Genomic DNA, 143,209 nt, shown 5'->3' on the forward strand with positions numbered 1-143,209 from the left:
TTTGAAGTCAAGGGTAAAACATCTCTGTTTCATTATGTGCAACGTTAGATTTTACTGCAGCAGCACAGTGGTATAATCAACTACTAACTTCCTTAGAGCTTTGAATACAAACATTTTCATAAATTTTATAGCAGCACATGTAATGTACAGTTACTTGGCTTATAAAATGTTTTGAGGTTTTTCGTGCATTCAAAGTGATTTTTTCAATATTATCCAGTACAGCTTGTTAAAATGAACAGTGAAACATTAAGCCTTAACTAGAACATTGTGAATGCATTGTAATTTTCTACCATTACAAAGATAGAAAAAGTAAGAATCTGGAGAATGTATTTTCAGCTACTTAATTGCTTGACTGTATGGATATGAACTATATTTAATATATCCTCCTGATTAGTGTTGGGAAAAAAGAAAAAAAGACAGAAAAAAAATCTACCAATTAGAATATCTCAAGACTGAACTTTAGCTATGCATTTTAATGATTTTACAACTGAGAACTAAGGACTAGTCTCTAGGGAAAACAACCAGAAAATATAAGTGCAGAACGTAGTTAGCATTGATTATTTAAATCAAGACATCCTGCTTGGTAATTTAAATCATGATTAAAATTGACTTGAGTGGATCGATTTCCTAAATTTTGTGCATTCCAAGTGCCACAATTAGGGCTGTCTTTTTGTCGCCTTGAATTTGGTACGAGTGTTGGTAAAATTAAAGGTAATTGCAAATGAATTGTGAGGGGGTGCTTATGCCCAGTAGTTGATGAACAGATGAGACAATTGAAGTGTGTGCACATGCACGGATGTATGCTTATCTTACACCAGTTTTCTGGTTTCTCTTGATCTCAAGTATCCTTTTGTTTGCCTCTTGTCTCGTACTAGTTTCTCCTGTACTGCGAAGGAACTCGTTTTACAGAGACCAAGCACCGTATCAGTATGGAAGTAGCTGAATCCAAGGGGTTGCCTAAACTGAAATACCACCTGTTGCCCAGAACCAAAGGTTTCACCACTGCTGTCCAGTGTCTCAGGGGAACAGGTACTGGCAAGCTGCTGCTTACCCTTTGCATCGCTTGTAACATGTTGTTTAGTACCCTCAGTGTAGTACAGGGTAGTATATTCTGGTTTTCATGATGTCCACGGCAATTAGTGAGCTGGCAGTAATAAGCACTCAGCGTGTCAGCTCTTAATTTGTAAATTGCCACAGAACTGTCAGATACCAGCCTTAAAAAAAATAATAAACCTTTCATATATGTCATTGTTGCTTAGTTCAGCATGTCAGCTGGTGTTTTGATAGCACACATGCCACAGAGCTGGGGATGTGGGGTGGCTGATGTGGATAAATATGATGCATAAACACAAAGTAGTGAGGGACTCTGCTGCCTGGCATCATTAATTCAAGACTTGCACAAGGCTCTGTTGCTGTCTCAGGCAAGGATGCCAGCAAGGTGGTTGCTAGAATTGCTACTGTAACAACCATGTTTTTTTTTTCTGCAACAGTTTCAGCAGTGTATGATGTAACACTAAATTTCAGAGGAAACAAGAACCCATCTTTATTAGGAATTCTTTATGGGAAGAAATATGAAGCAGATATGTGTGTAAGGTGAGCATATACTGATGGAGATGAGCCCTAAGATGCATACTTTGGCATGTTGAAGTGCATTCAGATTTTGTGGGGAAACTTCCTTTCCTATTCCCCTTTTCCTTGTCCTTCAAGTTTCTCTGCAGACCACAAAGATCTCCCTGTTCCCCCTCGTGCCTCAGTTCACTTTCCTGGTATCACCCAGCAAGTCAGAGAGTGTTGGACGGACTTTTTAAACCAGGGTGTGACCGCACTGTCGTTCCAGGGTTTCCCTGTTTTCTGCAGTTGAAGATCTGTCTGCCTGTTCTTTCTTCTCTGCTGGGAACAGAAAACCAACATGCTCACTGTCCCTGTGAGCATGTGTGTGGTGTAAATAGCCAGTCCAGCTTCAGTGGTCCCTTGCAGTAAACAGTGTAAAGCGCCCTCCTGGGCCAGTTTCTCTCCCTCTCACATGGTTTGATTAGCAGATTAGAAGTTAAGCAATGCTGAAATTCAGGCATCCTGTGAATGAGGTGGGACATTCCTCACATTCCTCACTGCTCTTTTGCCTAAAAGAGTAACTGCTAACACCTAACTCCATGAGCATGTACACACATGCATACACAAACACACATGCTGTTTCTTTCTTGCTTTCTCCTTGTTGCCTTCTCCTTTAAAGGCTTCCTTGTGCTCATAAGAAATACCAACCCTTTCCTGCTGAATTTCTTCTTTTTCCTTTTATGTTTGGACCTGACAAACGACCTGGTTGTTCCTTCCACAGTCCTTTTGCCAGTTTGCTTCTGCTTCTCTGGGGGCTTCAGCCACCCTTTGGAAAACATTGCTGTGTTCTGGTGATGAGGTCGATGCTTGGTTTTTAAAAAGAGAAAAGAAGAAAAAGCTTTGATTCCCCCCACACCTTTGCCCTCTGGCCTTAGGTCTGTGGTGCAGGTGAATGGCACTGGTTCTGTACACAGTCCATGTAATCAAAGCAGGTGTGTCTTGCCAGAGCCTTCAAGGGTGAGAATCTTTGTAGAAAATCACACTGATTACCTAGTGCATTGGGGTGGAGCAGCAACAGTTTTGAGGAAGAAATGCTGTCCCAAGGGAGGCAGAGTGCTTCAGGCTTAATGGGGAAAGGAGGGGCACAGTGCTCCAGTTCTGCCCTCAGAATAATGTCCAAAACATTTTAGTCTTTCAGGGGGAAAGGAGACTGTGGAGCTGCCTGTGGAGAGGTGAGGTTGCTCATTTGCAAGGGTTTTCATTTTGACTATTTACTCTTGCCAAACATATTCCTGATGAGGAAAGCGAACAGACAACTTGCCAGCCAGCAAAACAGGTGGTCAGGCAATTGCCACCTGTAATTCCATACTGATGGCAGATGCATGTAGGATATCTAGCTGGACCTGGGGTACCCATGCATGGATGCACTTCTGTACAATTATACACTGAAGAACAGCTACCTTCAGTGAAATATCCTATGGCTTGTTCACAGAGGTGCAAGTTGGTTTTTTTTCTTGGAGAGGCAGTGGGAGGAAAGAAGAGAAATGTATTTTTCAATAGTGTTAGAAGAGATTTGGGTTCATAAAATCCTGTTGAGAACGATGTTGCCAGGTAAAATTAGCAATTGTACCCTATGAAAGAAACTAATGGCTGTGTGTAAATAATTTCAGTTTAACATACGTTTGTGAACTGCATCAATATTCTCAAGGTGCTTTTCTACAGCTTAAAGCTTTTTCTCTGTTTTGGAGTGGAAGCTATGAGAATAAAGAAACTATTTTTATGGTTGGTTTTTTTTTTTCCCTGAAAATGGAACACGTCCTTATTGTGCCAGAAGACTTAATGTAGCTCAGAGAAAGGAAACACGTAAGCTCATGTTCTTGGTATACGTGTACACAGTTACCTGTGCAGAGGTAAGCAGCTTAGCTCCCCGAAGCAGATAACAGTCTTTATCCCAACTGGCTACAGAGAAAATAATCAGGAAGTTACCAAATGCTATTGCTGTGAGTCCCCTCTAGTGGTGGCACAGCAACACCGTGACAGCTTCACCAGAGAGCTTTCAGCAAATGACTTTTTACTGAGCATTATTTATATTAATTAAGCAGCTCCTCATGGTAGAGGTCATGAAGGTAAATCTGTCAGATCTGGCATTCGGTTCATTTGTGGGATGCAAAAATTATTAGAAATTAATTAGAATGCATTCACAGAATTATAGAATGGCTTGGGCTGGAAGGGACCTTAAAGATCATCTCATTCCAACCCTTCTCCCATGGGCAGGGACACCTTCCACTAGACCAGGTTGCTCAGAGCCCCATCCAACCTGTCCCATCCAGGGATGGGGCATCCACAACTTCTCTGGGCAACCTGTTCCAGGGCCTCACCGCCCTCTCAGCAAATACTTTTTTTCTAATACCTAATCTAAACCTACTCTCTGCCTCTCTGGGCATAATTTTCACAGGTACCCAGACCTGCATGCCTCAGTCTGCAGTGCTGGAGAGGCAGAAGGGACAAGTGCAGTCCCTGCAGAAGATGACATTTTCCTCAGAGTTGATCTGAAGCGAATTTTTAACCACCTCTCCCATTAATTCCAAAATGGGCTTTTCTCTGCCAAAATGTAACAGACAATTATCCTTGGGTTTCCCATTTGCTTGTGTTTTCCCAGCTCTGGGTGCCTCAGCCTGAGCTCACTGGGAATCAGCCAATGGTGGATGTGGTGAAGGAAGAACAGTGTTTGAGTGGGAAATGCTTATTTTACTGATGTGAGCTGAAACTGATAGGAGCTTGAACAGTTTATTTTGTCTTAAGAATATGACTTTTGTAATGAAGAATTGGTTGTTTTCTAAGTCCTGGTTCTTCTCTGTATTTAAGACCTCTGCCATCAGTGACAGTATTGCCTGTGATTTATGCCCTTTGCTGAATGGAAGATCTTCCCTAATAGAGGGCTAAAGTCAAATACCTGGATTTTCCCTTAATCCTTTTTTGTTTTTCTTCTTTCCTTTTTTAATCTCTCTACTAAACCAGGAGATTTCCTCTGGAAGATATCCCTCAAGATGAAAAGGAAGCTGCAAACTGGCTTCATAAGCTTTACCAGGAGAAGGTAAACAGCTTTGCTTTCTTTTCTGTCTTTTGGGACTTTTCACAGGGAGAGTGTATTAAAGCAGTGAGTAATGCACACTCTTCTGCTGGATGGAGGGAAGAGATAGGATGTTATGTATAATTAGGCAGCCATCCCTCAAACTGCTGGAAGGAGCAGGATAGAAGAGCCCCTTGGCAGTGGAGGGCTGGCCAGTGAGTAGGTCTCAAACTGCCAGGAAGCACAGAGGAATTCAGAGATATGCCTGAGCTGTGGAAGACTAATAGCAATCCACTGTCTTTTTGCATTCTTCAGCTCTTGGATCTCTGTCACAGATTTCCAAAAGCTCCATTTTCCCTGTGGGTGTTTTTAGGCACTCGAGAAGAGTGATAACTGTCTGTCAGGGACAGCCAGTCCTGGCTTTCAGCTGCAATTGTTCTTTGCTTTCATTTTTCTTCCACTGTCACTTTCCTTCTGCCTCCTGGTAATACTTCTGCAGTGGTGTGTGACATGGTGTGACAGTCCCTGGGATCTGATGCCAGGGACTGGTAGAGCACATCATGCCTTCACATGGCTCAAAGCTTTTCCTCGTGTCATTTCTTTTTTTTATTTTTTTTTTTTCTTTTTTAACCTCAGATGGTTATTTTCTTGACTGCAGATTTAACAGTTCTGTGGGGAGTAGGAGAGAACTGTAATTAATGTTGTCCAGCCCTAACTGGTGGATTTTTGAACTTCAGATGTATATCTTGATTTCTGTGTTGTTTTTCTTTGTGGAAAGAAAAGCAACAGAAGAGCAGAGAAACTTTAACTGTCTTGGGCTTTCTCCAACTAGGATGACCTGTGCTGCAGCATTTCCAAACTTGTGCTTAGTCTGTAGGTAGGCAGCAAATTGTTCTAAGTTTCAATTTTATTTAAATTTTTTTAAATTTAAAATTTAAATTTAAACTCTAATTCAGTTAATGAGAGAGAAGTTATTTTACAAAGAGCAGTAGCTATCATCATCTTTTCCCCCCTGTCTCCCATTAGCACCCTAGAATTGTTAAGGTTGGAAAACACCTCTGAGATCATCAAGTCCAACCATCAACCCAGCACCACCACCATATTTATGACTAAACCATGTCCTCAAGTGCCATATCCATGGTTTTTGAACACTTCCAGGGATGGTGACTCCACCAGTTCCCTGGGCAGCCTGTTCCACTGCTTTACAGCATTTTTCATGGAATTTTTTTTTTACCTAATATCAAAGCTAAACCTCCCCTGGTGCAACTTGGCACCATTTGTTCTCATCCCTCCTGATATTGGCTGTAGCTCCGTTCAGCTTTGGTGTGAGGTGTTGCCAGGGAGGTATTGCTCATATATGTGGGTATTATATATATTGGTCTCAGGGTGTTAGCACTACTTTGTAACTGGAATCCTCTTCCTGCACAGGGGGCTTATCCTCAAAAGGCTGTTACTGGCAAGGAACCCCTTGTGCTTCTCAGTCCTTTGCAAAGTAAACTTAAAGAAAAACAGTTTAAGCAGGGAAAAAAAAGAAATAGCCAGACTTGAGCCAACCTCAGTAGTGGCTTGGAAACCTTGGAGAACATTCTTACAGACTGAGGGAGGACTGTGGGCATCTCAGTGACACGTTTCAGGACTGCATCTCTCTGCAGGCTCTGCTCGGGATGCGGGAGCTGGGTTGGAGTCCCTGGGTTGTGGCTGGCATGGTGCTGTCCCTGCTCATTAGCTCATTCCTTGCCTTGCCCTCCTGGCCCTATACACAACATTTTCCTGCTAGGCTTTGCTAAATCATGCTGAACTTTTCGGAAGTAAAAACAGAAAGAAAGAGCACCCAGCTAAGAGTGCAAGTAGTGCCTGAACTGGCCTCTGACCTGATGCTGCCCTCAATTCCTAAACAATTAAGAGATGAGATGAAGGTATTTGGTAGTGGAGAGGACAAGGTTTCAGTTTCTGGTGATGGAAAAAATTGCCTTCAAAGGACTAATACAGTCACCTTGGCAATCAACAGAAATGCCCAGAAAAATGACAGCAGATGGAATTGGATGCTGTGCACTCTTGATGGGTATTTACCATGGATACTGTCCTTTGTGTTCTCCTGGAGTTGTCTAGTCTTGGCTTGCTTGGTGCAAATATTATGAACCTGTTTTCTTCTCTCTTTCACCCAGGATGCTTTGCAAGAGATGTATAATCAGGAAGGCATATTTCCTGGCACGCAGTTTAAACCTCCTAGGAGACCATGGACTCTCCTAAATTTTCTTTTTTGGGCCACAGTTCTCCTCTCTCCTCTCTTCACATTTGGCTTTGGAGTTTTTGCAAGTGGATCACCTCTCCTTATCCTTGCATTCCTAGGACTTGTTGGAGCAGGTAATAAAACAGAGAAGATGCCAAGCCCAGTGTGACACAGAACAAGATCTATTACCTCCAATAAGTTCTGTGTATTAATTAATATGAATGGGGCTTGCAGAAAAACACTTGGGAACTCACTCGGTAGTCTTTATATTGTACAGCATTTTAATTATTTCAAAAGCTTTAATTCAGGAAGATTTGCCTTCATATCTTAGGCAATAACTGTAGTAATCAATAGCAGGTGAGTCTTGTAGCCCATTATTATGGTGCCTGAAGGAAAAAATACTTTCACTGGACAACTTGTCTGTGTATTAAAAAACAAACAAATACATAAACCCCAACCCTCGCAACAAAAGAAAAACTTAACAAAAAAAAACAGGGGTGAGGAAGGGGATATGCTTCAGTGTTCATGCTACATGTCCTGTCAAACAACAGAAGCAGTAATTATATTTTTTAGTCTTGATTGTCCCACTCTTTTAGTGTCAGTTGGTCTGCAATCACTACTGACTTGGGGGTTGGGTGAACTCATGTGGGTTCTGCTTGTGTGTTCATATGTGGCTTCCTGAATCCTTGAACTGTTTTTAATATGCCTCTCATTTCTCTGTTATATTTTAAAGCTTCCTTTGGAGTTCGTAGACTGATAGGAGTAACTGAAATAGAAAAAGGCTCCAGCTATGGCAACCAGGAATTCAAGAAAAAGGAGTAACTGACAGCTGCAGTTCAGCACATATAACCAGACTGTGGTATCCCATTAACTTCAGTTAAAAAAAAAACAACAAACACTTAGAAACTATCTTTTTCTTAATAACTGATGACTAATATTAATGAATAAAACTTGAGCCAAGAATGAAGACGTTGGAGGCATCGACTGAAGAGAACACGTGAACCTTCTGCCTGTTTAAGGATTACTGTAATCAAGCTATGGGAGAAAATCTGGGGTGGGGTGGAAGAAGAAACTAATTTTTCTTGCTTTGTTGGGGGACTTGAGGTGGGGGAGAAAAGGCCACATGGCCACGTGTGTCTTCAGATGACTGAAAACACTGGTTTCTGTCAAGAGCACTACACTCACTTTTACAACAGGAGCCATTGAATGTTTCCTCTTGCTAAAGCCAACGTTTATTGATTTCCAACTTCTTTTACTAATGAGCCAGGAAAAAACACTCTTCTTAAATTAACTGACAGGTGTTCATGGGGTTAGAGTCATTTTGGCTGTGTTGTCATGGCTACAGATGAAATCCTATTTGTACGTTACACTGATGCTTTTTATTTTCAGGCAACGTCTTAAAACTTCCGTAATGAGGGAGAACAGATAGTGGAGTTTGGAAGCAGTGCATTATTCATCAGCAGTTCCCATAGAACAGATCCGTGCTGAGACAGTACAAAATTCCCATCACATCTCCTGCTTAACTGCTCAAGGCTGTTTAATTTCAAAATATTACTTTAGTCTTGAGTGCTGTTTGCCCTATTTCACATCATATATGATAATTTTGAATCTGTTTGGGCTTGTTTTGGTTTTTTTGAATCAATGGTTGACCATGGGAGTTGGAGCTGTGCAAAGAAGGAAATTTATTCAGTTGTCCTGAATGATTTCTCCTTTTATTTCTGCTTGCATCTCTCATTACCAAAGTCCAGTTCAGCCAACCTCTCGCAGTAAACTGGGAGGCAACAGCAGAAATCAGCACAATAGTTTTCAAAATGTCTTCTTTTGACAAAAATGCGAAAAGGAGAGGTCTGGAGCAGTCAGATTTCAAATGCTGCCATCTCTTGAACTTGTAATGAGAGTTTCAGCAGTGATTCAGACGGGGCCAGGATCTTACCCTGTGTGTGTAAGGATAGGGTGTGCTGCACTTTTGACTTGGCCATGCTTTAGATGTTCATGTGAAGTTATACTGCAAGGTAAGCTGTGCTGTTAAGCATTAGAAAGAGTATGAGGTCTCTTCAGGGATTTTAAGTATCTTTAGTTTTGCTTGTTGACATTTTTGGGGTTTTTTTCACTGAAAATTAGAGATCAGAATCATGTCTGTTATCTGTCTCTCTCCTTTTTTTTTCTTTCTTTTTTTCCTTTTTCTTTTTTTTACAAACGCACATTCAGAGATTTTTGTAGATTGCTGCTGTATGCAGAGCTGGAGAACTGTTTGCAAACAGATGGTAACTACCTGTATGTTCAAGTCTGAAGGTCACAATCTGCATTTGGCTGCACTGAGAAGTGGGTGAAATGAGTTGCAGATTTACAGCTGAGGGCAGAAGGTGACCCTCAGGGTCTGTATCTTTAACCCAGCTGCCACTAGAATATTTGTCTCACTTTTGTAAAGAACAGATCTTATCAAAGCACTGGTTGTTGTTTTCATCTTTGCTCCAGTAACCAAGAGAAGAGAGTAATAATTTACCTACTTTTCGTATTTACTCTTAACTGTTGGAATGTAACCTCTTCTCCCACAGGTTTTTCCGTTTCCAAACACTGGAAGAGCAATTTTATAACTTAGAAAAATATTTTACTTGGGCTCATTGATCACTGTTCTGTCATGCACTTGGTTTTTATTTGTGGTCTTCTCAACAAGAGCATTTGAAGGATGACCTGTGTTGTCTGTCTCCTGTTAGGCTCAACCTTGCTGAATCTTTGTACCCAGACCCCCAGCATTAGTATGTCATCTTTGTCCCCTCAATAAATCTTCCCTAAGCTAGGGGATGCAAAACTGTTGCTAATGTTAGTGGAATTTGGAATATGCCTTGGGAATTGAGGAGAACAGAGCCCAGCCATGACTCTGTTGTCCTTGCTGGATGTTTTCATACTTTGTGTCTCTAAATACAGTCAGACATCCCAGTGTTGATAAAGTTAACCCTGGCTTTTCCCTATTTTTAACAGGAGGACTAAGAACAGTGGGGGTTTCTTTCTTTCTTTTCTTTATTTTTTTTTTCTTAAGTAATTCAGTAATGGGTATAATTCTTGCTTCCTAGAAAGATGTTACAAATGCTGTATACTTGCTTCCTGAAGATGATATTGAGTATATATAAATTGTACTGGCTTAGCAGAAGAGGCTTGCAAAGCAGGCTGACCACTGACTATGTTTTATACTCTACGTTTTGAACAGTATATTAATGGGCATGACAAGAATTTCACAAAATAAATCCCTTCTTAATGCTGAGAAGAGGGGAGCTGCTTAGAGGAGAAGGGAATTAATAACCTTTCTCTTTACAGGATCCTTTTCTCCTCTTAGTGCATGTAACTCCCTATTCAGAATCATGGGATTAGTGCATGTACATCAAGGGGAGAATAATCAACATTTCATATTTTCTTATCATAATTTATTGGTCATGCTTTCTTTTTGAAAATATAATAAATACATCATCAGATACTTAAATTTTGCTCTTCTAAACAGACATATCAGTAACCTCTTGAAAAACTGAAACATACAGCAGTGCACAAACCAGTATGAAACCAACAAAAATCTCTTCATTTTGAATTTTATCTCCTCAAATAAGGGTTTTTATACACGCGCGCGCACACGTACACGGAGTATGTATAAATTAAAATGACTGAAAATAGCTGAAGTTAATGTCACTAATGAAGATTAGCAGCTGGATTGGGTTGAAAAAGTGAGCATAGGTTTTATATCTTATTTTCTTCTGGTTTAATAGAACATAGCTTGTATATTTGACTACCAAGCCCTTTAAGAGCAATAATAAACAAAAATATATCATGTTTTCCGTCTTTTTGCTTTTCAACCACGATAGGTTTAATAAAATTACAGCTATGGGAGCGTTTTCTCTCTCCACCTTTCAGAATTTTCATTTATTGCTTAATTGTTCAGAGAAATTCCGTGTTCTCCAGTGTGGACTTGCAAGCTGACTGCCATGGAGTGCAGCATTGACTCCGAAAAGGAATGGTTCTCAGACTTATGTGGACAGATGGTACATGTATGCCTTTGGCCTTGGCCATGAAGAACAGGGATGTTGCTCTCCAAGTGGGATTTATAGTTCCAAAGCAGCATCGTGTTGACCTGCGTCTAAGAACCCTCGGAAGCTGCTGGCATTGTGGCATCTTGGTTAGGAAGGCACAAAAAGCTGATGCTGAAGAGGGACCTGATACCCAGAGGTCTTGGCTCGGTGGGATTACAGTTCTCTCTTGCTCATTGTGGGCCGAATGTGCTCTTGCAATTGATGAAATACCTGTCTCCAGCACAAAGAGCATGGGCAGTGTTCCTTTGTTCTGCTTTAAATTACCTTGAAGGGCTCTACACTTAATTGCTGACCAATGAATCTGACTGCTGCCTGTGTCCTAATTGCCCGGAATTCACAGGAAAAGTGAGTGTGCCTGCTCACTTCCACCTAATACCACTTGTCTCCATCACCGATGTCTGTACTTTTGCTCGCCTGTATCTTCTGCAGATGGTTTGATTGCGACCTCTCAGCTGGAACTCTGAGCTCACCCGTTCAACCAGTCCCTCAGAAATCGTCTCACACAGCTGGGGTTTTGTCTTCCTGAATTTTGGCGCTGGCTGACGTGCTCTGCAGGTCTGAAGTGACACAGCCGTGTTGCTGTTATGCGATAGTGCAACTTTGCTACTTCAGAGCAAAACTTTTATCAGGGAAAAGAAGCCCTTCCCAGGCCTGCTCATACAGGCCATCCCTACCTGGCAACAGGTCCCTCTGGCACTGGTGAAACCAACAGAAAGGAGTTGGGGCAAGGTCTTTACCAAGAGTTAGAGTAACTCTCAAGCGGGAGTAACTGTGGCTAAAGGTACTGTTTCTGTCTTGGGGCTGCACAACAGATCTGGTTTTGCTTCATGTACGTTTTGATTAAAGAAGTGTGGAGTCCGAGGCTTTTTAGTAACACTGAGTTCACACTTCACAGGGTGTTTCGGATTGAAGACAGATAATCTCACGTCTTCTGGCATCTTGGAAAAGTGTGTATTAAGAAGTGTAAAGCCAAGCTTGGGCAGACCTCACCCATGTGTTTCATGCAGATGCTGGAGGCCAGTGCCGATAAAAGTGAAAAATCCATTCCTCGACCTCCTTTGCTGATCAGATGCAGTGCTGTAGCTCATTGTCTCCTGGGTGCCATGTGCTTGTGTCCCTTGGTGTGAAGGTTCTGTTTCACAGCAGATGATTGCTACGTGTTCTGGTTTGTGGCTGCATGAAGAAGCCCCATCCCTGTTACGGCAACGCTGAATTTGTGCTCTGTCCCAGCTACTTGTTTCTGTATTTCTGAACTTTTTGATCATAATGGGCAGCTCCAGGGCTGTTGGGGCTGAGTGAACCCGAGGGGACAGCCATGCTGAGAGCTGCAGGATGCATCACAGAAGGGAGGAGGAACACCACCAACAGGTCCAGCCAAATTCTTGCTCTGAGAAAACTGAGTGATTACCAGGAGCGCTGCAAACCAGAGATAAGTGTGTGTATGTGGGAGGCAATTCTGACTCAAATATGAGTGTGAGATCTCCCTGTGGCAACTTACAAGATAACCCTTGCCATGTTCACATGATTGGGGTCAGAATTCATCTTAAAGGCTTGTTAGAGATGGTAACTCTCGTTCTGCCACACTCCCTCCCTGTTTGTCTGGAAGGACAGTTTATCTGATTGACTCAGCAGTCTCTGCAGCAAGATCCTTGCAGATTGTTGGTTGTAGGGTTTTTTTACCTGCTGTGGTTTTGAGGGAAAACATTCTGGAAGTCAGGGTTACAGGGTCTATGCCACGTTTGTTAGCCACCAGAAAATGAGTTGAAGGTATTTCATACTTTGGAATTGGGAAGAGAGTGCATTGGCACCTGTAAGACAAACATGTCATGTTTCTCTTATCCTCAGCCTCTCTAGATTTATGGAAAGCTGCCTGTATTTCTTAAAATGTTAGACCTGTAGTTACCAGCTACTCTTCCGTTTTTGAAACTGTGAACAAAGTTAATCTGTGCACTTTCACTGTTGAAAGCACTTGAGTGTAGCTGATTGTCTACTTCTAAAAAGCTTTACATTAGCAGAAACAGCATTTTATCTTTTTAGGAGGAAATGTATTTTAAAAATAGACACTTGGGCAGAAACCAGAATATAATAGTACTTTTAAAATTTAAATATAAAATTTTAAAATATACGGCAAATTTAAATTAGAAGTATTCTTTAGTACAGGGGCTACCACTACCAATTGGCAGTCTTACACAAGTTTTATTTCTTTTTTTTTTTATTTTGGCCAACGTGCATTTTTAAGGAAAACGCACCAATTTACTAATCATGCTAAAATCTAATTTCCGGGGGAAGGAGAGTAGGTAGCAGAGCCTAATCAGGAATTAAATTAATTTTTATTTTTTTTTTTTAACCCGAGGCATGAACTGGTTCTGTGAACCTCCTTTATAACGTGCATGTGCATCCGTGCAGAGAGCCAAGCTGTGCCCCCTTTGGTTTTGTTTTGCTTCAGCTTTGTCCGAGCCGCACCTTGTGACAACCTGAATGCTGAACTCGCCTGAACGCCCGGCAGGCGCTGCCGGCGCGTCGCTCACTCCTCAGATCACCAGCAAGTACTGTAGCTTTAACGAGAACCTTCCCTCCGAGAGAGCTCGCCATCCTCAAGCTGATTGATTTGTTGCAAACTTGTCATTCGGAGGGAAGTGTGAGTACCAGATGATCGTTATATTAGCCAAATCTTAACGAGTAATAAAAAAAAAAACCTGTATACAGGGTATGCATTGAGTGTGCATGTGTATATATTTTTGTACATTTTTACGAGTTCTTTCCTACACTTGATTTTATGACGTTCAGAAGAGAGGTGTCTGAATCTCGTGAGAAACAAGAAGCTATTAAGAAAACCCAACCTACTGTAGTTTTTACTAAGAACTGTGCCCGAGCAAATACGCAGATTTACAGTGCTATGCAAATATTACTTTGTAAGTTGTCTCTTAAATTTTGCTTAACTAGTTCACGCTGTTTTTATTGGGCTTTCAGAAAAAGACAAACACAAAAGACTCATCTTGTAAAATAAAATAGCTTTGGCTGTGTGAAAGTACTGTATATTAGAACCTCATTCACACTTTCAGTTGCTTATTTAACTGTATGTGATTTTGTACATAATATGCTGGCATAGAGGAGTTTTAATTGTGCTCGAATGAAAAAGGGTGACTGCCCAGCATCTGGTTTTTTTGCAGTGTTTACTGAGTAGCCAATAATGTAACAGGGAGATATGCATCCTTTTCCTATTTGCCACTCTGGTTTTTGTAACTAAACATGCGCTAAGGGCTATTTTATTTTTGCTTTGGTTGGTTTTATTTCCAATTATGCCTTTTGGTCTCAGTCCTGCAAACTGATCCGTGTGAGGGGGTCAGGTCTGCAGCAATAACCTGGGTGGATCATTTTGTGGGGACTGGGAGGCAAGAACAAGCTGAACCCTGTGGGCATTCCCTGCACGAAGCCAGTCCTTGAGAACTGTGGAGGGACAGTGCATTGCCAGGGCATTTATGGCAGCAATATATAAAGTTTTGCATGGCTCCTCCAAATGATCAGAATGGGGGGGAGGGATCTTCCTTTCCTGAAGAATCCTCCAAAGCAAACCCAAAGCTGTATGATCTAAGAAGTTGAAACTGCAGTAGGGTATGGTGGCTGTATGGATAGATGCTGTTAATTAAACCAATTTGTCAAATCAGACATCTTTTAAGTTTCTGTTTTTCACTGGAAGATAAAGACCTTCCTCAGCAGTTCGCCAACATCATACACTCCCATCTGAGAGAAAACCAAGACCCCCTGGATGATCCCTTGGCATTTTTGCTTTCTTCACCATATTTTTATCAGAGAGCTGCTCAACAGTAGGTCATCTCTACAGTTTCTGCCTCTACTATAGCCCTGGCCTGGCTCTGTACCTGCTCAGGCCCCTGGGCCATCAGCTCTTCTTTAGCCTATGTAAACCTGTAACAAAAAAAAAACAAAAACCCCCAAACCAAACCAAAAACCCCAAACAAAGAAAAAGGCATGTGATAACATCACGTTCCTGGGTCACCTTTTTGTACACTGAGCTCAGTTTCTCCTGTTGATTTTCCCTTCCCTAATCCCTTCTCCTTTGAATAGTCTAGGTTGGGCTGAGCTGCCTTAAAATGACAGATCAGTTGCATCGTGTCACTGTGTGGGCAGACCTTTTTTTGTGGAGAGGCTGGGCTTCAATTCTAAAAGTATGCAAGCAGAAACTTTTTTTTCTATTACTTTTCAGCTTGCACAAATACAGCTTTTCTTACCTCTGTGCCTCTGTTGGATCTCCTTGGATTCATAATTCATTTTCGAAGGATGATGATTTTGATCTGGAACCAGCCAATGTCAGACACCACAACTGTAACTGAGGATGCAGAAGCAACCAGCAGTGGGGTGTGTGGGCAGGGGTAGGTCAATGGGGCAGTGTGTGACTGCAGTGTTTGACAGCCACCACTGTGTAAGGGAGATGTGGAAATGGAAGAACATCCAGGTTTGCTCCCTGGATGAAGGCACAGAGAATGTTTTTAGGTGGTTTGTTTCTGTACTAAGCAGTCCACACCACAGTGACCTTTAAGCTGTGGGAGCTTCTTACGCACCTTCTCCTGAAGTTGCAAACGCAGTAGGAAGCTGAACTGGTGCTGGTGGTAGCACTTTGTGTACGTAGCTTTTCTAGAATCCTTAATCTCACTAATTCCACTGTTTTTCTTCCCCTACTGCATTGATATATTTGGGAAAATAGTCTGAAATTCCATAAAAGTAATGCTGTGTTCTCAACACCAGATACAATCAGCTGCTGCACAGGGAATGAGTTCATGGTTCAGATGTGCCACCCTCCTGACTGCTGCTATGTTGGGCAGAGGGCTTTTAGTGGGGAGGAACAGGCTAATGCACTTTCTACATGCTTCTAAAACTGTAATCTGTTCCTGAGAGGCTTGACAGAGTGCCTCTAGGAGAGAAAAGTTTATGTAAGTACAACAGAATTTCATAGGTAGGTAAAAGGTTAATAGCTGTGGTATGGGTTAAGGGAATACTCTCCTGGATTTCATCACACCTGTGAACCTGTAATACTGTATGTCAGAGTCCAATAATCTGACCAGGTTCTTTCAGAAGGTGTAATGTTTAATTCCCCCCCTGCTAGTTTAACTCAGGGAGATATTTAAGCCACTAGTTGATCCACTCAGCTGTTGATCTAAACCAAAGGCCACCCTTCAGTCCCTGCTGTGTTGAGCTGAAGTCATCTTGCTCTGCCACAGCTCTGGTCAGTCACACCCTGCAGCGAGGGACCTTGACAGGCTGGAGAGGTGGGCTGATGCAAAGCTCTTGGAGTTCAACAGAGCAAAGTACAAGGTTCTGCACGTGGCTTGCAGCAATCCCAGACACACCTACAGGCTGGGCAGGGAAGGGATTGAGAGCAGCCCTGCGGAGAAGGACTTGGGGGTAGTGATTCACAAAAAAACTCACCATGTCTCAGCAGTGTGCACTTGCAGCCTAGAAAGCCAAATGTGTCCTGGGCTGCATCAAAAGGAGTGTGGCCAGCAGGTTGAAGGAGGGGATTTTCCTCCTCTACTTTGCTTTCCCATGTGGAATACTGTGTCCAGATGTGGTACCCCCAACACAAGAAGGACATGGGACTGTTGGAGCAAGTCCAGAGGAGGCCACAAGGTTGTTAAGAGGACTGGAGCACCTCAGGCTGAGAAAGTTGGGACTGTTCAGCCTGAATAAGGTTGTGTGGAGACATCAGAGCACCTCCCAGTATCTGAAGGGGCCTGCAAGGAAGACAGAGAGGGGCTGTTCATGAGGAACTATAGTGATAGGACAGGGGGGAATGGGTACAGATGGAAAGAGGGGACATTTAGGTTAGATGTTAGGAAGAAATTTTTTACTGTGAGGGTGGTGAGACACTGGAACAGGTTGCACAGAGAGGTTGTGGATGTCCCCACCTTGGCAGTGTTCAAAGCCAGGTTGAATAAGGCCTTGAGCAACCTGGTCTAATGGAAGGTGCCCCTGACTGGAGTGGGGGGGGGAGGTTGGAATTAGATGATCTTTAAGGTCCATTCCTCTCCCTTAATATTCTGTGATTCATTCCGTGGACTTCACAGGCACATCACCCTCACCCTTCTCCACTGAGTCTTCTTCCCTGCTAGGGGGTTATTGGCCACCCACAAAAATAACATATATGAGACCAGTATATCATATGATTTATGGTAGGATATCAACACATTATATTATATATATATACACACACACACATAAATAAGTCTCCTGTACTGCCAACATCATTATATTCTGCTGTGATCAAAGTTTGTGCCAATGGGGCAAGACTGCAGTGGGCTCTATGATGAGCCTGCTGAGGTTGGGGCTGGAGCTGGAGCTGTGCCACCAGAGGTGGCGTGGCTGGAGCAGGCGTTCCTGCTCCCTGCTGGAAAGGCAAAGCACGTTGTTTCCCGAGGCATTTGCTAGAAAGCAGAGTGCCAGAAGCAGGTGACACCGTACCATCTGTGGTAAATGCCTCTGCACAGGCTCTGCACGTGACTGGCGGGATATGGAGAGGAGGATTCCAGGGGATGGATTGTGAGGAACGCTGTGCAGAGCTCTGTTGACTCTGATGACAGGTTGTTTTACTTTGCTGTGACTTGTGGTGTGAACTGCCTTTGTTTTTCGTTTTGCTGACGCAGGGCAGCATTTGCAAAAGCCAAATTCAGCCGTGGCCTAATTATCTTGTGACATTTCTGGTTTTTTTCACTTCTCCGATGAAGTAACAAGTGGCTCTGGGCTAGTGGTTGCTCCATTTATGAGGAAAATCAGTAGAAGAATGAAACTAGGCAGGGTTTAGGAACATGTATAAATCTCCTCCTGCCTTGGCTGCAATGAAGTACAAATTCTACAAGTATTTTCAGAAAAATGCTATTTTTTTGTATGCTTCCTATCAGCTCAAAGCTCCTTGTCAAAGGTAGAGGAGTGCTACACTCCTGTTTTTTCCCATCTTTTAATTCAGCTGTAGCAAAGTGATCTAGTCAAGATTAGGGCTGGAAGCTGCATATTTTAACTGTAGATCTCCAGCAGGCAGATACACTTCAGGATGCTGTTACAGTCTGTGGAGGGAAGGCTCTTGTGGCACTGCTTCAGGCTCTCCCCTGGCATTCGTGTTTCCCCCATCATGCCAGGGAAGGGTGAGCCTTTTCATGGTGGTTTCCAGAAAGGAAGGCCATGCTGTGCCTTTGTCCATGTGGGACAAAACTCTCCACTTTATAACGTGGCCATGCAGGTCTTGTTCAGCAGAATGTGGGTCCTGCAGTTTGTTTGCCCACCAAGCATTTCCATTTATGAGGTGACACTTAAGATGAAGAGTTCATCTGAGCCAAATCCTGTCCAGCCCAATGTGGTGACTGGGGTGTGTAAGGTTGTCTCCTTAGGGATCAGCAGCCAGAAAACAGCCCCATACATTTGGTACAGTTACTCTTAGCAGGCAAGAGAGGACAGCAGATGGAGGACTGTAGACTGATGGCCACTGACTGCTTCCCCTTGCCTCCGTGCAGCAAAGCTGCTTTGTAGGTAAATTTAGTGGGGTCCCCTGTGCCACAGAGCCCTGAGGCTTCCTGGGGGAAAATCCTTCCCATTGTGGTTACTCCTTTCTTCAAAAAAACGTGGCAAGTGCCAACTTTGAGCAAACAAGGCTGACTTGTTTTATGCACAAGTGGGCTTTCTCCCAGCTGTGAGCCCTCACTTTAAGCAATTGCACAAAAATGAGGTATAAGGAAAATGCAATCACTGCTGAAAGCAGCTGTTCTGCTGCTTCCCATGTCCCACCCAGCACATGATCATGTAACTCCTATCATTTACAAAGCTTCATTCCAAAACTCAGATTTTCTTTAACCTTTGTTTCCCCTGTTATTTAAGAAGTTGAAGGTTTTCAGCATAGAGGATTTATTGGGGTTATAATGGCATAATCTACCAGGATGAAGAAGCATTGCTTCCTCTCCCTGCCAGCAGGTAGGTTCAGAGTGAGACTCACTAACTGAACATGATAAAAGTTTACCTGGCAAATCCCATAATTATTTTCTGATTAATTTAATGCTAATGGCTCACTTAAGGGTGGAGAAGACTTTCTCAAACTGCTAAGCAGTGCTTCCATGAAAGGGCTTTTGAATATTCTGCAGCTGTGAGGTGTGGACAAGACATAACCATGTGCTGCAGAGTGGAACCCTGTATTTTTGGGGAGGGAAACTGGCTCACACCGGGGTTAGTTCCCTGTCAGATGGGAACAAACCAACACCATCCCCCCAGCACCCCTGTAAGATTAGTAAGGCAGGCAAGGGAAACCTGCAAACTTGTTATTTCCTGAGACTGTGCACTCTTTTTGCTGGCAGCCAGACAAGAAGGCAGCTGGCCTGTCTAAATTAAGTACCACACATAATGGAACATAAATTATTGCTGTTGACTCCAGCACGATAACGTGGTTAGGGAGAAAAAATTGCACGGAAGCAATATGGGTTTGTTGGGTTTTTTTCTTATTCTCAAAGGGATCTCTCAGTGGAGCAACCTCTGGAGCTAATATTAGGTCTGGGAATTTTACAGGCACTAATAGGCTCAGGCACATGACTTCCTTTTCAGTCTGATGTGAGTCAAGTGTTTAATTCCCTTGGGCTTCTCAGGGATCTCAGCACAGATTCAGAAGCATCACCCAAAGCATGAGTACACCCAGACTTTCCTCTCTGGCTGCCCCCAGGCAGGGAGAGATTCATTAATCCACCCACCAGAAGGGTAAGTGGCCCTGCCCTTGCTGTGCAAACTGTGATGAAACAGTTCTTGCCCCCACTCAAGATACAAAACAAAACATCATAACCATATAGTACTTTGACAAAAATAAGGTAACAGAATTGTGCCATTCCACTTGGAAGAGGAAACCTGTTCTCATTTATCAACAACTTGTGGAGGGTTCAAGATGACTTTTACTCCACTTCAGTTTGGTGCTTAGGGCAAGGTTCATGGTGCCTTTCTGTCTTCAGACACAGCTGGAAGAAAAATAACGGGGTGTTAAAAGTAGTGGAGGTTTGTTTGCAGGGCTGCTACAGGACAATAAATCTAAGTAGCATCATCTGTTAGAAATATTTAGTACTTTATTATTTGGGGGGCAGTGGTGGTCAGAGCAAGAACTGATGAGAGATTTCGTTGTCCTTTCTGTCCTGTCAATAATATGTTTTATTTTACAGCTGCCTCAGTAGCTTTATTACTAAGAGCACTGAGGTCTAATAGGATCAAACCCTGAAATAGAAACCTGTGGCAGAAAAAGCCTGTGTGTCCTTGATGTCTTTGTGATCTCAAAAGTTACAGTGCTGTTGTGTCTCTGGCTGGTCAGTCCTCCTTCTCCATGAAATCACGTTTCCCTGCCAGTTTAACCCTCTGTGAGGGGTTCTGCTGTCATGGCATTGTGGATATCAGGCCTTTTCTTCAAAAATGAAGGCTAGTGCTCATTTACCATCTGATGGTGGTGTAAGAAAAAGGTGTCCTAATGGGACTCACTCCTGGAAACACTTCAGATGCCAAACCCCACACTCCATTGCTGCTCCTGCATGTGGAAACATTTGGTGTCTCTGTAACTCCAGTTCATGTATAAAAGCTGTCCTCTCTCCCTACAAATTCGAAATGCTGAGTTTGGTTATACCTGTCATGCCACTGCAGAACAGAGTTCTACTGATCCAGAGCAGGACAAAAAATAAGAACTCTGAAATGGAGGATTCTCATCGAAATATTTACTTCTAGGCAAAATGTGATGGCTTTCTGGGTCTCGTCTTCAGACTTCATTATTCTTGTAGTACTTCAGTTTTGCCACCCGGGGAGGACGTGCCTAATGTAAGCTTGCAAGGGAATCTAATTTCTAATTAATAATGCATTTTAATTTAACAACTAATAATTTTTTACATGTTAATTTGGAAATGAGCTTTCCCTTGATGAATACAGAGAAGAGTATTTAAATAATGGTGTAACTCACTATATAAAGATTTCTTTCTTCCTTCTTCCCACCAATTTTACATGTCCCACTTGGACACGTGAGCTCTTCCCTAGGCTGCCATGATAGATAAACAGAGATCACAGAGTCATCCTCAGATGATCCTTAGAATCCTTAGAATAGATCCTTACTGCCTAGAAAATTGAATTAGAAATTTTATGGTCTAGTTCTTACCAACTTCAGTGCTCTTCAGAAGCTAGTCTTAAGCAGGAAGATAAACGAAGTAGCAACCCAGAACTACTATTACAATATGTTTGTGCAAAAACATAATTAGTTGATAAAGATTTACTTCATTAATGTTTCCTGTAATCTGTTTTAAGTGACTTCTAGAAATGACCACACATCTATGTTTCTAATAGTGTATTAAGTGATAATGAATAGAGTCATGAATATGAGCTGGAGGAAACGGTTGTCTGATCTGTAGAGTCCCCAGATGAGGGTGTACAGGTGCAGACTGCACTGTATAGCTGAAAAAAACAACAGTGATTTACCTTGTGAGCTGTGAACAGGGAGCACAGGTTAAATACATCACGCTCTCTCTAAGCCCTCATAGCAGGCCATGACAGGTTTCCTGTATCTGGCAAGGCAGTCACCTTGCTGGTGGTGGTACCAGAGCCCCTGCACTTGAGTTGTGCATGGAAACATCCCGTGGGGGTGTCTCCCCCTTTTCCGAAATACAGCCAGTGTTCAAATTTGTATCTTTCTGTGCTTTTAACTCCTCTCAGGATACTATAACTTTCCAGGAAAACAAGAAATAAGCCCTAGGGTCTCCAGTCTCAAGAGGAAGTTGAAAACTACCCTGGAGTGTGAGTACCTTGGGACTCTTCCTTGGACCCTCTGCCACTCAGACTCTTGGTATAAATGAGAACAAAACTCCTCACACAAACCTTCTCTCTTGAGCGAGGAGAATTGCTTTTGATTTTCATGCATTAAGAGCTGCTGATACTGTGACAGCTGCTATGGCTGTGGGCTCAGCAGGACTGGATAGCAGGAAAAAGGGAGCTGCTCAGGGAGCAGGTTCAGAGCCCAGTGATTCAGAGAAGTAACATCCATGAAAAGCTGGGGAGACTGCTGGATGCTGTGGATTGGGATCTTGATGTTCCAGACCATCTAATTAGCCCTCCCTGCTGGCAGCTGAAGTGTTTCTGTTTTGCAGCTCGGGTCCATTCTGAAAATAGTCCAGAGCTGCAGGAACTCCTGGGGTTTGAGAGCCTGCTGGCACCTGACCTTGTTTCTGCCAGTGCTGATTGAAAAGTTGTTTGGATTTCAGCAGAGCTGTGAAAGGCTCCAAGGTCGCTGCACTACTGCTAAGTTGGTTTCTAAATGAGTTTGAGTGACTCGGGAAACAGATATAAATGACCTGCAAGGGGAGAAGAAAAGGAGACAAGTCAGCTGCAGACATCACCAGGTTGAATTCCTCTGGTGTTTGAAATTAGCTTGGAATAAGAGCTGTCACATCTGCTTTTTCCTCTTTTTTCTTTTATGCTGTTCATGTGGGATAGAGGGAGAAAGCCCAGTTGCTGGCACTGTTAGACACCTAATATAAACATACTGATAATGTTTATACTCTCACACTCAAAATTTCATGCTTTAAACTTTTTCTTCTTTACTGAGGTGGATCAGTGCACTTGTAACACACTCAGCAGTTGTTCTGTGAGTCCAAATGCTTTTCTCCTCGTGTCTGCAAGGTAAAGCTGCCTCTGATAACTTGAACATGCTGCCTTTTTGTAGCCTCTTCGCTGGATGAGCAGGATTTTTGAGAACTATTCAAAGCATTTCTATGATTTCTCATTTTTCTCTCCATTTCTTCAGGCTGTTAGCTTTTCCTCACCCTTCCTGAAGGTCTTTGATCCCACATTTGAGCTTTGTCCCCTCTGCTTTGTCTTGATGGTTGTTTAGGGGTTTCAGAACAAGGACACACGCAGCTCTTCCACAAGGTTCAAATCACTTCCTCTGCATTCCCATATTTTCCTAGCTCTGGTGATGAGGGGCAGTTCACACAAAACAGCATTTTCTGTTGCAGAAACAGAGACAGAAATCTTTGGCTGAAGTGAAAATACTCTAGAATAGAGCTGCTATGGAAATGGATTCCCCATGCTGATTTTGTTGCTATTAAATACACTTCAGTTGATGATTTTTTTTCCCAACAATATGAAATAAAAAGCCAGAATTCTGATTATTATGTACCATGAATGATCAGTGGCTGACATACTCATTTAAAAAGATAAGGTAGCTTTTAAAGGGTTCATTTTGAAAAAAGAATTCACTTTACAATATTATAAAATGATTTTCCCAAATGTAAAAATCTTGACTATTTTTTCTATGTTTCTGCAGGTGGCTGTGAATTCATTAGATAAGTTAATTAAAAGCAGAATTTCCTATGAAAAATTCATTCAGTTAAAAATAACCAACTGACTGCATGCAAAAGTGTTTTATTCATTACAACCCAGAGATGACAAAAAGTTAAGTAAGCATTAATTTTTACTTCCTTTCCTACAGAAATTAATTAATTGTAGAGCAAAACCAGCACATATTTTCTTTGTACAATAAGGTGAAATGCCATTTCTAAGCTGACATCAAATGCATAAATCAGTAACTTCTGGTTTCAATGTTCACCTTAAAATCTCGAAGTCTAGGCAAAGAAATGAAAGGACTTAAAGTGCAAAGGAATTCCTTCAGTTAACTATTTAATGGGGTAAACAGATAGTGTCTCATTTTCACAGGAGTTTGATTATCAGGAATTATGTGAACTATACATTTGCTTCTATCCTGATTCCTTGAATAGTTCTTTCTTTGGGATAAGATTTCCTTAAGTACATCTATAAAACTTAGTAACAGTTTGGGTTTTTTAATCCCAAACACCATACAGAGTGAAGGCCATCTCAGTGGAAGCCCATGGACTTCACTATCCATTTCTCCCCTAAATATGAATTACCAAAAGTATCAAAGGAAAAGGTGAGAAATCCCTGCAAGCAAGGATTTATCTTTGAACCTCACTGGAAAAATTCCTTTGAACTTTCCCTAAAGGTGGAAGTTGATGCTCAGTCAGGAGGCTTTCTATAGAAATTCCTTTAGAGTTTTTCATTCCAAACCTTGCTGCTGTCCAGATAAAGTTGAACATTCAGATATTCATTTTCCCATGCAGTTTCTCTTTGGTATTAATTTTCAGATCATACAGGATTTGAACTTTTGGTATAAAATCAGATATATAAGCTCTCTCCTACCATTTCAGCTAGAATTGTCTATCTGCCTATAGGCTCTGCCTACAGGCTCTAAGTGGCAGTGACAGGATGTCAAAGTTGGGATATTATTTCATTATTATCTCTGGCTTAAACCTACACCAAGTCATCTCAGGGAAACCAAGCCTATCTGTTAAATGAGATTTCTGTAAAAACAAGCAGAGCTGGGCACACTGTAACTGGTACTCATTTTTGTGCCTATGTTGAAAGCCCTGAGAAAACCTCTTCAAGACCCTCTAAGCAACTGAAAGTTGGCATTATGATGATCTAAATTGTTTAGACATTGCACTGGGTCTGGCTGGGATGGAGTTAATAGTGGCTCATACCACACTGTGGTGTGAATTTGGGGCAAAAGCGGTGTTGACAACAAACTAAAGTTTTGGCTGTTGCTGAACAGAGCCTGCACAGCATCAAAGATTTCTCTTTTTCCCACTCTTCTCCTCCAGGAAGTAGGTTAGGGTAGGCAAGACATTGTGAGGGGACACAGCTGGGACAACTGATCCCAATTGGCCAAAAGGCTTTTCCATACCATACAATACCATAAGGTCATGGTCATCAGTGAAAAATAAGGTAGAGGAAGGGAGATTTTTGGCTCCCAAGTGGCTTCTGTTTGGGTATTGGTCTGTGTGTGGGAGGTGGTGAGTGATTTCCTTTGCTTCATTTTTGTCTTTTCTTCACCTGTTAAACTGTTTTTATCTCAACCCATGTGCATTCTAACCTTTAATCTTCCTCTTTTCTCCCCCTGTCCCACTGGGGATAGGGAAGAAAGGGGTTGTGTGGCTGCTGGCCAGGGTCGACCCCCCCACATGACACAGAAATGTTACAGTGTGGTCAGACACGGAGACTATACAGACAAAACTTTTCATGGAAGATCTTTATTTGGATTTTATGTGAATTAAAGGATACAAGACATTTTACATTCATGACTGCTACTGCTAGCAAATCCTGGGATCCCAGGATCTCCCACAGTACCCCTGGGCCCCCCTTATCTTACAGGCCATCAGGCACACAACACTGGAGAGGGGGAATCAAATTGCACTGTGGACACTACTGCTGGTTTTGTCTTCATCCTGGCCAAAACCTGGCATAGGAGTTTTATTGTCCTCCTATCACACCCTTGCCTGCTGGTGATTATTTCCTTTCATCAACACCATTCTTTCTGTTTATATTCCTTTCTCTCTCTGCCTCCCCCAGATAGGATGGTTGATACAATTTTCAAGCTCAGCAGGAACATTTTCAAACGTGGAGTTCTCCCTGTAATGGACATTCCATCAAAACATAAGGCAATTAGGGATACACTTTAACTGCTTTCCTTCCTTTGTCCTGCTGCTTAAATATTTGAAAGAATTTCAATAAGGGTTGTCCCAGTAGGGACCCAAAGACTGACATCATGTTTTAGGATTTAATGTTATAACAACGAGCCAGGGTTTAATTAACCTTCTCACTCCTTGAGAGACCTGAGACACAGGATCCAATTCCTCACAAATCCACTGCTGCTTCTTTTGCAGTTACTGAGCTCATTAATCTCTGTGATACTGTATTTAGGGGTACAGCTATATTTTATTTTGGTCAAGTTGAAGTGCTAAGTATTTTACAGAGACAATGAAATTCCATGTCCTGCCTTGCAGAGAACATCATTTAAACAAACCAGTAACAGAAGAAGAGTAAGGGGGAAAAGAAGGAAATGGAAATTCAGGAGCAGAAAAAGGTGTGGGATATCTTGATTTCCCATTTGCTTGACACCTGTGCCATGTGGGTTTGTGCTTCAAAACATGTGAAATCTGATAGAAAGGGACGATGAGAAATTTAACCCCCTGTTTATATTAATCTCGGTACAATACACACAAACAGCACACTTGAAACCAGTTTCTTTCCCTGTAACAATCCCCACCTTTCAAGTCAAACTTCATTCCTTCTCCAGGAGAGAGAGTTCCCAAAAGCCACAGAAACTGCCCATGAAACTCGCCTAACCCAAAATGAGCCACACAACACTGATGGGAGTGCCTGCTGGCAGTGACCATTGGGTGTTTAAATCTCCTAACTCATCAATAAGAAGAAACACTACAGAAGAACAACTGCAACCATGTAAAATTTTGATGTAGAAAATCTTAAACTCTCTACAGTATCTTATAAATCCTATTGCAGAGAGAAGCTGTGAAATGAGGGAGGAGTGACGTGGTTGCATGATCAGAGTGCACATACAAAGTTGGGAGAGTAGACACCACCCACTGCTGTTGAGACACTTAATGAAGTGCAGTTCAACAAAGTTATTGTGACGTGCAGAGTCTGCATTTTCAAATGTAAGGAGTTTGTGTGCCTTGGTTTGGGGGAGAGAGTCTGTTTTTTTCTGAGGTTGCTTTTCCTGCTGGTGTGCTGCCATCCACCCAGAATCCTGTTCCTGTACATACCCACCCAAGGGAGTCAATGGTGTGTGCTACACCTCTGTTCAGCCAGCACACCTCTGATGCCTTTGCACAGAAGCCAGATTGTGGAGTAGGGGTGAGAAGGAACTCCTGGTGTGCACTTCTGTCCAAACCAACTTGAAATCCAGAGGAAGACAAGATGCATAGGCTTGGAAACCAAGAAACTCTTCCAGTAACATATATGCAGTCTTCTCATGCAGTCATACAGATGCCTCCTGGATTAACCTACTCCTTTATACTGTGCCTCCAAGTCAAAATCCATCCCAGCCGTGACCTACTTGGGCACTAAGCCTATGGCTGGAATAGAAATGATAATGCTGATACGTAGGAGAAGCACTTGTACAGGCTCTGTCTGGCCATAAACTACCTCAAGTTCAGCTCCTCCTCTCTGACTGACTCCTCATTCAAAGTGCAGCTATAATTCTGCTCTGCTAACGTGGCTACAAAAAAAGTTTCAGGTACCTGATACCCAACAATCTGAAATGGTGAAGAGAATTCGCCAATTGCTTGGCCAAAGAGACTGATTTGTAGGCAAGAATGAAATTGTATCTTGCCAAGCATGTAAGGTTGAAAAACTGGTGAGAACTGTAGCACCATGATGGCTTGGTGTCTATAATATCTTTGTGCATAAAAAACAAGTGTTCACTTAAGCCATGTATGATTTCTAGTAGAGACAGAGAGTATTTTAGACATTGTTGGTTTAAAGGCAAGAGGAAAAGGAAAAATTCGAATTGCCATTCAAGTGGTCCCTTTTTCCCTTTGCCACATTTTCCCCAAAAGAAAAATTTCATCCATTCATTTCAAAATGCAAGGTAAAAGCATAAAATTGCCCAAGTTCCAATTTCCAAATGCTTTATTTTTCTTTCCTCTGTCTAGTTTGTTATAAAAGATCTACTTTTTCCATCAGAGACCAGTCAATTTCACTGCCCTGTCAAATTGACTTTCAAGTATTTTTGGCAATTAAACACCCGAGAACACAGTGAAAAATTGTTTTCCTTAGTCTTTTACATCTCCTTGCCTATATTAATGTGTCTGTCTCCTTATTTTGGGAGGGGAGGTCAGGGGAGAAGATGAACAAGAGAGGAAATTCAATATATATCAAATTCTGTGGTGATTAAAACGTTAATCCCAATGAACTATGGACCTTAGCTCTAATCTCTGACAAAAAGAGATAAGCACATTTGACTTGGGTTTGCCTGTTTCCCTGCCTGTGATTTTTAGGACTGTGCAGGACCTTTTGACAGATGCATAAAATGAGTTACTTTGGAGTTACTGTGAGGAATTTATAAATTTTTGCATGTGCATATAACGATGTTTTTCTTTTCTGTTTTAGTAAATCATGTATTTGCCACAAATTTATTACCTCTACTGTAAAATTATGTATGTGCTAACATTTTTAAAACAAATTTGTGCCACGATATGTCTTGACTCCCACAGCACTAAAAAAAAAGTTAGTGTCCAGCTGCTCACCTAAAGCTGAAAATCAGATATAACATTTTATTGTTCTATATAAGATTCTTAAAGTTCTGGCCTTGTAAGGAATATTGTATTTAACTGTGCCAAGGAAACAAGTCTTGTTACAACCAAGGTGAAAGAGAAGTTCTGTGCAAATGTTGGTGAAAATACTCAAAGAATTAGAAACAACAATTAATCCCTAAAGTAAAACAGCAGAGACAAAACTGGGAATATTCAGCAGCAGTATGGGATGAAACATGTTACAAGGGTGCTGCAATTATACTTGAAACAACACTGTAAGCCTAGAAAACATGGTTAACGTTTTGCTGCAAGAAAATGCTAAACAAATTGACTTCTGTAAATACTTGAACACCCAAACCACCTGTGCACAATTTCACTGTGCAATAAAGAGTTATGATTAATATACAGACTATTTATAGTCCTACCTTAGATTTCATTTGGTTTTACACATGCATGCAGTGGGTTTTGTGTTTTTACCCCCTGTGGTAGACTACTTTCAATATGCTCTTCTATATGTTATTTATTCCTATTTAAGATACTAAGTGTAAATCCTCTAAGTTTGGGATTCTTGATTCTGAAGAAACTGCAGACGACCAAGGCAAACAGTAGATTTATTTAAAACAAAGGAGTAGCATCTCAGTCTACAGCAAAACAAGGGTCAATTTTATGAGTACAACTAATTAGACCCAACAGAAATGTAATATAATATTAGTTCTATGCATTAAAACCCCCAACATTATAAACCCTTAAACTTCAAGGGCCATATTCACTTATACGTTTTAACTGCTATGCATTGCTCTGGAAAGTAAATATACTTATGATTGTGCCTCCTTTGAACGAGCCAGTTTTGCACTTGCATCTCATTCACCTCCAATTACTCACCTGCCCATGCTGTGTGCTCTTTCCTCTTCCCTGTAATCCTCCCTCTGTGCTCACACTCCATACACTCAACTCCTCACCCTTTCTTCTTCATGGTTTCCATGCTCCAAGAATCTGACTAGTGAATTACATTAGTGAATTACAGGGCCTGATTTACTATGATCTCTAAAGCATATCTTCAAGGTGGCCTGCAACAAAAGTGCCTGAAGTATTTGAGGTCAGTGGAAAACATAATCCCTAATGCACTTCCACTGAACTACCAAGAACAGCCATGGGAATGTCACAGGCTCCAAAGGACGAAACATGTGCTGCAGAGTTCCTGTGAGGATGTTCCTTTTCCGTACCTGGGCAGAAAAGAAGAAAACAGTAACTCCACATTGCCACAGGGGAATTATTCAAAGGTGGTGAGCAGGGGCTTAAATCCACTTGTGGAAACTGGCGACGCACTTGTCACAGACACCCCTCCTTGCCCTGGGGCACAGGAGCAGCCCAGGGCTCTGCCTCTTTAAAAGCATCGGGCCACCAGAGCCTCAACAGAAGCCTTGCAACGAATTTAAATAAAGATCCATCTTTATTAAAGAGCATCTCTCGTACGAGGAGAGATTGTGGGAGCTGGGCCTGTTTAGTCTGGAGAAGAGAAGGCTGAGCGGGGATCTCACCTACACACATAAATTTCTCCAAGGCGGGTGTCAGAGGACGGTGCCACGCTCTTTTCGGTGGTGCCCAGCGACGGGACGAGGAGAAACGGCCGTAAATTAAAACATAAGAAGCTTCACCCTCAACATGAGGAAGAACCTCTTTGCGCCGAGGGCGCTGGAACAGGGCGGGCGCGGAGTCTCCCTCCCTGGAGACATCCCAAACCCACCTGGGCGCGTTCCCGTGCCACCTGCTCCAGGTCGCCCTGCCTCGGCACAGAGGGCTGGACTGGGTGATCTCCAGAGGTCCTTGCAGCCCTAAGAATACTGTGATTCTCCTGGTTCGTGCCGGCGGACCGGGGGGCTCTGCCCCTCAGCTGCCTCGGCGCACCCGGCGGTGTCAGGGCACCCTCCGTCCCCCGGGCCGCGCTTCCCCTCCAGCCCTGCGCTGCATTCCCCCCTTTTCCGGGTTCTCCCGGCGGCTGCGCTCCCCGGAAGCGGTAATGCCTGGCCGGTGATCCAGGAAGCGGATGAGTCTCTCCCGCCCGCCTTCCCCCTCCGGAGGCGGCGCTGCGGGGACGCGGGAAGGGGGTGGGGGAGGCGGGGAGGGGGGGCGGTGGCAGCGGCACCACCGTCATCATCATCAATCATCATCAATCATCATCCCCTTCATCCCTCCGTCCCGTCCCAGCGCCCCCCCGCGTTGTTTCCATGGCGCCGGGCGGGCGGGGGAGCCGGGGCTGACGACCCCCGCCCGCTCATGGACCCGCCGAGGAGGAGGAGGGCAGGGAGAAGCCCCGGTGATCTACCACCATGGAGAAACAAGGCCCATCGTGACCTGTGTGAGTGCTCGGGGGGGACGCGGGGGGGGTCCGGCCGGTGCCCGCCCCGGGCCCGGGGGCTGGGGGCGGCAATCCCCGGGGCTGGGGGTGTGTGGTGGCAGGGTTTGGGGGGCTCTCCTGCAGCTCCGGGTGCCGCGGCCGCCACCCCCCTACAAGGGGATCTGATGGCGGGTTTTGCCTCTTCTGTGATGTCGTGTCCTCCCCCCCTTTTAATGACAGTGGGCAAACTTGGGGTTGTTTCTGCAGTAAATAACAAACGGGGCGTCACGCTTACAGGTGCTTTAGGGGGAGAGGTTGGAATATAGCGATAAATCTTGAACCCCGAACTTCTTGCCGGCGAGGTTTGTGCGGCTTTGCTGGCGGTAAAGAGGAGTTACGAGCGGTGAGGCATCCTCTGGGGTGATCCCACTGATGGATTCCCGGTGACATTATAATTTAATCTTTGACTACTGTCCCTTGGGTTTCACCTCTGGGGCAGTTCAGTGAACAAACGGGATCGCGTGGTTCCAGCGATGGATTAGCTCTTTCAGATGTCGGAGGCAGGTCCTGGTGTAAAACGTGAGCCCCTGTGCTCTTACAGGTACAGAGGGACGCACACAAAGTTCACTTGAAACAAGCACGGGAACTAGGCTGGACATTAGGAGGCATTTCTTGTGGTCAAACACTGGAACAGGCTCCCAAGAGAGGTGGTTGATGTCCCGAGTCTGTCAGTGTCTAAAAGATATTTGGACAGTGCCCTTAACAACGTGCTGTAAGTTTTGGACAGTCTGAAGTGGTCAGGCACTTGGACAAGATGATCCCTGTAGGTCCCTTCCATTCTATTCTAACTACGTCTATAGTGCTGTTAATAAAAAAGTTACATGATCAGCACAGAAAATTCTGCTTTTTCTTTTTTAACAATAGGTAACCAGTGGCTGCTCTTAGTCAAAAGTCTCTCCATCCATAATGTAACAAGCTACGTATTTGCTTGTTATCACTGGAACACTGGGAATGCTTTATGTGCCTGTGAAATAGAAACTGTTTCACAGTTGTGTGTTGTCTTATTATGGAGTGAGCTTTTATTGGTGATTAAGGTCTTAGACCTTATTTAGAACTAGTATCCAACTGTAACCTTGTAACTGTTTAGTTGTGGAACTCTGTGTATGTATTTTCTCCAGACTATTTTATAAATGTGCTTTTTTTTTTCTTAAACTTTTTGCTTTTTTCCTTTTTCTCTTTCTTTTTGATGCAGTTTATACACTGAAGTGAACAATACCTGTATTGAACTTTTTCTGCTCACCTGTTTTTGAAATCCATTTTGCTTCAGATTTCAAGTCAGAAAAATGTACATATCAGAAACACCTGGAGGATATTGCTGTCTTCCTTGTTGGTCTTGTGCTGCTGTTCAGGCTATGAGGGAATTGCCTTTTAAATTTTCTGGCTTTATGCTGTATTCAGAATTGAGGAGTCTCTCTGAGTGTAGTAGGGGGAGATGATGGTGGTGCAGGTCAGTCCTTGCTGTTCCTCTATGATTTGAATAAGTAACATTTTAGTCTGTTGAAGTACAAGCAGTTAGTACGTTGAGACTGTAGTATTTCAAATTAATGCATTCAACAAAAATGACTTACTTGAAGAAAAGCTCCTCTAAGCATTATATTGCCAGTGATTTATGAAGAAGCTTGGCCTTTTAGGGGAAGAATTGAGTTGGCATTGGTTTGTTAGAAAACACATTAAAAGCCAGGATATTAGAAGCTGCTCAACAAATACAGTTTATCTTTTGTTTTGTGGTTCCAGGCAGTTGGAGCTCTCTGGAATAACTGCCCCATCCAGTAGGTGCATGTGAGGGGAAAACAGACCTGAGAGAAGATGGCTAGTTTTTCATTATATGAAGGGAGAATGAAGGTTAAGTGAGGTTGCTTTTCAGAACATAAGTATTTCCTTTTGCTACAAGATTTATATTAATATCTGTCAGATTAATGAAATACTGTTAATTTTTAGGGTTTGTTCTTAAGGAAGAACTGAAGGGGGAATTTTGTTTGGAATGAAACTTCTTTTCAGCGCTGTGCATACCAGAGTTGTTTTGTAAACAAATGTTTTTATCTACTTAAAATAAATTTAACAGTACTCTGAAAGGAATGTTCCTTTGGTAAAGAGAGTTATACTTTAAAATCTGTGAGTTAGGCTGTATTGTAACAGCAGTTAGTTGCTATATTGGTACAATCCTGAATTCAGCACTCTATATATGTACAGGCTTTGGCCTATGGAAAAAAAAATGGCAGGTTCCACGGGTCTGGGATATTTGATGCCAATTGCAAATGCAGTTTTTGTCACTACTTCTTTCATGTTAGTACTGCAAGTTAATCATTCTGCCCTTAGCAGTTGTGTGTAGGTGATTTAGCCTTGTATTTATGGTGTTTGTATTAGAGGCAAAACCCTGTGATTTTAATAGAGAGCTTTTAGATTCATAGGAGTCAGCTAGGCTTGAAAAACTTCTGGAGACTTTTTCTCTAGGCGAACAGACCACCATATTTTCCAAGTGTGGAAGAAGTAGTATATTCACAGGAAGTTGCTGTGAAGTTGCTTTTTCCCCTTTTCTCAGTGTGGAAGCATCCCAGAGTATTAAATCATTCTCGTCAGTTAGGACTGAGTGCTGTGCTGACTCATTTCCAAATTAATTCGAGTCAAATTTTTTATACTGTCAGTCTTGCTAGATTGTAAACCCACTGGGGAGTTTCACTGTCCAGCTGTGGTTCTGCTCTCTCTGGCACGTTACCTTGCAAACTCTCAATTCAAGTTTGTAGCAATTTATCTGCATTGCTACCAGACCTTGTAAGCTTACAAAGCATTTTGAGTCAGCTTCTAGCTTTCTCACTGCTGTAGAAGTATTGTTTTTAGCATAATAAATTTTTTTGTTGTTTTATTTGCACAGGCAAGTTGAGTGTTTGCATCAGACATCTTGAACTGGGGTAGTTTCTGGGCTATGTTGACTTGACATAATCTTTAAAACAATGCAGATTGCTTTCCTAGGAAACCCAAACAATGTTGCTTCCTTCTCACGAGGCCTATTTGAAACTTTGAGAAAGTCTTTGGAGCTTCAGTATAATGTTGTTGCATATATCAACCAAAGAACTCATCCTTATGTAGCTGATTTGCACTTAAATTATTAGCTCTGTCTATCCATATGAAGAGGAGGCTGAAGACTAAAGACAATCCTGCTAAATGAAGTAATTAATAGGTTTTTCAGAGCTTTTCTACCAAGCTGTTCTTTTGTCATTGTGTTCATGCAGTTGTGGAATATTCTTTCTCAGCTTGTAGTATCTGTTTATGTATTGTGTGTTTGCATGTTTGCTCTCACTCTCAATACACTGTGGTAGCACAAGGAAGTTTATGTATAATCTTTGGAGGAAGTTGGGATGATGTGTTGCTGTCATCTGGTCCATGTTCGGAGTGTGTTGTGATAACAGCAAGAGCAAAACCATCAGCAAAAGCATTGTAGGCCTGAGAACAGAAAATGTTTGCAATTATCTACAAGAGCAGTGTAAGCAGAAAGGTTAATAAAAATAAGGGGTAGGGAAAGAATTTTGTGTCTTTCTGTGGTGAAAATAAATGCTAGCAGTTAAAGAATATCATTCTGAGACTGGAAGAGCTTGATTCAAAAGTTCTTCTGTTACTAGTAGGTAGATGTAATAAAAGAATGTGCCAACAAGAAGTGGGATGTAGCCCAAGTGATTATAATGATTTGCTGCTAGTGAAACCATTTAAACAACTATATCCTATAAATGGATTTTTCCTCTTCTCAAACAGAACTCCTGTCTGCATTATAAGTCATAACTATCGTGTAGTTGATCCATTATTCTGTGCTTAAATATTTGATTACATATGTCATGAGAAGAAGCAGCATATTCTTTTTAGTGATTTAGTAGTGTAGCATTAAAGTTTTGCTAAAAGGATTTTCTTCTCCTAGTGAATCAGCTATGATTTTTACATAGCAATTAAGCTGTGTTGTGTTTTGGTTTTTAGACCTCTTTTGAATATGAATTTGGGCTGGGGGGGAGGAGGACCTTTAAAAGATATAAATACAAAAACCCCACCAGCCTTCCAGACCTTCAGGTAGAATGCACTTACAACAGGCTAATGAGTTAAGAAAAAAAGATTCATATTAAGACTTTTTACCAGGGGAAAAATAAGTGGGATTAGAAAGGTTAGCTGTGACTGATATTTGGGGATAAAAAACAAACAAAACCACACCAAAGTGTAGTCTTAGCACTGCGCTCTTTTAAAGGTATTCAAAGCCTTTTATCTCAGTTGACTGGGCTTGTCATTGCTATCAAAGGCAAATATTTGTCTTCTTTAGTCATCTGACCTCAGGAGTTTTTGTTTTACGCTGCCTATGTAGTTAGTGGGTTGGGATAATTTCCTCTAGAGGAAAAAAAAAATCATTGTTGGATATTCAGATACTACAGTGACAAAGCCTCTAAGCATCTAAGAAGTTTGGAATCTGTTAGGAAAAAAATGGATTATTGGGGATTTTAGGTGCTTTTAGGCAGGTATCAAACTAAAAAATGTCAATATTTTATGGTTCTTTCATATCAGACAGCTGCAAAGAGTACTGCTGGGGAGTTGTGGTAAGGAGGTCATTCTGGTTTTGATCATTCCTGTACAAATTCACAGCAGAACAAGTGTCCTAGACAGGGCTAGAGGGAAGTAGGGGATGGCTGCACTGATGTGATCTACCAAAATGTCAGGGAGAAAGACAAGGAGGAAAGAGTCACAGGGTGGTTTGGGTTGGAGGAGACCTTAAAGATCATCCCATTCCAACCCCCTGCCATGGGCAGAGACACCTTCCACTACACCAGGTTGCTCCAAGCCCCATCCAACCTGGCCTTGGACACTTCCAGGGACCCGGGGCCAGCCACAGCTTCTCTGGGCAACCTGTGCCAGCACCTCACCACCCTCACAGGGAAGAATTTCTTCCTAATACCTAATCTAACCTTGCCCTCTTTCAGTTTGAAACCCCTTGTCCTCTCACTCCATGCCCTTGTCCCAAGTCCCTCTCCATCTGCCTTGGAACCCCTTTAGGCACTGAAAGGGTCTCTAAGGCCTCCCTGGAGCCTTCTCTTCTCCAGGCTGAACCACAACTCTCTCAACCTGTCTCCAGAGCGGAGGTGATCCAGCCCTTTGAGCATCTTTGTGGCCTCCTCTGGACCTGCTCCAGCAGGTCTATGTGTCCTTCTCACACTGTGGGCCTCAGAGCTGGATGCAGCAGTGCAGGTGGGTCTCACCAGAGCAGAATAGAGGGACAGAATCACTGCCTGTGACCTGCTGGCCACACTTCCTTGGATGCAGCCCAGGACACGTGTGGCTGTCTGAGCTGCCAGGGCACATTGCCGGGTCACATCGAGCTTCTCCTCAGGGCTGTGATCAATCCATTCTCCGCCCATAGTTTGTGAAGTGTTTAGATAAGTGGCAAAGGCCGTGCCTTCTGAACTTTGTAACATGGAAAGAAAGGAAACAGGTTCTCTGTCCTTTCTTCTCTGTCTCCAGAAGTGTTTCTTTTTAATGCATAACGCTTGAACATCACTGTTTCAATATTAGTGTGTTAGTGTTACCACTTCACATAAAGAAGCACCCTACACTTGCCATGACATCCCTGAAAGAACTACTGTGTTTTTTCTGTATTTGGGGTTTGTGTGTTGACATGCAGGTGGGGAGCAGATTAATTCAGAGATACATAGCTTAAAAGCTGAGATAGGTGCCCCACAGGCTATGGGTTAACTTTTTCCCCTCCTTTAATCAAATTTTAAAATAAAGAATCAGAACATGTATCAGATTCATAATAGAAATGTAAAATATATATAAATTTGAAATATTATAAATTTATTAAATTGAATTAGAGTATTATTTATAAAATAATTGTATTAGGCAAATTTAATATAATAAAACAGAAGATGTGCGTTTCTAATTGTGTTTTAAGTGTTAAAGGATGACACTTCAGTGTTACTCCCTAATTATCATCTCAGTTGGATATTTAGGTCTTATTTAAGTCTGTTGATTCTAAAAGAAGAAACCCCTTCTCTAGAAGGGTGCTTGATTTTAGTTATGATAGTATGCCAGAATTAATTCTCTTTCCCATATACGCACATCCTTCCTTTTCCTTTTTGGTTGTATCTGATTGTCACTTACACTCTGGCTGGGGGCAGCTTTTCCCCATTACTGACAGTCATAGGATGGTTTGGGTCTCACATTTACTGAAATGAATTTGCTGTGATACAGTTGAGTTGTCATTTGGGTTTTTTTTTTTCCTTCTTTTTCCAACCTCCCCCCCCTCAGCTAAAACAACCTCCCCCCCTGCTCCTGAGAAAACCCGATAAAGAAACCTACAGCAAAATCTTTGAAGCAATTCTCAGACTTTTGTGCAGGCTTTTGTGCTGTGAATTTGAATTCCAGGGTTACTTGTGGTTTTGGAATGTTTTATTCATAATTCATAGAATTCAGTCAGATACAAGTCCTAGCTACTTACTAGTCCTGATGTTGGTCCTGTGTCAGTGCTGTGTTAGTGTTGCCTGCTGATAACTTCATTTTCAGTGTTCTTGACTTGAGCAGCTCAAACATGCTGATTACAGTAGATAGCAAGTCTAGTTGAGCAGAACCTGAAATGTTACAGCCCTTTGGGTGTCGATAATATGTGGTAGCAGCGTTTGCTTTGTGTTCAAAAGACAGACAATGTGTTTTGCATTGAAGGTCTGTTCTCTTTTTTCTTCTAATCCTAGGGGACAGTCTTTGCCTTGATCATAAAACACATTCTTATGTGTATTTTATATGCCTTCAAAACCAACACACAAGGAAAAATTGACTGGTTTTAAAATGAATATCCCTTTCTTAAGCTGATAATGTGACATGGCTGTCTGGAACAGCACAGTGCTTAAACATGGTCCTTTAGTAGTTCCTCTGTATTCTGTAGTAGTCCTTTTTATTTAAGATGTTGAATTCTGACATTTTTTGTGGCATACATTGAATTTTTAGGTGCAGTATAGACAGAATGCCTTGGTATGCTCCAGAGGGTGGTTTGTTCTTTCCATCAGGCTCGAGGCTTCACGGGCTCTCATTTTGATGTGGTCATCAAACTGTTGCTAAATCACTAAGCCGTGTTTCACTTTCTGTGGGCAGTAATGAGTTACAAATCAATAGGCTGTTCTCCATGGCCTCGCTCATAGAGGTGTAACTTGGTATAAAACAGCATTAACAATCCGACTTAACACTTGTTTCAGTATCCATTTTAGGCATTTGTTTGTAGTCTTAAATAATACTGGGTAAGGTACACTTAATTCAGACAGGATGGAGGTGAAGGGTCAAGAATAAAGTACTCTCTGGAGACAAGGCTAAAGCAGGAATAGTTGAGTGGTGGTCTTTTTGTTTTTATTTGGCTTTTTAGCTAGTCTTTGTATTGTTGAATAATAGTTAATGTGGTCAGGCATCAGAAGAGCTGGTTTTGGTTGTTCTGGCATTTAATCAGACTTGTAGAATTTCATATTTTTTTTTTTAGTTTGCTGTGTGGTGATAGAATTATGCTAATGCAGGCAATCAAAAGAATATATATGAGAAAATTGAGAAAAGGTGAATGGACTAGGAAAGGATTTCCAAGTTAAACTAAAGCATGTAAAGTACTGTGGAGGTAGTGCCTGGCTGTGTGCCTGGAGGTGGGATTGTGTGATGGGAGGGAGAAAAAAGGATTTCAGGTACTTCTCCAGCTGTAGCATCCAATTCCACAGGAAGATGAGAAGATAATCTTCCTGTTCTATGTTCTATACAATGGCACATGATTGTGGAAAGGAAACAGGTGGAAAACTACCAGGAAATAGCAGAATTGCCTATATGGCTGTTAAATTCTTAATTGAAAAATGTAGCTCTTCAGCTCAGGAAATAAAGGATTTTTCAAGAATTAAATTGCAGTCTGGTAGAGGAGGATGTAGCTGGCCAGAGATGAGGCAATAAGGAGGAAGTACAGCAAAGGGAACATGCACATGAGAGGTTTAGTAAACAGTGCCATTAAACATCCTCATTCTCCCAGATTCAGAGAGGGCATGTGACACATCAGGTTTTAGAACTAAGAGCAAGTGGAGTGGCAAATATGTTTTTGAGCCGACATGCTTCTCATTTGGATGTGTGTCTTTGCCAGACATCCAATGCCATGTCTTCTATGTAAGTATCATAAAGACTCCTTGGGTACAGTCGACTGGTCAGTTTGGATTCAAACATGTGACAGAATACCTTGTTCCAGAGTTTACCATTATATATAGTTTGCCACCTCTTTACCAAAGGTGCTGATAACCATCAGAAGTTGGACAGACTTACTTTAAGCCTGTCTTTTCCTTGTCACATCCTTCCTATACCCAAAGGAAAGCAACAGAATTTAAGAATTGTTAGGAACAGGCTGCTGATAATATATTCTTTTCATATGGTAGACATTACATTTTGTTCTGACTTGTATGTACAAGTAGCTATTGCAGCAGTGGTGTCTTCAATGTAGTTGTTTGGAGTGATTTAAGCCTAACCATAGATCTGTGGGTCACTGTAGGACCAGACCTCACACTTCTGAGGCCTCAAGAACAGCCTGGTGGTCAGGGAGGTTTTTTGTATTGACAGCAGCCCCAGAATAATGAGGAGAGAGGAATCAAATCCAGTAAAGCACTGAACATGTGCTAAAGCCAATTTTCTAGGGTAGGTCCAGCTACAGAAGGGATGTGAGCCACTGTCTAACCAGCCTTCTAGTATAGGAAGGTTAAATTCTTGAAGATTTTTAATTTTTTTTTTTTATAACCAGTGACTCTGGCTGAGGAGCTGCTTGTTTAGTTTTTGGAGTTGGACCAGCTGTATATATGAATGATACCCTCTTTAGTATATGGATTATGTAGCTCTGTGGAAAATCACAATAGGAGGTTTATAACAGTGTATGTATCATGTGCCTGCTAAAAGTGTTGTATTAGGTCATGAGAGCATGTGATTTTAAAAAATCTAGTTCAGTGCTGGACTCCAGTTTCTACGTAGCAGACAAAATTACATGTTTTTATTGAAACAGCAAAGCATTAGTAGTATAACATATATATTCTATAATTTGCACGTGCTAATAGATTAATGCCTTTCACTTTCAGGTGCTGGAGATCAGAATTTATTTACTTCCTTGTATCCTACACTTTCTCAGCAGCTTCCTAGAGAACCCATGGAATGGAGGAGGTAAACATAAGTTTTTTTCTGTGATACTGTTTCAGTGTGTGTTTTTCAACTTGAGTAGGAGTGTATTTGTTGTGTTCTGAGAAGCTCTTACCATAAATTGAGTTGAATACAGCAAGTGACTTGAAGAAATTGGAAAAATTAGATAATCAGAGTAAATGTTGTGCACTTCAGGATGATCATTTAAACTCTTTAACTTCACCAAAAGAAAAATTATAGTAATGCTGTGTTTCTCTTCTTGTTTTTGTGGTTTGTGGGTTTGTCTTGGTGGTCTTTGATGTACTTTGTCAGCTGTGTTCTGGAAGTGACATGCTGTCTTCTTCAGGAGAATATAGGTAGAACTTGTGTGGAATTAGATATACTTTCCTTCAGGAAGTTTGCCATGGCACAGCATTTTGTGATTGGAAAAAACACTTGGGGAATTTTCTTATTTGGTATTTTCTACTTGTCCTAAAGACACAGAAAACTCTTACTGAAAACTGAAGAGCTTCTAGCTCCTGTTCTTCCAAAAGGAGCCTCTATCACATTCTAAGTGATACCAAATTTTAGTTAACTCTGTACAAACTGCAGTAAGCGTAGTTTGTGACTTTCCAATACCAGAGTAATTCAGTTTATTTCTCCTCCCCAAGATACATGTTCATTTTTGTATTCTGCTGTGTGTGTCTCGTCCACTAATATCAGTTTTCAAACTTTGTAGGTCTTATGGCCGTGCTCCGAAGATGATTCATCTAGAATCCAACTTTGTTCAGTTTAAAGAGGAGCTATTACCCAAAGAGGGGAATAAGGCCCTTTTAACTTTCCCCTTTCTTCATATTTATTGGACAGAATGTTGTGTAAGTATCAGGAAAACATGGTGAAAAAACAAGGACTCAGATTTAAAAGTGCAATTATTCAAATAAACATGAAAATCAAATGACAGTAACAGACAGCACAAGCAGAAAGTCAAAACAATTAAGTCTGCATTGCATAAGCCTACATACCTAATAATATTGGAAACAAAACTTAGTCAGCTTGAGTAGTTTTTGCCATAAGCAGTATTTCTTTGTGATGTTACTTGACACTAAGAGGACAGGCATTTGAATAACCTGTTTTCAGTATTTTGTCATAAAAAACCCCAGGATCTAAGAGTGTGCTACTGCAGTAGCACAGTGCACTTGTTTCATAATACAGACATGTGGCCAGAGCAGTTCAGTTATGATCTGTTCGTGCACTGAAATCTAAAGATATGTATTTTTTCTTTAGTTCCATCTTGTATATGTGTCAGGTATTAGCACATGTCAGCAATCTAAACTGGGCAAGATTTGTAATGTCTTAATCCTATTTATCTACAGTTCACCGGTTTTTGGTTTGCTTCTGTTAGGAATTAATTATCCAGTTGAAGGACACAGGTGACATCTGATCAAAAATCAAAAAGTACCCAGAACGGCCTTAAGAATTATCTGAATTTGTCTGTATAAAACCAACCCAGAAACCAAAAAAATGCCAAATGATGCCAAGTGGTTTCTTTTGATTATTTTTATGCAAAAGCTTTTAAACAGGTTAAGATTTGAGCAGTGCAGAAGGTGCAAAAACTTATGTTACCACGTGAGAGAAAAGCAGTTTAGCTTTGTAATTTCAAACATGTTTTTGTTGTACAGTTCAAGGATGTGTAAAATAAGAGTTTAAATTATGTTTAAAAATCTTAATTTCAGTAATCTACAGATTGATAATATACCAAATACTAAGCTGTTATTTACTGTTAACCAAAATACTGGAAATAAATTCAAAGACCAAAACTTCACTATGCTTTACCTCATTTGATTTCTTACAGTAAGCAAACTTACTGTCACTAATTCTGCTTCTGTTTGCCTTCTTGTGGAACAAAACCTGCCTTTTGAAATTGTTCAGAGTGTGTTTTTAATTTGATGATTCACCACTTCTCATCCCAGGACACGGAAGTGTACAAAACTACAGTCAAGGATGACATCACCAAGTGGCAGAACGTTCTCAAAGCTCACAGCTCAGTGGACTGGCTCATTGTGGTGGTTGAGAGTGATGCCAAGAAAAAGAACAAAACAAACATCCTTCCTCGAACCTCCATAGTAGATAAAATAAGAAATGACTTCTGTAACAAACAAAGTGACAGGTAAGCATTCTTTTGCTTGCAAACGTCTTAACTTTTTGACTAATGTGCTGATTTAAAAACTTGACTCCCTGTGTAAGAGATTCCTTGCTCCTTTAAAGTCTTTCCTTGATGTCCAGCATTCAGACTGTAAGATCTGTGCTTTGAAGAAGACTGACACAAAGAATAAAGGGAGAAGTTTATTTTCAGTTCTTCCTGGGTTCGTGCTGGCTTCGAAATGTGTTTCAAAAAGATTTCAAGTGTCTCTTCCTGGCTAAGAGAGGTTTAAGGAGAACACTGTGATCATAATCAGTTTTTAGACCTTCAGGGTTTTTTGTTTGCTTAGGTGCTTGTAAAAATGCTACCAGGGTTACAGGTAGTAGGAGTGAGGTGAGAAGGGAATGTGAAGCAAATAGGGTTTATTTTTTGACATTGTACTTTCTGCCATTCACTCAATCACTTTTCCACTCTCAGATAATTGACTTAGGGCCAGTTTCTTCAGCTGTTTTTATTCTAAGGAAAATGATAATGAATATATGAAACTGTGCTTTCATTAAAGCCAACAAAATACACAAATCTTATTTTGAAACCAACTTTACTGTCTTCCTTATTTTGAAACGTTGCACTGAATCTATTATGAATTACCTATTTTTTTCCTTTAACCGTAAGAACTGACTTTAAGTAGGGGATTGTCCCCCTCAGAAGGAGTGACAGGGAACACATTTGAAATTGAAAAAGAGTAGGTGGGAGCACTCTTTGTACCTTGCTGTGAGCTGACAGTGGCTGGAGGTCAGCAGGTTACGACACAACTGCACATTGGCAGCACTTTTACCTGAGCAGTGTTTGGTGTATTATAGGGTTATTGGGGCAAATGGTTTGAACAGCTTTGATTCAGTTTGCTTTTGGCTTCTAACTGATTAACTGGCTTGGTTTAATAATTCTGCTGTAGAATTCTCTAACCAGAAATAGTGCTTTACTTGGATGAGAGATGTTCCTGCCTTTGGAGATGCTGTTAGTTTTTTGAATGTTACTAAATTGTGATGGAAAAACTGAGGGAAGAAAACACTCTAAAAAGGGATGATTTATTTGTGAATTAATGGGGTCTGTTTGTTTCCTCAGAAAAGCAGTGGAAGTTTTAGCACATAAGATGTGTCAAAACAAATTGAGATACTGCAAGAATATATTATAAGGGTGATTATTTTAAGTGACTTAGGAAAGGCTGACTGTATGTGATCTAATGGATCTTTGATTTGTACTTTGCATAATCCTTACCAGGAGTAACTATAATTACTGTTCTGCTGATTTGTATTGCTAAGCAGACTTTTTTTCCATGACAGCTACAGCATTACTTACATGACTTATGTTTAAATAATTGGAATAATGTATCCATTATTTGCTTCAAAAAAAGTAAAGCTTTAGAATACTCATTTTGTGGAAAATATTTAAGTCTTCTCCTATACTATATCACAGACTTAAACATGCATGGCAAAGTTTTTAAAAAGCTACCAAACCCCAACCAGAAAAAAAAAAGACCAAACCCACCTCCAAACAATCAAACATAACCTTCAACTTGTTTTTTTCCCTCTGATTAATGTGGAATAAAAAGCTAAGTTTTGTTCTCTCTGAATTTGTCAGGTATGCACAATATTCAACTGTGCATTTATATGTGAATTGTGTATTTTTTCCTTCTCAAAAATAATGTTTATCAGTCTCTTTACAGACGCGTGGTACCTTCTGACCTGGCATTTACATGTGAATTTTGTGTTTTCCTCCTCAAAAATAATTTTTATCGATCTCCTTACAGATGTGTGGTACTTTCTGATCCTTTGAAAGACTCTTCCCGTTCTCAGGAATCTTGGAATGCCTTCCTGACCAAACTCAGGACGTTGCTTCTCATGTCTTTTACCAAAAACTTAGGCAAGTTTGAAGATGACATGAGAACTTTGAGAGAGAAAAGGACTGAGCCAGGGTGGAGCTTCTGCGAGTATTTCATGGTCCAGGTAGGAGTCTCTTGTTACTGAAGAAAAGTACTTGAGTCCTAGTTTTAATAATGGTGCTTTTTTTTGTTATATTGGTACTTTTAATGTTCTGATCATTCTTTGAGGGCTGGGGCAGGAAATAGGAAGACTGGTTTAAAAGCATTTTTAGATCCTGTCTGCAGCAGGTCTGTGTTATGTTGTAATACATTTAATACAGTAATACAGTTTCCTGCTGTTAAAGAAGCAGAATCTTTTCAAGCTTGTCAAAATTTTATGAATCTCAACTGAATCAAACAAATGGAATCTAGAAAGTGGTTTGGTAGTTGCTCTTGCATTTTGGGTGAATAGTCCATTACTGTGCCTGTGAAAAGAATGTTTAGAATACAGTGTCTATTTTGAATAATCCACATAGATAATGCCTCGAATTCCTTTAGTATAACTTCCTTTAATACTCCTTAAATATGACTTCATTTCAGCTGGTTTAGAGAAAAACAAGAAACTCTTGCTCAATGAAAGTAAAAATTTTGATTCCTTTGGACTTTTCTGGTCTCTGTGCAGTGCTGTTTTCCACCTCATCTTCACATCTCCTTTGACTGCACGTGCTGCCTCTTGCCTAAGATATACCTAATTTTCAGACTTCTTCTACTTACCAGTTAGGCTCTGTGTACAAGGAAACCTTTTATGATACACTGCAATTGTTGCCTCCACAGTGTAAATGAAGAGGAAAAATTAGTACTATTATGGGAGATGACTCTTCAGTATTTATTTATTTATTTATTTATTTATTTTTAAATTCAGACTTTAATAGATGTATGAGCAATATCTTGTAGTGAATCAGGATCTGGATACACATCAGAATTTACTGGCATAGCTATGTGACTTTATCTCCTTTTGTGAATCTCCCTGTGTCAGGAAGACATGGTGCATCTGCTCCAATGGCAGGGGTTCCTATATGTGTGAATACTGGAAGGGAAAGAATGTTAGAAATAGTAGTTCCCAGAGCTCTGTGGATGGGGACAGGCTGTAATTCCAGTGTGAACAATATCAGTAACATGTTCCTTGTATTGCTTGTGTGTCAAAAGGAAGAACTGGCCTTTGTCTTTGAGATGCTGCAGCAATTTGAGGATGCACTAGTGCAGTATGATGAACTGGATGCCTTGTTTTCCCAATATGTTGTCAACTTTGGGGCTGGTGGTAAGTGTCTTAAAATGTGAAATAACTGTTAAGTGGATCAGTGTCTTTGCTCTGCTGAGCATCCCAGTGCTTTTGGTACCACATGAGTGCATGGCAGTCAGGGAGAGGATGCACTGGGCAGCTTGTGCTCTTGTTTTATGCTGTGTTTTATGCAAACTCGTGTGTTTGTCAGTTATAGTCTTAACTAAAGTTTTGTTTCTCGTCTCTGAGGCTTAGAAGCAGTTTGTAATGAAAACCTGCATTTTGCTCTTACGGGATGATTGTTGCAACCAGAGCCCTGAACTCTGTAATTACCCAGGTATTGATCTGTCTGAGATGCAGCTGCTGTTTTCACAGCTCACTGCTAAATTTTTCAGTAAAGAGCTTCCTGGAGAAATGCATTCAGTGTTGCCTCAAATTACACGAGATGTTTGGTAATCACTACAAAACTGAACAGAAGTAAGTGCTTAATCTGCAGTACAGAAGATTTAACTTCCTCTTCAAGAAAAATTACTGTGCAAGGAGTATCAAATAACTTTAAACCGCCTTAATGAGCTAAAGCACATGTTGTTATATAACAGCTTTAATGGGGTATGTGTTATGAATCTGGTAAAAATATAGTGCAGGAGTAATTGCAGTGAAATATATTTGTGCTGACTGAACCCAATGCAATACCTGAAAGTGGGGGCACATCTATTCATGACAGCTCGGTAAGAAATACTGAAGTAGATAAAGCTTGTTTGTTTTGAGCTTCAGATAGGCTCAGTTGCTTAGAAATAAATTATGAACTGATTGTCACTATACTAATAAGAAATATGCAATTAAGACAAAATGCCTGTGGGGTTTGAATGTTCTGAAATTCAGTTACCTTACCTAGCTTTGGAAGTTCTGCTGGTTTTTTGTTTTGTTCTTGAAGTTATTAATTCATTTATCTGTGTGGTCAACTTGGGAAGGACTAAGCTGGCTCACAAACTCTGGAGGGAGGATGAAGAGGCTTATGATAGAAAGCAGTGGTTGATTCTTGGATATTAACTTTATTTACTTAGATGGTGCAAACTGGCTGACGTTTTTTTGCCAGCCAGTGAGGAGCTGGAATGGTTTAATTCTGCGAAAACCAATAGACATGGAGAAGAGAGAGCTAATTCAGAATCAAGAGGCTACTCTGCTGGACTTGCGTAGTTACCTGTTTTCCCGTCAGTGCACGTTGTTAATCTTCCTGCAGAGGCCATGGGAGGTTTCCCAGCGAGCACTGGAGCTTCTTCACAACTGCGTGCAAGAACTCAAGCTACTAGAAGTGAGTCAGTGTAATATATTCCATTATGTGAATGATTTTATCCAGCGATGATCTAACGAGGTGTTTGAAGTTTAGATGTCAGTGATCAGACTACAATAAGCACTGGCTGTGAGTTATCAAAATGATGCTGTAATAACAGATTGTGCTGCTGTTGGTTGTTTCATCTTTGGCAAGAAATCTGGAGACATATCTGAAAAACTGAACCTGTGTTTAGTTTAAGTATTTTAGTCTTCATCTAGGAAGTTGACTGTTTACCAATTAGGTAATTTATCTGCTCCTTTCATGGATTTACTACCAATATGTTGAAATACAGTTCCCATCATTTAAATCTGTAGCAGTGTTGTATTAAAGGAAATGAGGCAGAGTGGTTAATATATTGTTTTGCAGGCTAGTATAAAAGAGAAGTTTTGAACTACAAACAGTATCTACAAAGGGGCTTCTTTGCATAGCTGCTGCCATGCAGCCTTTTCTGGTTCTTACTTTGTGATTCCTTTTGGTGCCCAGTAATGCTCTTCAGTATTTTGCCTGTGTCTCTGGCCAGCTCATCCAGTGACAGAAGAAAAAGAAACAAGGGACAACACTCAAAGCTTTTTGCCCTATCTCTTGCCTCCAGACTTTACCTCTCTTCCCCTCATACTTTAGTTTCTGCTGGTATTTTTAAATCCCCTTAAAGATGCTTTGTTAGGGTGATTGTACACTGGTCACCCTTCCCTGTGTGACCACAGGTGTCTATGAATTGAAATAGATCTTTAAGAACAATGTAGTTTGCATGAGATTATTTCTGGATATCACCTTGTGACTCATCCATGTCCTTCATCCCATGGGTGCTCTGTTAGTTTTTTCTGTACCATTATAACAACTGCTAACTCTTGCCTGTCTGACACTGTGGTGGTGAGTTCCATCTGTTCACCTGCACTTAAAAACTGCAAACCTATTTCAGATGCATTGCTGACATCATCTTGTATTGTAAAACTAGTGTGTAATTCCCACAGATGTTGTTTCGTGTGTGCATTTTGTGGGTGGTTTTTTTTCTTTCCAAAATATGTACATGCAGCCTTCTAAATCTCGGAATGTACTTCCTACATTTCCCCCTTTTGCTCTGCCCCAAATCTGTCCTGTGCTCTCAGTGTTTGGGGCTTTTCTGTGCATTGTCTCTTATTTCAGCTGTTTTGTCGTGCTGTGGTGATCCAAACTGAGTGCAGGTGCTGAGGCCATGAGACAGTGACACTTATTTGTGCACAGCATGTAGTTATCCCTGTTGGGATCCTTTTTCTTAGTATGGGCAAATCCATTACCATGACTTGGCACCATGGAACACACAGCAGAAATCTAAACTTCTCTGTTCTTATTGCCTTTATCTTCCTTAAAATTCTTTCAGAATTCAGATCTTTATTATTTTTTCAAATGCATTCTGCTTGTACTTTGAACTTTCCTATCACATTAGTCACCTAGTTTATTATGCATTTCAAGACTTCCATAATCTTTCTAAAAGGAATACTTTTGCATTATTTATGAACAGGATTTTGAGACACCATTATTGGGATTATATTCTAGATCTTTAGTTATGCTCAGTTTTATCTTGATTCTTGAAAATATTCTAGTGTCACTCTCCTGTCTTTCTCTTTTTGTATGTGTTTCTTTGTTTATTTGTTTGTTTTCACCTCCATTCTTTAATTAGTTGTCCATCATAGATGTCTTATCCTTTGATGAATAAACTTACTGTTGTGAAGGAAACAAACTAATTTGTTTTTTCAGTTTTTTTAACTCTTAATATACTTTTATTTTAGTCTCAGAACTGATGTCTCCTTAGAAAAGTAGTAGTCTATTTAGAGAATTTTTTCTCACTCTGTTTTCCTTAGGCTTAGTTTTCAAACTTTTGGAATAAGTACTAGTACCTATTAGTCTTCCTTTCCTTCTCTTTCATCTTGATGAATGTATCAAATCTAGTTAATATAATCACTGTTTAGTTGCTTAACTGTCCTTGTTTCATGAACTGACAGATATAAATTATTCAGGAGGCAGTGAGAGTTGGCCTGTGCTTTGTGTGTTCTTAGAGTTAAGCTCTTCCAAAAGGTTCTGCTGTGTAGCATCAAGAAAAGCATTTTGCTGAAGTATTTTCTCATCTGACTAATGTTTATTTCCCAGTTAATTTTATCTGTTTGTCTTCAGGTCTCGGTTCCTCCCGGAGCTTTGGATTGTTGGGTGTTTTTGAGTTGTTTGGAAGTCTTACAAAGGATAGAAGGCTGCTGTGACAGGGCTCAAATAGATGCAAATGTTTCCCACACCGTTGGCTTATGGAGCTATGCCACTGAGAAGGTGAGCAAACAGTGTGTTGGGGCAGTGGTATTACAGTGTTGAAGTAGAAAATTTGTTTGCATGGAAGAGATTTTGCACTTGTTATCGTGGAATTTATTGTGGGGTTCTGTGTGTTGTCTTGAGTCTAGTCTGGGTGAGACACCCAGTTTTATATTGACTTCTTCCACTGTCAGGTGAGGCCTGGGAATAACAGGGGTGTGTTTTCCTCTTTTTCTGTCCTCCCCTTCCTCACCACGAGTTTGATAATTAATCACTACTTTGATTAAACTCCATAAGGAGCTCAGTCCATGTTGACTGAGAGGAAGAGCATGTGAACTTCAGTTACAGTAGGAAAAGCTGCCCTGGTTTGGATGCATTTACCATTATAAATAGAGATCCCAGCAATCTGTTTACACAGTACATTATTTCTGCAGTATGTTAGAGCAGTAGTGATAGACCTCCAACTTCACTGAAGGTGTTACCGTTGTCAGCTTGTGAAAGAGGCAAATAATTTCCAATTTTTCAGTTACCACCTCTTAACCATAAATGATCTAAAGTGACCTTTTCAGTTTGGTTAAGCTGCTACCCTAATTACACAAATGCCTTTTCAAGTTCTGCTTTTCCTGTTTCTATGAAAGAGTTGATGTCTAAGGTTGCTACTGCTGAAAAAAATTTTAGAAAGAAGGTAAACTGTAGAAACTACTGTAATAGCATACCATGGTCTTTGTAGATGTTTCTGAAGACAAATGTATGCTCATCCTCTTGTTTATCCATAGTCTGTAGAATATTTTCTATTTATTTTAATCATAGTTTGCTTATATTCCAGTAGACTTAAGAATCCCCTAACTGACCCTAGGAGGTCCTTCTCTTATTGCAAAAGCAGAGAAAGACAATTTCCACCTTGAAGAGTTATTTTTTAAAAATAGAAAAAGGATTGGGAGTGTGATCAGAATAAAGGAGGCAAAGGCTTGTTTGAAGTGGCAATGACTGCATCAGATTCTTCCCATGCTCCTTAGATGTTTCTATGGAAGAGATGTATCAGAGTTGGAAATGTTCCTCCCATTCATCATTTTTCTAACACAAAGGGTAAAGGGAATAATTTTAGGATAATGAGTAGCAGTAAGGTGGAACAGACTGAATGGAAGACATTGAGCAACTAGTGACAAAATCAAGTGGAGCTTAAAATAAATTCAAAAAAAAGAATGTAATGTCCATCCCCATTTTTTATGGTGTAATGACAAACTCAGACCTTCATTCTTTTATGGGCTTATCTTTGTAGTTGATTATTCTGAGTGAATTAAACAAATGGCCAATAGATCCAAACTACTTTAAGACAGTATCCTCTTCTGCCTCCTCTGTGTCAGGAGAACCAGCTGCTGTCTGCAAGGGGTTTTATGGTATTTAACTCTGTTAACACTGTTAGCTGTGCTAATCTCTTTTTCAGGAAGGTTTTCACCTGAATACAATACTTGAGGTGAATTTGCAAGCTGTCTAATCTCAGTATACTGGAGACTGCCTGCATTTCTTGGTTATATAGCTTTCAAAAATGCATATACAGTTATTAGGAGTAATCCTTGTCATAACTGCCAAACATCTCAAGCTCTGTCTATCTTTATGTGGAAAAACAGAAGGATTTATTCAGATTAGATGTTATGCATATAGGAACATGTGTGTATGTGTACATGTTCCAATATTTGAGTCAGTAACTTATATGCAATTTAATTCTTTAATAAATTAATTTCTACTGTGAGAATAACAGTTACTTTTGAAAGCTTCTCTACTTTCCCCCCATGAAGCAACTTTAACACAGACCCTACAGGCAGCATAATATGAAAGCAATGGAAATGTATTGTAGGAATGATGTAATAGAATAAAAGGAGTTTTATGTTGCTTTTACAGCCTATTGAAAGCAAGCATGTGGTTTCTCTTGTAGTTAAAATCTCTGGGTTACCTGTGTGGACTTGTGTCAGAGAAGGGACCCAATTCAGAAGACCTTAACAGAACTGTGGATCTTTTAGCAGGGCTGGGAGCAGAACGCCCTGAAACAGGTACTGCCAGGAATTCCTTCCAAGAATTGACATTGTCTCAAATGCATAGCATGTAAATACATCAGTAATAGGAATTTCCAGGTATACCTATATATCTATATCTATATATATATATATAGAGAGAGAGAGAGAAGAATTTGTAAGAGAGAAAAGTTCTAATGTGTGTCTATTTTAAATTATCAATGCATCTCGTTACTGTTGAAAGTACAAGTTTTTCCATTAATGCTCCATTTACCAGCATTTAGGTAAATGCTCTTGAACAGTGCCAGATCTGAATTAAGGTTTTAATACTTTCAGACGAGTATTTAAAATAAAATTATTTGAAAAACAAATGGAGCATCCTTGATCTGATGCAAATACATAACCTGCAGCTGGAGCTACAAAGTGATATTATTTAAGTGGTATTGAGTGGCTGAACAATTACATTTATTTACTCCTTGGGGATTTTGTCACTCTCCAAGATATTTCTGATGGGAAGAAGCTTTCAGATGTTGAATGTGCTACAACAGTATCTTTGAAGCATTAGCTGACAGGTTGGTGCTTCACTTGCCTTGGAGGTATGATGAGTCTTAATTCAGTGCTATGGTGCCTGTTGTGGTTATTTAAATTGGGGTTTTTTTCCTTCTAAAATATTGACATGTATTTAGTCTGGCAAAGACCTGTAAACTGAGCAAGCTACTTCAGAAAAAACCTTGGTCTTGTTAACCATTTTCCTTTGAAGTACATTGGTTAAAGTAGTAAAATGTCTTTAAATTACAGTATACTTCTGTCATGCTGATTTATAAACCCAGCAGTGGGGAGTTGTGAGAGTATTACTTTTGCCACGATATGGTATTTAAGTGGAACTGTGTGCTGTACATTGAAGAAATGTGGAGAAGTTAGTGCAGTTACTGTGTTGCTGCTTGCCTTTACCCTGCTGCCCTGAACTCACATGTACACATGAAACAGCCTTTCTTGATCTTTTTTTTTTTAAGAGCCTGGGGAAAAGAAACTCATGGTCTGTCTCAAAGTGTTAGTGACATTTCCACCTAAGATTAATTTTAAGTTTTCTCTCCACTTTGTACTGAAGAAAAAGCAGGGATGGGGTGGGGTGGGATGCAGGCAGGCTGTTCTAAGAATGTATTTGTAAGTGACACCTCTTGTTCTGCTTCCTTCTAAAGCCAATGCATCACAGAGCCCTTACAAGAAACTTAAAGAGGCCTTATCATCTGTAGAAGCTTTTGAAAAACACTACTTAGTAAGTATGACTTTTGCTTATTTGTATTAGTTTTGTGTGCTTACACTGTAGAGGGAACAGGGCTAAAATTTTCAAACCTGAGAAGATACATTGAGAACATAAATCTCTATTTCCATATTTTGGTATCAAAGGTCATTCCTTGCACACTGAAGGCAACAAGGCTGATTTGTTTTACAGTCAGAACCCTGTACAGGCCCCAAATTTCAAATATTTGCATTAACTTTAATATTTACAGTTCTGAGCTAGAGGTTATTATCTGTAAGTATGTATACTTAGATATTAAAAAAGCCAATGTCATGGCTATCATATTCTGCTATCCCAAATTCAGAATTAACTGAATTTTTCCCACAGGAATATTGATGTGTGACTTCAGCTACTTCAGCTTCCTTTTAAATGCTTTAGGCTTGCATCTTGCAATGGGTGTTACATGGTTACAGTTATACTGCTGATTTATTTTTTTTTTTTAATATTAACCATGGGACATCAGTGGAAAAAATGGCATTTCTGTTTCTATTTCTGGCTGCAGTTTTATACAACAGAAATTGAGATATCCAATACACTATAAATGATTGGGTTTTGTTTAGTATTTAATACTTAATATTATACCTATTACTATTATTATATTATATCCATTTATTCAGTGGAGAAAAACATAGAATTAGTTAACATTTCCAGGCACAGATAAGATAATTCATTTGCATTTAAAATTTTAATGATTCTGGAAAGTAAAATGCAGCTTTTCAGAGATGTTGAAAGCAAGAAGTGATGAGCTTTTATTACCAGAAAAGGCTTTGTTCTCATTCAATGGCTGGTCTTATGCAACAACCTCAGAATCTTTTTTTAAGACTCTCAAAACTTCTACAAGCATGTTGGCTTGTACCTTGTATCTTTTCATTTGTATATGTAGCTAGTGTCAAAGACTTCTCTGGTTATACTAATCTGTTAAGGATCGATCACTTAGTTCAATTTAGGATATTGTTGTGAGTTCTTAAATGAAGAAAAAGTGATTTTTCTAGGCTCTCCACAAGAAACATCTCAAATGGCCTGAGAAAGAGCTCATTTTAGGTCATTTTCCTGCCCACAGGAATAGATGCTTTCTGATAGGTACTCTGCAAAATATTTAGACTGTTGGAAGTTCTTAAGGAATTTGTTTTGAAGGGTAGAGTATTTCCTAATACACTAAGTGAAGGAGAATGAGCTTCTCTGGAAGGTTGGTGATAGTCAGAAGAGACTGCAGGTTTATAAATATGATCATAGAATTACAGAATGGTTTGGGATGGAAGGGACCTTAAAGATCATCCTGTTCCACCCCCTGCCATAGGCAGGGACACCTTTCTCTAGACCAGGTTGCTCCAAGCCCTGTCCAACCTGGCCTTGAACACTTCCAGGGATGGGGCAGCCACAAATTCTCTGAGCAACCTGTTCCAGTGCCTCACAGTAAAGAATTTCTTCCTAATACCTGACCTAAACCTACTTTCTCTAGCTTGAAGCCATTCCCCCTTGTCCTGTCAAAATGTGACGTGTTTTTATTTATCTGGCCAGAGATTATTTGAGGAAAAAGTTTGATGGTTGAATACAGTGTCTGTTGTAACTGCTGATTTTGTGAGAAGGGTTTGTTGCTGTTATTACGAGCTTAGGGCAAGGTGAGGAAGGTGACATATAGGTGCTGTGTGGTTAAGCTTAAAGATGAGTGATAAACTTCAATTTGGGATTGCATAGCTGCAAGCAAAATTCCTTTAAGGCACTCTCGTGAAAACAATTATTGTGATTATAACCTTAGCATTTTGCATTTAATCGTATGTTTAAATACAATTTACTTCCAATTACCTAATGGCAATATGTGCAGATTTAGTGAAAGAATCATGTACCATGTTCTGTATGTGGTTGATTTGGTTTGGAAGTATTAGTTGTGAGGCTCTGGGGAAAGCTCTAATATTGCTGTAAATATGTTCTGCTTTGATGTATCCTGGAATGATACACCACAAAATCCTGCAATGATAATCTAATGGCAGATAGTTGCTGAAAAATAGGTGCTTTCCAGAAAGAGACAGGAGCATTCAAATGTAAATAAGTGCTTGGAACTGCTTCTCAGCTATTATTTTGGTGGGTTTGAGTTGCCTTATCTGATTTTAATAGGCTTTTTTTACTTCTGTTACTTACAATACAGCTATGGGATAATGACCAGCTGTAGAAAACATGAAGGTGGCCTGTTATAAACTGCTCTGTATTGTGTGACTAATTTGGGGCATTTTGTTGTAGTAATTTAGTTAACTGGCTATGAGATTGTGTGAAATACCATATAGCTACTAAAAATACATAAAGCTTATAATAGTTTCTTTTCTTTTAAACAGGATCTGTCCCATGCCACCATTGAAATGTACACAAATATTGGAAGAATTCGCTCAGCTAAGCTTGTGGGAAAGGACTTGGCAGAGTTCTATATGTAAATGAATGTTTAAAATGTCTTAAATGCACTAGCTCTGAAAAGCTTGAATATTATCCCTGAGAAAAATACACAGTATTTGAACAGGAGTTGTAAAAAGTACTTTTTAAAATGCAAACAAACCCTGTTTTCAGGCTGCATTTCAGTTAAAAAAAAAAGAAAAATAGTACTAGCAATTTCTTTATATCACCTCATGATTTTGAACTTTTACCTTTAATTGCCCCATGTTCTTTAGCTGATTCTTTCTTCTTCTAGGGAGAAAATAGGCAATAGGATGTGGTGGGAAAGCAATAACTATAAACTTTGAAACAAGTCAGAAGCCACATTAGGAAGCAGACTATAGTAAATGAAAGTTATCTTAACTACATTTGTATCTGTATATACCTCAGAAAGCCAGAAAACATGTTTTTGGAGAGTTATCAGTCTCACATTTGAGGTTACAATTGCAAAAATGTTTGTTTCCTTCACTGTGAAGCCTGGTGACTCCTAATTTCCAAATATATTTTTTGTGTTTATCCCTGTTAAAATCCACTGAGGAAACCTCCTGCATTGCTTTTCGGTTTCATTTTATCTTTCTTATTTAGAAGAATTTGGGAGTCCTAACCGTTTTTTGGGAAAATGTGTTTGGGTATGCTTCTCACCTGTTCTCTAAAGCAGTCTGATCTTCTAGTTGCAACAGATTCTCCTGAATTAACTTAAATTTTCCCCTGGGGGAAGGAATGATGTTAGGTTTGAAGGCTACCACGGAATTGCTGCGTGGTGATAAAATGATATTTTCATTGAAGCATTTTTTCTGCTTCACAATTTTTGAGTAAGCATAGTTATAGTTCACTGTCAGAAGCTTGAGATGGCTTTTGTCTCATTTGCTCTGACTTGGGATAGATCTGTGTACGAAGCCTTTCACTGACATTGATTACAGTTCTGCTTGCTTAAGTGAATTGCACAAAGCAGGCCCACAGTTACCAGCAAAATAAAGATCAGAACAGTTCAGATCCCTGCCCCTTGTCCTGCACTGACATGCAGGACAGGTCAATAATGGTTCCTCTCCCATCGCCACTTTGAGAAAAGGCACAGAGAGTTTTCACGGCTGCGAAGGTTCTCATATATTTTCTGCTCATTTCTTTATTTTTAAAGGAGGAAGAAGGGCCCACAGAAGGCAGAAGTCTATCTTCAGGGAGCACTGAAAACTTACCTTGCTGAGGGCTGGGCATTGCTCGTCACGCACACGAGAAAGCAGCTGGCTGAATGTCAGAAACACCTCGGGCAGATAGAAAAGTATCCTCTGAAAGGCGGAGCCAGAAAAATCACCACTGGAGAAAATTATGCTTGGGATTATTTTTCTGATGCATCTCTAAGTTTTATTTAATAGTAAAGAGTGCCAAACATCAGACAGCTAAGCTTTTTCGTGTTTCCATTGTTGCTGTTCACTGGGGGACAGTTGGGTTATTTACTTTTTCATTTTTACTTTCTTGATGTCTGGTTCACTTAACACCTTTTGCATGTGGCTGCTGCTCTCTGTTTTAAACTCTAGGCTCTAGAGAGTTGTCAAATTTGTCTTTAGCTCAGCAGATACCACAGAGTGTATTTTGGGGTTTGTTCTGTTGTGCTGGGTTTTTGTTTGTTTGGGTGTTTTTAGAACTAGACAGACATTATACATATCGGCCTCCTTTGCAAATTCTTACATCACTTTTAAACACTCTTAAATTTTTCTGCTTCAGTGCAAATGCTCTTAAGGAATCTGAGCCAGTAATATTGCATTCTTAGCTAAATATTTAAGTGATCATTTGTATCCCTGGCACTTAAAATTTTAAAGAATGTCTTACGACTTAGTTATGGTAAGTGATGCTAAAACAGCTGGCAGATTCTCAGCCAAGTAAACTGGAGTAAAATCGAATACTCAGGTTATTTAGTGCTGTGTTGGGCAATGTAATGCACAACACTGGGTCTTTAACTTGCATGCAGCATTTATAATAGTCAAATAATGAATTTTCTATGCTCACTAATTGTTTTAGATGGGAGAAGGTTGCACAGGTTAATAATGGATCATATTTTTAGTAGGTCTGCAAACGTAATATTGAGATTCTGCAATGCTCTCAGATGATAGTAAATCTTCCATTGATTCTCTCCTAGTGGAAGAGTTTGGTGATGATAACATCAGGTCTTGTCTTTAAAGATTAGAAAAGCAGTACTTGAATTGTCTTGTTTTCAGTCAAATTTGTCATTGTTGTAGGTTTGTACCTCATGTTTCCTTAACTTTGTTAGTTATCTTCAAACAAGCAGCCTGTTAGCTGGTGATAATCACTTAACAGAAGATGAACGCAAAAGCTTTTGCCAAGAAATACTAGATTTTGCCAATCAGCAAGTAGAGAACCAAGGTAAGTCTGCTTCTTAAATACTTAAAACTTAAGCTGCTCTGATCTGATTGTTCCCTGAAAGTAGATTGGGAGGCTTTTTCTGACTGGGTTCATCACCTTGTGTGTAACTTCTGGACCAACGTGGTTCTTTACATGCCATCTCCAAAACATTTACAAAACTGTGATAATTAAGAGTAGTCAAAGATGAAAGAGTAATTAACATTTTCATCCTGAGTACTACAAAGTCTTTGTTTTCCTTCAGTCATGTTTTTTGATTTGACAGCTTTTAATTCATTGTGTGTTGGGTTATTTCAATTGCTGACTTACATTTCTCTCTCACTGCTGGCATGCAGGTGGCAGCTCTGTGATGATACCTCTGGGATTTGGATGTTAGATCTGTACCCATCCACTTGCAGCTTATTGCTTTGTCCAGCTTATTGCTTTTGTCTTCTATTTATTCTTCATGCTGCTTCAGTAATATCTTGATGTCAGATATTAATCATAGTTCAAATTCATACAGAATTCCTCTTGTAGATATAAAGACTGTTCATTTTTATGCAGACATTGTTCTTGATGAATGGATCTACCACAAGTAATAGGTTCTTTTAGACTTGCTTCTTAATAAAGGTTTGGTACTGCCTTAGTGTTGGTTTTGGAATGTAGAAAAGAGAATGAAAACTCCTTGTGTGGTAAAGCTGCTGGCTCAAGGCACCAGCCTGATTAATAGTTTCTTGAACTTATACTTGGTCTTGATTTTTATGCTCTGGGAAGTTTGTCACTTTATGCTACCCTGTTCATCTAGAACACTTTCCATAGTAGTGAAATGTTCAACTTCTGCTTGGACAATCTCTCTTAGTTTAGTTCTTTTTAACAGCTGAAGCTGTAGTGTAAGTAACTGTTGGAAAACAAATCTCAGCACCTTTAAGTCTCACGCAAGATAAAAAATACTAAAGTATTGATTTGTTGTGAAATGATTCATTGTGAAATGTTGATCCACTTAATTCTAGGGGTTAAATTTTTTGAGAGAAAAGATTTGCTGAGCTCCAGCAGCACTGCAGAATAATAACATTCCTTTTTTTCATCTTTCCAGGTCAGAAGGTTATATTGCCTATGCACTCCTTCGCACAACTGAAAACTCTGCATTTTGACCCTCCAAATGCTGTTGTCCACGTGGGTGGAAAGTTGTCCATTGAGTTGACTTTGCTGAGCCAGATGCCCATCCCTGTCCGAGTGGATCAGATTGCCATCCACGTTCACTTCAGCGTTGAAAAAAACAGTTACAGGAAAACAGCTGAGTGGCTCACGAAGCACAAAACTTCCAACGGTGTTATCAGCTTTCCAAATGAAATTGCAGGCTTTCCTTTGTCAAGAAACAACTTGCCAGCACTGGAGCTTTATGAAATGTATGAAAGGAGTCCCTCGGACAACTCTTTGAACACGGCAGGAATTATCTGCAAAAACGTGCACATGCTCCTGCGAAGGCAAGAGAGCAGCAGCTCGCTGGACATCCCCTCAGGGGTGACTTTGGAAGATGGGGCTCACGTGTTGAAATGCAGCAACTTAATACTGGAACCAGGGGACAACAAAATAACATTCAGTATTCAGGTATGTTTTTATGGTTTGGTGAACGTAGCACTCGTGAAAGAAGAACTAAAAATGCTGGCTGAGGAATAGCTTAGTGCTGGCAGGTGGTACCTGGGTTGCTTCCTGTTACACTTGGGTGATCCATTCCCCTTATGGCTTTCCTTTTGTTGTTCTACACCTTCATTCCACAGACTCCCTTGAAAGGATGCCATTGTGTTTATGCTGAAATTTACAGATGACTCTTCTATTTGAAATAATTTGAGTCAGCCTTCCAGAACTTAAACGTCTCGATTATAGCTGCCAAAAATTAAACTGATAAATTCCTGTACAATATAATGTACTGCTCATGAGGTCTGCCTGCACTGTGGAGCTCATTCAGAACAATGTCTAAAAATTTTGATGGAAGTCCTTTTTCTAGACCTTTAATGAATGATTGTGTGGTTAAATTTGGTTGATAGCCTGTTCTTCACTGCAGAGGGTGGCAGAATACTTTTTCACTTGATAGATGTGATAAACTTGCCTGCAAGAAGTGTGACAAAGTTAAGCTCAGCTACAAATGTTTGAATTTAGATGTTAGAATTAAAATTTCCCCCATTAGTCATCTTATTCACATAGGAAAGGAGAAGACAAGAACATGCGGATTCTCTGATATAGGAAGACTAAATTGGCATGAACAAATGTGAAAATAGAGTGTCACCACTCTAAATGCCACCCTCAGAAATTAGATTACAGTCCTACTTCTGCATATAGTGTTGGATATGAAACTTCCTCCATTTCCAATTTACACATACACTCTGAGTCAGCTTAATACTTGGAGTAATCCTTGTTTCCTCCCATTCTTCCCCCAGCAAGCTAAGTACTCCCAGTAATTGCTGAAATATTTAAGGACAGTAGTGCTAATCACTTCTGTTCACATTGCATTACTGCCACCTGCACAGTAAATTGGAAGTTGGCAGGCCCTGAGTACCAGTCCTGGTGGTTGTGGTGGTGGGTTGGGTTGTTTGCTTGTTTTTGTGGTTTTGTTGTTTTGTTGTTTTTTTTCTAACTGCCCCTCATTCTGTGACCTTGCACTTCGTGGTTTGTTTGCTTGTTTTAATGAAATGGGAAAGGCATTTACCTGCTGACTTAGTCCTAGGAAGTGAGATGCCAAGCGTTTTCAAAAGTGAGACTTCACCACTCATTTGGCATTCCAGGAGTGGGGGCTTCTGGCCTCAATTATCATCTTGTTCTGTTCTTTGGGTTTCTTTACTTTCCCTGCCCACCTCTGTAACCCTTCATAGGGAAGTATTTTGTAGAGTCCAATGCTACACTAGTGAACATCAGTTTAGGGAAAATTTGAGTGAGAAAACACTGAGAAATTCAGTGCAGCATCTGAGTGATTAACAAGAGATGGGCCAGTGAGGAATGTGACAGGTTTTTCACAGCTGGTTCATTTTCTGAGCATTATCAAGCCTCTGTATTGGGTTGAGTATGGATGCTGTGAAGAGAGAAAGTGTTTTGCAGTCACACATGGTACATATGCCTGCTGGCTTTGGCATTTTCTAATTGGTTTAAATTAATCGTAGTCCCATTTTTGTCCTTTTATAAACAAATTTCAAAATAAGAGTCTACATATTTACTCCTGATGCCTAAAAACTGATAACTAGACAGAGCTGGACAGGGGATTTCTTGAGCATTTTTAGCATATTTAGGTGCTCCACACCTGAGATTTTAACTTATCCTTTTTTCTTTTTTTTTTTTTCTTTTTTTTTCTTTTTTTTTTTTTAAATTTCTGTCTTGTCATAGAACTTTGTTTAGAGTGAAGCTTTCAACAGGCTCACATACTCTGCCTTTCCATTCCCCCAGTGCTGGGGCAGAAAGCAGTAGCAGGTATCTCAAGGTGGAAGTTGAGCTCAGGTCCCTCATGATACAACGTGGAATGGCAATAATGTCATTTGAACTTCCTAGTGACCTAAATTTTTTAGGTTTCTCAACCTTTCAAAGGATTGTGACAAGTTAATGGGATTTGGACATGTCAGAGGCCTCGTTGGCTGGAAATATAGTTTTCTGTAAAATAAATTAACATGCATGTAGAACAGGATTTCAGATGAAGGAGCATTACTAGAAGAAAGCTGTTAGAGACTTTTCTGAGCAGGCTTTGTGGCTTAGTGGGATCTGAAACAACAGGAGAAGAGATATGGATGAAAAGCTAGACAGAGCTCTGCTTTAAATTTGTCTGGCTTTGCCATGCATCTGGTGGCTACTGGAAGGTGGACAGCCTTACACTTAAAACTTCCCTATTTTCCCAACCTTCCGTTCAAGAAAAGAGCTTTGCACAGAAAGACTGCTCAGGGTGAATCCTGCAACACAGTTATTTAAAGCATGACTTACCTGTCCTCAAAGGGAAAATCTGAGCACGTTATAATTTCAACAGTGTATTACTAGATAACACGATGAAACCTTCTCTGGATCTGAGCTGCAGTATTCACAAAATATTTACTGAAAATCCATTGTCATTGTAGTAATATACTGTGTCACTTCTACTGGATTACATAGCTGGCCAGAGGATAGAAGCTGCTGACAGCTTGTTTTCTAAATTTTCTTACAGTAATGCTTAACTGCACTACTTCTGCAGAAACAGGAATGACTGTGCTTCTGTGATGCAGAGGGAGTTTGATTCTTTCTGTAGATCTTAGACTGATGATCAGCATTATTTATGCTGATAGCAGTCTTCCAGTATTTTTTTTCAAGCTTTAAAAGAGATCAGAAGGCATTGTCTAAATTCTTTAGACCAGTATTCCCACCCCACGTTAAGATTTAAAGTATGTGTATATCTCATGAAAGACTTCACTCATGCTTTTCTGTTTATAAAGTGTTCAAGGGCCAAAATGTAGTGACTTTAATGTCAAAATGCATAATACTGAATTTCAGTCAGGATTTGCTATGTAAATAACTGTGTGAGGTTTGAATGTTAAGTTGTTACAGCTTTTCTCTTTAACTTCTAGACTTATTATTTAGATTTAATTATACCCAGCATTGGTATTTACATAATACACTTGGTAAAGTGGCTCATGAAAAAAGAAAACACTTCCCATTCCCTAGCAGTAGTAGCTAAGAGCAAATAGAATCAAGAATAAATGTACTAGCAGATGTTACAGACGTGCTTTTTATATTATAAAAAAAACATCCTGAATCCCATTTTTCAGGGTAAGGTAAGAGTTTTGAATTAAATATGTAGGCACTACTTTTTGTGAACTTCCACTCAGGGGAATGTATGAAATCAATAGCTTGAGCTGAAAGGTGAGCCTTGTATAAGAACTGTAGGATTTTACGATCCTTTTTTATGAATTAGCCAAATGAGCACAGGTATCATTGAAGTACTTCATAATATAATTATTTTTTCATGTATGTGTTGCACTTGGGGGGGAGGGGAGGGGGAACCAACCAAGAAACAAGACAAAATGCACTCCAAAATAACAAATTGACAGCAGAGCTGCTATGTTAGTTTTTCTGATTATCAATACTTTTTAGTTATGTTGGTTTTTCTTGAATTAGCAAGCACTCTCGAGCTTGTATCTTAATGGGGCAAAAGGTGCTCCTTTGTGAAAATCTTCTCATTTACTCAGAAAAACAAATCTGCCATGTTAATTTTACAAATTCAAAGCACCTGGTAAAAATGAGCTGTTCTTTAGCAGGGGGCTTGTTCTAGAAGTATTTCCTGAACTGAAAAAAAAATCCATTGCAATGTTTTCTTCCAAGGCCAAAGAACCTGGGACATACACGCTCAGGCAGCTGTGCACTTCAGTGGGAAAAGTCCAGTTTGTCCTCCTGCACATTTACCCGATTGTGCAGTACGACGTGTATTCCCAGGAGCCCCAGCTGAAAGTGGAGCCCATGACTGGTAGGTACAGCTGCTGTGCTGCAGTTGTTTTGATGATTCCTGTTGCCCTCCTGTGGGACTGAAGTGTTTTCTGGCCCGAGTGCTTCTCAGATTTTCCTTACTCTTAGTTTTGAGTGTAAAATATATTCTTGCTTTTCAAATTATCCATTAGTGGTGTCCTGTCAATAATGGCTAGTTTTCAACAACTCATTCCAGTGCTCGGCTCTGGACATGCAGTGTCACTTGTGAAGGTAAATTTGAACAAGTTGTGGCACTTAAATATCAGGTGTGATTTGAGCTGCCACACTGGTTAGAAGTGAATATTTAAATTTTTAAATATTTAAATATTTTTACTGAGCTCATTATTTGGTTGGTTTGTGATCAAAGGGTCAATTCGGTTGGAAAAGACCTCTGAGATGATTATCCAACCTATAACTGAACACCACCTCGTCAGCCAGACCATGGCACTAAGTGCCACATCCAGTCTTTCCTTAAACACCTCCGGGGATGGTACCACCTCTCTGGGCAGCCCATTCCAATGTCTAATCACCCTTTCTGTGAATAAATTCCTCCTAATGTGATTCTGCAATCCCTGTGGTATTTACAAGAAATACGTAAGAACTGGTATTCTCTACTAGAGATGATAATAAAAACTTTTTAAAAATGAATACTAAATACATCCATTGCTTTCAGGGACAGCAGAACATTACTTGCTGTATATCAAAGTTTATAAATGGAAGTTAATAGTGATTGTGTTTTCAGGCTATTAAGTGTGGCAGCTGAGGAGTTAATATGCATTTTGTGCTGTCATTCCAGTTAAAGGGTTTGCAGTGTGTGGGTGATGGAAGGACATTTGGGCATTAATCAAATTACCCAGCCCTGTGAAACTGATAGTGGTGATCCCGTGTGCATTCTGGCACTCTTGTTAGGTCGATTATGTAAATACAACATGTGAGTATGACTGGCATCACAGGTGCAAAACCACAAAGCTGTCTACAACCTGGAGAACTTAAAATGTTTGCTGAATTCTTTGGGGTTATTGTATTTCACTGAACTCTGTGCTGCCAGAGCTACACAGGATGTGAGCCAGCTCTTCTAAGCCATCCAAGATACAGTGGGTTTGGCCACTCAAGTTTAACCACTGGTTTCCCCACAAGAGGTATCTGAGCTGGGTTTAATGTGATGTGTAACACCAAAACCCCTCACTTGTAAGTTATCCTGATGTGTGATGAATGCTCTGCTGGTGAGCCTTAGCAGTGCATTGTAACCATCTACTGGAACCTGCTAACAGTTTCTGCTTTCTCCTCCAGACAGCCTTTTGGCTGGCATTCCCCAGAAGGTGAAGTTCACAGTGACCACTGGTCACTACAGCATGAAGAGCGGGGACACTTTGCAGCTCAGCAACGCGGACGCCATGCCCATCCTGTACCACCCCGAGAGCAAGGCAGTGATCTATTCCAACACCAGGGGTAAGCAAGGAAGGAAAAATTAACAACCTTTAAAAGCCTGGAAATCCTGAAGTAAACCTGTGCTTATTACAGTGTCAAGAACACTGACACTGTCTTTTTCAATAGTCATTATTAAGGACAGTTTTAGGGACTTGCAGCTGAGTACTTCAACGCGAGGAAGGTCTTAAGTTTTCACCCTCAAAGTAGTAGTATGAACTTTTCAGCAAACATAGCTGGACAATTTTACTTTCATGGATGAAACGCAGAAGGCATGGTGAAACTGCTGCTGATGACCAAAAATGCTGATGCCTGTGTGTGTTCAATAAGTTGCAAGTTTGCTTTAAGTGAAATTATGAGACCAAGGAGGTGCAGGGCTTTGTTAAAACTTCAGTAAATGTCATATGATGGCATAAAGTAGCTCTTTAGCTGGTTTGAAGTTTGTTATCAAATTGTCCTCTTAGTTCTTTCTTGAACATTAAAGGGACTACATGGAACACGGTTACCTTCTGGCTGTTTAAAAAGGATAGCATGTTACTCCTGTAAAGTTGTGAATAGCAGTTATATTTAAGATGTGCAGATTATAGATATAAATATAGAGATATCATTTGAAGAGGTTACTATGGAGTTTTACAACATGGTTGCTCATTGCTGTTTTTGCAAAGGTGGGGGTCTTGCTAGGAAGTGGTTATGGCACCACATATTTTTCTATTATTTCTGTTTTCTCCCACTCTACACAATTATAGAAAAGATCTCAGAATCATCATTAAGGATTCAATCTTCTGAGAAGATCACAAGCATCAGTTTGCCAGTGGCTCCTGCGTATCATGTGATTGAATTTGAACTAGAAGTCATGTATTTGCCATCAGCCACAGAATCTGCAGTGGAGAAAGAAAATACTGTAAATAAAGAAAATCACAGAAAAAACAAAGAGAAGCAGAAACGAGACAACTGCATGGCTACTGTTGACCAAAAAGTAAGATGTAGTTTAACATTTTTATTTTGAAATTTATTGGATCACAGGGGTAAGCACTTCACAAAATAGAAGTGGTGGTGATGGGGAACTGCTTGTATGGAACTTATTTTCCCTATTAAAAGATGTACATGCAAAAAATCATAGCAAATGTTACAAATATAAAGAAATTGTAAACATGAGCAGAAAGATACACTATGTTTAATATATTGCCAACTGTTCCCCTGGCTAGCAATCGGAGTTTTAATGTTCTAACACTCAGAGTTTATATAGCATGAAGGATACCTGTGACTTTGTAAAAGGTGTTGTGGTGGTCTTTAAATTCCCACTTCTGATTCATGGGAAACGTATTTCTTCCACTTGCAAAGAATCTGTATGCCATGCTGAGGCACTGAACGCTGTAGTGTCACATTATTTAGTTGGAGGTAGCTTTTCCTCTTAATTTTTATTATGAAGGGTGAATAAAATAAGTACTACGGAAATAAACTGTTCAACTGACAGCAAAATGATCTTGAAACCATCACCTTTCACATTGTTACTCCCTGTTAAAATTGACCATCCTTGTGTGTGAGGAGCTGGGTAGAAAGGAATAGCTACAGACCAGCGTTGCTAAAATGTGATGTGACAAAAGTCTGGGTTTTTTTTCAGCATATAAAATACGTTGTTAAATGTATATGCTTTACAGTTGGAAGAATGGCAGCGTTCAGTTCAGGAGAAATTCTTCAGTCAAATGTGCTGCTTCAAATTAAAAAGACATATACGTTAAATATTTTTAAAATATTTTGAGCTTGAATTTAATATATTAAAGTATTAAAAAGACATGTAATAGATCTTATAGCAATTTATTTGACACTGACCTTTACCAGGTTATTGTATCAAGATGCTAGTGGTACTGTTAGTGTCCTTTTACCTCTTCTTTCTCCTATTTCCCCTTCCTTTATTTTCAGTCTTCAGAACTGGGTATGTGAGTTTCTGTAGGAAAAGCTGCTTTGATATTTCATATCCCACTCACAGGCAAAGAAAAACCTAATATTTTTTCGGATTAGTTTTTAACATGTTTTTTTGTTTGTTTGTTAGTTTGTTTCTTCTTCCCATTCTGGATGCATTAGATGTAGACACTTTGTGAGAAAAGTTTTGCTTAGAAAGGAGGAGAAAAGCAAAATCTTTATGCCAAATACCATTATGGATAAGAACTTTGTTCCCTTTTTTTTTCTTTAGGTGACCATTGATTGTCCTTGGTCGATTTACTCCACTATTATTGCATTAACATTCTGCATCCCTTTTAATGCCAAGCATTCCTTATTGTCAGCTGGCAAACGGTAATGTACTCATTAAGTATTTATTGTTTCTTTCTTCTTATAAAATATGGAGCTGGAGTTTCATAAGCAATATTTATAGTAGCCTTTTTTTTTTTAATATATTTAAGTTGAGCTTTTATTGTCTTCCCACTGGAAGCATGTGCATTTCCTCTAGTGTTCTTTCACGACAGTAAAACAAATCTCTGGTTTCAGCTGTTTTGGAAATAAGACCACAAGATGAACCAAGCTAAGCTGTTTCTGTGTAGTTACCTGTTTTTGTTTATTGTGAAAGAGGGTGTTTTACAGCCTTGTTTTATGGACATGGACTCTCTCAATGTAACGGTTCAGCTTTCACTGAACAAACTGTGTCGCGTTTTTCAGGAAATATGTGCAAGTCTGTGTTCAGAATTTGTCAGAACTCTGTTTCCAGCTTTCAGACTACAGCCTAAAAAATTCTGCTGACTGTAGAGATTTGCAGCTGGTACCTCTCAACCCTGCATCTCAACAGGTAAAATTCACTTGGTGGTTTATGAGCATATTGGCAGGACAAGTAGATGAAAGTTCCTTTTAGTGAAATTGTTAGCACTACTTCTGCACATAGATTTTGTAATAATTAAGACTGGTAGCTGAGTTAGGTCAGACCTTTGTAGTTCTCTGAGTAAACTGATTTTTAAGGATGCTTTGGAGAGCATTGACACTTGTAGATCTCAGAATAATTCTAAAACTTGCAAAGATTATTAGATAAGTTTTCAAACTTGTTCATCTCATGCAAAGCACTATATACCTGCTTGAACAACAGCCATACAAATGTAATATCACCACTGACATTTAATGCATTCATCTTATGGCTGCAGTTTGTCATTAGGTTTTAGGAAAAAAAATCAGGTGGACACAGTTTTCCAGTTAAATACAGCTGTAAACTAGTTGAGTTGCAGAACAGTTCCTTGTTCTCAGCATCATAGAATGGTTTGGGTTGGAAGGGACCTTAAAGATCATCTTGTTCCAATGCCCTGCCATGGGCAGGGACACCTCCCACTAGATCAGGTTGCTCAGAGCCCCATCCAGCTTGGCCTTGAACACCTCCAGGATGGGGCAGCCACAACTTTCTTAGGCAACCGTGAAGTTTCTTTCAGCCTTGTCTGAACATATTAACTTGGTCATTCTTGGTGCCTAGGAAAAGCATGTAAGGACATATTAATATATTTATTAAATTTGACTTTTGATTAAAATATTTTCCGGGCATGTTTGAATGTGAATTGTTCCCTTTTGAAACACTCGATTCTGACAGTGAAATCCCTCCTTTTAAACAGCTGTGTGTTGTGAAAAAAAAATCACTACTAGTTATTTTGGTTGCATATTTCCCTAATGATTTACTTAATTTAATTTTATAAACTATATTAATGCCAGAACAGACTAACATATATATGTGCATTTCCACTTGTTTTCCAGAGGAAGGAAGGAGCTAACACTTTAAACATTTTCTTTCAGGTCATATACAGTAAGCAATCAATATTCTTTGTATGGGAATTGAAGTGGACAAAAGAGCTTCCTCTCTCCTTGCAGTGCCTGTTTTCAGTCAGCTTTTGTCCAGCTACCTCTGAAGAACAGTCTCTTACCCTGAAGCCGTTCACTTATGAATTCCAAGTGGAAAATTTTTTTGTGAGTATAGCATATCTTAACTGAAAAGGGTTTCCTAATATATGGAAAGGGAAAGTCAAGAAATGTATTAGGAAAGTTCTGTTTACATCATGAGATTAATACTTGCTTAGAATCATTGGAAAACCAGTTTGTGAATGATACTTTTGCAGCCTGGTATGATATAGTGGAATCATATCCTTGCCACAGGAATGTGGTTGGGGCCATAACACTTGCTCGTGGTCTTGTTCAATTTTTTTGATGATGATCTTCCTGGATTTGAGCCATGGAGAGTCTCTGTAGATTACTAAGCTGCTTTTTTCCCTGCTATCTTAAGACTGTGCTCTCCAAAGCAAATTGCAATTTCCAAAAAATCTGTGCTATTGAAAGCATCTGAGTTGTTTTTTGTAGTGCTTGAGATGAGCTCCTCTAATGAAATATTTAGGGTTTTCTAGGCCATTATCTTAAATGTTTCTCCTTTTCCCTTATGGATGAACTTTTTATTCCTTTGATCAGTTAGGAATATTATAGGCTAGATAAAATTCCATTAATAGGAGCTTATATCAACATTATTTAATGTCATCTCTAAATTCAGTGTTACCCTTTGTGATGATTGGGCAAAAATTAGCATCATGAGAAGACTTTCATTGGGTTAAATCCTTTTGTCTGTCTTCAGTGTTGCTGCATTTCCTACCTGCTTATTGCAAACTGGCATTGGAGCAATATTTTAGGTGTCTGTTTACCTGCTGGCATGTAACAAGCATTTGCTGTCACCTGTATCAGCACCTTTCTGGAGTTTTTAAAGAGAACTAGCTGTGTTAAACAGTGGGGGTTTTGGTAGAAATTTAATTTTGTAGGAATTGAAAATTAGCTCTTTGGTGTGGGCACTGTTATTTGGGGGACTGTGAGGGTAAGAGGGTTGAAGTAGTTCTCCTGTATTACTCAGAATGACTCTTCCTGTAAAGGGAGGTGCTAAGAAACTAATAAAAAAATTTTAAATAGTAAGATTAGTGTCCATTCAGGAACATTGAAAGGCTGAGTTAAAGCACAAAAGTGAAGGAAAAAATGGTATGCTCAACTGCTGGTATCAAAAACAGATTGAATCAAATTTGGTTTGATTATCTGATCTAGTGGAAGGTGTCCCTGCCCATGGCAGGAGGTTGGAACTACATGGGCTTAAAGGTCCCTTCCAACCCAAACTGTTCTAGGATTCTGTGTTCTACGATTTTTGTAAACTGAGCAAGATAATGAAGTGAACATTACTTGTAACTGATTCTTGCATTAAAAAGATCTAACAGGATATGGCTGTTAAATGTCAAGTTAAGTTTGTGTTGTATCAGTTGTCCAGTTCAATTTAAACACAAGTAAAACACCCCTTTTTTCTTGACAACAGCACTGTTTTCTTCCTGACAGACATTGTATCATGTGAAAAGTGAGATTTTCCCACCACTGGGGGCAGAGTACTGTAAAACAGGCTCCCTCTGCTCTTTAGAGGTGTCAATCACCCGACTTGTTGACCTCTCAGAGGTTGACAGAGATGAAGCATTAACAGAATCAGATGGATATTGCACAACAAAACTTATGTATGAAGGTAAGACTATTTTTCTTGAAAGTTCCCCAGTACTCTTTTCTTGAGAATGGCATCTGCCACACTTTATATGGCAGATGTTCTTGTATTGTGGGTAAAGCAGTTTGCATTTTGCTAGACTGAGAATATTTTATTTTTTCTCTTTAATCTGTCCTCTAGTGGAATATAAATGCTCTTCAGAATGGATGAATACTTGCTTGGGGCCCAAATATAGTCCCTTTTGTGTAGAGCTGTTTTCTTACCTTGCACAGCTCTTAATGCATAAAAGCTGGTGGGCTTTTAGATGTTGCTAAAATGCTGAAATAAATTATTGTGAGGGCTCTCCATTTTTCACAGAAGATCTTTGTAGTGTTTGCTCTTAATTCTTGCAGTTGTTGACAACAGTAGTAACTGGGCAGTCTGTGGAAAAAGTTCTGGAGTGATATCTATGCCTGTAGCACCTCGAGCAACTCACAAAGTCCACATGGAAGTGATGCCACTGTTTGCTGGAAATCTGCCTTTCCCTGATGTCAGATTGTTCAAATACCTCCCTCACCATTCTGCTCACTCCATGCAACTTGATGCTGGTAAGGCTCTCTTCACTATGTGGCTACTTACAGAAATTACTCTGCTTCTGCTGTGTTGTTGTGTAAAGAGAAAAGCAAGGCAAGAAATATATTGGCCAGGTACTCATAGGTGTCTGTGTTACTGACCCTCACTAACAGTTCTCATTCGAAAAAACTTATAAAATGTTGCTCTGATGGAACTTTGAATTTGGGTTGCCACCTCAATCTGTGAGGAGGAATAATAAATGCATTGTTTTCTTACATTTCCTTTAAAGATTAGTTTGAAAGGTAGTTGTCACTGTCATGGAAGTTGTCTCTCCCTTAATTTATAATCAAGTGAAAACTATTCGATAACCCTCTAATCCTGCAGTTTCATTTTCTGTAAATTAAACATCTAGTGTGTCTTCATTAGCTTTGAAATTTTTTCCCAGTTTTTTAAGGGATTAAGTATGAAACAAAAGAATTGCTGAAAATTTGTGGCATGTAGACCAGATGAAATGAAGAGTTTAAATTGCCACAGCCATTCAGAGTATTTACCTGTACTGTGAAGTAATCCCAGAGCTTAGTGAGAATTCACTTGTGCAAGCAACATGTGTCAGCTGAGCTCCAGGAACTGCCAGTGTGCACCCTTCTGGCCTGTGACAAATGTGAAGTAATGCTACTGAAATTTTCCTTATAAACCAGTATAATTCACTGTTACATCTGGTGCTGGCCTAAAAGTGTGCACAGACTGTTACCTCAGCAGAGATGCTCAGTAACTGAACAGGTGGTAAACTGACAGTGTGCCTGAGCTCTGAAATTATCCTTTAAGTCGTTTAATCTGTCCGTAGAATAAAACTGTGGGGGTTTTTTTGTTTTAAACAGATAGCTGGATTGAAAATGATAACCTGTCTGTGGACAAGAACGTGGATGACCAGGCTGACAGCAGCAGCATCAGGAGCAGAGGCAGCCTGCACTCCACAGCCAGCGGGGAGCACAAGGGTTTGCCCATGCCCCGGCTCCAAGCCTTCTCTCCGGGTCAGGTCTTCAACAGCAGCACGGGAATGCAAATCCTTGTCATTCCCAGCAAGGACGACCACGTTCTGGAAGTCAATGTCACGTGACAACTCGGTATGGAAAACAAGGAACACAAAAACCCCATTAGAAACTGGATATGAAAGCACTTTAAAGGATAAATGACCTGATTTAGTCTTCGTTGTAACATTAACTCTGAGGAGACCTATGGCACTCGACGTGTACTGGCCATGGAAGCACCAGACAATTGTATCAATTTAAATGTACAGTGAAGCTTGTGTCAGCTAGTTTATATTGCCACTTTAGTATGTTTTGTGTAAGCTACTGGGTTTTCTCCCTTCAGTCACATCCTGCATCAAAACACAGGGCAACAAAAGCAAAAAATCCAAGTATTTGGACCACTTCTTTATTTTTTTCTGTCGGGCAGCTGAGAGATTTGTTTCATGCTTCCTACATATTTTAGAATGTAGAGTTGGATGATATAATTATCCAAATCTTGAATTTTTATGTAATAATTTACAGGCTTTTCCACACTTGTGCCAGAAACATAACAGAGCATCCAACAGCACATTCACTGGTGTGACAGTTGCTTTACTGGTTTGGTTTTAGTTTGTTTGTTTGTTTTATCATTGTTAATTCCTGCCATTGCAATTTTATATTAAACTTCCATCATTTCCATACTTAGATGCATGGAAGAGCTACTGCTATAAACAATCTTAACTGAACAAAATTCCTTAATTTTCTGAGGCTTTCTCCTTCACAGAGTAGACACTGTGATGTCACATATTATATGATTTTTTTTTTGGGGGTGGGGGCTGGGTCATCCTCTTGCATATTTCTTACCAAAGAAAGATATTGATAGAATTTAATAATAAATTATTTGGCTTATTCAGTTCCCAGATTAATTTCTTTTATTACCATTTCCAAGTGGCTTCGTTTGCTGCCCCAATTTTTAAATTGGGGCAAAAATTTCAGTATGATGTGATACTTGAACAGTCAACCTTTCGTCATAAAGGCTTAGTGTAATTATTACTGATTAGAGGCCAGACTTCTGCATTCATGATGAAAGAAAGATGTTGGTTTGATATAGGAAAGCTTGCAGATGTAGAATAATCGTGAAGCAAAGTTAAAACATGTAACTTAAAGAATTTCATTATTTATATCTGAAATGTAAATACAAAAAATGTAAAAAAAAAAAAGTGTAATTTTTGTGAATGTTGCAAAACCACCTGTGACTGGAAAAATTACAACTTCTGATGTCCTGCTTCTGATACTGAAACTTGTGCATTTAATGTGAGAATGACCTTTTCTACTTGCAGATCTATAATGGTGCGTTGTCAACAGACTCCACAGAGGAAACTGTCCCATGTCAAATACTTGTCAGTAAAACTAAAGTGAGGAGCTGCTTGTTAGACAAATTCATTGTTATTATTTTTTTTCTAAACTCAGCTTCTGCTAAATTATAAAGGGGAAATAAAAAACAAACCCTCTTTCCAAAAAGAACAGCAATTAAGTTGAAAAAATTAATAGGCACCCTGCACTGGTCTAAACATTTTTTTTAATTATTATTTTTTATTTAAAAAAAAGAAGTCTAAATAGATGTATAAAGTAGACCTGCTAGCTGAAAATGTTCTTATTATGCATCTTCTTTCTGTGAAGGAATGCCCTTTCTCTGTGGAAATCATACCATTTTATTCTGGATAAAACCCAAAGCATCATTTAGTGCGAATGACTGCTGGGATTCCTTGACTGGAAAAGGTAACAAGTTAGTGACTTTGACACTGCAGGTATTATTAATTCCATTTTCATGGTTTGCTATTAAATCATTTTTCACATTGTTCTGTAATATACTGTTAGATTAAACACATTGTACTAAGATTGTTTAATGAAATTGTAAGCGTTACAGTTCTAAATATACATGTTTTAAAAAGAAATCAACTTCTCTGCTGCTCTGACTTGTATTTTGTTGGAAGGAGTGATTGTTTCACCAGTTTTAGCCAAAGCTACTGTCGTCTGCAAAAATCAGATTCATGACCCTGTGTGCAACAAGCCAATAATTACACCCTAGAGAGAGACATTGATTATTTATTTATTTCAGAGGTTGCACAAGCCTGGGTGCTCTGTGGTATTCCACAAATCAAGCACATCCCTCTGGACTTTCTGCACCATTATTTATACACAGAAGTTCAGTGTCAGTAACCCTCCATTACAAATGGTTAGTAATTTCCATACAGGTTACATACTCCCAGCTAACTACTATACATGCTCAGGGAAAGGGTCTTCACCTGGGCAGGGTCTTGTTACCCTGTAGGTGTGATTTTTAGTATTATAATGAGGATAGTTCAGCTATAGGATATATGAACCTTGCGTCCTTTGCCAAGTTGGCAACATATACATATACATCAGCATTTTGATCTACTACATCCTTAAAGCTTGTTAGCTCCAGGCTGTCTATGTGTCTGCCCCAGCAAAACACACAGACAGGCACATCCCACTGGAAGTGATTATCCTGCTCCTACTTCACTCCCTGGATCCTGTCCCATCTGGGAGCTGTGGGCCCAGCTGTAGAAGTATGGAGTTAATGGATTGTTATACCTCAAACACAGATGACCATTCAAGCAGGCAAGTTAGAACAGGATGTGGGGCTGTATGAAGGTTAAGCAGCACCTTTCCAGTGCCAGTTTTCCTGTTCACATCCTTGGTGACCACACAACATACAGTGCAGGTGCAGAACTGGGGTCAAGGAGTGGGCAAAGCCAAGAGAAGGGGATCGAGACCACCAAGGACCCCAAAGCCCCTCCTGACACTTTTCAGGAGCTGTCTGTAAGAAGAAGGTGCCTGCAATGCTGGTTGCATCAGACATTAAGAATTTCCTCCTGGGGGAGAGATCTAGGTGTTCTAATGCTCACTTGAATGTATATAACCCAAGGAACCCAAAGGATCAAGACTGTGACCAAGGGATGTTGAAATTACAACAATCAAGTCTCATTGCTGGATCCATGGGTGGTAATATCTTTTCACTCTACTTTTAACCTTTCCATCTCTTTCTTTCTTTTCCTCGTATATTTTCTTTGTGGTATTTTTATACTTTTACAGAAAATAACCAAAACGTACACACATCTCCTCTCTGCTGCAATTAATTTGCTTTAAAATAAACCTGCCTCATCTATACACCGGTCATTCAGCGTGGTTTCACTCTAGTTAGAGAATCACAGAATTGTTAGAGTTGGGAGGGTTCTGTGGACATCGTTCAATCCAACTCCCCTGCCAAGGCAAGGACACCTGGAGCAGGTGTCCCAGGAACTCTTCCACGTGGGTTTGGAATGTCTCCAGAGAGGGAGAACCCATGCCCACCCTGGGCAGCCTGTTCTAGTGCTCTTCACCCTTAACCGGGAAAACATTCTTCCTCGTGTTGAGGTGGAACTTCTTGCGTTTTAGTTAATGGCTGACGCTTCTTGTGCTGTCCCTGGGCACCACTGAAAAGGGTCTGGCACCATCCTCCGACATCCACCTTCGTGATATTTGTAGGCGTTGATGAGATCCCCTCTCAGTCTTCTCTTCTCTAGGCTGAACAGGCCCAGGTCCTGCAGTGACCCCGAGGGATTTATTAACAAGAACCAGAGTTATCCTGCTGGGTCGTAACAGTGACAACACCGTCCTGGGGAGGGACGGGAGCGGCTGTGGGGGGAGAGGCGGCGTCTGCGGATGGAGAAGGGGAGACCGAGGGGACCTCATTAACGTGCACAAATATCTACAGGGACGGTGTCAGAAGACGGATCTTCTCAGGGGTGCCAACCTAGAGAAGAACAGGCAATATCTCAGGGACGCCAACAAGAGGCAATGGGCAGAAACTAACGCACAGGAATTTCCACTTAAACGTGAGGAAGAACTCCTTTCCTGTGCAGTGACCGAGCACTGGAACAGGTTGCCCAGGGAGGGTGTGGAGTCTCCCCCACTGGAGACACTCCAGAGCCGTCTGGACACAATCCCGTGCCAAGGTGGCCCTTGAGCAGGGAGGTGGGACCAGACGACCCGCTGCGGTCCAGTCCAGCGCTACCGACCGGGTTTAATCCCGACCCGCAGGGCGGAAGCCCCCTCAGCACCTTCCCCCACCTACCCTTCCCCGGCTCGCCCCGCCGCCTCCCCGGGCGCATGTGCGGGATCCCCAATCCCTCCTCCCGCCCCTTCCCGGCCGCAGTTCCGCGGGCCCGGCGCTGCCTCCACACGTGTGTCCGCCATGCGCTTCGCCTACCGGGTGAGTGCGGCCGCGGTTCGGCGTCCCCTGCTCCCCTTCCCCTATGCTCCCCTTGCCCCCTGCTCCTCTCCCCCCTGCTCCCCTTCTCCCCTGCCCCGCTCACCGTTCCCCTTCCTCCCCGCGCAGTTCTCCGGCCTGCTGGGCACCGTGTACCGCCGCGGGAACCTCAGCTTCACCCGCGATGGAAACTCCCTCCTCAGCCCCGTCGGCAACAGGGTCTCCCTCTTCGACCTCAAGAAGTGAGTGAGCCCCCAGCCCCCGCCGCTTCCCTCCCCCTCGGCCCCCTCCGACAGGGCTGGGAGGGGCGGGGAAGGGCCAGCACCGGGATTTCGGGGGGAATAACGCTCTGAGGAGGTTGTGGAGCCCGACCCGAGGCCGCCTTGTCCATGGTGCTCCCGCACCGCCGGCTCCCGCATCCCTCTGTCGTGGGCTGGGGCTCTCCGGGATGCTCGGCCTTCCAGAATATCCCGGCTTGGCGTTAAAAGGTTATGTGCCTGGTGGAATACCTGTCGGGGTGTTGCGTGGGGAGAATAGCGTAAGAAGCATGTAAAGGTGTGTTTTAGAAACAAAGAGGGGAAAAAACAGTTTGCGTTGGATTTAGTGGTGTGGTTTCCTTATGTGCTTCTGTTTGTGCTCTCTTGTATACGGCAAAGCTTAGAGTGTCATCGGCCTTTCCTGTGTGCCAGGGTTGTGGTTGATTCTCCTTATGCCGATATTCCAGTTAGCAGCCTGTTCGTAGAATATCCCGAGTTGGAAGGGAACCCTGAGGGTCATTGAGTCCAACTCCTGGTCCTGCACAGAACAACCATATAATCAGTGTTCATGGAATTTTGACAGCTAATGAAAGTTCTACATCTGAGTTGATTCTGTAGCTTTATCATAGGTATCAGACCATATTTCACTGATACTGAAGATGACTGCTCTTTCTACATCCTTGTCACAAATTTACTGTGTCATCTTTTTTTTTTTGTAGTAACAAGTGTGAGACATTTCCTTTGGCTACACGGCTTAATATTGTGTGCGTGGGGCTCTCTCCAGATGGAACTCTTGCAATTCTGATTGATGAAGGTACTTTCACAAAGGAGACATTTGCTTTATAAGAGAATGAAGTGAAAATTCAGCCTTGAGAGAGGAAAATCTGTGTTGCTAGGTATTCAACCTTAGCACAGGTTAGAAGTGCTCTGCTTTAAAAGTTATGTTGGAACTTTTGGGGAAGAGTTCTTTAATTACTGAACTTAAAAAGAACTTTTTACAGAATTTAGGTAATGTATGGTTGTTTTGTATTTTTCTTCTTAATAATACTAAGCACACTGTCTTGAAAAATTTCTGAGGAGGTACTTTACCCCTTCTCCTTTAAGGAAAGAAACTAAGCTTGCTAGGAGTATGTTTTCTTTGGGAACTTGATTATTTTCATGACCCTTCTTTTTCTGCCCTTACAGAGGGAGCTGCCTTGCTTGTCAGTTTGATTGGTAAATGTGTGATACATCAGTTTTATTTTCACAAGCCAGTTCACAGTGTCAAGTTCTCCCCTGACGGCAAGTAAGTAAAGAGTGCATGCTTTAGAACAAAACAGTAGAAATTACCCCATAAACCAGTTGAGATTATGAAGGCATTCTGGGGGCAATACTTATTAATCAGTGTAAGGTAGATTTTATCTGTAAAGTTGAGAGGGAAGAAAAGAGGAAAAGCAAAGCCCTGGAAACAGATACTGGAGGAGCGTTGCCTGTCATAGATGCTGTTTGTGTTGGGACTTTTATAAACACAGATTTGCTGTGAGTTTTGACTGCATTTTATATTGTAGGTGAGGTGAAAGAGCCCACAGTGGGGACAATCAGCTGGCAGTTGTGGGGTTGCATTTTCAGTGCTGCCTTGGGTTGGTCTAAGACAACTGCACTACTGGAAGAGGCAGTTCTCTGAATTTGGTGTTTCTTTTCACACCCTTTGTCTTTTAACTGTGTGGTCATGGGTCCAAATTGTGGTGACATGAATGTTAGAAGCATCAGAAGGGTGAGAGGAAAAAGTGTGAAGCTCCCCCTTCAGCAACTTTCCTCACTGGGATTGACTTAGAGGGATCTTGAATGAGGTTTCGCTTGAAAGTTGGAATCACAGTTCCACCTTGGGGAATTATGCTGTACAGAGGACCATATCAAAGGATATATGTAACAGGTGTGGGTGCACATGTTTTGTGTTTCTGGAAGTGGCCAATGTATGGAGGTGAAGAGAGGTTGAAATAGAATATCCTGTTTTAAGTGTTCGAATTTTTCCTTCTTTTATGAGAATTGCAGAATAAATATTTGACTATTCACCTTAAGTGATTTTTACTGAAGGTTTTCTCTTTTATAGTGCATAATCTGGGGGATAATATCAATCTGAAAATATTTTTCATCCAGAAGCAATCCCTTTTTATTGTTTCAGTAGTGCAGGAGCCTTTTTAACATTTTGTTTCGTTGTGTTGCAGTCTGTACTGAACAGTTCGTTTGATTTAACAGCTTTGTGTGCAATTATGCTTCCCCCTCCCCCCCCACATGACAGGAAATTTGTGATTACAAAAGACAACCTTGCTTACCTGTACCATGCTCCTGGGAAGAAACGAGAATTCAATGCATTTGTTCTGGACAAAACCTACTATGGTCCATATGATGAAACAACTTGTATTGACTGGACTGATGATTCCAAGTGAGTTGTTAAACTAAAGCACTGTCTACCTGCACACGTTGTTAATATTTGTATGCATGTTACAATCCATTTTCTTTCCTATTAAGTATTGTACTAGCTTTAAAAACTCTGTCTTGAATTGAAAAATATAATTAGGCAGACTAGAAAGTATAAAATATGCATGTACTGGGGATCTACAAGGGATTCTTGCCTAGTAATCCATAAAAGGAACGTGTCTTAGGAATGTGAGCATGGTTGACATTTTGAATGTATTTAACCCCTTCTACTTTTGCTGCACTCACCAACCTCAGTTTACAACTCTGTTGTGTGTAAAATTACTTTTGGAGTGGTGACTGGTGTCTTTGTGCTCAGAACATTCACCACCCAGTGAAAAGTTTTTCAAACCAGTGTTCTAATTCAAACTGCCTTTTTTTTTTTTTTTTTAAGATGTTTTGCAGTAGGAAGCAAGGACATGTCTACGTGGGTGTTTGGAGCAGAACGATGGGCAAACTTGATCTACTACTCACTTGGGGGGCATAAGGATGTAATTGTAGCCTGCTTTTTTGAAGAGAACAGTCTAGATGTACGTATAATCACACAACATTCTTAAATTTTAATACTTAAATAGTTGAAGCACAGCCTTACCTGTAGATGACTATTTTGACAATATCTCAGAATTTAGAAAGTGCATAAGCAATATGTCTCTTGGCTCCTCTGCTGTGATTGGGAGTTTACAGTTCCATGGATATTTTAAAAAATAAACTTTAGACTGTGAGTAAGCTATTGAAAATTGCTCCCCTAAAATATTATAGTTTTAAACATGAAAAAATTATTTAACTGTAATGTTACCCGGTAATCAAATTACCTTTGGTCCTTGCAAAAAATTTTTGAGAACATGTAAAGTAAATCACTGGTTCTCAGGAGAAGTGAAATTTCCAGATCAAAACACTTCAGATTCTAAGAGGGCTAAGTAATGTGTTATCCTAACAACAGAGTGCACACTTGCTAACCCTTCTGCAGGTCTATATTAACAGTAGAGCACAAAGCTGAGGTGTTGGACAATAATCATGTGTTTGTGTTCTAGCTGTACACAATTAGCCAGGATGCAGCTCTCTGTGTGTGGCAGTGTGACACAGAGCTTGATGGCTTGAAGCCCATGCCCCCAAAAGATGCAGCTAAGGAAGAGGATGCAGGAGAAAATGATGAAGAGTTGCTTGAAGAGCCAAAGGGTGAAGAAATCCACGGAAAAGCCAATCCAAGTGAACAGGAGACTAGAAATAAGGTTAAATATTCACGTGTCGCAAAGTAAGTGGTTTCCAGTTTTCCACAGTCAGATTTGTCGTGGGGATTTACTATATAGGGCTCTTCTTTCAGCTGTTATCACTCATTCAAAGCAGAATAAAACTGCCCAGGATTTAAAAAATTTCCTGTAGGTCCCATTCTAAATAGTTCTGGTAGAACACCTGTTTGTCTTACCTTGATTATATGAAGGGCAATACCTTCCACCTTCAGAACAACAAGTTCTGCAATTTCAATAATATAAGAAATACTGACATGTAGTGTACTGTTATTGTTTGAAACCCAAGAAGTGTAATGAGATCTTTATTACAGTACCCTCCAAGTCTAGAGGCTTTGATTTCTTGCAAGAAGGGATTGCTTGACTTACAGGGGGTGACAGCAACATTTGATAAACTTTAGTGTTCTCAGTCTCCCTGACTGTGAAGGAGGTATAAAGGAGGTATAAACCCCAATCCAGGTTTGAGTTAGCCTTAGTGAACTTCCAAACTGAAGGAATTTGAAGTATACTATGTAAGAGGACTCACATACAGAAGGATGACCAGTGGATTCATGGGAGCCATCCATATGGGCATTAGATGATCAAAAGGACAGTTCCTTTAGGGTTAACTTTTAATCCTTTCCATTGCACGTGATGAGGTGTCACTTCTGATTATCAGATTGCTGTATCAGCTGTGAACATTGAGAAAAGAAGAGAATTAGCTTTCACTAGCTTTGTAAAGTACGTATTTTTTAAGTATATTTTATAAAGTACATATATTTAGCAATTTCTGGAACTCCTGCTTTTCAGCTTTATTATAGGACAGACACCTTGATCAAAATATTTGGCAGCTCTAACAGCATAATTTTCTTTTGCATTCACCTTGCTTCTTTCTTATTTCTTTGATGTCAGATATTTTTTCAATAAAGAGGGAGATTTTAATAACCTGACATCTGCAGCCTATCACAAGAAAACACACCTTTTAGTCACTGGTTTTGCCTCTGGAATCTTTCACCTCCACGAGCTTCCAGATTTCAATCTGATCCACTCCTTGAGGTGAGGTATGGGGTTATCACTGTTTCTAGCTTGATTTGGGGTGGGAGGTGTATGGTTTCTGGGGGAATTTCTTGTTTGTTTGACTGAGTACACACCATGTTTAATAGTGAAGGATGAATAAACACAGCACAAAAATCTTAAAACATGAGTATCTATTTAGTAGTGTTATGTGTAGAAAGGCAGAATTGTAAATGTATGTAATAAATACCATAATTCCATAGGTCATTATGGAAAAGCAGGGTCTGAATGAGAAAACTACTCAGAAGTTCCTAGTTACTGGCTGTAGATTTCTTCAGCCATGTGGACTTTCATGTTTTCAGTTTCTCTGTAGAAAACAGTAGCTGAAAAAAAAAGTTCTGCATGTGTAAAATTTTCTGTAAATTGTCCTTAAGTTGAAAAATAAAATCATAATTCTTTTCCCCGGCCGTAGGATGCCAGCTAAAGAATTTCCATGTTCAAAAAAACCTTTTTTTTCTTACATGTGGGGAGTTGTGCTCTGTGCTGGCAAGCACATCTTTGGGATGCAGATACTCTGTCTTCATTCCAAATAAGGCAGTAATGTCTGTTTGGTGGTTTTGAGTACAACAAAAAAAAAAAGGAACTTGTACGAGGCTTTTGATGTTACAGTGGTACAGAAGTTCAGTAAAGCAATCAAACAACTTGCTTGAAGAGAGATAATAAACATTAGACTTGAAGTTTTATTGCACAAGATGTGAAAACACAAGTTTGTTTACTGGGTATTTCTTGTACTTCAGTATTTCAGACCAAAGGATAGCTTCTATTTCCATCAACTGCACTGGGGACTGGATTGCCTTTGGATGTTCAGGTTTGTCAAATTTTTTGGGGTCTCTGTTCATGGAAAAATGAGGAATATGGTGGGTGTGCAAACCCAAATTCCTCTTGACTCATCTTGACTCCAAATGTTAAAGTTTTGTTAATAATTTATGTTCTCATAACTAGATAGAGTAAAACAAGTATCCCTAATCAATCTCTCCTCACAGAACTCTTGTGACTCAGGAAAATATTTTGTTGACAAAGGAAAAAATACACGTTTCATATATGAAAACCCTATCAGAGTTAGGGTAAAGCCCATACCCCTTGTAGTTTATAATATGCTTTCATTCTGGGCCAGTCTATTTTCCTTTGCCACTTGCTGCACATCCTGTATTACAAACCTGCCTGGATGTTCCAATGTTCCCACCCAGTCCATAATGATTTGCATGGAAACCAAGACCATACCCTTTTTATGCAGCCCTGCTTTTCTTTCCAGCTCATTTATCAGCTGGTTGATAGCATTGCTGCTGTAGTATTGAGAACATTAATCCAAGTAACAGCTCCTGGTTGTTGAGGAAAGTTGCCTTGAAGTTATAATAGAGAAAGGGCTTTTATTAGGATTGAAAAATGCAGAGTGCAATCTGTCTGCAGCAATCTTTTGGGTTTTTTTTTTACATTGCTTGCCATTGTGTGTTTTGTGACTTGCATTTTCAGGGTCATTGTATTCCTAAATCTGGTCAATCCTTCTGCTGTTCTTACAGGTTTGGGTCAGCTCCTGGTGTGGGAATGGCAAAGTGAATCCTATGTGCTGAAGCAGCAGGGACATTTCAACAGCATGGTTTCCTTGGCATATTCTCCAGATGGACAGTACATAGTGACTGGAGGGGAGGATGGGAAAGTAAGTGGGGAAGTATTGCTGGAATATGAACTGAAGTGTTAATAACATAGTAAGCAGCTTGACTTTCCTTTTCGTGTCAAAAGCTCTATTACTGTAATTGATACATACTTTTCTTAATATAATGCTTTTCCATCATCACTTCTTAAATGTTTTTGTTTTTCTCTCTAGAGCATGTATATTTGATTTATTATTACTAGTGTCAGCAAATTGTATCACTTATGCTTTTTTAGCAGTTTTTTTTTTTAATTATTACAGGTCCACTCACCATAAACACCAAAATGTCTAATTCGTCAAATATTGATTCATGTATGCTCATGGTGGTTCCATGATACTTTAGGTTGAAGAACTTCAGTCACCCCAATTCATACCCTGTTAATTGTTTGTGATATGAAATTAATTTCAGATTATTTAAGTGCAACTTTTTAAAAATGCACCGTTCCAGCACCTTGTTGTTAAAAAAAAATTACTTTCTTATGGGTGACTTGAAGTGAAATCATATGCTTTGAGTACTGGTACTTTTTTATTTTTTTAAAAGATATTTTGTAGAGCAAACCCACAGTGTCTTGGCACTTAAGTGGAACAACAATAGCAGCTGATTTCCAGTCCATACTTTTTCAGTGTCAGAAAAAGATCTGCCACTTCATGGCTTCTGCCGTTCAGGTTCAAAACTGGCCAAACCCCAGAAGTCTCAACCTGCAGAAAGCTAAATACATAATGTTTTTGTTCAGGGAAAAAGCCCAACTGAAATATCATCTCAGTTGTAGCTTCTGTGATGGCTTCACAGTTGGTTTTGAATTTGACACTTGTCTTATCCATGGCAGTACAAAGCTTGGAAGCTCAGGATGCTCACAAGTGTTACAGCTCTCCTTGAAAACTAACTTCGTTTCAGTTCTTTTTTTGTCTATCTCCTCTTAGATTTTCATGTAGCAAATGTGTCTTTAGCAGTTTAAAGTTAAGCTGTGGCCTGTTTACTTCACTTCCACGGGATTCCTTACTGATAATATTGAAAGTTTTTTATGCTGTTGTAGAGTTCTAGAACTAGTTTTTCTTTACTCTTCTGCTGCCTTACCTTAATTGTCTCTCTGAACCGATGATGGAGATTCTAAGAAGTCTTTTCTTGTCTCTCTTGCAGGTGAAAGTGTGGAACACTTCAAGCAGCTTTTGTTTTGTCACGTTTACAGAACACACCAGTGGTGTAACTGCTGTAACTTTTACTTCCACTGGTTATGTTGTTTTGAGTGCTTCCCTTGATGGAACAGTGCGTGCCTTTGATCTGCACAGGTAACTCTTCATAAAAGCTTTTGTGTGCCATTTAGTCTTCAGCTTTCACCTCCCCCCCAAAATACAGCAAACTGCTAATTGCTTGTTTGATGTGAGTACTGCCTTGTTGAGTTTTGGTTCAGCCTTTGATTTAAATTTAGATGGTAATTAGGAATCCTGTCGCTCCATCCAGTTTCTGTAAAGAAAATTCTGGAAGAACTTTTCTCAGGGAAGCTGGAAATCCAGTAGGATCATTGTCTGGCTCTACTCAAACGAGGAGAAGGCACTTAACTAACTGAACACCTGCCGCAGTTGAGCTGTTATAATACCACTGTGCACAGAGCTGGATGTGTAAGCAAGCCCATATTTTCTCACAAAAATAGACATACACTATTTAATAGAAGAGAGCTCTTCTCTTTGATTATTTTTGGCTCCTATTTCTGCAGAGTTTTTAATACTACTTTGAATCTTGGAATTGTGCTGAGGCGTCACATCTAATTTTATACACAGAATATTTTTTCTGTAGATAGCTTGAAAGAGTTTACAAATAAAACGAAATCCTACTTTAAATAAGTTTGTAAAACATACCTTTAAATCTACCTAAAGTGTCCTCATGATTTATTTTCACACCTACAACAGGTACCGCAATTTCCGCACCTTCACGTCTCCACGACCGAGTCAGTTCTCTTGTTTGGCTGTGGACTCCAGTGGGGAGATTGTGTCAGCTGGTTCCCAGGATTCCTTTGAAATATTCATCTGGTCAATGCAGAGTGGGAGGCTGCTGGATGTAAGGACCTACAATGTTGGAGGGCTTGAATTTAACACAGTATCAATTTGGGATTAATCGGAGGGTTTCAATACAACACGAAGTGGTTTTGTTACATTCAAAAACTGGAACTGCACTATGTTTCTCTCAGCATGTTTCTTTTATTTATTGCATGGAGACTACCTTGAATTTGTCTGTGAAATAGTTTTTAGAATTTTTGAGTAATGAGCTCTTTCTAGCTGGTAAGGTAACACCAGTATTGCTGAGCTAAAAAGTGGGCATAAGAGTCTTTCCCTCCAGTAGTTGTTCAGAGATGTTCTTTTCTACATATTTTCTGCAGGTAATGGAGAAATTGTAGGTGCTGTGTTAAGACCAATACAGATTTCATGGAGGGTTTTGCTGGAGCAGAGCAGGGGTGCTATTTTTTTTTAGAAGGTTTTTATTGTTTCAGTTCTTAAGCATTATTGTACATCTTGTACGAGTAGAAGAGCTCAAAAGTTCATGTATTTAATTTGGCACAGCCATCGCATACAGATCACTGTAACAACTCAGTATATACTTGACTGGATCTCCAGAGTTTTGGGTTCAGTTTCTTTCCTTGATTTCTTTTGAGAGGAGTAGGAGCTCCATGACATAAAAATACGTGTTACTCTTACTCACAGTTTTTATTAGTGTTTTTTCTGTAGTGTTTTCAACTGCAGTGGATACAAATTCTCAGAGCAATGATTTGCTTTTTCACAGTGGTTCTGATTGTTCTGATAAGAGGGGTTGAAATAGCACACTGCATTCCTAAGTCTTGGTCTCTAAAGAGGCTACTTGTGCATAGGAGTAGTTGTAGGTATCTATATAGTGGAAATACAGTGTCTGTATTGTGAAAATAAAAAGTTTAGAATCACTGGTGTGTATCATGCCACATGTTCAAAAGTGATCTCAAGCATGTGTTGACAAGTTAGGCATGGTTTAATGGCTATAATACATGAATTTCAGTTTCTTTCACCTAATTCCATGTTGCCTTTTATTCTCTTACTAGGTCTTAGCAGGCCATGAAGGTCCCATCAGCAGTTTGTCCTTTAACCCAATGAAGTGTCTTCTAGCCAGTGCCTCTTGGGATAAAACAGTCAAATTATGGGATATGTTAGACAGCTGGAGAACTAAGGAGACACTAATAATGAACTCAGATGGTAATCTTTATTTCATTTTGCATCTTATATCAAATATAAAAATGTTATCTAAAATATTCCAGTAATGAACAACAGAACATGTCAAATACAGACAGACTCATTCTTAATTATAAAAACCAAAAGTTGAGATACCTCACTATAGTACTTGGTTAACAGTGCAATAAATATTTTAATACTAGCTCTAGCTTTATAATTAGCTAAACATTTGTATGTTCAATGAAAAAAGTAAAGTCATACTTGCTACTCTTAAGCTTTTTCTGGTAGTTGAGGTAAGATCCTAGAAAAATTTAGGCTATTTTCTTAGAAAAATATCTGACTGCATTTTTAACTGTTGATTAAATTCTTTGCAGTTCTCGTCGTTGCTTTCCGTCCCGATGGCAAGGAGCTGGCAGTTGCTGCTCTGAATGGACAGATAACATTTTGGGATCATGAAAATGCAGTGCAGACTGGCTCCATTGAGGGAAGGCACGATCTTCAGATGGGGAGGAAGGAGCTTGATAAAATAACTGCCAAGCAGGCAGCCAAGGGCAAGTATGTACATGGGGTTGCAGTGAAAAGAGGGTGCCACACTGGGTTGTTTTTGAATTGTTTCTTTCCATTTGTTTTCTCCATGAAGATTTCAGAGTGTATCTGCTTTTCAGATATTTTGATTCTGATGCTGGATTTTAAAACACTGCCTGACTTGACGTCTGGATGTCTCCTTTTTGTCTTTTGCTGTGTTCATCCGCTGCTCAGCATGATTTTGAGCATGTGTATTTTTTTTTATCAGTTGGATTCCCAGCAAAATATCAAACTTCTCATGACAAGTTGTTCATTTGCTATGTGATAGGTTTTTAAGTGAATATCTTGTCACAGAAGTACCAGTGTGCAACTATTAGTGTGCAGAAACTACTGCATTTTTAAAAAAATGTTAATACAGTGTGGGGTTTATGCATGTTGCTGTGCATGTGAAGTAATGTTTAAAGGCAAGTTGAATTCATGTGCTGTCAAAAAGAATAATGTAAAAGTCATGTTTCATTCTGGTCTTTTTTCTTTGTTTTTTTCCGTATTGCTCCCACTCAAAATTAAAAAAAGAATCAATGACTTTGTGAAAAGAAAAAAAAATATTTTTTTGATGATGAGCTCTCAACCTTTTCTTTAAATCATGTCATAACATTGTTTTTAATTTAGCTCCTCTGACCATCCTTAGTGTTGTGTAAGGTGTAGTTGAGAGCTCATTCACTGAGCTGGGACCCAGAATCAGTAGAACAGAAGTACTTAAGCTGAAGTTCTAAATTCTTTGTGATTCATAGTAAAGCACCAACGACTTGTTTGTGCTAAATGACTTTGTGTGTTAAGTGCATATTGTATCAGTGAAGACCTCCACTTTTACATGGAGTGGTTATTTTGTGTCCTCACACTGTATCGTGTCTTTTAGCGCAGATGTGACAGCGAACTTAACTACTTTCTCTTTTTCTTTATCAGGTCTTTTACTACTCTGTGTTACTCAGCAGATGGTCAGTCTATTCTGGCAGGTGGATTGTCAAAGTTTGTCTGTATATATAATGTCAAGGAACAGATTCTTATGAAAAAATTTGAAATCTCATGCAACCATTCTTTAGATGCAATGGAGGTATGTGAGCACCTGAGTCTTTTTTGTTTTTTCATTCCTCCACCCCCACAAGACTTTGGTTTTGGTATAACATCTCATTAAGTGTTATTCATGAGTGTTTTGTTAAGCATGGGTTAATTTTCTTGGTTGTGTGGAGGAGAGGGGTAAGGAAATATTTTTCAGAAAACAGAATTAATTCCTGACAGTCAGCTAGCTACAGTTTTGCCAAACTGTGGTGTGTTTATATCAAATGAGCAGAACTCTCAACATACTAAGTTAGTTGGCACTAAACTTAAAACTGTAGTGAAAATTTAAATTCTCAACATTTTGTACTAAACTAACTCCCTGGATGCCAGTTGTTTGTGTTAGCAAAGAAATGAAGGATTTTATTGTGGAGACAGAACAACATCACTGGCCTTTATGAACTCTGTTTCTGAATATTGCCAAATGCAAAATTAAATTCCTTCAGAAGTAAAGTAAGTGATGAAAATCATCAAAAATAAATAATTCCAGTAAACCTTTTCAACATCCCCTTACCTGGAAGAGTGATGGTTGTTCCAGGGACCGTGGTTCCAAGTATTCTTGTTAGACTACAGTGCTTTGCAAAGCAGACTTTGGTTCTCTACTGCCCTCAGTTGTGCTGTTGCAGCTCAGCACATGGCTTAAAAGGATATCAGCTGAAAAAGAACCCTGGAAGGGATGGATGTTTAAAAATGGGGGGCAGGGAGGTCCCTAAAATCTCATTTGCACAGCTATGTGACCACACAGGCCTTCCATTAGCACAGTGCAGTTATGGAGCCTGAAGGGCAGAAGGAGCAGGGCTGCAGCTGAGGAAACAAACAGTGCATCTCTGGAGTAGAACAACATTGTAATAGTGTGAAACCACACTCTAAACTGGCTTGAACTGTTTGAGAAGAGATTCAGTGCTTTGAATGGAAACTGTGTGTTTTTCTAGGAATACTTAGATCGGAGAAAAATGACTGAATTTGGCAGCTTGGCTCTGATTGATGAAGGGGGTGGAGGCGACGAGGGTGTTGCAATTCCCCTTCCAGGAGTAAAGAGAGGTATGGCTTTGGCTTTGCTCTCTTGTTGCTAGTTTTATGTGGACCAAAATCTTTGACATGGAGAGGAAGGGTTTGATTTGTGGAGCTCAGTTTTAACATTACAATTACCTGGGTGTTACACACAAGGATCTGTCACACAAGTGTTCAGCTGATCCTTTTGCATAGTAGAAGCAACAGGAAACAGGAGATGCAGGATCTCCTGGATAAGAAACCCAGCAGTCCTCATTTAATTTTTAAAGAGCAAAATTCAGTCCCACCACTTGAGCTGTAGGATGATCTCTCAGACATGGACTGTGACTTATCCAGTCTTAAACTCTGCCAATTTTTGCCCTGTTCTGCATTATTTAAAGGTAATATCATAGTTAGAGTTGATAACTAGACTGTGAACTTTTGGTGAACATATTAAATCACTTCTAAACTTCTCTTTTAGGTGACATGAGTTACCGACACTTTAAACCTGAAATAAGAGTGACTTGTGTGCGATTCTCTCCTACAGGTGAGTGTCGACAATTAATTTAGGATTTTTGCATTCCTTATAAAACAAGCAAAAGAGCAGAGCCTTGGAGGAGTAATAATGAAGTGCAAATGCCTTGGAGATCTTTGCAGGTGTAACGTAGTGCTGCTAGGTTCATAGCCTGGTTTCCTATGCAGTGGGTAATTAGGAAAGTTAAGTGTATGTCACTTTGAGCTGGTGTTTTTTACAAGCGTTGCCATTGCTGACAGGTCCATCAAAGATGCATCTTTTAATCATACCCATTTCTTGCAAACAAATGATTCATCTGTTCATCATTACTCTTCTGTTTCCATTCTAGAAAACTCAGCTTTGTTGTTAAATATTGTTACTTCTCTTCTAGGACGAAGCTGGGCAGCCACCACCACAGAAGGTCTTCTGATCTATTCACTGGACTCTGGACTGATTTTTGATCCTTTTGAGCTGGATATTGATGTCACACCCAGCAACATCCATAAAACACTGCGCCGGAAGGAGTACACAATGGCCATCATCATGGCCTTCAAGCTGAATGAAAAGAAATTAATTCAGGAGGTCATAGAGGCTGTTCCTAGCAGTGAAGGTGAGTGGATCTTCCATGGAATTTGGCTGAGCTAGCTGTAAGCAGAGATGTGTAAGCCAAAATAAGTTGAGGTGTAAAGGACCTTGGACAGGGAAGTTCATACCTAAGGACTTCTTGCTGTAGCTGGAGACTAAAAGGGATGATCCAAATAGTAATTCAATTCTGTTGAAGTCTATGGGCTTTTTTTCCCTTTTTGCACAGTTGATGTTATCTGCTCATCACTCCCAGACCTGTATGTGGAGAAATTATTGGAGTTCCTGGCCTCTGCATTTGAGATCTCCTGTCACTTGGAGTTCTATCTTATTTGGGCTCATAAGTTGCTCATGCTGCATGGACAGAAACTGAAAACAAGGTGAGATCTTGTGAAAGTCTAAATGCTCACAAGCATTTTAAAATTAAAATTAAAACCCGTCAGTGTTTACTTAACATCTACTGACATTCTAGATAATGCATATTCAACAGTTAGAATTATTTAATTTTTACAACTTCTTTACTAATGGTAAAAGTGATGATTTGAACACAATCCTAAAGATCTTTTCCAACCTAAATGATTCTGTGATTCTAACAAGTGTGTATGATAGAATTGGAATAAGTTATTGGATTTGTGAAGAGATACTACAAAAACATTTTCAAATCTGATAGATAAAACTTTGCATAGCTTCCTTAGCCTATAAACGCATAAAGATTTCAAGAGTGATAGTAGGTTTGACAATTGAGTTTTTTAAACAGTGATGCATCTTAAATGTCACTGAAAGGTAATTTGCAGGTACTGACTGCATTTATATATATATATATAAGCTTGTGATTATAGCATGAACTCTTAGCTGTTAGTACTCACCTTTCCTGTATAGTTCTCTACCACTACTTGGGCCTGGTCTGTGAATTATATTTAGCCCACCCGTAGTATAGAATTTATAGGCATTTAGGAAAAAAAAATAAGGCAAATTTACAAATTTAAAACAGGCTAAGTGAGAGATAATATGAGGAGTCCTGCAGGTTAAACACCAGTGCATCGTGTAACTCTTTCCTTGCTTCAACGTTGGTATTAATGTTTCAGTTACTGGAATGACTGGAAGAAGTTTCTCCTTTTGTTGCTGTTCAAGTAGAAGAGGATGATGTAAAACAAACTCTTCCTTGTACAGAAAGTATTGTAATACCAGGAAGGAACTCTCATTGCTACCAGCAAGCAAAATTAGTTCTTCAAGCCACAGTTTGACATTAGAGAAAGATATTTCTGACATTACTTGTATCGAGTATTACTTGTATTATTACATTATATTACTAGTGTTGAGTACTCTGACCTTACTGAGGGAAGAGTCAAAAGGAAAGAGCTTTTATTTATTTAGTATATCTTTAAAAGTTTGCTTTGAAAAGTTAACGTGTACGCTTGTTAAAATCTTGAGACTGTAAAAAGGATTTCCATACGTAAAAACAAATTGCACTGCAAATGGTGTGTTCTCTCCATTCCAGGTCAGTGAAGCTGCTCCCTATGATTCAGTTCCTCCAGAAAAGCATCCAGCGTCATTTCGAAGATGTTTCAAAACTGTACGTGTTGTTACATTTAAACTTTTAAATCAAAAACTTGGAGTAATTTGGGGGATGATAGCCTGTTATTGGAACTAGAGAATTAGAGGCAGTCTTCTTCTAGAGGTGGGTTTTTTTTTTTTCTGGAGGAGAATGCAGTCTTGTTTCTGAGATGTTCCTGTTTATTTTTACAGCTGTGAGTGGAACATCTACAACATCAAATACGCGCTGGCCATTTCGCAACAGCGGGGCATGAAACGTCTGGCTGAAGAAACATCAGTAGATGAAGAAGAGTTGGATTCTGACAGTGACTATCTTATGCAAGAGGTTCAGAAAGACAAATTGAGTTCCTAGTTACTCTGCATGAGAGGGAGAAAACCCTCAAGGCAGTATTTTATGCAGTGGTATTCACTGAGAAGGAGTGGCCCTCATAGTGGCATCTATTAGCTCTTCCCAACAATATGGATGGAAATGTAGGATAGGCAAAGTGCCATCCATGGCATAAATCATGTACCCCTTGGCTGTAAATTCGACAGCATTGATTTCTTGTTGATTTCTTTTTTTTTTTAATAATTTCTGATTTCAAGCAAGGAAAAATAAGTGTTCTTAGTGAGGTTAAAAGTACAACTGGAAGAAGTTTATTAAAAATGCTTTGTACATTAAGTATTGTGAGTTTTGTAATGCAGTCTTGTCATACATTGGACTTCTTTTTTTACCCTTTTTAAAAAGCATTCTTAATTGGAGGTCTATCTGTTGCTCTCAACTTGTTTTAAATGTTGTTTTACTTCGATTTAATATTTACATATTTCTGTAACAGTTTTCTTAGTTCTCTAACTTCCAAACCTGATGAAGGTTCAATAATGAGGATAAATGTTACATCCATAGCAGTGACTATGAGAGAATATTTACTGTGATGTACAAATCTTATAGAGGTTTAATTACGAACCTTGAGATACTGTAGTAAAAATTTGTTTGGACATTGCCAACTCAATAATGTAATTTAAACTTTAAGAGAATGTGTTACATTCTCTTACACACAAATGTGTGTTTGTTTGTTTGTTTGTTTGTTTCAAATGAAAACTTTTTCTTATCCTATTGGGGTTTTTTATGTTGTTTATTAGCACATTAAAATCTGGAATTTTGATTTTCTTGGGGTTTTTTGTGACTTGGTGGGAAAATTGACTAATAACAACAGTGAGATCCTGAATAACAAAGAACTGTATCTGTGCTTGTAAAACTTTCAACTCACGTGTTGAAATGACTTTGCTAATGAAGTGACTGCAAGTATTAACAATGATCCAGAATTGCTTTTTTTCCCCCCAGCATATTCTGTTCTCTTGGATTTATTTTGTGGTCACTTTCCACTTTTGGAGTAGAGGAGAGGTAATTAAAACTTCTGAAGAGAAAAATTAGTCTAAAATATACAGCAAACACATACAGTCAATTTGTAGAATTTCAGTGTATAAATTAAAGATACACTTGCTACTTAAATAAGACATAGCAAAGTGATTTGTTTTTCTTAGAGCAGAATATTCTTTTAGGTAATTATAACAAATTTTATAATGCACAGGAAAGCAAATACAATTTTCCCTCGTGCCCTTCCATAGTCACAGGTAGAATAATGAAAACTCAAGTATGAGGTTTTAAATTTGGTGGGTCCAAAGTTTGGCTTGATCCTTCTGCTTTTTGGTATGGTTTGTGAGCCTGACAGCCTCTGGGTTGGCTGGAGCCAGGCTTGGAAGCAGCAACTCTTCCCTACCTCCAGGGCAGGTGGAGACCGTACCTGTAGACTTGCACCTTGACATCAGATACAGATGTCTGTGTGTATTTCAGCAGGACTGTCTTTCTTATACATATCACAGAATGAAATAGGTTGGAAAAGAACCTCCAAGGTCATCGAGTCCAACCTTTGACCGATCACCACCTTGTCACCCAGACCATGCACAAAGTGCCACGTCCAAAAGCACCTCCAGGGATGGTGAATCCACCACCCCCCCGGGCAGCCCATTCCAATGCTTGACAATGCTTTCAGCAAGGAAATTTCTCATGATGGCCGTAGTTTGGTTTCCTTAATAAAGAAGGAAAAAGTAAAAACCAAATGGGAAGGGTAAAAGAAACACTAAAAACCAGTATTTCACAGGGTCACAGAGAGGCAGCAATGCGGCTGTCCCTGTGTGTTGTTTACCCCACTTTCATTAACAGCTCTGGCCTAGGGTGCCTCTTGCTGCAAGGCTTGTGTTCAAAACGAGTCCCGAGGGCTTATTTCCATGTTTGTTGTTTTTTTTTTTTTTACTGTTTTTCCCAGTAAAGGAGGCTCGGGAAGGGAACAAGGGCCCTCAGGGGCCCCTCCGCGCCTCCAGGGGGCGCCGCCAAGGGCGCGGCGGCCTCGGAGCGCGGCCCTTCCTCGCCCGCCTTCTCCTGACCTGCTCCCCGTTCCTGCTCCCGGCTCCCCGTTCCGCCGCTCCCTTCTCCCACCGCCTGGCCATGCTGAGCTCCCGCGGCCCGGCCCTCTGCACCGCTCTGCGGCGGGCGGCGGGACCGCGGCCTCGCCTCCTTCCACTGCTCCGCCCGGCGCCGCCGCTCCGCCCGCGTCGCTGTGGTGAGTTAATGGAGGAGCCGCGGGGGCCGCGCTGAGGGGAAGCGCGGTGGTTTGTTTCTCACCCTCTGCAGGGGGGTCTCTCCGGCGGTGGGGCGGGTGCAGGGAAGGGGCCGGGAAAGGATCGCCCGGTGGCTGCGGCAGCTGGAAACCCTCGGGAGAAGCTGAATTCGGGAAGAGAAACCCGCCTAGAGCTGAGAAACTTGGAGGAAGGCAGAGCAGGAGTGGGGAACGCGTAAAAATTGACGTCTGTGGAGTTGTTGTTGGCCTGGAGTTGGTTTATAAAGAACCGCAGAATGGTTGGAAGGGACCACAGTGGGTCATCGGGTCCCACCTCCCTGCTCCAGCAGGGTCATCCCAGAGGACTGTGTCCAGACGGTTCTGGAATATCTCCAGTGAGGGAGACTACACGGCCTCTCTGGTGTCTGTTCAGTGCTCGGTCACTGCAGAGGAAAGAAGTTCTTCCTCGTGTCCAGGTGGAACTTCCTGGGCATCAGTTCCTGCCCATTCCTCTTGTGCCATTGCTGGGCCCCCCGAGCAGAGCCTGGTCCATCCTCTGCCCCCTCCCTGCAGCCCCTACAGACCTGGGGGAGGGCCCCTCTCAGCGTCTCTTCTCGACGCTGAACAGCCCCAGATCCCTCAGCCTTTATTCATAAGAAAGGTGCTCCAGTCCCTCAATCACCCTCGTTTCCCTCTGCTGGACCTGCTTTAGCAAGGCCATGTTTCTCTTGTACTGAGGAGCCCAGGAGAACTCGAAATAGTTTGTAATGTGACTGGGGGAGGTTCTGAGAGCACACAGGAAAATATTTAGGCTGGGTTGTGCTCTTCTGCAGGAAGGAGATGAAACATGTCACAGATACAAAAGAAAGCCAGGAGATGGAGGAGCCAGAGGTTGTCAAAGGGAAATCAAGGCTGTAGGTAGTGTCCCATCTGGACACACAGTTTTGGAGCTCAGTGAACAGCCCTTGAAGCTTGAGCTTTGTGTAGTCTAGATGGCATTAAACATAAAGAGATAAGAAGGCATTACCTGCACGAAGAAGTCTGTTTGGGGCAGAGTTGGCTCTGGAATGGGCAGAATGGTGGTCCAAATGGCTAACAGGTAACCCACCAGGAATGCTGTCATTTTAGCAAGTCACAGCTTTTTAAATAGAGAGGGGAAAACAAATGTTATTTTTGACATTTAGTGACATAAATTTCTGACTAAGGTAGGAAACAGATTTGGCAACAAGTACTGAAATAACAGAAGAGGACAGTGCTTTAGTATTTCAGTTTCAGTGAGTTTCAACAACATTTAAAAAGTGTTGCTTATGAAAGATAATTACAGCACAGTTGCTTATCTGTTTTTCACTCTAAAATAAATGAAAGATAAAATAAAAAGGTTGTGAAGTCAAAGGCAGCTCTTAAATATCCGAACAGGATTAACATGGACAGAAGAACATTCATGGATTTTGCTCATTTGGTGAAGTGGTGGTGGCATGTCATGCCCCTGAGAGCAGAGAACTGGGTATTGGGGCCTGAAAGCCCCTTCAAGTGTAACATTTTTAACATTTCTAACTAAGACAGTTTCAGTTCTGGGTTTCTGTTCATGTGTCTGTGATTAAAAACTTTCGAGCTTCAAAAAACTGAGGTAAAACCAGGAGGGAAGAGTAAAGTGAAAAAGAAGAAAAAAAAAAAGAGGAAAGGAAATTGACTTCCTAACTGGATTTTTTTCTTTCAAAACAAACAGCCAAACAAAAAACCCCACAAGAGTTCATCAATATACTTTCAGGAACTACATAATCCTTTGGATTTTTTTGGTTTTATTTTGTTATTATAATGGTTTTCCCCTCTGTTTTTTTAAAAATGTTTTTTCCTTTTCTACTTTGTCAAAGACTCTCCACTCACACAAAGGTAGATGATTGTTTGTGCTTTTTATCCTTTGGTGTGTATAAACAAATTTAAGGTATTATTACCAGTATTATTAAGGAAAAGCATGGCTAATGCAGCATAATTGCACTATTGCATTCAAAGTGATTTAGCTGTTGATCTCTCATGCAGATCCTCAGACAAAATACAGCAGCAGGTAAAGTAGTTTATTCTCAGTGCCACCTCAAAGTGCACTTTTATCCCACTTGTGATTGATGAGCATCTGGCTGAGAAGGTGTTTCACATGAATGTGGACACTTCATATACTTCATGTATGACACTGAGAACAACCCACTGTGTGCACAGTAAAAACATACCTAAGGATAACACATCAGTTTATTAACTGAGGAATAAGCCAGGAAATAAACACTGGTTATTTGTGACCCCTGTGATGGGTTGCTATAAATAGGAAATGCCAGTTCTGCAGTGTGTCAAATGGTGACTCCAGTGCTCACAGCATCATGCTCACTGGATTAGTAAAGAGCTTGTTGCCAAGTTGTTCTTCTGGGGGATGAAGGGAGGTTTTTTTGTTGTTTGTTGATCCTTTTTGTTTGTTTTCATCTTACCTTGTGAAAGGTCCTGTAGGAAGTTTTGTGTCACCTGAAATACTCTTGATTTTCTCACTGCAGGTCCTGTCTGGTTGTGGCGTCTACGATGGCACAGAAATCCACGAGGCTTCGGCGTAAGTTGCTTTATGAGATAGGCTCCAGAATAGTCTCTGTTACACTGCAGCAGTCTGTTTAATTTAGTTTTGCTGTCTCTGGCCACCAAAATTACCCTGAAAGATGTATGATGAAGCTTCACAGTTTCCTCACAGCATAACTGGGAGCTCAGGCTGTGTTCTTGCACTACTCAGTGATTGTCCAAAGATGCAGCACGATGTGTGTGATGCCAGAGCAAAGAGTTTGAGAGTATTTTCTTCAGAAGCAGAAATTCAGAGTTCCAGAATCAATCTCAAGAGAATTAAGTACAGACTTAATTTTGTAATCACTTTGAGTTTCTGTTCCTGTTACTACTTTTTGTTGAATTGTTAATACTTGAGTTGAATTATTAACTCCTACTGTGAATTAATAAGAGATGTTTCAGCTAGGCCTAGGTTAAATGTACACATGGGTATATTAAGTGTGGGACTCTTCCATAACACCTTGGGAATTGGAGAAAGGAAGCTTTTATTGTTCCTGGTTGCCTTCTTGGAAGCACCAAACAAAATGACTTGTCTCCAGCTTACCTGACCCTGCCTCCCAACTGGCTTTGTGTTCTGCTCTGCACTGTGATGTTCCATACAGGGATTTTGCTTCTATGTGCTCAGTATGCTTTGGTAGGATGTGTCTTTTTTTTCCTCTTCTTTCAAAATCAGGTGGTGGAATATTTGTAGCAAGACTTAGGGGCCAGGTAAAGCCTCTCTTTTAAAGTTTTCTGCGTGTTTTATCTCCTTTTTTGTAGTGTGCTGGTGCACCTTAGTCGTGGGGGAGCTGAGGTTCACATGTATGCTCCAGATGTTCCTCAGATGCATGTCATCGACCACAGTAAGGGGCAACCAGCTGAGGCTGAGTCAAGGTAAGTCTGTGTTTCATGTGTTTTCTGTGACTGTTCTTCTTGCTTCCTCCCTTCCTCCTTGTCCTCTGACAAAACTTTATTCATGCCATTCTGTGTGCAGATTCTTAGTTTATCTCATTGTTTTATTTCTGGTTCTTCAAGGAATGTTTTAGTGGAGTCTGCAAGAATAGCTCGTGGTAAAATTGCAAGCCTGGCTAAGCTGACCACAGCAGACCATGATGCTGTGATATTCCCTGGTGGATTTGGAGCTGCCAAAAACTTGTGAGTGCCAACTAAGCATTAGACTCCTCAACTAAATATTCCTAATTAACTTTTGGTAATGAGCCTGGAGAAGAGAAGGCTTTGGGGTGACCTAATTGCAGCCTTCCAGTGCCTGAAAGGAGCCTACAGAAAAGATGAACAGGGACTTTTTACAAGGGCCTGGAGTGGCAGGACGAGGGCAAGTGGCTTCATATTAGGAAAAATTTCTTTACTGTGAGGGTGGTGAGGCACTGGAACAGGTTGTCCAGAGAAACTTGGATGCCCCATCCCTGGAAGTGTTCAAGGCCAGGTTGGATGGAGCTCTGAGCAACCTGGTCTAGTGGAAGGTGTCCCTGCCCATGGGGGACACCTTCCACAGAGGAATTGAAACTGGATGATCTTTAAGGTCCCTTGCAACCCAAACCATCCTGTGATTCCGAGAACTGTGATTCACACAGTAAAATCAGGAAGCAATAAATGGCCTTATTTACTACATATGTAATTCCTACTTCAAAAGCAAAACTCCTTTTAAAGTCTTACCATTGTCTTGTTTTAAATTTTCTGAACAATGATGGTGAGAATTCTGGAGTTTATGTATTTTCCTACACCTAGAGGTGTTTCATTTGGGGACTGAGGGAAATGAAGGTAGAACTTCAATATTTTCAGGTGTTTGTAGTGTTATTATTCTGTTTCTTCCTCTCTGCCTACCAAAAAAATTCCCCCTTGCCTTAGTAATGATAATACAATAGCTAGTTCAAAAAACCTAGCTTTTTTTAAGCTTTGAGAAACATGAATGTTATTTCCCTTTTCTTCTTTACGTTTTTTTCTTCTTTGGAAAGATTGCTGTTCCACTTCTCAGTAATCCTAGAGAGCTGATTTCATAATTCTTGTTTCTAGATGTCTATATCAAGTAAGGAACTTTCTGACAAATCAAAGCCTTGGAAGTGAAGCATTTTGGCTAAAGCATTGATGGTCAGCTAGAGACTTTTTCAACCACCTTTTAGAAGCTGTTAAGTTTGTGATGACCCTTAGGAGCCAGTCTCAGGGCAGATACCTCTGTAGGTTTATACTGAGTTATGTATAAAGTTTCCTCCTGTGACAGATCAACCTTTGCTGTTGATGGGAAAGATTGCAAGGTGAACAGAGAAGTTGAACGAGTCTTGAAGGACTTCCACAAAGCAGGCAAACCTATTGGGTACGTATGTTTTTCAAGATGTGTGTGTGTGTGTAGGTGTTTGTCAAAGAAGCAGCTAAGAAAACTCTGAGTGGAAGTTGCCTTGTGATGTCTTTCAGATGTGTAAGGCTGTGTCCATTTGAATCTTTTCAGTTATTAGCAAGTTTTGAAAGAGTGTAGAGTTACAATTCCTTCTGTTGCAGCCTGTGCTGCATTTCCCCAGTGTTGGCAGCAAAGGTTCTCTCTGGTGCTGAAGTAACTGTGGGCCACGAAGAAGAGGAAGGTGGCAAGTGGCCTTATGCTGGGACTGCAGGAGCCATCAAAGAGCTGGGAGCAAAGCACTGTGTGAAAGAAGTAACTATATCCTTTCCTGATAATTTTCATGTTGAGAGACAGTTTGGAAATGTGTCATTAAAGGAATGAATCTGGGCTTTTCCACTTAGAGTTTCATGAGAATATTTAGTGTAAAGCAGATAACATGTGATCCAGTGCAGGATTAGAAACAGTGTCTTGTGTGTACAGCTGTGTAACTGCACAGCTGTGAGTCAGAGTATCATTCTCAGTTGTTGCCTTGGAACTCCCTTGAACACTTGGAAATGCAGTAAATACTGAGTGAGTCTGCACATAAAACTTGCACAAGTTACAACTGGTTGGTTCTCTTTGAGATCTTTGTTCTTTTCCTGAAAGCTAGTGCTGCAATCAGACTGTACTCAGAGACATCACAGTCAGTGAATTTTGTGGGTTTTCTTGTGTTTCCACAGATTTCTCTTGTGGTGTTTGTATTTCTGGCAAAAATAGCTTCTACTATCTTGGATTATAGGCTGCAGCTGTCTTTGCAGCTGAGTGGTATAATGTATTTGGAGGTGCTTTTTTATAGGATAGTGGAGTTGTGAGGTTTTGTCAGCGCTGGTTCATTTTGCAGACACAAAATGTCTGTGTTTTCCTTAACTCCCTTTTTACGAAGCTCACGTGGATACAAAAAACAAGGTGGTGACTACCCCAGCATTTATGTGTGAAACAGAATTACACAATATCTTCGATGGCATCGGGGCAATGGTAAAGAATGTGCTAAAACTAACTGGCAAATAAAAAAAAACAAAACAACAACACCAGAAATGTTTAAATTTAGGACATAGTATTAAATATATCATGGACCAATGGAAACGTTTTCACCTGCTTGACCTGTTCACACTCTAGTGAATGCTGATACCAAGCTGATTGATTCCCAGCTGCAGGAATTTCCATGCCTTTCTGAGGGAGGGGCCTTACAGAGGACAAGGAGCCTGGCCTGAGACACAGAGCATTTTTTTGGGCCTTTTCCAGCTGGAGAGAACCGTGGGTGTGTGTTCTGGAACAAGTCCTCTCGATGCACCAGTGTCAAGTCAGTTCTAATAGGGCAAAAAGAGACTTGGAGGCCCTTTCAGAAGCTGAGGGCAGATATTTTGTAGGGATTTGGCACGTGTAGTGGCAGCACATGTGGTGATTGAAGAATGGGAGTAGAGAGGAATGAGTGCATGGTTCAAGGTTTATCTGCTCAGGCCTGTGTCTGTGAACTACAAGCCAGGATCAGCTGTTGAGGGAATAGACGTCTTCCACTTCTTAATTTAGCTTGGTATTAATTAAAAAGCTATTCTGAATATCAGTCAGCAGCAGGACACAACTGCCACAAGAGTAGCACTTTGAAAAATTCATCCATTGGCCCATTATAGTTTTAAAAGGTCTTGAAATGAAGGAGAAAATATCCGCTGATGTGACGCACAACTTTTAAGGACAGTATCCGTGTTAAAGCAGTTGTATGACTAGTAGTGAATGGAAAAAGCAGCCTCAAATTATCCTAACCTCCCCTGCTTTAGGGTAATAAAGCTTTCTCCAAAGAAATACTGTTGAATGTCTGGAATAATGATGTATAAATAAATTAATTTCTGCCTTTATGTCATCCTTGTCGCTTCACTTTTGTTTGACTGGTGCATTTTAGCAGTTTTTCTGCATTTCAGTTCACTTCTTTGGTACATTTTTTCATATAGAATCCAGCAGAAACTGTGAAATTGCATTATGAAATGACAAAGAGAAGGAGTGAAGTTCCAGTATGAATGTTGGGCATGCTCAGCTTGCTCAGTCAGTGTTCATGGAATGAGCATTTTTTTTTGCTTCTGGAGCCTCTAATTTTTTGTCACTAAAAAAACCCCACATTTGGATTTAGATGATTTGGATTTTCTTCTTCAAAGCTGGCAGTGTTTTCTTGAGGGATTTCCTAGAGATTCCCTGTGCAGATCACCACATCCAGTGAGGAATCACACACAGAAACCAAAGTCATGATGGTAGCAGGCATGGTTCATGAAGTGGGTTTTGGACATTCTCTGAAATCTTTTTTGCTTATCCATCAAATTCTTCATGAAATTATCAAGTTGGGAAGAAACAGAATTTAAAACACTGCCTATATATAATTGAGTGCAAAACCTTTCCTCTGAGTTTTGCTTGTACAAAGTGGATGTTTTTAGTATCAATTTTATACACAGAGGCTTAGCAAAATATGGGAGGTCATTGTTCATATAAAATGTAACAACTCTTTAAAGTGAATGTCTTTCCTACATCAGCAGGAGTTTTAAAAGAAATGTGGTAATGTAAGAAAGTATCACAAAACAGAAATGGTATTGAAATCCCCGGGGCAGAGGGAGAAAAGCTGCTGCCTGTGTTAACAGCACCCCTCTGCTTCAAGAGTGATCTAAATTGAGCTCAACTCTTCCTCTGAGTTAAACCTTCCCATTAACTCCCTTGCCACAGCAGGGTTCTGTGTATGAATTTAGGGTTTCTCCCATGGTAAGTGCAGCTGTGGTGGCACAAAGCTTTCTTAGATTCTGAATCTCAAATTCAGGTGCCCTGACAAATGATGATTTTTCAAAGCATTGCTGTTACCATGCAGTGACCAGCTGTTGCATGTTGCTGGTTAGATCATCCAGATGGGGCCTCTTTACAGTCCTCTGACATTCTTCCTTGAATCCAGACACCCAAGCCATGAAGATGCCAATAATCCTCTGTATACCTTCATGTTCATCCCTGACTTGGTGACAATCCAGACTGGATTGTCACAGTAGCATATGCTGACAATCAAGTGTGCAAATTGAACAGCTCACCTAATGTGAGCTCACTGCTAAACAACAGCAGCACTCTCAAATGATGGCCTCAAACCAGTGACTGTTTGAGGGCTGGGGCTGTGAGTTGTAAGAAGAGTAACTAAGGATCCAGCTCCTTCTCAGGGCCTGAAACATCTTTCAAGGTAGTTACAAAAAGCAAGCTGCCCACACTGTTGTCAGTGCTAGAAGCTTGGGCATTTACTGGGGATGGGACAAAAATGTGGACTGGGGAAATCAGGGACAAAGTTTTATTTTCAGATATACTCACATTTTAGACCTTCTTTTTACCTTTATTTAATTTCTCTGAATTTAGACACAATGTTTTTTTAAGGGAGAAAGAATCATGTAGCAGAATTGCCTTTTTTTCATTCTCTCTAATTTCACAGTAATGTCTTGACTACAAGCCTTTGGTACACACATTTTTCAAGGTATTTTCTTTTTGTTTTATTGATAGAAGACTATCTTACTTCAGCAGAAGAGATAGGATTGTCGTCTTGGATTTCAGCCAGTGTAAATTTGGAGGGAAATTCCATGTGCGTTTTGAGAATTATTAATAGAGACATTTGCTTGCCAAGCTGGGTTTTTCCTTTCCTTCCAAGGGGCTATTAGGAGCTAGTGGGGGGTTTGCTACTTTGAACCAAGTGAATAGAAGTTTATGATTAATATGTTCTTTTAAATGCCATCAGAAATAAGGAGTGAAAGAGGCTTCTCCAAGCCTCCATGAGAAGGCACAGAACACCCGGCTTATGGATTCCTGACATTTCTTATCTTCAGGAAGCATTTAAGACCTTTGTCCTGCTGAAAGGCAGTTGTAATAAATGTGTTCCTGCTTGTGTTGCTTTTCTAGAGCTGTGATGGGGTTAACTTTGGGGGGTTGGGAGGAGCTGTGTTTCTTCCTGCTCCTTTTTGTCCCCTTTTCGGTTCCACACAAACCCAGTTTTATGAAATGTTGCTCTGTGGGTTGTTACAAGTGCTCACAAATTTGACAGCAGTGCTTTTCTCTTCTAAAAGCAGAAATAAGGGTTGGGGATTGAAAAGCCCTTTTCGTTTTTACCCTTCGGTTCGTGGCTACAGTAGAGACACTTTTTTCTGGGAATAAAAAGCCAGCAGAGGGCACTTGGTGAACAATGTTCTGTGCAGGGTTTCACTTACCCAGGCACAATATTCCAGCTGTACGACAGCTGGAAAGTAGGACAACTCTGTATGACTGTTTTCTTGACATTTTGGAGGCATAGAGAGAGTAAAACAAATATTGCTTCCTACTGGTTTAACAAAAATAAATAAGGCATCTTATTCCATTGCAATGAATGCATTTGTCACGCTGTCTTGTTAAGACTCATTTCTTCAGCACAGTTACCTTTTATTTATCCCCCTGAAAGTATAATAGCAAATATACATAAATTAAGCTCTAAACCCTTCCTGTGATATCTATAACTGAAAAAATGAGGAACAGTGTAGTATAAAGTCATAAAAGTACACAGTGGGCTTTGTTTTGTTTTGGTTTGGTTTGATTTGGTTTGGTTTGTTTTAATGGGGGTGCTTTGGAGGGGGTTGTTTTGTTACTTGTTTGCTTTTTTAAATACTAGTGCTGTTATAGCCCAGATGACCTATTACCAAGGTTTGTAGGGAGGGACTTTTATCAGGCCAAGAAATACCCCTTGAAGGAAACACACTGTTTCCTGAAGCATCTGTATGTTTCCAAGCTAGCAGTATCTTTTATGTATATGTGTCTTTTTTTTTTTTTCAGAGTGGGAGCTTAGACAATCCTCCATCTGCAAATAATTGAGCATTGCCTGCATTCCAGGGCTTGAGCATTTTGTTTGAGCTGGTTTTCTTCCTCCTTTCTGTGGCTTGAAGTGGCTGAGGGGAAGCTTGCATGTGGTGTGGGTCAGCCTTAGCCCTCAAAAGAATTAAGGAGCTGATATTTGGTTGTTTTCTCCACAGTGATTTCAGTGACATCAACATCTCTTCAGAAAGAGAGAGAGGGGAAAAGAAGGGGTTAAACTTGGACTATCCCAGAAGCTGAAACAGAAGTTGCAGCAAGATTGCAGCACCCAGAGACACATGATTTCATGATGCATATTTAAAATAATCACCTTCCTTGCTAGTTTTCAGTATTTTTTAGTACTCTTCTCAACTGCTGAGTGTCATACTATGGGAATGACTGTCCTCAGGCTTAGCTGAATTAATGGTGAGAGGTGTCCCCACCCATGGCAGAGGGTTTGGAGCTAGATGATCTTTAATGTCACTTCCAACCCTTAACATTCTATGATTCTGTATCAAGTATATCCACACTTATTTCTCGCTGATGTTCTGTGTGAGCCATTTCCATACATCATATTGAACGAAAGGGAGCTCACAGAGGGAAACACTGACCAGTTAATCTGGCCTCACTGTAAACTTAGATAAAGTACAAGATGAGCAGACTAACTCCTTTTTGTCTCTTACCAGTGTCCCTTTCAAACATGAAAAAAATGAGCTCACTTTTACAGCCATTCTTTGGCAAGAATAATGTACAAGGACATCTTAAAAATTTCTTTACTGCAGTAGATTATCAGCCTTATGCTCTTGCCATATGGAATACATAGGTGTGGGCCACCAAGGTACTAGAAGTGGGAGAAGTGGAGATTCCTCCTCCTTAAATGTGTGAATTGTTATTGTACTCATTAGTTTTCAAAGCTCTCCCTCTTGTTCACAATGAAATGGAAAAAAACCACAAGAAGTATGTGCTGCCCATGTTCTGCATGTTAAGTGAACTTTCAAGACAGACACTTGCTGTGTCACCACCCAGAGAAGGAAGGACAAGTCAAGGTCTGCCAGTCATTCAAAACTTCTCCCAGGAAATCTGAAAGACTGTCATACATAATCCCTGGGAATGGCTTTAACTACAGCTCTGGGAAAATATAATAAACAGGGATGTTTAAACATCCCAAGTGCTGCTGCAAATCTGAGTACTAAACAGTAGAGTTGTAAACAACATGTAGAGGGCATCCAGGCCCTTCTACAGTCACACAGCTCACACTTTTGAGTGGAGGTGCTCATACAGATGGATGGTACAACAATGAAATAAATGTGTTATTTCTGTCCTCTGTATCACTGAGCAGAGCCCCTGTCAGGGCTCCTCTGTTCCCTTGTAGCTCAGTTCTTACCTGCTGCTCTTGCACCTCCAGGTCACCACTTGTGCCCTGGCTCAGTTTCTCTTCCCATCTCTGGCCAAGAAGCACAGCAGAGCAATTTTTGGAGGGCAAAAAGGATTGGTGTCCAGAAGTGTAATAATTTGGAAAATACCATGCACCTCCTTCTCCTCCTCCTCTTCCTCTTTTTAAAATTCAGATCCTCATTCTTAAAAGTCTTGCTCTTCAGGAGACAGGAACTGCTCAGCCTGTGTTCTTGTGCCATACTGTGAGGGTATCATGTTTAGTGATATGTGACATTGATGATAGCCCTTTCTTCTCAAAGGCTGAAACAAAAAAAGTAATTTAGAGGAAAAAAAAAAGAGAGAAAAAAATTATTAAAAAACAGATGTGGGAATATTCTGGGTTTTTTCTTTTTTTTTCATGCCAACTTAAAAATTCAAGTGAAAGAAATTCATTATCAGAAGAAAAAAAAAAAGAAAAATCACGTTCTGAAAAATTTTCAGTATGTTCTTGGGGCCATCTTTGTGCATCAGTCAGTTTCCTGTTTCCAGCAAAGTTTTATATTTTTTCCATAATAATAATAATCATGCATCTGGCTCCCCACACCACAAGAGCTTTGTGACTTTCTGTGGCTTCAAGTTCTTTGTGACTTTGCCAGGCTTCAAGTTCTGTTTCTTCAGGCTAAAGTGGGGATTGCATCACCCTGTTCCTGGCTACGTGTGCATCCCATGTTAATGCTTGTGAGCATCTGCTCTGAAACAGATTGAGAAAAATGCAATAAAATCCTGTTACCACCTGTAACCTTTATGATATGAGTCCTGTAAAGTGTTTTTGGAGCTGAACCTATTGGCCTTATTCAAGAAATTGTCTTTTACCGTTTACCTTTGACTATTAATACAGGTGAACCCCCATGCAAATGTGCTTAATGCCTATTTATTAGTTGAATTTAAACGATTTTGTTGCAGTTTTCATTTGTGACTCTTGTCAAAGGTCTTTCCTTCCTCAAAAACTATGGAAACACCTTTTTGATGCCATGTAAAAGTGGAGAAAAATGCTGTTCTTAGTATGTAATTACTAAAGGCTAAATCAGCATTCGCACAGTGCCTGTCAGTCTAAAAGAGGTGAAAGACAGAGCTGTATGACTGGTGTGGGGAGGAATTGGAGAGAGAGGTTTTAGATGGCTTCTGTACAGTGTGACTGGAAGGCACCTGAGATGAGATATAAACCCAAGATCTGGCCATAGTTTAGAAAAGAAAGGTTAAGGGAAAAGGTTTAAGGAAAAATGGAAAGGGTAAAGGGAAAGGAGAGGGGAGAGGAGGTGAAGAGATTGTTAAAGGAAGAAGATGGCCAAGTTACACCTCCGTGTCTGAAAAAATATCCATCTGCAATGGCTAAAAGATGTGACCTGCCTTTTTTGGTGTGGCAGTCAGTGCAGTGATCAAAGAATTTTATAATTCCAGTCTGGATCCTTGCTAGATACAACACTGTATGGGAATGCAATTAGTACAACTAAAACAAATTATTTCAGGGTGTGCTTTTTCAACATCCCTTTGTCTCGTGGGGCCCTTTGCAAAGAGGGAAGTGTGGTCTTAAAATGCACTGGCTCCCCGTTTGTTTCAAGTGTAACTCAAAACATGGGCTTTAGCTGATAAATTAGATATGGTGTGAAGTCCTTGCTCCTGACAGACTGTATTTTCCTACCAGCCCTCTGGATGGGGGGCACTGCTGGCAAGGAATTTGTCTTTAGTCTCTCTCTGCCTGATGGTCCATCAGAGCCATGTCTGGACCCATGTGAGGGCTTGTCTCTCCACACACAGCTGGCATCAAAATGCTGAGATTCTTTAACTGAGCAGACGTAACCAGGCAGCTTTCTGCACTCACTGCACCAGTTTTGCAGACCAATTAATCACTGAGCGTCTGTGAGAGGATTGGTTTTCATCATTTCTTTCATTAATATAAAAGAAAAAAAAAAGATGCTCCTTTGCATGTGAATAACCTCATCAGTAATTTCATCCCACTGCCATTCCCAGCTGTGTCCAGTGCATGGCCACCAAGGGCAAGCACAGCCCCATATCCTTTGGGGCATGGGGACTGCCTCGAGGCCAGCACCCCAAAGGCCTTCCACTGAAGAGCAGACCTTCCTTTAGAAGAAAACAAACCTTCCTTGAGAAGAACAATGGAGCTGGTGAAGGATCTGGAGCACAAGTTTTATAAGGAATGGTTGAGGGGAACTGGTGGTGATAACCTGGAGAAAAGGAAGCTCAGGGGAGACCTTACTGCTCTCCACAACCACCTGAAAGGAGGTTGTAGCCAAGTGGGGGTCAGGCTCTGCTCCCAGGTAACAAGTGACAGGATGAGAGGAAACGGCCTCAAGTTGCACCAGGAGAGGTGCAGTTTTGAGTAGATATTAGGAATTAATCCTCATGGAAAAGGCAGTCAGACATTTGAACAGACTGCTCAGAGAAGTGGTGGAGTCACCATCCCTGCAGGTAATTAAAAGATCTGTAGATGTGGCGCTTAGGGACATGGTTTAGTGGTGGTCTTGGCAGTGCTGGGTTAATTGTTGGACTTGATGACATTTAGAGATCTTTTCCAACCTAAACAATTCTGTGATTCTACACCTTTTGTAAAGTGGAGGGCTGCTTGAGTGGCTAATAGATTTTTAGAAGTCATATGGTCCCTGAGATGAGGGCAGGCAGTTCAGACTTTAGGACCAACAGATCTAACCAGATATCACCTTTTGGACTTTCTGATTGCAGAGGAGCCTTGCTGAGTGTAGGAACAGCTGGAATACAAAGAAATAACTCTTGTAGACCAAAGGACTGCTCTCATTCGGGTTTTTAGTTTTGTTTAGGTTTTTATTTTTAATCAAATTTCGTTTTGAAAAATACATGAAATCTGAGACAAACGTTTGGAGGGTAGGACACAAAAAGACAATCACAGTATGTACAATTCTTACATTCAAATCCTTCTGTGAAGGGGAACCCCAGCTGTTGCACTGAGCTGCTCTGTACCCAGGGTAGCCAAGTACCTGCTGAGCTTCACTGCAGCAGCAGCACAGTCTGGGCGTGGGATGTTGTCTCTCTTCCCCACCATGGGGAAAGGGCCCTTTGTTAAAAAAGTCAAAGGTGACCATCTCCTTTACCTCAATGGATAATATTTTAAGTTCTATTTTATTCTATTCCCTTCCTCTCCTTCCTTTGAAAGAAAAAGGTGCAACTGTTCCAAATCAAAATGACTTCATGCACGTCCTTATGAATCACTCCCCCTGTTCGAGGGCTCAGCCAGGAGGGAAGTGTTGCAGTCACTGCTGATCACCAGCCCAGGGGAGTGGTTCTGTCCTCTGGGTGCTTTTTGGCTGTGAAACAGGGTAGTTGCAGTTCTGGCCTGAAATAAAACTTCTGCACTTCGTTTGTATGCAGGATCCTTCCAACCTAAGTTTTACACAGGACCATCTACGCTACCTGAATCAAACATTTCCAGAAATAAACCTATTTAGTTTGCATAGGTGTCAGTTACGATGATTCTGATGAGTTTTTAAATACTTCCCCCCCCCTCCAAAGGTGCTCTTTTTAACTAAATTACATTGTCACAGTAACAATTTCTTATTGCACAGTTTTAGCTTAAGTATCCAGCTTTTCCGTGATGCTCACATTTGTGAGCAGTGCTTCATGACAAAAAGAGAAAATACTGAATTCAGCCTTCTAAAGCTTTTTGGCTGATTTAGAAGTGGACTTTGTAGTAATACATCACTTCCTTCTTCTGTGTTGATGTTTTATGAACTTCCATCCTCTTTCTCAATCAGCTTCACCCTTCTGCTGAATAAATACTATGCTTCTTGTGGAAAAAAAATGTTCTTACTGATGGCCCATGATGCTGAAGAGTGAAAACAGAAGCTAAAGTTCCACAGGCTGCAGTTTCACAAGGTTTCCTTCTTTTATGTTTCGCAAAATGGGAGGGCCTTGCAACTTCCAGTTTTTGTCTGACACAGACGGTGATTACTCCTGCTCCTCCTTTCAGCTGTCTCTGAAGGACAGCAGATGAGATCTTAAGCAAAATGATTCACTGGGGTCAGTTATAATGTGACCCCGTAGTTTTGTGAGTCTTTTATCCTGTCATTAAAGCAAACCCACAAACTAAAATGTTCACACTGGCAGCACTAAAACTGGACTCCAAGAACCAAATGAAAAAGCAGATTTACCACCTCAGAGTTTTGCTGCCTTTGGTTTTTTGGAACCAAATGTGGGACATAAACACACAGTGCGCAGTCTGTTTTCAGTGACTGGTGTTTCTGTCACGTGGCTCTGGAACCTGCAGGCCTGTTCTGCCCAGTGAGGTCCCCTGGTGAGGAGAACTTCCCAAAGACAAGGTTGGCTTCCCTGGTTACAAGTGCCAAACCCCCAGTGTGACCAGGAGGTGGAGAGAGAGGGAAAACACAGCCAGACATGGTGTTTCAGGAGGGCTTCTGGAGGCAATCTGACTCTGTCCTGAAAAATTAAAAAAGAGAAAGTTGGCATGTAAGTGGTGACTTGACAAAAAGTGTATTTGAAGTTTGTGTGATACATTTTGTATGAGTGCATTGATGGAAGAGTGTTTGTAAACTGATGTGGATTTTGGTTCATTTTCAAAATTCCCCTTTTGTGTGTGTGCACACCATCCAGAAAAGCCAGTCTCAAGGTACTGTGACAAATAAATTTTTCCCCATCATAGAAAAGGTACAGAAACTCAGCAACAATGAATGCAACTGAATTTTCTGGATGACTAAGAATTGTTTAAAATCCTGATAGAAAAACAACAACCAGCCAGTTGCCTACAGGGAGGTGTCCCTGCTCAAGGCAGGGGGGTTGGAACCAGATGATCCTAAAGATTCCTTCCAACCCAAACTGTTCTATGATTCTAGGATAAAAATACATTACTATTCTTCCTTCTCGGGCTCTGACGTAGACACTGTGATTAAGAGTCCATAAATAATGGTAATAAGTGTTAAAAAGTCTAGGCTACAGATGCTCAGGTGGTAGCAGTACTGTGTATCACTATCTGTATGTAACCCACAAGTGGACAAATTACCCTTGGCACAGGTGCTACCTGCAGCCTGTGCTGGGTGTGGTACACCAGGAAAATAATATTTTGAACTCCTGACTTAAACAGAAGAGAAATTTTTCCTTTAAGTGTTCAGGTTCAAGTCCTTTTCCTGGAAGATCAGGCTGTACATTGATTTTTATATAAACAGCCTGAGGGCTCTTCCTATCACTGTGGTATCACCTTTCAGTATCTCATTGTAGTTAACTCATCACTAGTCGAGGTGCTTCCCCCTCCTCTTCCTAGAAGAAGTATGTGATATTAAAGTGTAGAGAGCAAGTAAACATCAGTTAGTCTTCAGTAACACTTTGAAATTAGGATTATAGCAAGTCTCCTGGCCTCTTGTGCCCTCTTCCATGCCAAGGCCATTTCACTTTTCCCAGAAAAAATGTTAAACAAGTTTTATTGACCCAGACGGAGTCTCGCAAGACAAGCAGAGTGACAATACAATTCAGCTCTTTAAAATAACTAGAAAAAATAATCAATCCAGCAAAAAAGCAGAAATGTAGCCAAAGCAAAACAAATCAATCAAGCCAATCAATGTAGCCAAATGAAACAAAGCTGTTTCTGTTTTATATAAAGATATAGTATCTGCTGCTCTGGTTGACTGTGAAGAGTCTATGAGAACTAGTGAAAACCATTTGCATATAATGCCTTTGTTCTCAGCAGGTCATTTAACTTTTCTAAGTCCTTTCCAAAATAAAAACTAATAAAAAACAGATTCTCCTCCTCCCTTTCTTAAGAAATTGCTGGGGAAAAAAAAAAAAAAAAAGAAAAAAAGAAAAAAGGGATATGTGGCTGATGGTTTTATTTAAAAGATGGTGATAGCAGGAGACATTTTTTCCCTTTTGCAAAAAATTACATTTAGAGGGTTAGGATTTTGTTCTGTCCTCCTCCCCAAGTCCCTCGAAATCCAGCAGTACAAGAACCATCAGGTGTCAAAAGTGTGTAATTCAGTTTGTACTCCTATAGTGAAATGAAACACTCACCCTTTGTCCCAATACATTTTTTTTTCCTCAGTGAAAATACTTTTTCATAGGAAATAGTTTATAACGAGGGAAAGTTTTCAGGAAGCTTTTGGCTGAGTCAAACATATATACCACTTTAAATACAGTCTACTTATCTTTTGGTTTTCAGGATTTTCCATTGCTATTAATTAAAAAGTTTGACCCTTGATAATTCATTATTGTTTTGTGGGAAGTAACAGCAAGAGATATTACAGCTGTTTGCTTTTATAATGTTGTAATGTGGTGCTGTGCCACATAATACCACCTCAAATTTAACTTCATGTTTTTTAAAGACCTTTAAACCAGTTAGAGTAGTTAGGTCTTAAAAATGGATATTTCCTGTAATTCTTCAAGTTGTTTTTTGCTCATGAAGCACAAAACTGTTGTTTTTGTTTTTTTTTTTTTCTTCTGTGTGGTCATGAGATAAAACACTGGTACATTTCTCTTCTTAGTTTGTGTTTGAGTTTATTGTGGCCTAATCTGTCTGTAATGTCATATTGTGGCTGAACTTATCAATTTAACTGCGATATAATTATTGTTATATGTAAAGGATCGTATCTTTCACCTGCACTGAGATACAAATTGCAGCTATTGATTTTATATGACGAATTGTTACAGGTTTGACACCAATTTAAGATTTTGTAGAGCTAATAAGAATAATTTGGCTTGTAGGAAGGGTTTTAAGGGAGAACTTACTGATGATGGTATGTACAAGCTGGACATCCCTTCTGTATTGTGTTCACTCCAAATGACCTTGGTGTAGTTACCTCTCTGTAATGGTTAAACCTACATATGAGCATCTGCACTATATTTCAGAATTGCCTTTGGATGAAATCTGCCTGAATTTCCCAGAAGAGCTTATGTGGAGTCATTAATCGTCTGGTTTTGGAATATTTATTACCAAAAGGACCCCTCAAATCTCTTGATCTGGTAGCTCAACTCTACAACTACCTGAAAGGAGGTTGTAGTGAGGTGGGGCTTGGTCTCTTCTGCCATATGTCAAGTGAAAGGACGAGAGGAAATGGTCTTGAGTTGTGCCAAGGGAGGTTCAGATCAGATGGGTAAAAAAAAGTCACTGACAGAGTGATTATACATGGGAAAAGGTTGCCCAGGGAGGTGGTAGAGTCACCATCTCTGGCAGTGTTCAAGAGGAATCTGGATGTGGCATTCAGGGACAGAGTTTAGGGGTGATTATGGTGGTGCTGGGGTGACAGTGGCACTGGATGACCTCGAGTGTCTCTTCCAACCCTGATGATTCTGGGATTCATTCATACCAAGGTAATTTACAAAGCCCTTAACTCCCAGAACAGAGTGCCTTCCATGTTACTTGTGTTTTTACTGATTTTTTGGATGCCCATACTGTGATTGTAGCTTTATGAATTAGTGACTGTCAGCACTTCAGGACTCTTCTTCCTGCAGTCTAGGTCTGTCTTAGTGGTGGAGACATTTTTCCCTGTCTGGGACAGCTGTATTTTGCCAGACTTAGCAAGAGAGAACAAGCTCTGTGAGTTTATTGGACTTTCTCCATTTAGCAGATTTTACCAATCTTGCAAATTCAAAATAGAGAACTGGATAATCACTCAGAGACTTAGTAAATTAAGGAGTGTTGCCTTACCAGAAGGAAAAGGTGTCTCCTCAGTCCTAGGTGGGGCTGGAAAAAAAACCCCAAGAATCAAAGTTAATTGTTTGACCCTAGAACAGAAAAAGTGTACTGATAATTGATCTAAGGGCTAGTGTTTTGGGTTTCTTTCCTGGGTAAGAATACATTTGTCAAACAAACTGAAAGTTTAAATATGATCACAGAATTAAATCAGAGTAAAAGACACCTTACTGCTCCCAAAAATTAGATGATGGAAATATTTTGATTATGCATTTCCAAAACACTTTTTTTTTCATTTTGAAAACTACAAAATATTTCACTGTGAAATGTCCTGAACAAAAGTGTTTCACTTTACATTTTAAAAGCACTTTTTTTCTTTAGAATGATGTGCATTAAAAGAAAGTCATTAAAGGGTTTATATTACTTGAAAACAATTTTTTTCTATTTTAAGCAGAATTAAATGTATATGATTGACCATAATGAAAGTTTCCAACTGGTTTATTCAAATAAGACATCATAAAAAGATATGATTTGTTTTGATGTATATACCCCTTTTTTTAACTTTCTTTTCCTGTGGGTCAACTGGTCAAACCCAGTGCCCCATCCTTCTGGTGGCCATGCTTTTACGTAGTTCAAAAGTTATCTCCGTGGTTTGGCATTATTCAAGCATGTATTATGGTCTCACTCATTTTCCTAAAGAAGAAAAATAGTAATTCTTGTTGCATGTGTCCAGCCTTGTCACCAGACCCAGATCTTCCAGCTGCAAGGGAAAAGGAAACTAGCAACTGGCTGTCTTTTGTCTGCACGGGTCTATGGCCTGGACTTTGACAGCACAAATTCACAAACAACCAAATGCTTAAATCTGGGGAGACCTCAGAATTCCTAATGTCCTACAAAGGGAGGGGGAAGAGGCAGGTGGTTTGCCTTTAGGAGTCCTGCTGCTTCTGTGGATATGCTGTGCTAAACCTTGACAAAGAGGCTTTTTCTTTTCTTTCTCACATATTCTTCCCACAAAAGCAAGGAACAGAATGAAACAGAACGAACAGAATGAGTGAAAAATTGCTTCAAAATCTGAAGTCATCCTAGTCAATGGCCATATATGGCCAAACTAAAAAAGAGTCTTACCTGAGACACTGAGTTTAATATTAGATTTCTTTGTTTGATGATCTGCATCCTGTTTGTAGATGCAGGTATATTCAGCATTGTCCTGTAACTGGACGTTGGAGATCTTTAAGGAAAGGTTGCCGTGCTTCATCTGGTCCAAAAAAAGACTGGTTCTGCCACGGAAACGTTTGTCCTGGGTCCCCAGTGAATCCTGCCCTTTTTGAAAAAAGTGCACTATCTTCTGGTCGATCTGCCAGTAGAGCATTGACTTGGAGAAGATCAGCTCTCCAGGAGGGGTGGTGGAGCAAGGCAAAACAACAGTTTCTCCAACAAATGCACGGCATGTTTCTGGTTGACCTGGAATAAAAAACAGGCAACAGTAAAAAACAACATCAGTGTGTAGAGACACAGGGACAACAGCTTTCCTATAATTTGGCTTCATGACATCATTATTGCCACTCTTCCTCCCACTTCTTCTGCTCCCAGCCAGGCAGGAGGTCGTACATGCCAGGATTGAGTGCCCAGCCAGCTGTGCAGCAGGACAGATGTTGCTATGTGCAAGTTGCCTTCACTTTGGCAGTGTGGTTTCTGCTTGAACTCATCTCCTTAGCTGGTGATTTTATTCCCAGCTTCTGGGGATCTTAGGCTTGAGATCAAGTGTCTGATTTGACTTTAATAGGTCAGTTCACAAGAGGAAAAGGGGATGCAAGGAAGTGAAGGTGGGCACACGTGATTTAAAAAGTTCTGTTTTTGTAGGAAGTCTGGCTGAAATAAAAGGATAAGTGTGAAAAGTGAGTGTTAGACCAGCAGGAGAAAACTCCTGGATGGGTTTGGTATCCCCCAACTCCCATTGCTTGGCTTTCAGATTGTGACTCCCAACTTGCAAAGAATGTGCTAGATCCCCCCATCTCCCTTCTCCTGTGGCATCTTGCAGGGGGTCTGACAGAACAGGGCTTTTCTCTGCATATCTGGCTTGTTGTACTCTTGCTTGTACCTGTCCTGTGGTTTCACACTCTGGCATTATTCTCCAGTAGCCCAGAAAGAAGGGTCTGTCATTTCCACTTTGCCTAAATGACTTTTCCAAGACCTCGGGGAAACTTTGTAGGTTTCCTACACAAGAGGAAAGATGTTACCAGCCTTACCAACCAATTCCAGCCCGTGCAAGAGCCAGGATGAGGGTGGCCTGCAGGTGAACACACAGGACCACAGGCAGGGCAGGCAGCCACCTACACAGCACTTACACACACTGTTCATTTAATAAATCTGATGCCAATTATTATTATAAATTTTTCCAAGTTAGTTGAAAGCATACTAAAACTTGTACAAATGGGTGATTCTGCCTCAATTCCTACCAGACTCTAGTGTTATATTTTTTGGGGGAAGAGTGGGCTATGGAATAAGGTTTCTACATATTTATAAAGCATAGACAGCTAGGTGTTTTCAGCACAGAATTTGGGCTTAAATTAACTTCTTGACCAAACCTGTTTCATAAAATGATTTTATAAATTAAAATGCAGATGAATTAACTTGGATGGAAAAGTTATCCCCAGTGGGGAGTAGAACAAAAGCAGTGTGAGTCTGTGATTGTGCCAAGAAGAAAAGCTAAAATTCACTGTGAAACAACTCAATCTGTTTTCATGGCCAAAGTTCTGTAAAGCATAAGGGGTAAGTAATTAGACTCAATATTGAAATAAATATTCCTGGTCGCAGTGCGGTCATTCCTGTGTTCTAGGCTTGCATCAGCTCTCTGCATATATTAGGCTAAAAACCAAAGAGAGTCCCAGTTTCCCTTTGAAGCCACTGGCTCATCAGCCAGGGCTCATCTTGTCACATGCTCAGGCCTCTGTTTCCATATCAATCAGTGTCTGTTTTGAGGCTTTTTTGGTGTCACGCTGTGTCCATTCAGACAGACATAAAAGCAGAAGGAAAACTGTAATACAGAAAGCTGAATCTCAGAGCCAACTAAGTGTCTTTGATTAAAACTCTATCACCAAGCATCTGCTTTCCTTAGGTTTTCAGATTTTTCAGCTGAAAATCCCAGCCCGGCTTTGCACAACAGTGTAGAGTTCTAGCTGGAAAACCCACATATGCCCAGTGCTATTTCTGCTTGTTGGTGGAAGGAGAATCCCGTTATTGTGTGGAGAGCTCAACCATTTGGCTACACTTTGGCCACAATGACCCCACGCAGCGCTGCAGGCTGGAAAGTGTCCCACTGGAAAAGGACCTGGGGGTGCTGATCCACAGCGGCTGAACATGAGCCAGCAGTGTGCCCAGGTGGCTGAGAAGGCCAATGGCATCCTGGCCTGTACCAGGAATGGTGTGGCCAGCAGGACCAGGGCAGTGATTGTCCAGCTGTACTCAACACTGAGGGGCCAGAGTGACTCCAGAGAAGGGCAAAGGAGCTGGGGGAGGGTCTGGAGCACAAATCTGATGAGGAGCAGCTGAAGGAGCTCAGGGTGTTTAGTCTGGAGAAAATGAGGCTCAGGGGTGACCTTATTGCTCTCTATGACTCCCTGACAGGAGGGTGTAGCCAGGTGGGGGTCGGTCTCTTCTCCCAGGCGACCAGCGACAGGATGAGAGGACACAGCCTTAAGCTGGGCCAGGGAAAGCTTAGGTTGGACATTAGGAAGAAATTCTCCACAGGAAGTGTGGTTAGATATTGGAATGGGCTGCCCATGGAGGTGGTGGAGTCACCATCCCCGGAGGAGTTTAAGGAAAGACTGCCTGTGGCACTGACTGCCATGGTCTGGTTGACACGGTGGTGTTTGGTCACAGGTTGGACCCAATGATCTCAGAGGTCTGTTCCAACATAATTGATTCTGTGATTCTGTAATTCTGTGATTTTCAGAATGTATCAGATGCTGACCAGATTTTGCCTCTCAAAGGGGAACCCGAATTTCAAGAATATACCCAAAGGGTCTTATTTTATTTATAATAAAGCTCAGCCTCCACCCTTACTGCCACAGCACATATGACCCTGCAGTCCTCAAGGTGTCCTGCAATTAGTGACGTGCCCAGGTAGAGCCATTTGCTGTCTCCAGCACACCTAGAGGGGCCACCACCACCTGAGGGAGGGCAGGGAGAAGCCTGAGCCCCATCCCTGAGCTGTTTGGGCCTGGGGAGCTCAGTAAGGCTGCACTCAGCAGAGTCACCCTGAGGCAAGGCCATGTCTGAAAGCAGATTGTGGTTATGGCTGAACATGGTTAGACAACCACAGTAGATGAGTGTGCCTGGGGCTGCTGCAGGTGTCTTGGAAGCAATGGAAGAAGTGAACCTCCACAAGAGCTTTCCGGTGGGAAAAGTCCTGTCCACAGGATGTCATTAGGAGAGAGAGTGCTTGCAACGTGTGTTGTTGCACGTGGATGAAGAAAAGATAATCCTTACATGGGCAGAACTTGTAGCTCTATTCAGAAAAATGGACAATGAGCATTTTCTTAATGAGTAAAAGAGGGAGAAAGAGCATGGATCCTGTCTCCTGATTGTGGATGCTTCTAAATCTCATACTGGTTTTGGAAGTGTATCTACTTGTTTTTTGGCTTTTTATTCTTTTTCTGAAGCTGGAGGACAGCAGTACATAGCATATGAGCTTAGCACAACCATTCCTTTCCTCTGTACAAACCCTGTCACACTTAGGATGACTCTTGAAATTCCTACCCTGCCCTACACTGCTTTCAGCTGGTAAAACCAGGCCAGCGGGAGCCAAAAAAAGGAGGCACTGCTGAAATTTGCTGGGACAAAGGCAGGTGACTGAAATCTGCTGTAATGAGTTACTTAACGAGCCTACAGCTGCACAAGGTCTTTTGTTGATGGGGAGAACAGACTTCTGGGTACAAGTCAAATAAGTGTCTTTGTGGAAGCCAGTTTTGAGAATAAGAATGAAGCCATGCTGAAGGCTGGTGATGTTGTGTTAATCTTCCCACTGAGGTTGTTGATGTGGAAGTAGGAGCCTCCTGACCAGAAGTCTGAAGCAACTGTGCAGTGGAGGTGGTGGCAGCTGGATGACTAGTGAATGAAGCAGGATGGGAAGTACTCATCTGACCTACTGGGTAAGCTTTGCATGCAGAAGGTGCAGGTCTCTATGTTGGAACAAATGAATGTTGGCACACAGCTTCCACTTGCAGTTTTAAGACTCGAATGCTAAGTGAGATGAGTTTATTTTTTTTTAATTATGTGTTTTAAATATTGCCCAAATGTTTAAAGCTATCAAGGTGAAGTTGAATGTGCCAATTTAACCAATCTGTAAGATGCCTATGATAGGAAAACACTGCTGCTTCAGCATCTAAAGTGTGGTATGGGGAAGCTCACAAAGACTGGGGTTTTTTGTTTCTCTCTCCTTCTCCCTGAAGGTGATTTAAGTTAATAATTTTTTTTTTTATTAGTTGTATATTGCTTCTACCAGAGGAATCTGGGATGCTAGTAGGTGATCTGGAGCTTATGCCTCGAGGAAAAGAGCCTGGAAGTGGGAAGTGTGTCTGTTGTTAGAACTGCATTAATATCATCAGAGTGAATTTAAAAAACAAAGTAGTTTAATGGTGGAAGTACTGGGTTAAGCAAAAATGTTCTGGTGTTAGAAACAAAAGAAAGTTTCTTGTGTTTCTGAGTCCTTAAGAGCTCAAATCAAAATGTGTTACCCTGATATAGCAGTGTTGTGCAATTCCTTATAGGTTTAAATCTTGCCTGTGTGAAAAAGTATTTTGAGGAGGGTAGAGGGCTGTTTGCAATCACAGTTTCTTGCTCAGAAACACTGAACTTGAATTCCCTTGCTTTTTTGGGGGGGTGAGGGTGGCAGGGAAGGAGTTAAAGGGCAGTCACTTAGGTAGTGTTTTCAGGTGCACTTGGCTGCCAAAGGATCACATCTTGAGTGGCAATAGAGTTTTCACACTTCTCTGTGGAGACTCTTGAGAGGTTTTGCTAAAAAGGTCAGTTGTGCTTCCAGAAGAAAGGGGTAGACTTGTTCCAGGTGAAGTGTAACCTCCTCAACCACTGCAGCATCTGGTAAGTGTGAGGCACTTCTGAGCAAACAGGAGTTTGACCACACAGAGAGCTCTTACTACTGCTGAATTTAAACCTCAGATAAGGAAATGGCAGGGAGTTACCCCTGCACCTGGTATAAAACTCTCTCCCCAGCACATACTAGTGTGTCTCTTTCTTAGGGAAGATTATATCTATTCCTCATAATGTCAGAAACCCAACTCTGCCAGAACTTGGCAGAGCACGTGCAAAGACTTAGGGAGAGTTTGCTGCTGGGCTCCAGTCCTTTTGCTTACCTAGTTATACCTGCAGAGAGCTTGGTATCTTATTGAGTTTAAATACAAAACCAGATACAAGGGAGTTAGGGGCTGTAAATGATGAGATTCCAAGTCATGTTTAATATTATGGAAATGGTAGAGTACTTTTAAGGATATGGCAGGATAATCTTAAGGTGTGTCAGACCCACAGACTTTTACCTACAAACTTGAAAACCACTTCTTTTGGGTGCTGAGATTTATCTGAAGGTTGTGACCTATGATGATGATGACCTTGCAAACCTTGGACTGTGATGAAGTATATGCAAAGCAATGCATGCATTTGTTTTGTTTTGCTCCAAGATTCTGTTGGCAGTTTGTGTATTCACATATAAATACTTCTGCAAATTCCCAGGTGTGTATTATAATTTATTTACCTCTGGGTAGAGACACAACCAGTAAGCAGGCAACCATCCAGAGTGCAGTCTCCCTAATGAGAAAGAGAGAGAGAAAGGTCAAATGCTTTGTTAGAATGCTAGAGCAGAGATCAAAGACCTTTTCTCTGGTGTAATTTATCCTGCCTTTCCCAACTCCTTCATCTGTTAAGATGATTTGGATATGAAGGTGGACGGATTAGAAACTCTGCCTTATTTTGTCATCTAGTCTTGGTGTGGGTTTTATCTCCTTCCTGAGGTTTCTCAGTGGTTGTAATGGGATGAGGCTTCAGTTGCAAACACCAGACCCCTGGCTTGCATTCTCATGTAGACAAAGTTAATTGCATATAGTCACAGTTTGCTCTTGAGATTATTTTCTGTCGGCAATTAAATGAAATTTCTTTGCTCCCAAACTTCAGCTATTTTGCAGCACAAAATAAAGCATAACTTACCATTTCATTTTTGTGCCTTCCCAGCCCTCGGGAATCTGTCCCTGTTGGGACCTTCACCAGACCAGCTTCACAGCTGCTAGTTGTGTCTGCAAAAGAGTGAAAGGCTCTTAATTTTTGTTGTTATAAGCATTTCTTATAAGAGAAAATAGGTATTTTACTTGTACATCATTTGCTGTGGTTCAGTCTGCTTTCTCTCACTCTGTGCATGTAAAACATGGTGTGTTATTACATACACTGTGTATATAATGTGTATACATTATGTACACCCTGTGTATATACAGTGTCTGGGTATCTGCATTCTGAATACACTCTTGCAATACAAAAAGTGTATTTTCTTGAGCAGGATGGATGTGAGTCACAAGCCATGCACTGACTAGCCTGGAGCTTTTAACCCAGTGAAGGGATTCTTGTTCTACAGCCAGCTGAGATCAAAGAAGGTGGTGAAAGCTGATGGGTGTTGTATTTATCAGGAGGTGTAGGCACCTTCCAACAAACTATCAAATACCACTTGTCCTAGTTAGAACAGCTGGGATCAGTTCATCACTGTATGGGTGTAGCCCAAACCTGTGTGTTCCATAGCCTTCCATGCCATTTCCCAGAAATTGTTATCGATGAACCATTTACACCCTCTGCCCATAGAGCCTGACTCCTCAGGCTATAAACTGGGTGTTAAGAAGCCTTCGAGATAGGAGGGTGCCTCCCTGTCCTCACACTCTTTTGTGGAACTCCGTGCTCTGAGGGAAGTACTGAGCATTCCTGCCTGAACTGGAGAATCTTGGAGTCTTGGAACTTTTTTAACCGCTCGTGAGATCCAGAGGAAGACTGCAGGTCACCTCTCTCAACCAGACTGCAGGTCACCTCTCTCAACCAGACTGCAGGTCACCTCTCTCAACCAGACTGCAGGTCACCTCTCTCAACCAGACTGCAGGTCACCTCTCTCGACAGGACTGCAATCATCACTCTTGACCAGACTGCACCAGCACTCTCACCAACAGGTTTTCCCCTCTCCTTTTACTTTGGACTCAGGGGGGCCAAAGAACACCACTCTGTTCATGCCCCAGGGTGCTGGGTTATACGTTTGGGTTTTGTAGATTAAAACCAATTGTTTGTCTGTAGAATTGTACTTATTGTATTGTTTTATTAAATTGTTATTCTGACTTGTAATCTCTCTTTTGAGTCGAGTTCCTTTCCCCTGCTGGTTTACCTTTAAACCAGCACACCACTGAAGCTGCATATCTACCAGCAAAAATAATAAGCCTATAAAGAAAATGTTGCTTAAAAGAGCTTCTCTGAGGGAGCTTTAAACAGGTACTGTCTCAGGAAAAAATTCAAAATGGAACAGACATGGAAGCAGGGGGAAGAATGTGGGGTTTGGACTTTCCCTTGCCATCCTCATAGCATCTCATAACTTAAGGAGTACAGATATCTGAGCGATTGTTCCTCCATGTGTGCTCCAGGATAATGCTGGTGGTGGAAGAAGTGTTTTAGCCAAGGTCCTCTTCTCACAGAGAAAGCTCTGTATGGGGAAGGTGCTGGAACTGTTCTCCTGCTTGTTGCTCCTGGTGCAAAGGGGCTTCTTGAGGTAAGCAAGACCCAAGACCTGGATTTTTGTGTTCCTCCCTCCTTCATTGTGGCCAAGCCCTGTTATGCTTCATTTAGCAGCTTCATTTCTCAGTGCAAGCCATCTGCCATCTTTGGCTTCTTTGACATTAAAATCAGTGTGTCATCTGTGTTTTTTATAAACTCCTGTGGTTGCCTCTCTCTTCCTTAGAGGAGGTTGTTTCAAGCAAGGATAAAAATTTAGGGAAAGTGAGCTTATTCCATATGTGTTTCCTTCCTGCCTACTTTCTGTAAATGGAATTCAGGCACTGATGACCACTTTTATCACAGAATCATAGAATCATTTAGGTTGGAAAAGACCCCTAAGACTGAGTCCAAACTTTGACCAATTACCATCTTATCAAAAACCCTTTCTGGGGAGAAATTCCTCCTGAAGAAGTCTGAACTCCTAAAAGTGATGTCATCTGAAAGGTCTTCTGAAGGGTCAGTAATTTTCTACCTGTTTTGATTCTGAGTTGAGAAAAACATGAAGGTGGTTGTTCCAGCACAGCTGGTTTGTTTGTGTCACCGGTGTTGGCTGATTTACTCCCACAGAGTCCCTGTGAGGTTTTTGGTTCTCACAAATGCTTGTTCAAAAGTTTTGGATCGGGGAGAAAGTGGGATCAGAGTTGAAATACCAAATTGCATGTGACTGTTGAGCTCTCCTGCCATCCATGTGCTGTTGTTACTTCCCTGCTGAAATTTAAAATTGTGCATAAAGAAAGGTCTTGCTTTAAGAAGCAGTATCTAACCACAGGAACACTTCTAATGGGTCTAGCTGGAGGACCTGACCCTTAATTTAGGTTAATTCAGTGCTGTTTAGCTGAAATAACATTTCTTTCTGGTTTGAGCAGGCTCTACTTGGAACAAAAGTGTTTACACTGAGCCCATGGAAGGATTGCCCTTGGTACCGTAAAGGGGAGATCTGTTTCTGTCTGTTCAGTTCAGGTGGTGTAAGATGTTTCATGCACCATGTGAATCAGAATTTTAAACAGTTTCTATTATTTCAATTTTTTTCTTTAAGTGCTAGTTTAAAAGTTTAGGAAACTAGCAATTTTTTTTGTAATTTTTTTTTTTTCAAATTTAAAAGGTGACCCATTTATTGTTCATTTTAATCAGTCAAAGGAATTATTTAAGACTTTTTCAGAGATTAAAATAATTAACTGAGTAAGGCTTTGCGATGAATAATCACTTCCTGAAGAATAAAAATGCTAATTAATAACTATTTAACACACTAACCTACATGAAATTATTAATGCATTAATGTAATTAAAGCATATGATTAAATTGTAGAACTATGATCTTCTTGCAAATCTGTCATCCTGCTTCTGTGTCATATGTGCAAGGCCATTTATTGAGCACGTTAGCTCAACCTGCAATAAAATTAAATTAATCAAGTAGGGCAAGTGATCAAATGCTCCCAGTGCCTGTAGAATAGCAGGGCTTTGTGTCCTGAAGCAAATTGATTCAAGTTATCTCTTTCCAATGTAGAAGAGATGGGGGAGAGAAAGGGTCTAAATGCTATTGTTGAATGCTATTCACTGGAAAGAGTGATCAGTTTGGGATACAGATCAGAAAGCACCTGGGAATTGAAAATCTAGAGAAGGTTTTATGGTCTGATGGGGTGAAGCAGAGGGCTGGGCTGGGCAGGGGATGCTGAACACGGTGGAGTTCCCTCTGTGTGGTGACCACAGAATGTGCTGCTGGTCTAAAGGCTGTTGTGAACTAAGTGGGTACAACAATTTGTATGTTCTGCGGAAGGAACTGATCTGCTTGCCAGCTCTTCCACTTTGTTTGTCAACATTCAGCACTGGCTGAGTAATGTGGGTAATGCAGCTGGGCACTGAATGCATGGCGATACAAGTCAGAGCAGACACCTGAGGGAGAAAGCACTAATAATTCCAAGAGGATTAGCCAAAATCACTTAACAGATGAATAGAGGCTGCTGCTAAGATGGAAACTTCTTGTTATGCACCTGGTAGCTTAATCACTGGTAGTTGCTCCAAGTATGAGTTTTTCTTTTTGCCTCCCTCTCTCGTATGCCTTCAGCTTTTGAAAACAAATTCATGCAAGCTGACTGTTGTTACTGATGCTTGTAGGAGGATGGGGGAGGCACCTTTTTTCCATGACTTTGTGAAGTCCTGAGTGCACCCTGAGCAAAGAAATGTCACTTTACTCTTCCTTACCCATGTGAAGGCAACTTTCTGTCACTTCTTTAAATGCTCTCCACTTATGCAACCACCCAGCCCTCTTACCTTTAGGTAAAACCTATTAGCTAATAGAAAGCTAATGAATGAGCTTGCAAGTGGAAATTACAGTCTGGTTTCTTAGAGAAAGTTTTTATGGTGTGACAGTCTGGTACTGAAACTGGGTGATTACTTCTGTTCTTATCTGAAAGCAACTTGTAAACAACATGAATCATTTACAGACCTGTCCTGTAATTAGTTCAAGGAGAGGTATTTAAGAGATCTTGTAGGGGGATACATGCTGATATATAGTAAAAAATGACAGTGGCTTTCTCTTTTAGGGCTTTAGGTTTTGAAATTACCCTAATTTGAAAGCAGTCTTCTGGAAATCTGTGGGCAGTGGCAGGGAGTGTTTCTGTAGCTAACCACTGTGTGATCCACCCGTGTGGCTCAAGGCAGTGGGAAGAAGTGCTCTCTGCTTCCTTGGGGGACTGCCTGGAGCTTCAGGCTGCAAAATGTGCTGTGGTGGCAGCTGAGTCCTGGATTGGGATCCTTAATCTTCAGGTGCACTGGTGTGGGTGGCTGGTCTGGTTTTCATGTGTGTTTGTTTGTTTGTTTTAGCAAAGTTTATAGCTGTTGTAGTTCTCGGAACTTGGCCTTATCTGCTGTGCACTGGAGTTCTGTGTACTCTGTCCCTGCTCCCTCTTTTCCCTGCCTTGTGCTCCAGTCACATCACCCCTGCTGTGGAGGTGGTGGGTGGGGTGCTGCCTTCGGGCTTGCTGTGTTTCCCCATGCAGCTGGAATTTCCCATTGCCTGTTTAAGGCTTATCGTGGGCCACAGTCAGGATCTGGGGACTGAAAGATTATCAAATCCATATCTAATCTGCAAAGTTTTTCCTTCTCAAGGATAAGAATCGAATGAGTGATGGTGCATGACTTGCTTCCAGTGGAAAGCTGTAGAATCATGGAATCTTTAAGGCTGGAAAAACCCTTCAAGATCATCAAGTCTGACCATCAGCCCGGCACCACCATCATGTTCCCCCCCTAAACCATGTCCTCAAGTGCCATATCTACATTACTAGAGAGATAGTAATTCCACCACTTCCCTGGACAGCCTCTTCCAGTGCTTTACAACCCTTTCTGTGAATTTTTTTTCCCTAATATCTAATCTAAACCTCCTCTGGCAAAACTGGAGGCCATTTCCTCTTGTCCTGTCAGTTGTTACCTGGGAGAAGAGGCTAATCCCCCCCTTGCTACAATCTCCTTTCAGATAACTGTAGAGACCAATGAGGTCTCTCTGATCTTCCTTTTCTCCAGGCTGAGCTCCCTCATCAGACTTGTGCTCCAGACCCTTCATCACTCCATTGCCTTTTGTTTGCCTCACTGTACCATGTACAGGTGCTGCAGCAGGAACTTACATACCCTACTCTGGCTTTTAATAAACAGTTTTGGTAAGGAGGAATTGATCCCAATGTATAGAAATAAAACATATGGGGGAAACAGAAATTACAGTTTATAATGGATCAGTTTCCAGGATTCAAACATAAACATCTTTCCAAAGGTTTGAAGGAAAATAAAAAAACTCTAGATGTGTCTGGCCAAAAAGGGGCTGTGTGTGACCTAGCACACCTGGTAAACTGGAAGGCTCAGGAAACTAGACTTGATTTCAGAATAACCTTTCTAAATAAGTCTCAGACTAAACTGCAGTAGTTTGTGGCTTTGTGAAATGGGAAGGGTTTTGTGGCTCAGGGGGGCTGATGCTAAATGTGGCACGTTTCATTTCAAGTTTCAGAGGGAAGGAAGCACGCTCTTGGTATGCAAGTGAGCAGAATTCAACACTGGGCAGATGATGCCACAGCCTTTTGGGTGTTTAGTGGTTTCGTGTTAAGTCTGGTCTGATCGAATTCTCAGACAGTCAAGATCCATGGCATTCATACTTCCAGCTGCCATTTCTGAGAAATTTTGTATTTGTTCTCTGCTTAATTCCCCTTGGGCAAAGGTCAGTCCAAGGCCTAGAAGGATGTCTGCACACAGATCCCAGAGGGACACTGTCACTGTTGCCTGTGGGGTCAGTGTTAAGCAGTTTTGCATGACATCTGTGTGTAATTTTCAGTAGTGGGCTCTCATCCCATTGTCTTAAAACGTGCTTTATTCTCTGTGTGAGATAACTTTTGTGCTAGATTGAACAGTTAGCTTTCCAAGAAAACACTGCTGCTGTGTGGCACTTGCGTTCTTCCTGTCGGAAAGACTCTTGGCACGGGGAGGAATTTCTTACCTCTAAATCCCCAGCAAGTGTTCCCAGCCCCACCTATCCCTGTCTTGCACATCCTAAGGCCTCCTGGTTTTGGGTGCTGCATGCCTGACACTGTCTGGGTGACAGCTCAGGTAGCACAGCTTCGGCAGCGTATGGTGTGTCCCACCCTCTACCTGGTCTTGTGCTCGTGGGTGAGACTTATTCCCTGTGACTACTGGTGTGCAGGGGTCTCATGCCCTTTTGTGAAACTTCTAGAATGAAACCAAAATGTCATTGTTCCTTTTTGCAAAGCCTTTCTGACAACTCCCTCAAAAGTTCCTCTTTTTCTCAATTCCTTTTTGTTCTTCTGAGAGTTTCCACTGCTTTTCTTCTGTCAGTTCCAACAAAATGTTTTTTTGCTTTTGATGAATATTTTTCTCAAGAATAAAGATTTTTTTTTTCTTTCAAGAGAAGAGGCATAGTTGTGTGGGGGTTTTGCTTTTTAGAAAACTGTAGCCTTAAGGAAGCAGCTTCCAAGTGACAGTGCAGAAAGAAACAAGGGTTCCTTCAGCTTAATCCATGTTGTGTATTTTTTCTGATTTTGGAGGCAGTTCCTGTCTGAACATTTGCTTCTAGAACTCTCTGGATGATGGCTTGTTTGACCTCTGAAGGTAGAGATACTGTATAGTAAAATATTCATGTGGATATCAGGACTTTAGTTTTTCATTCTTCACCCTGGGCATTCTTTTTCTTCTGGCATGTGTTAAAACTAACCCTTAAATCAGTAGTTTTACCCGATTCTGGAGCACTCAAGAACCAAACAATCTAGCTGATGCTTGGATTCAATCACATGAGGAGTCCTGGAGGCATTAAGTTAACTGATGTCAGTAAAAATGTTTGGATTAATACAACACTGATACTAATATTTCTGAAGTGGATGATCTGAAGCTAGTTATAAAAATGAGACATGGTTTTGAAGGGAGAGATGATCCAGTTTGGGGTACTAGTACTACTTTGGAGTAGAGAGTTCAACTTTTGTCAAAAGGTGTGCCTACTTATTACCATAATCTCCAGTAACCTTACTGAGTCCTCTTACTGCCTTTGTGTGTGAGCTTCTTGCTAGACATAAACTGAGGAGAAACTCTTGTAAGCTCTATTGGGGTAGGAGACAAGATGGGTGAAATAAAGTTACCTCACTGCCCTTTCTCTGACCCTCTCAGGTACCTACACATTAGTTATTTTTTTTTCTTTAGCCAGTATGTCAAGTGATATGAATCCCTGAGTATACCTTCTCATAAACCAGATACAGGCACGATGAACACAAATGGATTGAAATATATGGGAAGTTTTTGCACAGTATGGGTGTGGTTGGTAGGTATTTCTCCATGCATTTCTCTGTGTTGTGGCCTTTCCCTCCCACAGTGGTTATTAATTGCCTTAAAAGGTTTTGTGCCATCTGGATTAGAGATTTCCTATGGAATAGTTCTCGTTGAAGATGAGGATGACAGCCTAATTCTGTTGTTAGTCTGTTACTTGTAGGAACCTCCCTGCACAAAAATATCTCCACCTAGTTTAAATTTCTGCGAATATTTTGCAGCTTCATCATTCAATGGGCAAAGCTCCTTAACTTGCATCTACAGTTGACATCTCATGATTATTTAAGCTCTTCCTTTGTTACTAAGCTCCTGCAGAGGGACAAGGACTCCCTGGCAAGTGCACAGCTAGACATGTACAAGGCTGGTTCAGGCTTCTTGGAAAAACAGAGTAAAGAGGGTATTGCTGGTAGAAACCATGGAAAGGACTGAGCAGGGCTAGTGGCTGCCAGAGAGGTGACACAGGGTGGTCCCTCTTCCTACAGAGGGATGAGCATTGAAGGAGACAAGCTGCCTCTTGCTTCCCAGCTCCAGGCAGACGCCAGCCCTCTGAGATTTAAGTGAGATTACGTTTTGCCTGCATCTCAAGCTGGGCCTGCTGAAGCAGGAGTGTTGTCTGACCTTGGCTCTCTGCCTAGCACCTAGGGTATCTCAGCAGCCTTAACTTCTTCCACTGCCTACAGCTGGTAAGTCTCTAAAAGCTCATTAATATGATTCCTTTTGTCTCTGTTCTCTATCACATCCATACAGCCCCTTGACAGAGTGCAGCTGAAGTGCCATAAAACTTAGGGAGGATACAACTCTACAATAATTGAATTACTGAACACTGAGTAAGAACCCAAGGCCAGGATGGACAGAACTGTGAGCAGCCTGGTTTAGGGAAGGTGTCCCTGCCCAAGGCAGGGGGTTTGGAACTAGATGATCTTTACAGTCCCTTTAAACCCAGACCATCCTATGAATAGTATTGAGCTACTTAGATTGTAAAGCTCCAATGCATTATCCATTTTACAAGTTTGTTTTTTTTCTCTTCAGTCAGCAGTTACCTTTCACACCAAGCCAGGATTATAAAACCCCCTTGGTAAATGTTATCAGTCCCAACAAGAAAAGAGGAAAACTCCCTCCCTTGGAAGTTTTGCATTTGTGTGGTGGATGTAGCCTGATCACAAGGGAGGCGGAGAAAGGGAAATTCTAGGGGAATTTCCTAGGAAGCAGAAGGGAAACTATTTCAGGCTCAAGAGACTGCTTTGAGCTGACAGGGTAGTCAATAAAATGCCTTTATCAGTTTTGTTCGGTGCCTTGTCTAGGAGGAAGTCTAACACTAGTGCCAGAGAATTTCTATTCTCCAAAATTACTTTCCAGCCTAATACAGTGAGATCACGGAAAATCCTGACCTGCAGATGGTTATTTTTGCCAGCAACAGGCTCAAGGACTACCAGTTTCTTTTCTGGATTGTGACTCCTCTCTCCTCTTAGCTATTTTTAATTTACATACCCTAGAACCTTTGAGACAAGATGCTACTGTTAGTGATACATATATACAATTCCACCAAGACTCAACAGTCAGTTTATTTTTCCCCTCTATCAGACCTATTAGGACAATAAATCTCATTCCTGACCTGTAATGCTACAATCAGTTGGATTTTATATTTCCCAAGAAGTGTGATAAGAGGAAGAAAGTTGGATCAAGTTCAGAAAATGTTTATTTTTGTTCTCTAGGAAGGAGTTAAGTATCGATGAGCCTCATAGGTAAATGAGGTTAATTAGTAACCTGTACTGTTGTAGCTGCTGCATTGGACATGGAAATGGTGGGTCTGAAAATGGAAGCTCGGGGTGCCAGGATGAGAGGAGAAAAAGAAATTGAGATTAATCAAGACTGGTGTAACTTGGCTCTTCCCTGGAGAATTATGTTCACTGGTGATTGAACTGAGAGTCCCATGACAGGCACCTTGCTGAGGGTTTGCACACCTGGAAGATAAACTCTGACAATGGCTCCTCTGAGCGAGAGAAACCACCTGAGTCACATCCTGGGTTTTTCTACTCAGCTACACAATGTGGTTGTTTGAACATGTGTATAAACAACCATTCATCATAAAGACTTTATAGACCTGGAACAAATCCTGGGGCCAATAAATGGTTTTAATGAGTTTGTTGATGTCAGAGCTACTGAACCAAAAGGAGATGGTCTCTGCCTGAGCTGGTCTCTCTAGGAGCATTGCTCTGTTAAATCAAAAGTGAAGGTGTCTGGGTTTTATTTGTGGTCTGTTTTCTTTTAATTCTTGTAAACAGACCTGCAGCTACAGCTTGTGAGAACTTTTTCAGGAGAAAGGAACTGTTCATAGAACTTTTTCCAAGTAATTGACAGCATTTACCCAGTACCTTTGGTGTTCTAACAAAATATCTCTGATATTCCTGCACGTTCTGGTGGCACCTTTTGCTATGCAAGAGAATAACAGATAAGCACCGTGAATGTAAATAACTAAGGCAAGGAAAAGCCATTTCCTTCTCCAGGAGCCCATCTTGGCCATAGTTAAGCACAAAGTACTCATGGAATACTTTGTACAGTGAAAAGATGAAGTCCTAATGGTTCAAGGACTCTTGAACTGCTGACAAAAATAAGACAGAGTTGCCAAATATTTCAGGCTTAAACCTGACCCCTCCTCCCAAAGGAAATTGCCTTCCCAACCACTGCTTTGTGAATGTATTTATGAAGTTGAAGCCTATACAGTTTTTAAATGTAAGTGTTCTGGTATCTGAGCAGAAAGTTTCTAGTTGCATGACTGTGTTGCAAACATGGGAATGTTGAGGTCCAATTAAATTCTGTTCACCAAAGAAGGACACAAACAGGATCCTAAACAGTACCCCCTAAAAGCTCCTCTAAGCACTTCATGCTTGTTTTGCTAAGCTGTAAATAATTATTCCAAGCAGAGAACAGTTATGCATAGAGTCAATGGGATGTGCATACAATATACACCAGAGTTGTGTAGAGGTGCCCAAGTTATTTTGCCCAGATGCTGGAAGACTGCAGACTGTTGGCTTGATAGGTGTGGTGGATGTTTTTATGGTCTGAAAGAAATGCCTTGAACAGTCAATTTGTGTAAGTTGGGAAAAGAAGAGTGGGGATCATAAGCACTTCCTGCAGGCCCTCTACTCTGGAATGTTTCTTAACCTTCTTAAGGCTTTCAGATCTTGTTAGTGCTTGGTTCAGATTTAGTTCAGCTAAATAATTTTCTCCCTGAAGCACCCATCTCAAGCACTGTATGCATGATTGGATCTTGTCTCATTCTTGTCCCACCAGCAAAAGAGTAATTTCTGTTATTAGTGCAATAACATTGCATTTTTCCCCCCAGTCTACAATCCTGACCACACAGGGAGGTGCTAGCTGCTTTTCAAAGTAAAAAGCTTGGGGTTTGGAAGCACAGCAAGCAACTCCATTCTTTTGAATCACTCTGAAAGACCACTTGTGTTTACTTCCTAGACATGTTTCTGTTCAGAACCATGGCACATGGAACAGGTGACATCCTCCCCTCTGCTCTTTTCTCACAACATTACCCTGTTCTTCTTGTGGCTGTGTGTGTGTGTGTACTATTAATTTCCACATGCTGCCTGCTCTCTCCTTTAGGTATATATGGGGAACTTGTCTTTAGTTTACTCTTCCAAAGTGAAATAGTTCAGTTATAATGGAGCTCTGATAGTGAATGATCTCCTTTCCTCAAAGGGAGCTTAGTTTAGCCATGGAACCCTTTCACCAGTTACTGTGTTTAATACCAGAGAGCACAATACTTGTCATTTGAAAGTAGGACACAGCTGAATGTGGGCTGGAGATTTAATATCAGAAAGCAACCAGATGTTGTCAGGGCTCATAAATGCTGCCCAGATGTCCTGTGTTGCAATAGCATCTGGTGATCACTTGACAGTGGACAATAAGGTCATCCCAAGGGCTTTGGTGGAGGTCACTTTAGATATGGCCCTGAACAGAAACAAAGTACCTTAGCAATGAGTCACTGGATCAACTTTGCACAACTCTTCTATGAAGGGAACTTGCTGGCTAGGTAGGCAGGCTGCACCTACACCAGGGTAGCTGCTGGCATCTCTTTTCTGTAATTTAGAGTGCACCAAACTTATACTTTCTCAGTGTCAGAGATACCAAACAGAACTTTTGTATGCCTTTGCCGTTTTAAGCATGTTGGTAACTAACGACTTGAAAAGAAAGAGGAGCAGCTTCTGCAAAACCACAAGCTTTCATGCTATGAAATATCAGCCTGGCCTCTTTGTGGTTCCACACTTTCAAGATAGGAAACCCCCTGTGAAAGTTTAGGTGAACTTAGTTTTACAGTTTGTTTTCAACTAGCCCCAAAGTGGAAGTTGAGGGTGTGAAATGCACAGCCAAAATAAGGCTTGCAAATTCAGCAGAGCATTGCACTGACCTTTCCCCAGGTGACTGTGCCCTTTCCCAAACAGCAACATTTAATTTGACCAGTGTTGTTGAGAAGTCTTGACACTCTTCTAGATGAAGCATCCCTTGTAAGACATCTCCCTGCTCCCAACACATGCACTTATCTCCCTGGAATGCCTGCTCTTTCCTTTCCATTGACTAACACCCTGTAAAACACCTTCTGATGCTGTCTCTCACCAGGAATTTTTCCCTAGGATGATCCAGGCCCAGTAGCTGCTTCTGCAAGGGTGGAACAGGTAGCAGCTCCACTGTTGTGATCCAGTAGCTCTGGGTAGCTGGAGGAGCCTGCTTGGTCTCTACAGTGCCTTAGACACAAAGCTCTTCTTGTACAGTAGCAAGTGCCTGTGGTACATATGTTTCAGCACCCTTCAAGCTCTTGGCTGGAGCTGTGCACAAATCATGAGATTTTGCAACACATAGATAATAACTGTTCTTTGGAAATCCAGGAAAAAGTGAGTTGGAGCATTAGAGCGAGTAGGTCTGTGCCACCGATTTTTGGAAGTGCTATTAAGTATGTGTGTTGTACAGGAGCAAATTGCTCCTTGGCTGCATAATGTGCCTTACGATATGAAGAGCACAAAGATGTGCCAGTTGTTCCAGCCATCTCAAAAATCAAGGTGTGTGTGAGTGGAAATCTGTAATATCACCTTACAGCTTTCAATCTTCGTGTATCTTCTCCAGGCATTTCAGGGAACCAAGGTAATTTGTGAGGCCATCCAGAACTGAGCAGATTGTTATGACTGTGTAGTTGCAAGGCCAGGCTTCTCAAATGTTTCTCTGTTCACATATCCTACAGTCATAACACAAGTGTTGAGCATTACAGTTGTGATAATTCTTAAACTATTTACACTCAAACTCCTCTGACAGTCTCTGTTTTAGTGATCTCTTAAGGTGTATGTATACCCAAATCAGAGACAAGATCTTGGCTTTCTGTCATATCATACACATTGAGAACTGTAAACACCAGTGAACGGCCCTGTTTTCCGTAAGTGAGAGCAAGACATGTAAAATACCAGCTGGAGGAACTGTGTTTCTATATGAGAGATCATTGATTGTCTTTGGGTTTCTCTGACTAAGAACTCCTGCTACACTTTTTAAAAATAATACTACCTTCCTTTATTCAGATCTTGCAGAAAATATATTTAAAATCATAGGCCAAACACTTTATCCATGTGCAAGTACAGAGGCAGGACCATATCTGGCTACATTCTCTGGCATCGTGTAGTATGCTGTGGATATTTTGTTAGGATGAAAAGGATGTCCATACTTGCATGTCTCAAAGTACTTATGAGTGTTTTTCCACTACAGCTGTTGCTGCTAGAGTAAACAGCTGATTTTCTGCTTTGCCATCAGAATCTAGGGAAGTAGACACTTCCAGGGAGATGTCTAACAAAGCTGCATCTGGAAGGATTTTTGTCATTGCAACGTACTAGTTTTAGTCTAGACAGATGTAGCAACTGAGTGACTCTTCCTACTTCTGGGAAGAGATGTATTCCCTGAGCCACCCCATAGTTGGGCTGTCTGAATTCACATCCTCTCTTGATGCTAAAACTTCATGAAAACCCATCTTTTTGATGTACCCAAAGGCGAGTTCTGAGTGTTTGTGGTAACAGATGACGAGACTTGGGGCCACAGAAATGACTAAGCTTGGAGTGAAAACTATATAGAAACTTTTTGATTTGGAAAGGCAGGATTCCTTCTCCAATTTGTATTTGCTTACTGGTAAAAAGAGCTGATGCATTCAATGAGAAATTGAGTTGATTGAGCTTTGATGGGAATGTGGCAACTACCTGCTGCTTACCCAGACTGCATCTTGAAACTTCAGTTGGGGCAACAGGGAGGAGTGTTTGATGGGACTTGCTGTGCAACCTACTGCATCCCTAACCCTCAAGGAAAACTGATGTAATGCCCTCAGATAAGAAAGTACAAAGTGCTAATTGATTAGGGATGTCATTGTGCATGGTTTACTGGCAGCTGCCGGTGGATCTTTAGAGCACTGTTGAATGGCACTAAACATTACAGCTGCCCCTTTTGCAGACACAACTGTCCATTGTTCGTGAGAATATGTAATGGAACAAGATCCTTTTTCTTCTCCCCTTGCTGACACGTTTGTGGAAAGTTAACTAGTAATTGCTAGGTGTGATTTGTCCTGTGCTTTACCCAATAGTTGTTAAACAAAGTAGTAGCTTACGGGTTCAACCCAAGGGAGAAATCATTTGTAGGAAGCACTCAAAATATGTTAAGTTTACATAACCTAGTTTTAAAGCACTTCCTCAGAACACTCATGGAAAACTTCTTTAGATGATTTCATGCTTGTAGTTCAAAGCCCTTACATTCCTGTCCTGTGAGCAGACGGCTTTATTGACTTTGACTCTTACAATGCCTCAGACTTTGAGGACCTCAGAGCTAACCTTGGCACTTCTAGGACTGTTTATTTAGAGGCCTGAACTAAGAGTATTCCATGTTGTTTTTATAATCCTTCATTTGAGCTGTAAACAGTCATTTGGGAGGCTAAGTTGAACTGGCAGCGGAAGGACAGTGAACACCTTAGAGCAGCTCTGAAGCAGATCACAGGTTTTAGAAGTTGAAGCAACCCTATTTCTAAACAGTTGTTCAGGGATGGCAAAATGCCTGAGCCTTGCATCCCCCCAGGTTCTGGAGCCACCCAGGATGAAATATTTGCCCTTTCCTATACAGGGTAAGGGCATGGGGTATCTCTGACCTGCACCTTGCTGGTAGCAAGTCAACAGTGGCCTTTGCCATAACTGGTGTTAGCTCACTGAGCTCTGTTTCTTACAGCTGTTTTTCCCAAAATGTCCTGCACCATGGGCTGGAAACACAAGGAGGATTGGAGCTTAAGTAGCACATTTACATCCCCTGTAGATGTAAACATATTTCTGGGTGGAAACTTGTTCATGCCTCTCTCAACACAAAATAGCATTAAGGGAAAATGGGAACCAAGACAATAAAACTGAATTTTAATCAAGGTTATCCTAACTTAGATCCTTCTCTTCCTTCCTCTGATGTGTGGAACACGTCTGCAGTTGGACTGAGGCAGAGACACTCTTGCAACCACGCCAAGCCAGTAGAGCTGCACGGACTTAGACCAACTTGTGCATGTCACTTTGCATCTGAGCTGAGTTCAACTTCAGCTGTGAGAGCAGTATTTGGAAAACACCTGTAATACAGTGGTTTCATTCCACGACCACCGTGAAAATTGCAGCTGCAGTGAGGCTTTAGAAGGGTGAAATTAATTGTGTGGAGGACACTCTTTGAGGGCAGAAGTTTCCCCATGAGGAAATTCAAAGATCCCCCAGACAGACCTACCATACAACCCTGCTAACTCTTTAATTAGGTATTTTACTTTTTGGTTTAATAATATTAGGGCTTCATCCAGGCACTTGTGCTGCAGTATCCTGGTGTTGTAAAAGGAGTTTGTGCTCAGCAAGGCGCTGCTGTTCTCTTTGGCATTAATAGAACCCAAATGTGGGCCAAAGCAATGTTTATGGAATTGGGCTTCCCCAGAGCATACTTATTGGATGGATGACAACACCAGTACAAATCAACACACTCTTTTCTGCTTCATTCCTCTGTGGTGAGTGAAGAAATGGGGGGGGAGGCAGTAAAATGTGTTATAGCATAGGGACTTATTTAAATGAGACATTGACAGATGAAATGCTGACCCCTGACTCTCTAGCTTGGCACAGCTATTTCCCAGCCTGTCTTGTGAAGGAGACCTTTCCAGGAAAACCTTTTAGCTTTAAAGCTTTTAAATTCTCCCTTCCCACTACTTTCCCAGCAGGGGACTTAGAAAGTACTAGAGATGCAACACAGCGTGGGAACCCCAGGAGAATTCCATTCCCACCCTCACACGTTGTTGCAGCCTTTCTTGACAAGAAAAATTCCTTCCTCATCTCAAATAAACAAAATCTATCCATAAAAAGAATATAAATTTTGCTGTAGGAGACAATAGGAGCTCTTATAGGTTCTACTCTATAGAACATAGTAGAAAGGAGCATTAGATTCCTACAGGGTCATGCCCTGTGTTCAAAAATCTCTCAGAAATGTATCTCCAATGCTAACTGTAGTTCTGCCAGCTGCAAGGAAAACTTAGCTTGCACCCTGAGTTGTCAGAAACATTGCTATTGGTGAGGAGTGTGTGGGAGTGAATAAGCCATGGGATGGCCCTCACTGTATATAGGGAAGAACTGGGACAGTGGTGACACTCCTGTTGCCATCTCCTCTCACCTCTTGGGTTCCACAAACGCTTCTGGGAATCTTTTAATTTTTTTTCCCCCTCACCATTCCTATTTGAGATATGTGCTTCTCGGGATAGTAAACTGCATTTGGGTAGGAGGAAATTGTCACCTTTCAGAAAGTAAGAGTTCATGGTAACGGAGAGAGTAACTGCAAACACAAGTGTGCTTTTGGAGCAGTTCAGTGTTGCTTACACTCTTTGTGGTGGTGCAGGAAAAAAGACAACAACAACAACTCCTCCAGAGCTGGATAGCTGGAATATGTGCTGTTTCTTCAGATGTATTCAATAGACAGCTTGCATCATGCAAGGATGCAGAAGGAACATACAGCAATTCCCTTTAGACCCTGTAAATCTCTCTTTAAAAGCTGGGCTGCCTCAACAAGAGAAATATAGGGTATTCTGGATGCTCTTCCCTTTCCTGATGTCAAAATAAATGAATCCTCCTGAGAAATGATGAGAGGGATCTGCTTGGCTCTAGCTCTGATAACTCTCTACCCATGGCCACAGCAATCATTGCTCTGGCAAGGCTACTGATGAAGGAGCTGAAAGCAAGTTTGCTTTTACGAAAAACTTATGATTCAGAACTTCAGCACATGGCAATGTAGAACGTGGGAAGCTCAGATGTTAAGAAGCCAGAGGTGAAATGATTATATCTCAAATGTGCTTAGCTGAGAAATACATTTGGACTCTACAACTAACTCTCTATATTCATAAACTAACGGGAGGCAAAAAAGAAAAATCAAGCAAATAGTAGCCTCCTTCATCTCATCGAGCCTAGTCTTTTCAGTAGCTTTGCAAGGACATTGTAAGTGAAATAAAATAATACAGAAAAGTACACAGTAATGTATGCACAAGGGGGTGTGAGAGAAAAATACCGCGTGCAAAGCTAAGCTGTAGAAATAAATTTAAAAATTCAACCCCCTTACTGTTCTCTGAAAAATTCACCTGTTTTGTCCATCCTCCCCACTCTTTATTGAAGTTGCATTCTTCAACTACAGCAAGTAAAAGCTAAATTGCACCCCTCACCAGCACACTTTGTTTATAGGGAAAAAAGTGAATTCGGAGTGAAACTTTGGGTATGAGAAGCTCAGCATGACCTGACAATGTGCACTTGCAGCCCAGAAAACCAACTGTGTCCTGGTAGGTTGAGGAAGGGGATTCTGGCTCTCTCGTGAGACCCCACCTGGAGTGCTGTGTCCAACTTTGGGGTCCCCAGTGTAAGAAAGATATAAACCTTCTGGGTTCAGAGGACTCTATGAAGATGGTCAGAGGGCTGGAGCACCTCTCTTATGAAGACAGATTGAGAGAGTTGGGGTTGTTTAACCTGGAGAAGTGAAGGCTTCAGGGAGACCTCAGAGCACGTTCCAGTATGTAAAGGGGACTTACACAAAGGCTGGAGAGGGACTTTTCACAAGGGCATGTAGTGATAGGACCCGGGGGAATGCTCTTAAGATGAAGGAGGGTAGGTTTAGATTAGATATTAGGAAGAAATTCTTCACTGTGATGATGGTGAGGCACTCAAATAGGGTGCCCAGAGAAGCTGTGGATGCCCCATCTCTGGAAGTGTTCAAGGACATTTTTGGATGTGGTTCTAAGCAACCTGATCTAGTGGAAGGTGTCCCTGACTGTTGAAGGAGGGTTGAAATGAGAGGATCTTTAAGGTCCCTTCCAACCCAAACCATTCTGTAAAAAGCAGCTGAGAGAACAACCTAACCTAGAATTAGCTACTGCCATAACATGAAGATTCTTTTTAGTGATGCAGAAGATGGCTGTGATTTTATTTGTTTAGGACTCCGTGTAAGCAGAAAGGAAAACTTAAAGAGAAAAACACCCCAGCAAAACCAAAAACTCACTTACCAAAACTAACCTTTCCCTACTTCTAGTAACAGACCCAACTGAAAACCCAAGCCAGTGCAAGTTCTGGTTTGCCTCTTCTGTAAATCATAGGTGGTACAAATGCCTTTGGCCAGGTCTGAGCAGCCAAGGGTGTCTGCCCAGCCCTGTGCTGATCTGAGCTCGTCCCAGGTCAGGAGCAGCCAACTCCTGTGAAGTATATTGAGGAGCTGCAATTTGTACTTCCCCATCAACACAGGGAATTCATGCCCGGGCAATGTTACACTAGGACAGTGGCATTTCTCCAGACCCTGTTAGCACAGGCACCTCTGCACCACACCCTGAGGTGTGGTTAGGATGTGCCTGAAGGCACTGAGGTGCTGTTTTAAAAATATCTGAGCAGCCATGAACTGAAATCAATTACTGGAATTTAAAAACATATGAGCGGATGTGAACCGAAATCAATGACTGGAAGTCTCCGAGGCTCAAGTTGCTTTGAAAAACCTGACTGCAGGTACATTCACAGTGTACACACATCCCCACATGCCTCTGAAAATTGTCGGTGTTCAGTGAGATACTTCACTGACTATATATTCACATCCTATATGTGTGTGTATATCTAATGGACCGTAACAGAAAAACATTTTGTTGCTCAGAGGACATTTCATAGTTTTTTCCTTTCCTCCCCTTCTGTCTCTCACCTGTGGAAACAAAGCTCAGTCACTGACACTGGATGCAGCGTCCTGTCACCTGGACTGCCACCTTCTGTGGATGTTTAGAAATGCTCAGCTTCCAAAGGAGACAGTTGGCTCTTATAGGTTTCTTGTCTGGAGTGGGAGGGAAGGCTGTAACACAGTTCAGAAAAGGGCTGTGAGAGACAGAAACCAGCTCAACTTTTTCTATGGATTTTTAAGTACTTACCATGGAAGCATGGAATGGGTTGGAAGCGACACTTAAGGTTCATCCAGTTCCAATCCCCCCTGCCATGGTCAGGGAAACCTTCCATGAGACCAGGTTGCTCAAAGCCTAATCCAACCTGGATACTTCCAGGGATAGGGCAGCCACAACATCTCTGGGCAACCCCTTCCAGGGCCTCACCACGGTCACAGTAAAGAATTTCTTCCTTACATGCAACCCAAATCTACCATCTTTTGGTTTAAAATCATTGTCCCTTGTCCTGTCACTACAGGGCCTGGTAAAATGTCTTGTTTCTTTTAAGTCCCCTTTTAAGTACTGAAAAGACAGATTAAGGTCTCCCTGGAGTCTTCTGCAGGCTGAACAACCTCAACTCTCTCAGCCTGTCTCCAGAGGAAAGGTGTTCCAGTACTGACCATTTTTGTGGACCTCTTCTGGATCTGCTATGACAGGTCCATGTCTGCCTTGTGCTGGCAGTAAGCTGTAGATTACATTTGCAATGATAGGGTGGGAAAAAGCCAAAAAGCCCCCTGAAGAGTTGACTGCACCTGTGTATGTGTGGTTTGGTGGTAGTTTGGTTGGTTTTGCTTCTTTTTCTTTGAACAATATATAGGCTTTTTCTTTTGCAGAGGCTTCTCTAGCAGACAAAATCTGCAGAACTGGTGACTGTTCTACCAAAGGATCAGTCTCTTGAATGTAGTATATACACTCATGCAATCTTATTTTAGGGCTTTCCTAACTGGAGACAGTGTGCTGGAGACTGTTGTAATGCTCATCTTGGTAAATATTTCAATAACCTGGTCTGTGTTCCAAGAAGAGGGCTCAATGAAAACTTCCTACCACCTCCTCTTCCTTTCCAGAAATACATAAATAATTCCTCTAGAATGAAATGTCTGTGCTAATCTCTTCCTTTACATTACTTACACTTGTGTTGTCAAGTTAAACTCAAAATAGTGGCAAGCTTTCTGATTTAATGAGAGCTGAAATCTGTAGCTGGGTCATTTCCCTCCTTGCTTGGGATTCAGTTTTAATCAACTTGTGAAATATTTCTATTTAGCTTTCAAAAAGGCAAAATTGTCTGTCATGAACTGGCTCTTGAGAGGTCTGAGTTCACATGGAGGTGTGATAATTTGGGCTTTGTGGCATCAGTTGCTCTGTACTTTTCCAAGGTGTCTCTTTCCCACCTTCTGCTCTCCCTGCACTGCCTTGGTGGTGGGTACAGTAAAGGGAAGGGATGAGCTATCAAGAATAAAAACAGATCTTAAATGCCCTGCTGTAGGGACTGGTGGCTGTGTAGTTTTTCTGTTTGGTTTTGTTTGTTTGTTTGTTTTATTTTTTAATTCATCTAATATAAATCTTCCATCAAAACTCGAAGGTAACAAGTCTGCCTGAAACTTACTCGTGCAACTGTATTTTGTTCTCTTCTTTTTCAAAGTCCACCAGTGGTTAAAACTGAAACCAGGGTCACTTGTGGCTTGGGAAAACCCTGCTATGCAGTTGCTTTCCCTCTTTCTTGTCTCTTCACTCTTACACTTGACTTCTTTACTAGCTGCAGGCTGCACCTCGGGTTGTGTGATTGTGTGTGTGCTGCTCAGTACCCTGGGGACCCCTTACCTTCCTTGCACGGGGTTTTTTAGCTGCTGTTACCCACTGTCTGTTTGTAAACAGTGACCATTCAGAACCTGAGAAGTTATGTAGGGCTTCCTTTTCAGTGTGACTAGCATGCTGAATGTCTTGAGCCTTTTTTTTTTTCTTGCCCAAATGACATTTTGAGGCAGTAAGTGGAATTTGATTCTTTTCAGCCAGTTCATTCTCTGAACTTCACTGAACTGAAACTCCCCATGCAGCCACTTCTGTCAATGTGTCACATTAATGATTAAAGATAAACAAGAAGGTTAAAGAGCAGAAATAAAGGCAAAACTGTATTGTGAGTAAACTAGTTAAAAATACCTTTTGGGGTGTCAGGTGAAAGCTGCCTTTTGTTCTAGTGGTAGTCTTAGCCTCACTTCTCATTTTGCAGTCTAAGCACACCCCAGCTGGCAGCCAGTGCAGGGGAGTGGAGCTACAGAGCTGAAACACTTTAACTGGGAAATCCCTCAATCTGTATTTTTTCCGCTTCAGTAAATTGTTGCTTATGACAAAGAAAAAAAATAAATAAACAAGCCAAACCCAGATTGTTTCTTTTTCGTTTTTCCCGTGCCTACATCATTTGAAGGAACTTTACAAGACCTTAGCCGAAAAGCCATAGCCCTGATACTGCAGCTTTAGCTCTTACTAGTACAAGATAGAAAACTTGGTCTCTTGCTTACCTCTGGAATCTCTCGGTGTCTTTTCTGCATGTGCTGAGATCCAAACGTGCTGCTGAGAGTCACTTCTGCCTTGAATGAGGAAGTGCAGGAGCGGGACAGGATGTGGAGCAATGACTCAGATGCTGAGGGGCTGAGTTTCTCGAGACTAGCTGAGGAATAAAAGGAATTATTATTGAGGGCCTATCCCGTTCAGCCGACGTAAAGACTTGATTTACCAATAGTAAAAGCTCATGAGCATTCAATGTTTCACCTTTCATCTTTTCCCAAACTTTAGCTGCTTATGGTAATGCAGTGTTCAGGTGTTGCGTTCCTTTCTAGGAGGACTGCCTACCTTTAGCCCTATAAAACATATGGCCTTTGTTAATAAGCATTTCTTTGCACGAATGTGCTACTTGAAGATGTTCAGAATAAGGATTTTGCTAATGTCTCTGAAACAGCTCTTGCTTCTTAGCTCAAACAGGCACTTGAGACTTTGCTTGATTCTTTCTATTAAGAACAGAAAATTATTAAAAAACCCTTACATTCTTACAATTAGTTTTGACTCACATTCATGAATTTAGCTTCCTATACAGCTGAACACAGAGGCTACCACTTGCAGTTTCAAAGCCTACCTTTGCAAACTCTACAGTGTCAAAAAAGCTCTGTTTCTTTTATTTGCTCTGCAGTCAAGCACTGCTGCTTCCCTGGCTCTCTGCTTTTGATGTGCAGGTACTGAGCAATGTTTACCCCTTACATTTCCAGCCAACCATGGTAGAAACCTTTCTTTTTCTCCCCTAGAGAGCTCTTGCATCTCAGTGAGATGTGGACTTGGATGTGGGTGCCTGGCACGTTCTGCTATGGTATTTTGTAAAGAAATTTAAGTTTTTCTTTCTATGGGCATTTGCAAGGAAGGACACTGCTTCATTGATTTTTTGGGGTTTTTTTGCACATAGTTGCATAATTGCACAATTCAGAACTTGCAGGAAAATATTTTGTTCAACTCTTCTATTTAAACTACCCTTATTTGGGTAGTCTCTCTTGCATTGAATTGAATGCTTCTGTCATCTCCCTTTGTTTGCTTTATAAGTGCAAACACACACTTCTTAATGCAAGTTCTTAGTGTTGAACTTTACATTATATAAACATGCCATAAAAGGCATACCCACTGATTTAAAGTAAATTATTATTAGAAAGTATTAAATAATGTTAATTATTAAAATGAAAGAATAACATTATAACCACTGTTCTCATTCCTTTTAAGTCCTCTTCTTGGGTGAAGCAGAGAGCTAGTTAATCATGCTGAATGAATTTAAATATTAGTATGGAACACTCATACAAAAAATTGCTTAAACTTCAGAATGTCTGATTTCTTCTTTTTTTTATTTCTTTTTGTATTAAACTAGAAGTTAGATAATTGAAGAAAGTCTAAAAAATCATGTTTCACTGTGATAGAAAACAAACAAAACCACCCACGCTCCACTTTAACGGTTTGAAAGGTAACACTTGATAAATCAGTCAGCTTCATGGTAGAATTTCAGCAATACAGTTTCTCACTCAAAGGATGTTGTAATGGAATTCCTCATTCTCTCCTGTGACAGTGATGATCCTGAGTATTTCCTGGGACACTTCACTTTGGAAAGCTTTGAATGCCTGATGCAACTCACATTAGATGAGTGGTAAGATAGAGTAGAGGAAAATACTTCTGAGTTTGTAGTTGTTTTTTGCCTAGCACTGAAGCACAAAAGTGGAAGGCTTCCAAGACTATAATTCCTGATGAAGGACCAAAAATGCCTATGGCTGTACTAATGTAATGAGAAAGAAGTATTGATGGGTTTCCCCCCATGCTCTTCTGAAAGCTACTCTTCCAAAAGATCCTACTCCTAACCCTACTCTGAGAACTTCTCTCACAATAGCAGAAGTATTGTCCAAGTTAAACAGAACTGTTGCAATCTGACTCAGAGATGCTCTGCCCAGCTCCAAGTAAAAGAAAATCCCTCCATAACAAAGTTCAAGAATGTAATGCTTCATATGCTAATTCCTTCTTTATGTGCTTTGAACAAGTCTGAGATGCTACGTAGCCCAGCCCAAATTTAAAACATCAGTTGAGGTAATTTCTCAGTGTCCAGTGGTTTGAACAGCCTTTTTCCAGTACATATCTTTAAAGTCCTAGGTCTCTAAATATTCCAAGTTTTTCTTGTGTTTGGTCTTTGGAGTGCATTGGCATGGTGATTAAATACCATCTAGCTAAAAAATCATGAGAATGGAAAAGCTGCTGTTCTCCAGCTTTGTGCCTAAATAACCTCTGTGTCTTCCCTTCCTTCCCTTTCTCACGTTATTGATCTACTCCCATCTTGCAAGAGGAGGTAGCAGATTACTAATGCATTCTTTCAAAACCTCTCAGTGTAAAGAAATACAGGAGTCAGACACCTCTGGTCATCTAATGGTCTGGAGTAAAGGTTGTGGGCCTGGAGGGCAGGGTCATACAGTTATTACTCAATTTGATTCTCAGTGATAAAGACATGGAAATCGTGCTGATCTGTGATGACTGCTCACCAGGACAAACCACACCAATATGTACAAGGCATGTGGTTGTGTTTTGTTTTGGAGTTGGTTTTAGTTGGGGATTTTTTTCCTCAGTCTCCTTATTGCTCATGCGACAGAAGTGAGATGCTGTGATTGCTTAGTGTTCCCCTGTGCTACACTGAGTGTAGTTAAACATGAAATAAAATGAGGACCTGGCAGCAGTGCAATGTTGCCTTATAATTGTTTATCTTGACAGGGAAAAAAAAAGAAAACACTGAAAAGGCTTTTTTTTTCTTCTCACCCTTTCTGTTTTTCCAAGGAACTCCTATTAAATTCAGCATGGGTTGAGTGACCTGAAGGAGACTTTTGTTATGGCTATACACTTTGCCTGTGTTCTTTCAAAATCCATTCACAAGGTTCCCAGTATCACAGAGTGGTTGAGGTTGGAAGGGACGTCTGGAAGTGGTCTGGGCCAGCTCCCCTGCTCAAACTGGGTTACTTGCTTGATCTTCAGACAGCCTCCTGCATGTGTACTCACTTCCTCTGGTCCTGCTGGGCACTACCAAAGATAGCCTGGCCCTGTCCTCTTAGCACCCTCCCTTCAGGTATTTACATACATTGATGAGATCCCACCTGAGCCTTCTCTTCTCCAGGCAGAACAGCCCCAGCTCGCTCAGCCTTTCCTCACAGAAGACATGCTCCTGTCTCTTCATCACCTTTGTGGCCTTTCATTGCACTTTCTCTGACAAATTCATATTTCTTTTCTATGAGGGAGCCCAGAATTGGATCCAGATCTCCAAGAGTGGTCTCATCAGTGCTGAAGAGAGGGGGAAGGATCACCTCCCTCAACCTTCAGGCAATATTTTGCCTAATACAGCCCAGGATAACATTAACCTTCTTTGCCACAAGGACACAACACTGACTCATGTTGAACTTGTTGCCCACCAGCACACCCCCAGGGTACTTTCTACAAAGTTGCTTTCAAGCTGGGTGGCTCCTACCATGTATGTGGGGTTTTTTTGTTCTCCTAAGTGCAGGACTTTGCACTTCTCCTTGT

General features: G+C 40.8%; 5 protein-coding genes across 9 annotated transcripts in view; 4 read left to right on the forward strand and 1 right to left on the reverse strand.

Annotated features, from left to right (window-relative positions):
- AGPAT3 (1-acylglycerol-3-phosphate O-acyltransferase 3) overlaps positions 1 to 14,587 on the forward strand; it is a 74,005-nt gene extending 59,418 nt beyond the window's left edge. For all 4 annotated transcript variants that reach the window (XM_018084130.2, XM_018084132.2, XM_029964697.1 and 1 more), the window contains 5 exons: positions 876 to 1,029; positions 1,491 to 1,593; positions 4,570 to 4,645; positions 6,787 to 6,985; positions 7,585 to 14,587. In XM_018084130.2, the coding sequence (XP_017939619.1) occupies positions 876 to 1,029; positions 1,491 to 1,593; positions 4,570 to 4,645; positions 6,787 to 6,985; positions 7,585 to 7,673 (621 nt within the window). In that variant the 3' untranslated portion in view covers positions 7,674 to 14,587. The remainder of the gene's footprint in view (positions 1 to 875; positions 1,030 to 1,490; positions 1,594 to 4,569; positions 4,646 to 6,786; positions 6,986 to 7,584) is intronic.
- A 15,724-nt stretch (positions 14,588 to 30,311) lies between these two features.
- Positions 30,312 to 72,412, forward strand: TRAPPC10 (trafficking protein particle complex 10; the record flags this gene model as incomplete). The annotated part of the gene is given in 24 exon segments (XM_029964739.1): positions 30,312 to 30,357; positions 30,360 to 30,404; positions 39,535 to 39,616; positions 40,311 to 40,446; positions 41,542 to 41,738; positions 43,519 to 43,714; positions 44,776 to 44,887; positions 45,913 to 46,160; positions 48,330 to 48,476; positions 50,389 to 50,503; positions 51,664 to 51,740; positions 54,092 to 54,183; positions 55,318 to 55,458; positions 56,446 to 56,558; positions 57,628 to 58,142; positions 61,860 to 62,001; positions 63,291 to 63,449; positions 64,172 to 64,401; positions 65,617 to 65,717; positions 66,078 to 66,204; positions 67,185 to 67,355; positions 68,745 to 68,922; positions 69,291 to 69,485; positions 70,329 to 72,412. Coding segments are annotated over 24 exon segments (3,804 nt in total), but the record flags the coding sequence as incomplete, so codon positions are not given.
- A 2,232-nt stretch (positions 72,413 to 74,644) lies between these two features.
- Positions 74,645 to 91,142, forward strand: PWP2 (PWP2 small subunit processome component). 2 transcript variants are annotated; one of them, XM_018084352.2, is made up of 21 exons: positions 74,645 to 74,733; positions 74,860 to 74,972; positions 75,707 to 75,801; positions 76,173 to 76,272; positions 77,266 to 77,409; positions 77,836 to 77,971; positions 78,473 to 78,693; positions 79,577 to 79,720; positions 80,476 to 80,546; positions 81,256 to 81,392; positions 82,525 to 82,673; positions 83,292 to 83,439; positions 84,449 to 84,599; positions 84,950 to 85,130; positions 86,064 to 86,211; positions 87,146 to 87,254; positions 87,685 to 87,750; positions 88,109 to 88,327; positions 88,529 to 88,679; positions 89,798 to 89,872; positions 90,046 to 91,142. In XM_018084352.2, exons 1-21 carry the CDS (start codon positions 74,716 to 74,718, stop codon positions 90,203 to 90,205), a joined length of 2,736 nt encoding a protein of 911 aa, XP_017939841.1. In that variant the 5' UTR covers positions 74,645 to 74,715; the 3' UTR covers positions 90,206 to 91,142. The 2 variants fall into 2 exon arrangements, with proteins under 2 accessions (XP_017939841.1, XP_029820667.1); XM_029964807.1 differs by lacking the exons at positions 74,645 to 74,733; positions 74,860 to 74,972; positions 75,707 to 75,801 and having other exon boundaries at positions 76,177 to 76,272; positions 77,223 to 77,409.
- Positions 91,143 to 92,248: 1,106 nt separating this feature from the next.
- Positions 92,249 to 99,254, forward strand: GATD3A (glutamine amidotransferase like class 1 domain containing 3A). Its single transcript, XM_018084310.2, is given in 8 exon segments — positions 92,249 to 92,386; positions 92,388 to 92,450; positions 94,982 to 95,034; positions 95,796 to 95,909; positions 96,051 to 96,170; positions 97,252 to 97,344; positions 97,527 to 97,683; positions 98,284 to 99,254. Coding segments are annotated over 8 exon segments (780 nt in total). The 5' UTR covers positions 92,249 to 92,335; the 3' UTR covers positions 98,413 to 99,254.
- An 8,009-nt stretch (positions 99,255 to 107,263) lies between these two features.
- On the reverse strand, positions 107,264 to 113,289 carry LOC108641567 (myelin-oligodendrocyte glycoprotein-like). The gene is made up of 4 exons (XM_018083916.1): positions 113,262 to 113,289; positions 112,403 to 112,738; positions 111,293 to 111,328; positions 107,264 to 108,078 (listed from the first exon to the last, which is right to left on the reverse strand). Exons 1-4 carry the CDS (start codon positions 113,287 to 113,289, stop codon positions 107,975 to 107,977), a joined length of 504 nt encoding a protein of 167 aa, XP_017939405.1. The 3' UTR covers positions 107,264 to 107,974.
- Between the last annotated feature and the right edge of the window lie 29,920 nt (positions 113,290 to 143,209).

Source organism: Manacus vitellinus, unplaced genomic scaffold, assembly GCF_001715985.3.
Source record: "Manacus vitellinus isolate BGI_N305 unplaced genomic scaffold, ASM171598v3 scaffold_7_pilon, whole genome shotgun sequence".
In the NCBI taxonomy this organism is placed as follows: Eukaryota; Metazoa; Chordata; class Aves; order Passeriformes; family Pipridae; genus Manacus; species Manacus vitellinus.

Excerpts from the sequence above, each read along its gene's own strand:
- PWP2 (XM_018084352.2), top strand. Across the intron at positions 75,802-76,172 it reads TGCAATTCTGATTGATGAAG|AGGGAGCTGCCTTGCTTGTC; the intron begins GTACTTTCACAA and ends CTGCCCTTACAG. Across the intron at positions 87,255-87,684 it reads CCTTCCAGGAGTAAAGAGAG|GTGACATGAGTTACCGACAC; the intron begins GTATGGCTTTGG and ends CTTCTCTTTTAG.
- LOC108641567 (XM_018083916.1), bottom strand. The coding sequence starts at position 113,289 with ATGGGGGGATCTAGCACATTCTTTGCAA. Across the intron at positions 112,739-113,261 it reads ATCTAGCACATTCTTTGCAA|GTCAACCAGAAACATGCCGT; the intron begins GTTGGGAGTCAC and ends TTTTTATTCCAG. Across the intron at positions 111,329-112,402 it reads TATTAAACTCAGTGTCTCAG|CCCCACCTAGGACTGAGGAG; the intron begins GTAAGACTCTTT and ends TTTTTTTTCCAG.